We start from the raw sequence: 124,131 nt of genomic DNA on the forward strand, positions 1-124,131 counted from the left end.
GTGTACTTACACATATGGAGCCCACCTAGCAATACCACAACAGAGGAAATAATGAAAAAGGCTCAGATGTGCCATTATTGTGTAAACCAATTAAGAGGAAAAACACACATCTGAGGATTTTAATGAATGTGCTTTAGGATAGCAAGGCATCTTCTGGCCAACATCCCATACAAGTGCCACCACCACTGTGCCTTTTGCACTGCAAGTTTCAAGAATACCAAATGACTTAATGCTGTCATGATATTTGCATTAAGTTAGCAACCCCTACAATACCTGTTACAGAGTGTGTAGGACTTCTGGACTTCTCTTCAAGAAATCCTAGAGAGTGATTTCTATTTTTGCAGTGCACATGCCAAATACCAGACATACCCCAGCTGCTTCAGACTTGCTGTGAATGTACAGATCAGCTGTGTAGCCGCTGTGCAAGGGATGCTCCCTGCTGCAGTCCAGGCAGGGGTTTGGTCAGGTCTACTGGCCTCAGACACATTCCTTTTGGCTGGAATGCCACGAATTTCCTGACATACCCAGTCAATCTTCTCAAGCACCACCAGCCATCTGCCAGGGAATGCCTGAATTCTAGAAATTGCAGGAAAATCACCAGACTATGCTTTTTCTTCTAGGACATAAAATGCAAGAAGGAAAAGACGGTGTGCCAATCAAAAAATTAACCTGTGAGCAAGAATAGAGATTTTGCTACAGATTTAGACAACAATGCTATAAATATAGGATAACTATTTCAGTCTGGGGAGTGGCCCACGTGTTAAGGTAAGCTGCTCTTATTAATAAACACTTATTTGACCAAACTGTCATTAAAGTCTTTGGATTTTTTAGTATCTTGGTTTTGAATACTATTATTTTTTTGTTTGTCCATTATAATTTCCATTTTAAAGTTTCATCCTGGTTTCTAAGCTGTAGTCATGTCAATGTTTTTGTGCTTATTAAAGCCCAGGCACAACTGAAAGTTATAGTGGCAGTATATTCAAGGTGACAATTTTACAGTGTGGGTTACAAAAAAAACTCAGGCAGACTTTAATGAGGCTCAATTTACTAACCACCTTGGTACAACTCTTATGACTTCAGATGGATTATATGAATTGAATAAAAGTTTAGTTTCTTAGTGTGTACAAAAGCACATGCTGTGCCATGAGGCACAATCAGTTAATGGGTGCTGAACATAAGAGAAACATCTGTGCTTTTAAGGGACTGAACCTTCACAGACAGCATACCCATAACTCTCTTTTATCAGTGCTAGGGGCCAAGGATAGATACTACAAGATGTGCTATCAGTTTCTTTGTGGGACTGTATCCTTGTTTAAGGCCTTGGGGAGCTGAAACTTAAAATCTCAGGTTGACAATAAGTTACTTTTGATAGACACAGTGTGCTTACTCTTTACTTGTACATTTTTAATGTACATTCCTGTACATTTTTAAAAACCATCCTGCACAGATAGAAACTTTAAATTACATTATTAAAAAAATTAAAGAATATTCTCAAATTTAAAAAGGAAATTAAGTAAAAAACCTGAAAAATAATAATCCTAAACTTTATTTAAGTTAAGCTTACCCAAAGGCTCAGAGAAGTGGTATTTGACTGGAATTAAGTTTGCCTGTTCTTACCAGGATGCTGTCAGGCTGCATCATTTTTTTCTGAGAAGAATTCTTAATCCTCATGCAGATGGGAAGTAACAATAAACACCATCTGCTGCAAATTAGGTTACTCTCTTAGCAACCAGTGAGATCAGGCTCTGTCTCAGCCTCCCATTTTCTGTGCTGAAGTACACACTGGCACTTCAGCTTGTAACAGAGCAAGTGATCAGAAACAAAGTGGAAGTAAGAAATGAAAGATCTTTCTTACTCCCCTCCTGGCAAGATCCTTCCTGTCCCTGACAACCCCACAGTTTTGTTGCTGTATGCCAAAGGGTCCAAGATCCTCTCATCACCCCATCTTCCTCTGGTTCCTGGCTTCTCCTGTGGGAGTGGGAGCAGCATCATGAAGTGCTGGCAATCTCTCATGACTGCTAGGTGCTGGGAGCCAGCCCAGGAAGTAAATAGGATCAGCAGGGGAGGGCTATGTATCAGTTGAGAGTGGATTTAAAGCTGTCTGCTGCTGGCAGAGCTCACAGGGAAGAGGGCCAGTGAGACACTCTGCCTGCCTTCCCCTGGTGGAACCCGTTTCCTGACTCGGCTGCCCCGTGGGTGCTGCTCGCCTTCCCCTCCCCAGCTGCACCCCAGGACAGCTCCATGATTACAGCATGTCAACTTGTTAAGGACAGCAGGTGTTGGAGCAGATGCCTCTCATTAACTTGGCATGACATCTCTCCACACAAAGCTCTCCTATACCATGACAAGGTGATTTTGAAAGAAAATGGTCTGGGTTTTTCCATTATTTTGTGCTCTGTCTGATGAACTTTCTTTGTTGGTAATGTTCATAGTGTCTTGACCATGTTCAGGCAGCTGTTAATTCGAGTACTGTGCAGTTCACAGATATACACTTTTAGAAGATAAAAATGCAAGGACTTTAGAGGTCATATAAAGAATCTTTCTAATGTAACTATATAAGGAAATGTTATATTTGCCCTCAAATCACCAAAAATACACTTGTAGTTAAAGGACTCAAGTTTGACTCACTACCAGGGGAAAGTTCTCTTTGCTCCTTATTCAAATATTTGTGGAAAAACCTGCACATCTTGACAGTTTCAAGAACTCATAGAAAAAATGTTTGTGTCATTCCTTTTTTGTATTTGTCATACTGTGGTTTCCAGTTAATGCACAGGTAGGTGAGTGTCAGCACGATTACTCACAGGGAACTTTTTAGATATGCTCAAAAAAATTTACTTGCTCTGTATTGGATTTGGTAAATTAACACTGGTGATGCTCCTTAAGTTTTAAGACTCAGCCAAATACTAAAAGCCATATAGAATATTCAATTCTTCTATGCTACATCTCCTGAGCATGTACAGGTATGCTCATCAGCTGGTGCTCCTGAGAAGGGTACAGGTCATGAGCACATGTGCTACACTACCCACATGGCCATGTGCTGGTCCTGCAGACCAACCACTACAAATCTAACCTACTGATGCTCTGAGGAAATATCCCCATGTTCCAGACATACAGTAGGATGGTTGAAGCTAATGAGAAATAATGCCAGCTGCTCCAAAATCATAGGCAAATATGAGAGATCCCTTCCTTCTGCCCAAGAAAAAATTTTGAGTGGAAAGAGACCATACCTGAGAGAGATGGTATTCTGGACTACACACAGGGCTGTGAGTCACTGCCTTTGTCTAATGCTGTGCAGATAGAGAGGTGGGGAAAAAAAACCAATCCACGAGAGTATGATTTTCAATCCTCATTCTGTCCTTAGGCTAGTTTTGTCAGACTCTCACTTGGCCTACCAAATACTTTGCACACAGCAATAAATGATTGGACATGAGTTTCTGTTGATTCCACCATTTTCTGCTTGTCCTCTGCCATCTAATCTTAACAAATGGCTCTTGTCAGGACACTTGTGCAGCCAAGTGCCTTTGATAAAAAAAGTTTTCCTCTGGCCTCAGCTGCAATACAGAAAAATATGGCAATTGCAGATGAAATTTTCAGTCAGCTAGTTTTATTGAGCTTTTGGTTCAGGTAACTTATAACATTCTGAAGGGGCTGCATATTGAAAAGCCATGCTTGAGGCTTCTTATGAATCAGATCCCTACAAAATGGACCACATTTTAGCATCTGAAAAGCAAAGCAGGCATAATCATGAGTCATTTATTAAAAAAGTAGGACATATCTCTGCTTTACCAGTGGTGCAATTATATGCACTAGGTTAAGAAAGTTTTTTTTATTAAAAAGAATTTTTAGCATACACCCTCCCAGGATATAAGAAAAGAAATAAGCAATAGAAATTACCTGATTGGTCATTAAGTTCATCCCTTCACAGCAGGATAATTGCTGTGCAATAAAGAACACAAATTGCTCCAATGAGCTGAAATTTGTCATGGGGAAGACTAAAGGCAAGATATGATTTCTTTATACAGATTAAAAGGACTTGTCTTGATGAAGTGGTCACCATTCGTTATATATAAAAAATAAATATTTGTGCCAGAAAGGCAATGCCCTTCCTGTCCCAGTTCTTCAAATGCAAAAACTGTGTTTTCATCTTTTCCAATATCTTTGAGTATACAGTTCCTGCAAGACATGGAAAAGATGTGCAATGGAGATTGATTAGAAACAGGAGTGCTAAATATCTTTTGCTATGAGGAACTCCTACTCTCATACTGATCAAGGTTACTGGCATTGTCCACTTTCTGAGAAAATATGTGTGGCCCTATTCTGCAAATCTTGCATAAGGAACACTGGATATAAGGAGTTTTCTGCTGGGGCTCCCCAGACCCACACTAAATGTCAGGATGGAGGGCAGTGTTCTGGGGTGCCCACAATATTCCCTGTGGCCTTTCTCTAAACTGACACAGCCACCTACCCCTGGGTCACCTCACTGTGGGGGAAATGCCACTGTCAGGGAGGCATTTATGTCAGCTGCTCTCAGTGCTCCCACTGAGATTTTAAGTCACACAATACAGTACTTGTTTCCTTGAGTTACTCTTTAATCTCTCTTTGTCATAGCCAAATGGCAGAGTGGACAACAACTGTTTTTCAGTACTTGGATGAATCTTTGGGGCCATGTACAGGGGATGAGGTGTATGTATTTTATTGACAGTTAGAGAAATTAGGAGAACTTCTCAGACTGAGATCAGAGTTTCACACCTCCCTGATACAGGGTGCAACCCAGAGGTAGGCTGACAGGTGTTTTTGAGAGTGTTCTCTGCATTGCTGTCTTTAAAACGTGGCACTGGGGAAAGCCCCAGAGCATACTGAGTACTACTTGCATTTTAGAATACTTGCATCTCAGGTAAGGAGAGCAAGACAGCAAAAACAGAGGAAGAAAAATAACAAAGGACCCAGAGTGATCTGATCTTACTGAATAAGCCCATTTACAGATGCTGCTAAGATGCCCAAGAATGCCATGTGAAGCATTTGAGGTAATGGAATCACAGGAAATGAACCTGGAAGAGTTACAGGACATCTGGAAATGCCAGAGAAAGTGGACTGAACTCAAGGGAAGGTATAGCTCCTGCTTCAGTTATGGGAGAGACTCATGAGGGGAACAATGAAGCTGTAATACTTTAAGCCTTTCTGAAGCTCATCTCTAAATTGTTGCCTTCAAAATTCTTGGCAGTGCTGAGTCATCTGGTGCTCTGTGATGACAATTTCTCTCACTGTTCACAGCTTGATTGTGCCTGACCAGGTACCTCTAGATCTGCCTCCATTGCCTGATTGGTTTTGTGCACACCTGAAGTCTCATAAGCTGCATTTCTCATGGCTGTAGTAAGTGATTCCCAACTGGGTATGTTGTCATCCACAGCAATGACTTTTTTTGATAAAGAGAGAAAAGAGCCTGGGAGAATTTTCAAGGTTAAAGTACATTTTGAGTAGATATAAATAGACTAAAGCTATCATCACACCTGCCTCTCTTCTCTAAAGTCCTGCAGATCACAGGCTCTAAGTGTCACACTCAGCAAGGACAGGAGAATACAGAAGAAATGAGTGCTGTAGGCAGTATAAAAATACAGGGTTTAAATTTATTTCTGACTCACAGACCCTAAACCATGACTATTTTGTGCAAGTTGTGAGTTCAGCCGTGAAAGCACCTTGGGTCACCTTGCTACAAATAAAACTCATTGCTATTTTCTCCCATTGTCTCATAAAGTATGGCAGGTGAAATTTCAGTTCTGCTCTGTTGTTGCAGCTCTCTCACATTCTTCAACGTCCATCTCCTAAAATGTTTTCTCTAGTCTCCTCTTTAAATTAAAAATGTTTCTAATTCAAGTTTTGGGTTTTTTTAAGATGATAGCAGTTGCTGCAGAAAGTCTGATTGACAGCTCAGCTGGCCCCACATTCTGTCTTTGATGGTGTCTAAAAAAATAAGAATATTTATTAAATCCCTGAAAGATACTCTACCAAAATCTCTCCCTAGATGCCTCAAAGCAAATTAGCAACCTGAGATGTCAAAAGAACCTCTTCTTATGCCAAAAATTAATTGCAATATCCTCATCAAGGAAACAAAAGAGCAAGACTTAGGCTTACAGTTAGATCCAGCCTCAGTCAGATCCAGTGACTGTCTTAGCCTTGTGCTTATAAGGACCCTGCCACATGCCAGACCCTGAATCCTATCAAGCCAGCCCTCTGCAGCAACCACTTGGAGGATTTAACTGAAGATAACTGAAGGTCTCTTTCCTTTAGATGGAAAGATAGCTTGATATCCACTGTAGCACAAGTTAGTAGCGATGCTAGGGCAACAGATGTGTTCTTGTGGGATGCAGTTGGTTTACAGCTCCCAGATCTCTTCTGCAGTGCCCCATGCAAACACTAAGCCCATGCTGATCTGAGCCCAGATTAGCACTGCCCTGTAAAAAGTCTTGGTGAGGCTTGGGAAGTAGGATATAATGTGGAGGTGAGTAAAGAGAACATGGGAGAGATGGAAAGGATGAAAACAGTCATGGGATAGACTCTCACCACGTGGGTAAAGGAAAATGTGTTTATTTTAGGACAACTTAGAGCTCTGAATCCAAGTTTGGCAGATGGCCCAGTTTTATTTCAGGCCAGTCTTTACAGCACACATTCACTCCTCACCAGAGAAGGAGGAGAATTTTCTTCACAACATCTGAGCTGACAGGGCCAGCTGGAAGTAGATAGCATGGAAAAGGAAAAGCAGAGTTTGAACTGGTCTTCAACCAGCCTGGATGATAGCAATAAAGTAATTTGTTCCTTCAACTCAGAGGCTTTGCAGAGGGCAGTGTCTCATCAGCATCCCAATTTATCTTTGTGACCCTAGGACAGAAATCTGTGCTTGCATTTCTTGCACTGATCTATCAGATTTTTGTTTTGTTTTGTTGTTTGTAAAAGAGGGCAAAAAATATTCTAACAGCATTTGCCATTTATTATCCTCCATCTCATTCAGATTATGTCTTGCAGCTTTTGCTCACTGGGGAAGTTTGCATAATAGTTTCAGTTCACTTGTTAACAGTAATTATTTTTTTCCAGTCTCTCTTTTGATGTAAGCTGAATAGCCTGGCCTCTAAGAGATGTAATTAGTGATTCCTGCAGTTTGCAGTGGAAGGGGGCAATAGCATCATTAAATTCAAGATAAGTCTTAACTTGGTGTTTCAGGCACTCACATAACGTGTTATGCAACAAGGAAATAAAAGCTACACAATCCTGCCCTTTAGAACTTTTCCCCAGTTTTTTTCTCCCCACGGTTTCAATGCAGAGGAAATACAGATTTCCTATTGCAGATGAAAAGACATCAGCAGTTCAGATAACTCAGCTGGCATGAGATTGGCTGGTGTGACATGGGATGAGGCAGTGCAGCTCCCCCTCTCCCCCACGCTTTTGTCCATGCAGCTAATGGAGTCTGGGTATAACGTGCAGCAGCAAAGATGAGATGTGATCCTAACATGAGAGAAAGCAAATAAATAGTCCCAACTTATTTGTATGAATTGTAGAAGTCAGGCCATTCATTCAAGAGGCTTATAATTTACTGTTTTCTCTCAGCTTGTTTATTGTCTTCTTTGGAAACCTATTGACTGTAACAAAAACATTCAAAAATTTTTTAGCATTTACTCTCAGTAGATCTTAAAATTCTTAGTGTTATTTAAGCCTCATATCACTCTTGTAAAGAAATCATGATGTTATTAATATAAATACCTATTACCTCATACGGAAATCAAAGCACGGAAATTGTAATGTTGTTTGTGTATTGCTGTGCATTAAGTAAATGGTAGACCAAAGAACTGACCTCTAGTATCATGCAGCTTTACAAATTCCCTACCTCCCCATTTTATTTCAGTAAAACAGGAATTCAGTAAAACCAATCATATGGGAAAAATAGAGTTTTATTTAGTAGTATTGAAATTATTATTTACCGTTTTCATTTTATTCATATCCTTTCTTTGCAGATAACTAAGGTTGATTTTAAAGTAACAGTTCCTGAGATCTGTGTAAAATCTCCTTTTAAAATCCTTCTTTTGGGACTGTCCTTTCCTCAAAGTCATATGGCAGAGCTCTGACATGGCAGTGTTGTACCTGCAGACAGAAAGCCAAACTGCCATGAAGATTGATAGGACACTGCAACATAGGAGACAGGAGCACATTTTTAACAAATTTCAGTCCTGTCCAGGACTGTTATGCAGACGTGCATAACACTCAAAAGAAGTGGCAACTACACCAAAACTCATCACTTTTTTTCTGTCTCCCCTGACCTGGAAGCTACCACATAGCTGGATGGGCATGTCCAGTGTTTCTTATCAAACTAGCAGTTGTTCAAACGATGCAAAGCCCACACAGTCATTCTTTGATGTTCCCTCAAGTGGGGACATACATACAACATGCTTCCATTCTACAACCAGAAGCTTTAGTAGGACTAATACCTTGTCCCTCTGATATTCTCAGAAAGCAGAGAGGAGAATATAAATATTCTCTTATTTCCTTATGTAGCCTTTTTTCACTTATTTTTGTGCAGTGTATCTCTAGCCTACATACATATTGCGAGATTCACTAATTGTCTCTTCCCGCCTCCCCTTTCATGTGTTTTTCAACAGTTTTTATTTCCTGTTCTCTCCACTCTTCCATTCCAATTCTTCATTTTTACATTCCCAGGAGAATATCCTAGATATCCAAATGGATTTGGGGACAGATTTAAAATATATTTTAACCAATGGAAATCTCTCAATTTCTTCTGTAGATAGAAAAAGCATATCAAGAACTGGCAGCTGGCATATCTGGTATCTTCTTCCACAGCACAGAACACACACTGGAATCTGGTGGCTCTGTCCCATATGTTGGCTTTTATCTTTGCAGAGATACAGTTCATCTGTAGGCCTTGTGCATGTTTCCTAATTTCAGAATTAGCCAGAGCTCTTTTAATTTTAACATCCAGACTGTCTAGTAAACATGTCTTATTATAGCAGAACCAGTATTCCCTTGAAGATAATATCCATTTCAATTTTTGCTTTTTTGGACAAGCTGCATCTTGCCTAAAACCTAAAACCGAGAATCAATTTTTTAAAGTGTCCTTTTACACTCAATTGATTTTTCTGTTGTGTCTAATGTATGAGGCATTTAGTTCATTATTCTTGCTGTGGCCAATAGACAAGAGGAATTCCTCTGAAGCTTGTTACAAGAGGGACCAAGCCCAGCTTCTTAGGATGATTTATGGAATATGCATGGCTGTACTCAAGTGGCTGATCCTCTGTTTCTCTTCTCCACAACTGCCTGCCCCACTGATGGATGCACATTCTTGGGATCTGTGATGTGAGAAAGACTGTGTAGTGTAACTCTTCCCAGCTTTGTTTTTGCCAAAAATAAAAAAAACAACCGGTGAAAATCTCTGATTAGGTTGGGAGCAGAGACTGTTCTAGTGACATATGCAAAGAGCAGCTCGCCTTGCACTCCCAGGAAGATCAGCTACCAATAGATGATAATTAGTACATTAGCATCCCCATTAGTGTCTTACAGCATGTGATTAAGCAACAGAGAGCACAATGCCAGTCAACAAGCTGGGAGGAAGCTACTCAAGCCACTCTGAAGAAGTCTGCCAACAACAGAGCATTGGGAGATGCCACTGCGGTGTCAACACAAATAACAATGAAAGGCATTGGACATCCCGCCAGATCTGAGAGAAGATGAAAAGTTGATTGGCTTGTTCTCCACTTTCTCAATCTCTTCTTTCATCACATCCTCAAAACCACAAACTTTTATTTGATTCTCAACATGAAGCAGTTCCGTGGAGAGCATTGTTCATCTCTGGATGATAAAGGCCATGGTCTTTCATCCTCTCCTCTCCTTAAATCAAAGTTTAATGACTAGCAGCTCTAAGAAGCATAGCAAGGCACAAATGCAGATAATGTTTAGGAAAGCAGGATGCATAAACTGACCATAACTGAATATCACAGACAACATAAGAGTGACTGCCCTGTGGTTTTGGTGGCAGCTTTGGTCCTGTGGCTGTTGCAAGCTGAAATACTACCCTAGGATCTGTACATCACCCAAACAGGTTTCTGTGTCTTTATAAAGCCCTCTGTAAAGTAACTGGATAGGGAGTTCTTGAAAAAACAGCTGTGGGGTTTATTCATCCATTCATTACTAAGACAACATTTTCTTACCCCTCTATCTTCTATTGTTTTAGTATGATTTTGTTACTACAAGAAGTACTATTTCTTCTCTTTTTTGCTCTCTTTCATGTTGTAAACTGTGATGCTGATGGAAAAACCACATCTTCTTACCTATGACATAGATTCTGTGTATTAGCTGTAAGTTCTCACAGGTAGCCTCTTCGATGACCAGAATAGACAGTAGTCTAGACTTCATTCTGTTTCACAGAGAGGGAAAGGTGTATGATTGTTTGCCTTATAGTTCCTCTGTTTCCTAGGACCTGCATTGTGTGGGAGGTGGGTAATAGCATCACTTTTGCCCAGGATCTGACAGTGAAGGCGTGCAGAGGTTCAGATGACACCAGCAGCTGCCTGGGCCAAGCCCACTCGCACAGGCCCTTCCACCAGCCATGCTCCACCCTGTCCAGTCGAGTAATCCCTCACAAAGCCACCTGCAAAAAGAGCTGAAGAAATACCAGAGCCTCTGTTCTTGTTGTTCCAGTTTCCCACTCTTCTCAAAGGCAGAGGGCATAACCTTCCAAGGCAACACACACAGGCCCGAATCCAAAGGGTAGCATGCCAAAATCCAGAGCTGTGGTGTCCCTTTAGGACAATGTAGCTGCTAAAAACACCTCCACAGTTGCTAAAGATTGTATTGTATAAGTTGTTTTACACTCACCTAGGGAAATATTTTCTCCAAGCCTTGCCTATTGCAATGACTTTGCAGTTTGTGAGATGCCTAGGCTCTAATGATTTGAAGGATTTGTTCCAGTATACTCACCTTTTTATTTTTAATAAAGTGGCTTAGGAAAGTTCTAGCAGCTATGTTATAGCCATTTTTTTCCCCCAGTGTGGCTTAGGCACTATTTTTCCTGTAGTTACCTCTCTTTTATGAGAAGCATAAATTTTCAGTTGTATAGCACTCTGCTGAGGTTACAACCTTCAAAAATGTGAGAAAGAAGTCAATTACTGTAGAAATTATTTTGGATAGCCAAAGAAGGCTGCCTTCCTATGCCAAGCTTAGCTGTCGACATTAATAACATGTTGGCAAACTCCTTTTTTCTTTTAATCTGTATTTTTAATTCAGAGGCTACACTGATTTTATAGAAGACTAATAATGAACTAATCCGACCCGTGTAAAATCAGGGCACAAAGTTACACAGAAAAAACAATGAAAAGGAGAAGAAACATGAAAAAGCATATTGTGGCAGGAACTGAGTTCCTATCACTGCTTGTAAGTAAGTCTGACTGACACTTCCCAGATAAGACTGCTTTCGGTTGAGTGTAATTATATAACTCTTTGGCTGTTTAGGATGAAATATGCCTTGCTGGGTGACTGCTACAAATAGATTTTTATTTTTATTTTTTTTTTCAGTCAGTCAAATACTCAATAACAGAAAAGAAACCCCAGGGAAGCTTTCTCTGATGTTCACCATCTGCAACAGCAAATTCCAGAATGGCATCCTACAAGCCAGGGCCATCCAGAAAGGCCTTTTTAATGGATTATGATATATGTTTCTATTGACATAAGCAAATAAAAAGCCCTGCCTGCTTCTTTAACTTAGGTAGCAGTTCCCTGCCCTTGGAAACCTCAGTCTCATTTAGTGACCAATCCATTTTAAGTACCCACTGTTTCTCTGATGAGATGTGACAACTTCTCAGTTTTGTAAGGCAGTGCAGTACATCAAATCTGTTTTTCTGAAACTGAGGACAGCAAAGGTGACTGGCTTTGCAGGTAATGAAGAGGAGAGACTAAACCTCTGTATGTATTTTGATCCTTGCAAGAGGCAGCTGTAGACAATGTTGTGAGCTGCAAATGCAGTGGCACATCTTTTGGTCAGGAGGCAGACAGTCTTTGCATGTTAACTTCACAAGGTGACTACTCCTTTGTGCTTTGAGACCAGTGCTCCAGAAATGCCTTATGACTCCACCTGTCAATGGCTTAGATCCCATCTCTCCTGTGTAGAAGGATGAGCTGTGTAAAAGCTGTCACTCTACCCTGAGCCTCTCCATCCCTTTCCTCAGCTCTCAATCCTATGTGTGTTGAAGTTCATTGAGGCTCATGCCTGTCCTTCAGTTCAGTCATGTCCACTCTTGGTTTGCTGTGAAGGATGGATGACTCCTGCTTCTGTAAATGCTGCCCACATCCCTTACTTCAGCTCCCTCTGCAGAAAGCAAGTAACAAAATTACCTTTCCCTGGGGTCCGTGATCAGTGACCTATTTCAGCTGGGTAACTTCAGGTCTGCAATTTATGAGACTAAGACCTCATTTCCAGTGAACAGAGAGCACCCAATGGACCAGTCTGAGGCACACGACCCAGAGAAAAGCCACAACAGTTTCAGGGACTGGTCCTCACCTCTCTGAAGTGTTTATGGGTGTCATGGTTTAGCCCCAGCCAGCCACCAAGCCCCAGGCACTCCCTCCCTCCCTCACCTCTCTGCTTCTCTCTCTGGGGAGAGAACAGGAAGGGTAAAAGCTAAAGAACTCATGAGTTAGATGAAGACAGTTTAATAGGAAAAGAAAAAAACATGCATGCAAGCAAAGCGAAACAAGGAGTTAATTCACTGCTTCCCATGGGCAGGCAGGTGTTCAGCCATCTCTTGGATCCCCCTTCTCATTCTTCCTCCACTTTATATACTAAGCATGATGCCTTATGGTCTGGAATGTCCCTTTGGTCAGTTGGGGTCACCTGTCCTGGCTGTGTCTCCTCCCAACCTCCCTTTCAGCCCCCACCCTCCTCAACAGCATGACAATATAAAAAGCAGAAAAGGCCTTGGCTCTGTGTAAGCCCTGCTCAGCAATAACAAAAACATCTCTGTATTATCAATCCTGTTTTCTGCACAAATCTAAATACAGCCCTGTACTAGCTTCTGGGAAGAAAATTAACTCTACTGCAGTCAAAACCAGCACAATGAATTATATAAGTGGATAAAGGGCACTGCCTTTGGAAGACACACTCACATCTCAGTTTTATTAACAATGGAGGAAAACAGTCATGACATAAACTCACTAAAGCCATACTTTTTCTAAGCATGACTTCTGAAGCTGAAGAGGTGCTGAGCTTTTCTCTCTTTCTTTTTTCATTCTCAAGGCATTCTTCTGCAACAATTGGAAGTCGAAAGACATCAGATTTGTCCTTCTATGAGGTAAAATTTTTTTGAGTTCTGATATCCTGGTCAAAGTCACATTTTTAATATCACTTGCAGCATATCATCAGTTGCATACATACCATTGCCAGTTCTACCAAATCAGCTAAACAAAGCTGAAAAATCATTCAGTTGTAGCTGGATTCAGAATGCTGGTCTATAAATATACCCCAAGCTGAAATTTTTGTTAGCAATAGGATTGGTAAGGGTTGTCAGATTTTGAACAATTTTTGTAGCTCTTGCCTTCAAATCTTGATTTGATACTTAACTTTGGGAAATAAAATATTTTAAATAGATGGCCTAAACCCATGAATCTGTTACTTTGTCTGAATTTACCTGTCACATGCTTTTGCATTTTGTCAGATTTAAAAAAAAATAATTTATTATTAACATCATCAAGCACTTGCAAACCCATCAATTTCCAAGCTTCTGGTACCATTGCTACCAGAAAAATTGCGGCTTCCTACCACTTTGGGTGAATAGAATTGAGCTGGATGTTGTTTTCATAAGAGGGTAGTTGAAATTTTCAGACTGCAGAACTTCAGAGAGATTGTTCATTGTGATTCAGTAAAAAAAGGAAAGATTAACATTTCCATCTGACATGACATACCCCACCATTCAAAGTCTCATTTCATGAACTTTCACTGCACCCTCTCAAAACACAGTGTACCAGACAATTTTAGAAAGTAAAGCCAATGCCTTTACACAGACAGTTCCTCTTGCTGGATTAAAGACATGCATGCCTAATGCTGTGACTAACACTTCCCACCTTATGTCCTGAAATGCAGCATCCTGTTCGGATCTGGCTTCCTTTTTCTTCTCCATGGAGTTATATAAACAGCTTTTGGCCTGTCTCTTATGGCAGTTTTGGCTCATTGCATTCAGAGCATGCCTGTGGCAACAACTACATGTAGCTCAGATTTCCTTCTGTTGCCATCTGCTTTCTACACCTGATACAAAGCCTGGCCTGTTAGTAAATTCATCATTGTGTGTGCTCTATTTTTCTTCCACAAGAATTGGTTATTGTTCCTCAGAATCACTAATCTCAATCCCATCCATCAAGGACTTGGGGGTGCTGGTGGATGAGAGGCTGGACATGGCTCAGCCCATGTGCTTGCAGCCCAGAAAAGCTACTTGTATCCTGGGCTGCATCCAAAGCAGCATGGGCAGCAGGGCCAGGGAGGGGATTCTGCCCCTCTGCTCTGTTCTGATGAGAACTCACCTAAGTACTGCATCCAGGTCTGGGATCCTCAGAGCAACATGGGCCTGTTGGAGCAGGTCCCAGAGGAGAGCAACTAAAACAATCCTAGGGCTGGAGCTTCTCTGCTGTGAAGAAGGGCTGAGATAGCTGGGGTTGTTGAGCCTGCAGAAGACAAGGCTCTCAGGATACCATATAGCAGCCTGACCATATAGCAGTCCCTAAAGATGGCCTGCAAGAACATTGGAGAGAGACTTTTCAGGAGGGTCTGTTGTGATAGGCTGAGGAGCAATGGTTATAAACTAAAAGAGCATCAATTTAAATAAGATGTAAGGAAAACTTTTTGCAGTGTGGGTGGTAAAATGCTTGAACAGGTTCCCCAGAGAGTTGGTAGATGCCCCGTATCTGGAAACATGCAAGGTCAGATTGTTTGTGGCTCTGAGCAGCCAGATCTAGTTGAAGATATCCCTGCTCATTGCAGGGGCGTTGGACTAGATGACCTTTAAAGGTCCCTTCCAACCCAAACCGTTCTATGATTCTATGTGACTTGTTTATTTAATGTCCTTCAGTTTATTTATAGCTCATTTGAAATCATCAGCAGCTCCTCCCTCATGCAGCAGAGTATTTGACCATGGAAGCTGGTTCACAGTTCACAGAATTGCCCTGAGCAGGATGGCTCAGGGAGGTGCTTATGTTAACTCTGCATCCAAATATCTGGGCAACAGAAGATCTAAACAAGACTCCTAAACAAGACTCCTTCTTGCCTATATATATATATATATATATAATTTTTTTTTTTTTGTGGGGTTGTTCTGCACTAGTGCAATTTCTGCACTTAAAAATATCATTGTCTCTTTGGGGGCTGTTTTAATTGCATAGAGGAAGTACCTGAGCTGGAGATTGTGTTTATTTGTCTCCATTCTCAGCATAAAGATGCTTTTGATCAACAGTTTCTGTATAACCTTTTTACTTTAATTACAGGAGGGGGCTTGTATTGAGTCAGAATAAAGACAACTCTAACTCAACATCATGTCTCTGATACTGGCCAATACCAGCTACTTAAAAGAAGAAATTGAGGAAAGGGGCAAATATGAAACAATCTTTATTCTATTTATTAATGCCTCAGCATAAAGAGCTGCAGGTTTTTGGACTGTGAGGTTTTTTTCACCTCCAAGATTTAACTGGGCTTTTGTTAAATAACCCATGGCCAACTCCCACACTAATGAATATATCTAGCAGGGATTTTTAACCCATTTGTGCTTTTGTCTCTCTAATACCTATGGCAAAAAGTTACATGGTTTCACCACCTGCTGTGCAGAAAAAGCTCTTACATTTTTATTATTTATATTTGCTACTGGCTATTTTGGTTTTGTGCACCTTAATTCTTTCATTATTAGAAGCAGTGAAGATTTGTTGTCCTTTTCCAAACCATTATCATTTCATAAACGTTGATCATATTTTCCCTCAGTCATCTCTTTTCCAAGTTAAAATGCTCTGTGCTACTTCCATAGCTTTAAACAGACCTTCCTTTGTCCACATCTTTTATGAAAAAAAATATTCTCAGAAAAAGCGTGGGCGCATTGTACTAATCCAATTAATGATGGTTTCTATTTGTGATTCCTGTTCTTTTTATTCCCCTAATGTCAGTAGCTAAATTAGAGCACATTCACTTTTATGTATACATAGAAGTGTTTTTCCTGTATGTGAAACAGTGGTTTTAACCTTATGCTTCACCTGCTATTTTATCTCACAACTATTCAACATTGTGAAATCCCTCAGACACTTTTTGCAGTCAGCTTTAGAACTGATTTTACTGAACCATTTTTAATCATCACAAAAGGTTTTTCACCTACACATGCACCTTCCTTGCCTCCCTGTAACTGCTTCCCAAGTCTGAGCACATTATTTTTGGGATTCTTAGTGGCAATTTCCCTTCTTTGTGAAAAGTGACCATTTGTTCATATCTTCTTTTCCCTATGTCATTAGCAGATTTTAAATGCAAGAATGACTTCTCTTCCATGGCATGATGACTATATTTGTCTAAGAGCTTTCTGTGAGAGCTCACTGAAAACACAAAAAGGAGCAGTGGAGCAGCAGCAGCCTCTGGAAACTGGGGATCTAGATTACAGACCCAAAGCATCTGGGTCAGCTAGAGGGAGATTGAGCTGCTGAATGTCACAACAAAAAAAAGCTGCAGAAACATTAAGGAAACCTAAAATGAGGTCTGTCTGGGAGAAAATCAGCTGGAGAGGCTAAATGATCAGCCCATATCAGGTCTTGCTCAGAAATCTAATTCAGATTAAGCCATGCAATGTGAATGTGAAGAATTATATTAAAATCATGCCACAGAAAAAGAATTAGATTACTTAAGGGACATGCTGTATGTCTCATTCCTATTTGATTGTCATTTTAAATCCAGATTAGGGCTGTGCTCCTTAAGACTTCTTAGTATGGCCTATCTGAGTACATTATGAACCTCTATTTACAAGCAGGCATTCAAATACCAGAACACAGAATTTCCTCTGGGTGTCTGCTCCATGCCTGGGCCAGTTCTCATGACCAAGGGTGCTAGTGTGTATGGATGCTATTTTGTCCCAAAATTTCATATTAGAAACTGTTCCTCTTTGGGTGGCAATTAATTCAGAGGAGGAATAGCACTTGGTTTTGTCCCACAATAAATTACGATGAGACAGAGCATGAAACTGGTTTTGCTTCAGTCTGTTAGTGAAGAAAGGTGCCAGCAGAGAATCCAAAGAGTCACTGGATAGGAGGGAAAACATCATTCACAGTCCACCAGTAAACCCATTTCCAATGGGCTTGCACTAATTACTGAAGATACACAATTTTGCTTGGTGAGATCTTTCACTCAACCTACTCTATTTTCTCTTTATGCCACTGCTTACCTCTGATCCAGCAGATTTATATGTTTCATCATGTTGAGAGAGAGGTTGAAAATTTGTTTTGAAAAATATTAGGAGTTGTTTCTTCATTCCCTAGCCTTGGCTTTTTGTATGTGCTGCATGCCCAGTGCATCTTTGTAAGGGTCCATGGAGCTTGCTGCCACCAAGTTGTCCTTCTCAGTAATAGAATTGTGGTATTTTATCAAATGTATTTTTGTTCTCCAAACTTACTTTTCCAACTGCTCCTTCTGAAGTATTAATACATATTTTTAAAATGGCAAGGAAATAAAAATACTACATGATCTATTTGAAGCAAAGCAGTGGCTGACTGGAAACTTGAGTTTATTAAAAAATACACGTTTTAGTTGACTGAGACAGGGCTTTAACCACATATCAGAAAATTCCTTCTGTATGTGTAGTTATGTGGCCAACAGAATTAGAGGGGAAAAGAGATTGCATTTCTTTGAAGAGTTTTGTCATGTTTCATCACAGAAATGTACCTGGTTCACCACTGAAAAATATTTTTGCTTTGTGAAAAGACAGAGTTTGTTATGATGTGTGGCTGTGCTATGCTAGTGGAGGCTTTTGGTACACTGTGCACAGAGCCAAAAATCTTTCAATTTGGATAACTTCAATTAAAATTTCAGATAACAAAGACAGAAAAAAAAATTCCATGTCAGAGAGAATACAGCATGTCTATGTGTCTTCTGCCCAGACTATTGCAAACTCGCAGAGGGCTATTAGCTTGAAAAGAGAGACACTGGAAAGGTTAGTTGTATTTTCAATGCAAAACCTTTGTCGTGAGCATCTTTGTCCCCAGCTTTCCAATTTAGTAAATAGACATCCAAAGATCTCCTTGCCACTTTCTCTGCCTTTATCCCAACACATTTGCTGATCAATTTTCATTGGGAATTTGGTGACTGGGGTTGAAACACCTATTCTGGGAATACCCTTTCATTCCCACCCATCACTCATTCATTCACAATTTCCAGGCAAAACCTTTGTGTTTGGGTGAGTGTGGGAGGGTGTGAATTCATGGAGAAGGCAGAAGGTGAGAGAGTCAAACTAGCAGAGGGGAAAATGGATGCTTGAAATAGTGACTATATGAAGGGGGGAAATAAATGTTGAGTTCAAGTGTTTGAAAAAAGGGGCAGAGAAAAGCAAAAATGCTTGAACTAAGAGAGAAAAGGGCAAACAGAAAGCCAATGATCAGAGAGAAGGAAAGAATAAAACTGCAGGGGAAAAGTAATAGAAGGGATGAAAGCCTAGGAGAATGGTATTAAAAAACCCTCAGTATTTTCATGAGAAAGCAATTTGGTTTTATGCCCATGCCTTAGTGAATGAAGTTGGCTGTGGTGCCAATTAGTTTCTGAGAATTTACAGCTTGTCCTCATTTTTCACTGCACTTTTCCTCTCATCTCTACTGCAGTTTCATTTCAGGAGCACAGCTGTAAGTCTCTTTTCTCTTGTAGGAGTCTGGGAACCATGACCTTCCATGCCACCAGCATCTCACTGGACATGCATGAAAAGCTGCAGGGACCGTCCAAGGAAGGACAGGCAGCAGCTGTCTTTAGACAGAGCTTCTTCAGCACCCACACATGTTCCTCAGAGTAATAACCCAACTTGTCAGGGTCCAGCTTCACCTTTGCAACTGCTCACACCTTCTCAAAATGGCACTGTCGCAGTCTGGGCTTCAGAAAACATTCATCTCTAGCCCTTTAAATGGTGGAAATGTACAGTTCTTCAGAGGAGCTGGTGTGCTTTCTGTAGCATTTTAAAACTATGGAGATGGCATCATTTTTCCTTGAAAATTATGGGCATTTTAATACTCATTTCAGTTTAACTCCATTTAGACACTTGAGAGTTGTTCCCAGAGACTACTCAGAGAAAGATCTTCCAAAGGCCATAGGATGTTGTGCAGAAGGACAACAGGAGCAGCAGTTTTGAAATAATTATTTTTGGCATAAGGAATAAAAATTAAAAATTAACCAAAGAAAGGAGAAACCTGAGAAACCTTTCACATTTCCAGCTGAAGAAAGCATAAGAACCCATTTCCAGAGCTCCATGAAAGAAGTGGTGAGCTTCTCCTTTACTCTGTATGTTCCGCAGTGATGTCTCAGCTCTTCCTTTAATATGAAAGCAAGGCAACCTATGACTAATTTGTTTAGCATCTAAAAGCTCTGTAATTCCACATACCCTGTAAAAAATCTGCAGTGAGACAACAGCAAAAAAAAAAAAAAAAGGCTTATTTATATTAAAATAAAGGATAAAAATGTGGTAGTTTCACTATGCATGAATACTTCAGTAAGAAACTCTCTGAAGAGCATTTTTATTAACAAGAAGAAAAGCAACAATAATAATGATGGTAAAAATGAAGAAATACATCTACCTTTATACAAAGGAAAATATTATCTAGAAATCTGCTTCCAACAGTCATATTCTTCTAGGGACATGCACTTCCCATGCTACATATGTATCTAATGAAATCTAGGCAACCATGCTCCAGTTTCAGCTATCTGATATTTTTAATAAACTGTGCAAGAATAAAATCCATCTGTCAATAGCATGAAGATCTTTCAGGGGCAGGTTTTATTAATGTTTATTCCTGCCAATGAGCCCTTAGTCATATGAGGAATCCTAGTTAAATGAACAAGAGACTAATGTGAAACTTCTGCACCTCTAAAGATAATTACACATAGCTTAGGGAAGAAATCTTAGCAATATTGTCTTTGTTCCTTCTCTTACTGAAGGGGGTGCCTGAGCAAAACATTTATAAGTCACATATACAGATTTGTAAACAGTGACTGAAATTAAGGTTTTAAAGTCACTTTTTTTTGTTTTGATTCAATTTTGGGATGTGCATGGTAAACACAAATGTTAATTAAGTCCTTGTGTTGACTCCAGCTACTAACATAGAATGCCTTCTGCTTATCAATAATGAAATGCTTTCCCTTGCATCTCTAGGAAACTGCCATGTAGTATCAGATTTGCATGGTACAATCCTGAGTCTACATTTTTCCTCTGGCTTTGAGCCCCTTGGAGTTACCTTAATGATTCAAATGGTCAATATATGTTTTAGATTCTGTGTCCCTTAATTTATTTTTTCTTAATATTGTTGTTGTTGTTATTACCAGATATCCTTCCTTCTTTAATGAGTTCCCCCACTGACGGAAAGAATGAATGTGTTGGTTTTAAGAGAAAATTTCTTAAGTCCATGCTTATAGAATTATTCACATCACTCTTCACTCCCTCTCACCCTTTCTTTTCTCAGATACAGGGAGGGCAAATGATTAATCATGAAGCTGATTGCTAAAAACAACAATAACATCAAAATCCTTTGATGGTTTTTATTGTGCAGTAAATTCTTACATTTTTATGTTTTTTTCAGTGCAAGTTACATTCTGTTCAAAACTACCTGCCAATTTCTTTCTAGATTGTAACTGTGAGGTATTACACTGGGGATTTATTTTGATTCTGGAGTTTAGATACTTGCCTTTTCCTTCATTGATTTGCCTCTGGCATTTCAGGTACTTATCTCAGCAGAATCATTGACTTAAGCTAAGACAACCACAACAAGCATATGCAAAGCTACACACCCCCACATAAATTTCTGCCTGGCATGGTACACGAATGACAAATGCTCTTTTGCCTGTTTATGCCAATCACCTATGTTCTACTCACCATTTTGAAGGCTATCATAATTTTCCCTTTCATCTGCTAACTTTAACAACCTCTCCATTGCTGCCACAATTTAAACACAAATGCTCAGCCATCAGTGCTTAGACTCACTCTGAGCAAGCTAGTACTCTGCTGGAGGTGTGAGTGGGTATACAAGACTCAAAGACGATTTTTCTGGTAGCAGTTCTCCTGTGTGAGTCAGATTCTACAGGGACTATGAGAACACAGATTGAAAACCCCTCCTCTGAGGGGTTCTGTATATTCTGTATATTTTCTCCATTTTTCCAGCCTACGGTTGTAGGCAGGCATCATTAGTGTCTACAAGGAGGTCGTGGCTCCAAATGATGTGAAATAAAGTCTTTGGGAAGAGCATCTGAAAATCAGTTTACTGTCTCTAAAGAGAAAATTTAAATGTTGTGACATCCACTCATCAGCACCTACAAAGGAACTGTAAATGAATATTAGATGTTTATCTTGAAAACTAGGTCAAAATTTGCCCCAAATACCGTCTCTTAAACCCTGCTTGCATGCTTTCTTTTGAAACAGCCCTGGCAAGTAATAGGAAACATGATGAAAACAATGATTTTGCCTTCTCGTGTGCCTGGCCTGTTACCTATTTTCAAGCCTGGGGACTGTTCACTACCAGAATTTTGTTGCTCAAAGCCATCTTGATTTTGCATTTGAAAAACATTTGCAGATGGAGTGAAGAAGCCTGTTTCCTGCAGTGAACACTCCTCTCTGTGCTACTTTCTTGTTTTCTTCATGGTGATTTTTTCCTTTTTTGGGGGGACAGACAGCATTTAGCTGAGTATTAACATAATGTTTTCTAAAAGCATTTTGCATGATTGAAGAGACCACTGCTGGATTCCTCACAAGCCCGCTTGGTAGCCTTGCAACAAGCTAAAATATATATATATATATATATTTAAAAAAAAAAAAAAAAAAAAAAAAAAAGGTAAGATAATGAGAGAAATCTGCAAACTGAAATAATTCCCCACGTTAATAAATATTTCAAATCATCCCAGTAATGCTGCAATTTTCTAAGAATACCCAGAACCTTTCATTAATGACCTCTGCTAATGCCTTTTACTGGCTGGAGTCGTTCCTCTCCGTGGCACTAATGGCAGCGTGACAGACGGGCCCCTAATGGGCCCCTTTGGTTGAGCCGCAGAAGGGGAAAGATGGGGCAGCCCATCAGCTGCTCAGTGTTGGGGGCTCTGAGCAGACCCATGGCCACTTCAACAGCAGGGAAACAGTGGCTGGAGGTTGTAAAAGCCCCTTTCTCCCCAACTTAGCTGCTGCACTCAGGAATATTGTCTGATAGCTAGCATTTACCTTTGGTATTAATGTTTCTGCAGCAACATCTTCTAAGAATACAAAGGACTAGGAGCAGAAGTTAGCTATGTAAGAAGGTTTAAAAAAAAATCTGGATTTTTTTTTTTTTTTTTTTTTTTTTTTTTTTTTTAGGGTAATCATGACCCAGTCATCATTTTATATATGCAGACAAATATTCTGAACACTGCTCATGGAATATTTCTCATGCATTTTTTGAAAATGTGAGTATGCTCCTGCCCCCACAGAGGCCACTGAGGGGTAGAAGCTGTCATTATCCAAGTGGAGAGGCAAAGGCTGCTGCTCTGTTTGATGCTCTGGGACACATTCATGTGAAGCAGATGGGGGAGAAAAGGCTGACAGCTACAACAGCACCCTGAAAAGGCCCTTGCCTGCCCCTAAGGCTGGCTGAGAGCCTGTTATCAGGGCCTCTTACACTGTAGGATCTTAGTCTGTCACTGGCAAAGAACTCACTGCAGGACCCAGCCTTCTCTGTGCCCCTGGGAACACAACTAGCTGGTGTCATTTCTGAAAGTTCCTTGCCCAGTTTTCCACAGCAAACTTCTAGAGGAGACTTTGGGACCACCACTGACACTGGGACTGACAGCTCCACCCAAAAACATCCATTCTGACAGCCATTCTCAAGCTACTATTTCCCCAAGGAAACAGGGTCCAGGTTGTGTTATGCACTGTATTGCCCATGCATGGCCATTACAGGAAGGGGGCTGGTTCTTGGGATCAGCACTCAAGCTGAACCTGAGCATAAATCATATTAGGTCAGCAGACAGATGGGGAGCAACAGTGATCTCTGAATCCTTGTTTGAAGCAAAAATGTCTAATCTTCCTGTGTATGCCAGAGACAAACACAATTCCAGCACCCCCACACTAACATTTCTCAACACTATCTCTGTCATGCAGGAAGTTATTGACAGACAACTCCGAGTTATGCAATACAAATTCACCTGGTATGCACCTCACGCTGTACTGCCTTTCATCCATTCACGGTATCAGTGTCTTTTCAGGCAGATGCCAAATGGTGGTTGGAGGGGTGTTTTTTTCCATAGGCTTGTGGTGTGAACATCTTTTCTTGAAACCACAGATGAAAAAACGTAGATCTATAGCTCAGCGTGACCAGTTTTCATACAGTCCTAAAATAGCTTAGAAGCAAAGAATTTATAAGACCTAGTGAACTGAGTTTGTCCTCCATGTGCACAATTAAACATGCACAATAAAGGGAGAGGCTGAAGAAAAAAAAGTAATGAAATAGGACAGGTACTCTTGACAGACATTCAAATACGCCTGATGTCAAACTGAGGTGAAATCAGCTTTGCCTCTGTATTGCACCTTGAAGGGAGGAAGAGATTTCTAATATTAACATGACTGAAGGACATCTTCTTTGCTTGCTCTACACTGAATGATTTGGGTGCTCTAAAACAAGTACCGACAGGGCAGTGGCCAGATAAAGCAACAGGTAAGGAGAAATAAAGGTGTGTAATCAGAGGTGCAGAGCTCACTCTCCTGGCTAGCATGTGATTCAAAACAAAGGGCCACATCTGCAGATGATAAAACTGATTTCCCTGTAACCCAAGGACAACACTGGTCTGTTTGCTAACAGGACATGGGCAATTCTCTTTCCCACACGTTCTTGAGCAGTGCACTGGAGACTTCCATTGCAGCTTAACACTTTATAGTACACCACTTGTGTACCTTTCAAAGAGAGGAAAAAAAAAGTCCATAAGGCAAAGTTCTGGTTAGCAAATTCCAAATGTTCCATTTTTGGATATATTATCCAGAAAAATCCTGTAAAGCCCACTGAAGTGCTAAATTAAAGGATTTTTCTTCCTGATTTTGACTCTTGATATTAATGGATTTTTTTTTTTTTTTAAATACTGCTCTTGATGAAGATTAGATTACCTTGCAGCAACCCTTGTCTATAGTTTTTTATAAAACATTGAGCTGTAGCAGTCCCTCCACTGGGGAACTTTAAATGTTTAATAAATGCATATAAACTAGCTTCAGCACTTACCCAAGGAACAGAAAAATAATTTTGTCCTTCTGGTTTTACGAACAAGGACAGGATCCTGAATATGCCAGAGTCAGTGGAAGGAGCAACTCTGGTTGTGACTCCTGACTGCGTCCGTTCCCTCTGGAGAACGGGTTCCTTGCTATTTGTCTTCCTCCATGCTGCTGTGATCCCAGGGACATTTTTCATCAAAAGAGGGATCACCATCATGTCTAGCATCTCACAGAGCTGAGTGCCTGATCAGTCCAAATTTGGATCAACCTAAAATCATTTAAAAATAGCTTTTTTTCAATTGGAATGTTTCCACTGAAAACTACTGGCATTTTCTCAAAACTGATCTAATTCACTTCCAAGTGGAATTAATGCTTTAGCACTTAAGAGAGATATTTGGACTCAACCAGCTATAAAAGGCAAGTTCTTCTCTGGCCACTGCTGAGTAATTAATGCACCTAATTTCTAAATTGATTTCTCTTACATTACATACAGCTGAAGAAGTCAGAGAGCCAAAGAAATTCTGTTTGAGTTTAAAATAGAAAGGTCAAATTGGGATGATAGCGAGAAATCAGATTTCAACACCTCTCCCCCTATCAAATTTGTTGATCTAAACTGTGCTTGCTTGAATTAAGTATGAAAAATTGTTTGGTAACATATTAATGGAGTTGCTTAGAAAGTTTTTTATCAGTGAAAATATATGCATTTAGTTAAGGGACTATGTGGAAGTAAACTCTCATAAAGAGTTCTCATGTCAAATTTACTCATTATTGAAAACGGTAAAACTCTTTTGTATCAAAGGATCATGATGGATGACACCTGTGGTGCATAATCATCAGCTTTGAATGAAGCTTTGGACAATCAAGGTAATTTTCAGTAAACTGGTTTCTTAAGGAACAATGCTGATTCATTCAAGAGAAAACTTTTTGCAGGAAAGTGTCAGTTGTGACATTTATTTTTACCCTTAAAATTTTTCAAATTGATTACAAAATTTCAATGAAAGTATTTTTCTAATTACAGCATATTTCTATTATGTTTAGAGAATTTCCCCATGTTGAAACACTGGTTTATTACTCCATGGTCTGAGTAATATAAGTATGAAAATTGGGTGGAAATATTTCAAAGGTTTTGAAACAAAAAAATCAGCATAAATGAAATTTCTTTCTTCAATTTCTTTCTTAAAAAGCCCAAAGAAGTAATAAGCAACCTCCAAAGCCCACCAAATCCCAGGATTTCACCTCTTGGTCTACAGATAATATAAGTTCTTTTATTTGTTTGTTTTTTCATAAAAAAATCTGGGTAAATATATCTGCATTTAGCACATAAGTTAGTTTCAAAACACTGAATAATATTTTTACTGGGTTTTTTTTTCCTCAAGAAACCCTGATTAAGTTGTGAAAGAAACCAATGTCTTAAAGTTCAGCACCACAAGGAAATTACAGATGGTGCATCAAGCCCATGAGAGCCTCACTAACAGAAGGGAATGGGCCTGTAGTTATGAAAACATGATAAAGGTCTAAACATTCCTGTGTGAATTCCAGAGGCTGTTCTCAGCCCTCCAGCAAAAATTAGCACCAGGGAAATTTCTGCAGTTGAAAGCCTCAAGCCCAGTCTCAAGTTCTACTATTAAATGTTAACATCTGTGGTTATATTGTATAGTGCTTCCAGAAGATCTCTCGCTGAATAAATATGATCCATCAATAACGTGCTATTTTTTATGTTGACTTGCAGCCTCATCTGGGTAATTAGAAGATGAATTTGTGTCATTCAACCATATTTTGTTCCAAGGTAGCATCAGGTCACTTCCACCCCCTCGTGCACATTGGCACATTAAATCCCCATGAACTAGTTATCATCATTTGCACTTCTCTTCTAAAAACAAAAGATGGCCTGGGGCATGTTCTTATATTGTTGTTTATTGGTGTAGCATCTCTTGGTCCTGAGAATACTAACTTTTAAAATATAGATACATAATGGCAAGTATAGATGACAGTGACATATATGTTCCTGCTATGACCTTCATTTCTCTTAGCTTTAGAACTATTTTTAGTCACACCTAAGCAGCTCCACTAGCATTGCAGGGGTAAGAAAGGCATAACCAAGACTGAAACAATCTTCATTTGTAATTGCCCTTCTCACCCTGGCACCTTATGTGAGTATATTTTGGTTTATATTTGTATTCTCAGCATCTTTAACAAACAACATCTGCATACTACTGTTTGCTCTGTTAGAAACAGCAAGACAGAAACAGCAGAACATGAGACTGTCCCTGCAGGTGAAAAGGACTTGCCTCTTCCCGAAGGAGACCTTGATCCAGCTGCAGCATCCTGCTAACTGCATTGATTTTCAAGCTGCTGTCTGGGTTTCAACAGGATCAGATAGGATTCTTCCACACTGTCCTTGTGCCAAGGTTTGATTTGGTTTCATGAGAGCACAGGTATTCCCCACCTCCCTGGACTGTCCTCAGCAAGACGGATGATCAATGCCTGCACAATGACAGTGCAGTGACAAAATGGCCTCTCCACTCCCTCACTTTCCTTTGGATAATTTGTTGCTGTCCTTGTCTGTTTAGCGATGCATTTTATAGCGACAGCTGATTCTTTCAAGCTTAATAATGCAGCCAAGCTGCTTTCTGACATTATCCCAACATAATCACTATAATTCTCTCTGTTTCCAATATAGGTCAAGTTCTGCCTGATTCAATAAAACACCATTTTTAAGTAAGCATCATTCATCTTAGGATGCATTAGTTTGTTTCATTTTGGTAATTGGTTTCTATCATTTTTTGTTTGCTCTTTCACATTTTCCTTGCTACTTAATTATCTAATCACACTATGGATTATTAAAAAGCTGAATCCCTGTTAAATAAGGCGACCAAACACAGAAATTTCTTTGCAGTTTAATTTCCATTCTTTCAGGATTCAGAATTCTTGGAGTTGAGCAAAGATGTGAGTTCTGATTTTCAATTATAGGCATAGAAAACAACAGGAAATAAAGGCTCTAGTTGTATTCAAATCTGAAATTGAATAGAAGTGGAAATTATTTTTAAAATAAATGGACTAACAGAGATGGTGTAGGGAGCATGGGGACTGGGAATTAGATATTTTATTCCGTGGCATGTGATAAGTTTTGGAATGTAGAAAACATCACCAGTGTTGGAAAGGGAAACAGACAACTGTAGGTGTAAGGGATTGTACTTTTCTTTATTATTAGATATATCTGAAGCCAGTCTCCAAAATGACAGATGTGCTGGTGAAAGAGATTTGTAATAAACACATTAAAAATAAATACTAACTGGTTTTTGTGCTCTAGCCTAGAAGGGGCCTCTCAGCCACAGGCAGAGGCTCCTCAGCAGATGAGGGTCCTGAATGTAAAGACTTAGTTAGGAAGAGCAGTTTTTCAGAAAGTTCCAAATATTTGCCAAAAGAATAAACGATTAAAATTGTCCTGGTCTTCAATATCATTTGGTGGGTAGTAAAAAGCTTCAAAAGAGGTTGTATTTTGTATCAAAAATTAAAATTTGCTTAAAATAATAAAAGCTTAAATTCTGAATTTAAATTAATTTATATGTTAGATACTTTATTCTGATTCTACTGAAACAATACAGTCTAAACATAAAATATAAATATATTTAGTACATGTACTGATAAATATAACATATTATTAATATTTTAATGAGCCAAAATTATGTGAATGAAAACAATGCAACCTAAATTAAATTATCCAAACAAGACAAACCCAAGTTATTTATGTCTGTTCTCTATTGAATATGTGAAAAAACTGGCATATTTCTGTGAAATATGGAGAGGGGGAAATCACATTTTTAGGGAAAATGGGTATATAGATAATTTTGCAGCCACGTTTCCAGCAGACATTTTTAAAACCATTTTACTTACTGTCTGATGACAGTTGAAAGTTTAGCTTTTACTGTACAAACAGATGAATACTGAAAGTAATCACAAGTAATTATTATATATTATTTATTCTTACTTGTATGCCCAGTGTGCTTTTATAGCTCCATAGACCCAGCAGAAGGAGCGGCGCCTTCCCAAGAGAGCAGCTGGAAGACTCTGATCTGTGACAAGCTTTCTACTACTTCCAATAAAATATAGAGAAGAGGTCTACCTCCTTATGTTCTGCAAAGAACTGCCAAAAAAAATTAATAAACCCCTTGTCTGATTTGACATTTTTTGCTGGGTTGGCCTAGAAGAAACTTTTGCCACACTGAAGAGCAATTCAGGGTGATGTGATTCCTTACACTGATTAAGTCTTTGACATGACTTCTTGAGGGATCATGTCTTTTGAAGATAACATTTTTATGTAAGTGTGCTGTGATTTCCAAGTGTATCCATGTGAGAAAAAAGGCGAGCTCCTGAGTATCAGGGGCAGCAATTAGGGTTGTGAGTTCCTGAAACAGCAGCCACTAGCTTTTACTTGACTTAGAAGATGACTGAAATCAGAATACGAGATGAAGTTTCTGTGCAAGAGGTGATTTTAAAAGTAGTCAAGACATGATTCAAATAACAAGTGAAGTGGAAACACAACTGTCTTAGGGAAAAGAAAGCATTGAACTTGAGATTTTCGGTAGCATTTTATTTTATGCACTCCAATTCATGGAGGCCCAAGAGACTCCATAATTTCTCCAGTCTCTGCCTCTGTAGGGGATCTTCTGCAAGTGTAACAGCCTCTTGATCTGGACATAGATCAAGGCACTGGAGGAGATGGAAGGAGACTTTTTCTGCTGTTTCACTGCCATTTGTAATAGTGTGCATGTGACTACTGCTTCAAGGTATCAAAAAATTTGTCTACAACACCAGTTTATTATGGAAGCTAGCTGGGTTACCAGGTGGGACACATCCAACATGGACATAAATACACAGGAAGCAGAAATCCTCAGGTTTGCTGGACGTTCTAGTCTGTACCAAACACCTCCTTTGGGTGCACAGTGTGGCTTCACTGAGCACACAGCAGCCCAGTCCAGCTGTTCCTCATGGAGCTCTGCTGAGTTCCACACATGTACTGCTGCACCAGTGCAGGCTGGTGCCTCTCAATGACTAGGGACAAAATACACCGAGTTGTCTTTATTGTTCTCATCACAGGGAAAGGGAGGAGATTGCCAGCAAGACACAATAGGTTTCCTTCTTGTAAGATTTTCTGTCCCTGGTGCCCAGAGGACACCATCAGGGGACTGTGAGGGCCATTCATTATCTCTGTGCGAGACCTCCAGTGAAGTAGTGGGACAAATCAGATGCTCTCCAAACCCTGGGGAAACCTGTAATGCTGTAATTCTGCATTTTTCTGGAAAACAGTGCAGTGTTTTCTTTCATTTGGAAGAAATTGCTTCTTTCCACAGTGACATGTTTATATAAGAGGACAGAATAAACCAGTTTCCAAAGATGCTATTATTTCTTCAGTGCTGGCTCCCTTCCTCCATTTAAGTCTGCTTTTAATATGCTTTTTAGGTGTACTAATGAGTACATTTATCACATTTCCCAAATATTCTTTTGTAATTCACTGACTTGGCCGTTCTGAAAATTTTCACATTATGCTAAACAATTATTTTAAGGCAAAGATATCTGGGGGGAAAAAAAGACATTTATTTCCAATTAACTGTTCCTTTTTCTTCAGGCTTTCAAGATCTATTGTTTTCCTTAGATGGCAAAGTAACCAAGAGTAACTAACTGAAACCAAATCACTTATTTAATTAAAAATAATAAATGAGGAAAAATAAGATCTATAACTAGAGGGAGAAACCTTCCAGCCTTCATTCTGTCTAGTAACAATTTTTACTAAACTAATCAGGCTAAAACAGGTGAATTTAGACATTCTTGGGCTGAACGGGGAAATATAAATACAGCTTTGACTAACAGTAATTTCCTTGTAAGGGACTGAAAAGATTAAACTATTCAGATTGCATAAAGCAAATGTGTGCATCATAATCCCATAAGGGCAAGAAAAATTAATGTTTGGAGCACATGAATTTTCACAAGAAATATTCTAAGACAGAACTGCTGGAAACCTCTTAAGGTAACAATGGCTGTAAATTCGTATATTACATGTAAATAACCTTGCTGTCAACAAACACAGGGAAAATTTTAATCAAAATAATTATTTACATCTTTTCACAAGCTCAAAAATAGCAGAAAGGGAACTGGAGACTAGTCTTCTAGTTTTGCATTTGTTGTTAGCGGTACTGTGTGATTAATACAGGCAGCAGTGCAATAATCGCAATGAAACTGTTTATCCTACCAGCTGCTGACATTTGCCCCGTGCTTCCCCCATCTTCCTAGGCTGCACCTGGGCCCCTCTGATAATTGGTCCCTGGTGTAGTTGCGTGCTGAATAGCTGCATCATTTCTTCTCTCACCTTTTTATCTCCCCCTGTCTCGACTGAAATGCCACCATTTTTACAATGGTGGCATTTTGATTATTTTCTATCCTCATCAAGAATTGCAATAAATGCTGTTATTCCTCATTGATAATGTCTATTTCATCCAAATGTGAAAAGAGAGATTGTATGGTCCACATCTTGATCATCTCTTACCTCTCACTGCAGCTCGATTCTCTGTAGCTTCTTCTCATATAGCTACCTGCCCTTTCTGAAGAAGAGCTGAGGAAGAAAAAGTCAGCATTACATATTTTCCTATGATTGTGTGCACCCTTTTTTCCTTTTCCATACTTTTGTCTCTGATTTTGCATGAGATTAAAGCACCTCAGTTCTGAAGTTCTCAACCTCATTATGCTCTAATCAGCAACTATTATCCATGAAAGAGAAACTGATTATTTTTCTGACTAATTCCAGAAAACAACAGTTCACTATTAAGCATCCATGAAATAGGAAAGTAGAAGGCAAAAAACTAAGTAAGAAAGGAGAAGAAAATAGAAACATCAATAAGTCTTTACCAAAGTCCACAATGCATTCACACCTTGAAAACTTCATGGAGCTTTGATTAATCAATGTTTAAAAGGATATAGGGAAACTAGAACAAATACAAATTTAAATAAAATAATATTTTAAAAATATATAAATGTATAAATATATGATTACCACAGAGAAGATGAATGAGGAATAATTACTGACTTTTTCTCACAATACAAGAATTGAGGGTCAAATGAAATGATCAGGTAACAGGTTAAAAAAAGGAAATATTTCACAAGCTGTTCTTAAATTGTGTAATTCATTGCCATAGCATGCTGCAAAGAGTGTTGAGAAAGCTCAAAGTGTAAGTTTGCTTGAAAAGGAATCAGAAAAGTTATTGGAAATAAAGCCTACCAACACCATTAGACAGAAAGGTATAGTTACATCTGTTTGTGAAAATTCCTAAGCATTATCATTCTTATTTTGTTTCCTTCCTTCTTGCTGAGACTCCTTTATTTTCCTTCTTTGCCTCCTGAAGGCCACCATTCCTATGTAATCCTCTCATTTCCTTCACCACTTCCATAGGAGTTCCTGAGTATTGATTTGTCCTGAAAAGGACATCATGATAAGACTTATACTTTTAGTGCATATGTCATAACCTGAACTGAAACATCAACTGGTTTTCCTAAGGTTCCATCCTTTCTTGGCATTTGCACACTGTTGAGTGTGCATCTCCTCCAGGGATGAAGAATTGACTATATCTTCCAGCTTCATAATATCATGCCTACATCTCACAGACTTTCTTGTGGTAGCAGAGATCAATATGAAAACAAAAATAGAAGAAAGAAATAAGAGATGGATGGGTACACTCTGCATTCAGCATTGATCAAAGGAATGAGTTTTGCTTCAGTGTTAATGCAGAAAAGTTAGGACAGTGATGGAGATACCCAAAATCCTGACCAGAAGAGCTTTTATGGAAAGGAGACTCCATGCTCATGCCAGAGAGGGATGCTTCTGATGGAATGCACAAAAATATGGCCCAGCATCTGTCTGGTGACAGGACATTCATGTGACAACTGAGTGTGGCATCTGGCACTCTCTGTCAAGCAGTCTGATACACACATCACCCAGCGGCAGCACCGATCTCTGAATTAAAATGATGGGCTGTATTTCCAGCCACTCCGAGCGCACTCACTGCTGGAACTACTTGTCCAGCCAGCAGCTGGCTCTCTGCTATGTCTGAAGTGTCTTTCTGAAAGAATGTGCTAGGGAGAAAGGAGGGGCACAGACAAGGTGGATCTTGTCAGTGTCTCAAGGGTTCCAGGCTGCAAGCCTGCATTTTTGTGCTGCTTCCATTCTGTGCACAAGGCAAAGGAGAGCACTGACAAATGGAGGCTTCCCCAGCATGCTCGGTACACATATTATGGCCAGATAAAGCCAAATAGGCTGAATATTATTGAATCACTGTTACCACCCCAGATTACCCAGCCTAACCTATTGGTTGATCTCAGTACCTGCTGCAAACACACATCTTCATGAACAAGCAATCATTCACTAATGTGGCAAATTATAAATACATTCATGTGATGAAGAAGTAGGCAGATTTTCCTTAATATACGAGTACATTGGTACCAGACCCTTTTTGTTGGTGCTCTGGGACAGGACGAGGAGCAGTGGTCATAAACTAAAACACAAGAAGTTTCAACTCAACATGAGGAAGAACATCTTTACATTGAGGGTACCAGAGCACCGGAACAGGCTGCTCAGGGAGCTTGTGGAGTCTCTCTCTCTGGAGATATCCAAAACTCACCTGGATATGTTCCTGTGTCACCTGCTCAAGGTGATCCTGCCTTAGCAGGGGGGTTAGACTGGATGATCTCCAAAGCTCCCTTCCAACCCTAGCGATTCTGTGATTCCATGACTTTCCACAATTACAGAAATTCATTTATATGCCCTTATTCCTAAAAATAAATGCATATATACAGTGAGCTATTTTGTCAGTAGACTTTACTTATTATTTTCTCTCAGTGGAATCACTGTCTCTTTACTTAAACCACCAGACAAAAGGTGCCCAGTACTGAACACATCTGTTTAACAAGCTTTGTAAGATAAATCTTGCAGAATATATATTTGGAAGCACATTTCCAAGACAGCTAAATGCTCATGGTTTTATTTTAGATTTCTGTGTGCTTTTGTGTATTTCAAGATCAAGGAGATTTATGGGATTTGAGCTTGCTGAACTAGAAGAAAGGGGACAGTGTTACAGCCAACAGCTTACGATTTGACCTCTGCTCATCTTTGTAGAATCTCTGCTTGGAAAAAAAGGAATTAAAATTAAACAAAGATGGTTTAAAAGTATAAATCCAGCTACCTTCATCATACAGTATATTTGGGGCTATGAAATGACTGAACATTCAAAAATAACCCTATTGAGTGTCCTTGGAAAATAATTGTATCAAATTATTAATCTACATTAAATAAATTGCTTTGACTTGTACTTTGGCTGCCTTCAGCAAATACCTACTTTAGTAAGAAGTTCAAGGCTCCAGAGTAATGTAATTTACATATCAGTCTTTAAGTACTGCTAAGATTAATTGTCTTTGGGAGAAGGGTATAATACTCAGTGTGTTCCTGAGGTATCACCTTGTTAGTAGGTGCTGAAGTAGTTGAAGATATCCAGGATGCAAAAGTGGATGGGAAGTTTTCCTGGAGAAGCCAGTTGTCAGAAACCAAGTAGCAGTAACTGAGGATGGCAAGAAAATCTGAACCAGACTTTGGCTTCTTTCTAGAAGGCAAAGACATGGGTTACATAGGAAAATGGAGCCCTGGGAATGACAAGCACAGAGTTACCCAGGGACATTTCTTGGTGTTTAAATGGCAATTCTGACCATGACTGTAATTGCAGTACAGCTTGAGAAGGAAAGCTGAGTCAACAGAGCAGCGTCATTTCCCCTCTTCAATGGGTAAGGAATCACAGTCAAAAGAGAATGTTCCCTCTGTAATTGTAGCAATCCACTAATAACGACAGCCAGAGGGGAAATCAAGCCATGTAACATTTTTTTTAAGAGTAATTACTATAAATTCAAAAGCCTACAAGATATTTTTGTGTCGTCTAAGTCAGTCAATTCCTGATTCCACATTGCTACACGCACACACACCAGGAAGTGATATTAATTTGTAGATTTTTTTTATATATTTTGAGCATGGTGGGGGGAAGAGGATTTTTTTTAAAAAACAACAAAACAAAACAGAATCACCACGTGAAAATAATCCTAAAATCAGATATTCTACCAGGAAAACCTTACAAGGAAGATGGAGTCCATGAGCCTATTTTTAGTTGAATCAGTGACAAAAACCCTTACTGGTCCTGATGAGACAGGGGGACCAGATGGGAGAAAAAGCAACTGAAGGCTGTGTGTAAAGGACATGCAGGGAACCAGTGTGTGTCCTCAGCCTACAGTTAGCAAAAGAAGCTTTCATGTATGCCAGCAGATTTCCCAGGCAATTGTTGTGCAAAATGGTGAAGATGAAGGAAAATGAAGCTGTTGTATAAATCAGGAGAATAGCACCATATTTCCTTAGGTTGTTTGTGCAATCTCCTCCAGGGATGTATCTTACACATAAAACACTTTGAAAAGGCAGGTGGCCCAAGTGAGGAAAAGTTAAGCAGACACTGCAGTGCACAAATGAACAGTTTGACAGCGAGCAGCTGGAATATATTGCGTAATATCTATCTTAAGCTTCAATAACTCAACTGGCATTCAGAAGTGTTTCTCTTTCTTTTACACTAGACTCCATGTTACAGACTAACTTTGACAGATTAATAATTAAGTACCTGACAAATATCAATGCCCCTCCAAAATTTAGTAAAGCCTTTACCCACTGTGTTTTTTCTTTTACTTTGTGAAATTAAGTAGACTAGGGCATGAGACATGAAGCACAGATAGATTTATAGTCATAGCTGAATTTCCATGAACATTCTGCTGCTTCCAAAATACATAGCCTTGCAAAAAAAAAAAAAAAAAAAAAAACCTCAGAAAAACTGTGCTCACCTAGCAGGATTTTTTTTGCATATATATAAAAAAATAACAAGAAAAAACTGGTGTTTTCTTTGTCCCTTTTCGGAGAAAGCAGACGATGGGAAAGGCAGATACCCTGATGTCATAGAAGGTGCCTGTTCCCATCCAGGCCAATGGGCTCTGGCTGATTTTTGTAGATTTCTGATAACTGGACAATGCTCTGATGGAAAAACCATGGTAAACCTCTAGGCAAACTACAACTGGAGTGTTTGACCAGTGACAGAATAAGCATAAAGACAGAATTGATGTCTACAAGTAATCTCTGATGATTTAAGAAGAGCAACCCCCAAGCAAAGCCACTTGGAGATGTTCTGAGGCCTGAGAAATGCACTGCTCTGCCATGAATCCTTAGTGTGCAGGAAGTATCTCCCCACCGTGGGACAATGTGCTGCAATAAGCTGAGACACCACAAGACACAGTGGCTTTATGGCTCATATGTTGGATTTAACCTCTAGGTTGGCATGTCAGGAGGAAGACAGTGTGGTAGCAGGGGCATTGCTGGCAGCTCTCTGCAGTCATGATCCATTCAGTGATCCACCATGTAGCAATGACACGACACACACGGAAGAGCAGCCTTCTGGCTTGAGGTTGCTGCATCTGGTCACCAGCACTGCTTTAATGCCTCTCAGACCACATCATCTCCCTGCAAAAAAAAAAAAAAAAAAAAAAAAAAAAACCACCACAAACAAACAAACAAACAAACAAAAAGGGCTCAAAAAGGATTCCATCATGTAACAATATTGTTACATTTTCTTAAGTCACTTGGATCAGGCTTTTTAAATAAAATGTTAAGCTTCTTTTGAAATGTAATCAATCCAGCACAAAACAAGGTCACTGAGCAATGAAGAAATAAGGGAGTTTGTCAGAGCATGCCCATCTGGATGAAAGTAACACTCATTAACCAAACTATCTAAGCTACAGAAACAACAAAGGGAGATCGCAAATGTGACGCAAAAGATGACTCGTATTATTTCTTTTGTTTTTGTAAAATTATTTTCAGTGCTACTTAGAGGGAACTTCTAAAAATGCATTTCAATTAATAATTTTCTCCATCTTGCAGTACCAAAAATCTGATTTTTATCTTGACAACACTCTTTGGAAATGCTCCTCTTTCCAATCCTGACTGCATATTTGGAGAAAAACTGACATGCAAATAAGCCACTTCTGACAGAAGATCACAAACATTTTTTTCCAGATGTCTTTTAAATATCCTATTTCTAACAATATTACAAGCTATTTAGAGACCTCAGCTTCTGGAATTGGTAGCTTTCAGTGGTGCATCTCAGAATTGAAATTCTGAATGTGCTGAGCCAGCAGCCAGTTCCATGCCCTGAAAGGACCACCTGATGGGCCAAATCCTGAGAGCTGGGAAGTGCTTGTACATTTCATTCACTGCTGCAGCTGTTCAATTACCCTCAAGAGCAAAACCCACTTATTTTTATGATGGCTGAACATTCAGCCTTTGCTTGGAAAAAGAAATTATCTCACATGGGGGGGTAGATGTCAAGCAGAAGGTATTTTTGAGATTAACAATTATTTTTGTTAATGAAAATAGTCTGTCACTCTTGTTCCCTTCTCCCTCACACATTTTCAGTATTGCTCCCTTTTATGATCAAAGTTTGACTTCTAAAAGACTTCTTTTGCTACAGCTAATTGAGACCTGATCTATTTCATGTTTGGACTGATTGAACAGAGTGGGTAAACTCTCCTAATTTAATGGTGACTAACAGACATCTGCCACAGACTATGACTAAAATTACTGTTTTTGTGGGAAGACGTGATTCCATCTCTGATCCTGAAGTCATTCAAATCACCCTATAGAGAAGATATTTTGAATTTTCAGGGGTTTTTTTTTCCTCTGGAAAGAAATTAAATCCCATAAAAAATGTGATGAAGGGGGCTGCTTTTAACCAAAACATAAATGAATCTGTTTGGTGTCTGATGAAATGCAACAGAACATGAGTCTAAACTCACTTTACTAACCTGTACTGCTTTGCAAAGACTACCTGTTTCAATTGGATTAAAATTGTCTGACAAGTTACTAGAACAGAAAAAAAAAATAGGAAAGAAAAAATCTCTTATAAGAAGGTTTAGCACAGGTTATTGATGGGTTGGAGCTTATTTAGATAATGGTAATCAATGCATCTTGGCAACTGCCAGATGGGGTACTGTATTTCCTGGTGGCTTTAAAGGGCATTTTAGAAAAACATGCTAGAAACCTGAATGCATTTCTCCATAGAAAAAGAAAGTGATGGTAGATGATAAACAACTCAAGGAACTGGTTTTGGGCACTATGGGTTATGTCTTTTGTCTCCAAGAAGAGGCCTTCATAATATTAGTGCATATTTGGGGCCTCTTTTCAATAACATCATATCCTAATTCTATTATATTATTATTCTAAACATTAATGACTTAATAATAATATGCATAAGGTAATTTTAAATTAATCATCAATTATTAAATATTTAATATAGAAGATTAATGTTTGCACTATTTAACAATTTTACCACTTCACTTCTGTGTTGGTAAGGTAAATTAACAAGCTGATACTCAGACAGAATGAGCACATTCTGCAGCTGAAGGACCCTCCAGTTTGAGCTGCAATGGGAAGATGACAGTGTAATCTGTGGAGGAAATAGACAGAATATGGCTGTACCCATGCACTCAGTCAGGCACCTGACTTGGCATCCTTCAAGAACCTGCAGACCAGTGGTGATAAAGCAATGATGGCCATGGCAAAGCAAATACTATGCTAGACAGCAAACTGGGAGCCAGCCTGGCTCGGGTCCCATTCTCGAGTCACTTCCTTCATGTCTTTACACAACATGGCTTTCCCTGAAAATCCTATTAGGTTTTTACGGAGCTAATGAACAAGTATAGGGTAGGATCTGAAATTATAATTTGCAGCAAACAGGGTTGTAGGTAGTAGAAATCCAGGTAGGTTTGCATGTGTGATTTGCATGATAAGCAGAGTTCTCACAGACCTGACTGTGAGTTGTAGGTCACAAGGAGCTAAGTTCCTATCACTAGCTTTGGGCATCATGCCCTGCAAACTTTATAATCCTGTAGTGTGCTTTAATAGAATTAACTAGCTAGACAAAGAGCCTGCAGATGGTTGCACACTACCAGTCCCAAGGACTTCCTAGGTTCAGCTCCCACATTGATCAAAAGTTAAACCCTACTCTGCAGGGGTCACAGGCTGTTGTAGAGCATTGGCTTAAGGACTGCTGCCTTTAAGAGTGCTCCCCTGAGGCTCTGCCATGGGGGCTCAGGTCTTACTGTGTGGGGTCAGCCCTTCCAAAAGTGCATTTCAAAACTGAATGGTTTTCAATGGAAAAGCAAGTGCAGCCCTGCTGCCCTGATTCTTTAGCCTTCTGATGGTTTACATTTTTGAACTGGAGTTTCTCACACATGTAACATAAACAAGTAGATTGTTTTCACATACCTCTCTGAGATGGACTTCTGAACTGACCACTGGGGTCAGAGAGGTGTTCCTCTCATCGACCGATCCTTGACCAAATTCCAAATCCTATTTAAACCCCAAATCATAATAAACTGTCTTCTTTCCTCACTTCAACCTGACAGTGAGTGTGGTTCTTTCATGTCCCTAACAGTGACATAGCCCTACAGCACTCTGATTTTGAGTGACAGCACTGCTCTGTGCTTCTGGCCTACTGCATTTAGCTTCTGCTTCACACCCCCACCAGAAAGGAAGGAAGGAAGGGTTTTTGCAGACCATTGCAGAACGCCCCATGGACCCTCCATAAATTCTTGATTAAACAGCTGATTTTCCATGCATGCATGAGCAACACACCTTATCGTTCCCTTTAGAGTTTAGGTGAGTCTTGTTCATAATACAGCTTTTGCTAAAAATGTACTGAGCACACACAAAAATGTGGTTTCCAAAGGCTCTTAATCTGAAAATCAGAATTGTTCATCAATAAAGCACTGAAATTTCTCTCCTAAATTTTAAATTTCAGTGCACTTTTGCTTCAGGATTAGCTAGTCAAAAATCATTTCTCCCTCTCATACTGTAAGCAAAAACCATATTTGCTCCATTTCTCTCGTGTGAAAACAGCAACTTGTTTTTTTTCTTGAGTTTGGGTCAACATCATAATTCGGAAACGTTAAACATCAATCCAAAAAATACAGGGTTCAAACAATACGACACAGTTGGAAAACAAAAAGCAAAAAAGAAATACTTAGACAAGCATTTTTATTGTATTCAACATGCCATGTGCTGTAAACACTTTAAATGAATTTAAAGAAAAAAAAAAATCCAACCCACATGTATTATCAATGTTACTTCCAACAAGAGAGTTGCAGGGTGGATGAGAAAGAGCTCCACAACAACCTGCATGAAGCAGTGTATTAGGCAGGGCAGTACAGGGCAGATCAATCCCCATTGAGCTGCTTTTCCCTGTGCCATGCAGCAAGATATGTAAGAGAAGCCTTTGTGGGGAGTGTGCAGAGCACTGTAAGAGGACTGGCTGTGGTCACAGAGATTCCTTCCCTGCAAAGTAGGAACACCAAATGGTGATGTGTTTGAGAACCAGACTGATCCATAATCTTTGTCAGGGATGGGACAGTCCCTCCCTACCCTCTTCTCAGGAGCTTGGGAGGAAACAGTCCACTGGCTCCAATTCATTATTGTTTTCAGTCTTGATGAAGCTTTTATCCCCAAGTTTTTCTGTTCTTCTGAGGCCATGCAATAATGGAAGAGGGAACTGAAGCCTACTGGCCTCATCCAGGATAAGCACTTGACTCTGACTCTACAAAATCTGTTTAGTGGGGCATTGAGATGGAAGGCAGTTTGAAATTCAGATTCCAGACTGCACTTCCAGAGCAAGGGATTAGAAAAGAAAAATTCTGTAATCTGATTAAATGTTATTCCATCTCAATGTGTTTGTGCTATGAAAGGACCAGGTACACACCAAGGCTTCACAAACCCTGTGAAATCAATAGGAAGTGAGAAAGCTTAGGTAGGAGACAGAAATGTCAATATTCTGTTGGATCTAGGCCAAGGTTTGACAGTGTAAATATGGTGGAAGATGACACAAGACCCTTCCTCAAAGAGTGAACTATGAAAAATAAGTTACTGAGAACTGAGAAACACAAGATTTCCCACTATCATAGTCTTAACCATGAAGATTGTCAGGGTCAGAAGGAGTGTACAGAAGGCATCTTTGCTGTTGCAATAAAACCAGAAAACTTCAAGGAAAAAGCAGCAAACATTTTCTCTGTAGACAAGTTAAAAGTGGATCCACAGGTTGCCATGGCTACAAAGTCCATTTACTCTAGTAGTGTTTTCTAGCAGCTAAACACAAGTTTAAGTGATTAAGGAGAAAACACAGCTATGTTTATAACGTTCCATTAGGTTTATATAATTAGATCTTTCAGCTGCAATCCACCCCTGGTGATGGTTTTCTTGACTGTTCATAAAAACCCAGTAGACTTATGTAACCATTTTTAGAACCATCCATCATATCTCTGTGCCTCTGCAATCATTTGGGATCAAATGACTACTAAGATGTCATACAGGGCAATTTTCACAATCCAGAATACTCATTCTGGGTTACAGTAATCCAGTCAGCAGCTTCTGTGGATGGTTGGAGGGCTACATATGAAAAGCTAAGTTTTAGACAATAAAGCTAGCCAAAACCTCAGGCACGCAGCCCATGTGGGAGCCTCTGTAGTCCTGCCTCAGAAAAGTAATTTTCCATGCATGCACAAGAAAGTATAGCAGTTTCTCTGCTTGTGAGACAGGCAGAAGAGGGACTTTTCATTGTAGAGACTATGCTGAAAGAGGGGAAATTTCCATCAACAAAAACTGCATGTGTGTGCATGGCAGCAGATTCCATAATTAAAATGTCATGTTGGATTGGTAGATAAAAGGGGCAGTCCCACCTTTCTTCATCAATGCAGTGGTCTCTTCCCAGAGCTCTTGTGTCCATCACTCTCTTAAGAAATAAAAACTGATTTTTTTTTGCCATTAGATGGGAAGGTTCTGGCAGTGTGTATCAGCCAGCTGGGATGGGAGCCTGGTTTTGGAGTAAAGCATACACAAGTTGGGAGACACTGTCTTTGCTGCAACCATCAGCTAGAGAGGCCTATGTGGATTTCTTCAGTCTCTGGACTGTTCCCATCAATTCTTTTACTGGGATCACATTATGAAAAACCTTCTCTTTCTGTCTTGGGCTTTGGGGCAGTCCTTCCAGCTGTTGTGTTTCACAGAAAACAATCAGCAAAATTGAAGATGTTTGAGTGTCCATGGACACTTCCATAGAACCTGAATGACAAGGTGAATTCTACATCACCTGGATAAACATCTTCATCCTTGTAAAAATCAAAAGTTTATTTCAATGTCCCTACTACAAAGAATCTGTCAACATATTTAAACTGGCTTTTTTTTCAGTCTTAAAAACCATTGTGTGAGAAGGTCAACAAAGGCCATCCCAATTTTTTGTTTCATAAGAACTGCTATAAAAGAGACAACATTTGTGAAGAAGAGTCTGTGGCTTTCTACATGCCAACCCAGCAAAGAGGATTCATGCAGTTCAAACTGGTCACTCACCATTACCAGCAAGAGAAGTTCTGCATATCCAATCATGCCTTCCCATCACAGTATTCTGAAGACACAGGGTGGCATGGACCAATTAAAAGGAAAGCTTGGCCTACAGATCTATGATTTCTGGTGACCAGTGAGATGAAATGAAGACAGTGCAGTGCTCAACTCACAGGCTAAGTTGGTTGAGCTTGCAATTAGAAAAAAAAAAAGTTTGTATATAAACTTACAGATTTTTTAATATAATCAGTAAGACAGTTTTGACATTTTTGAAAGTAGAAATGTAACTTAAATCTCATCCCTCAAAATACACTGGGCTTTTCTGTTTATTTAAGGATGCAGAAGATGGATTCTTTTCTCTGGATTTGCCTTTATACATTATATAGAACTTTAAAGTTTTAATGAATCCATTGCAATTAAAACATATCTGAATAGAACATAAGGTTGGTCTTTTAAATACCTGCACAGTCCAGCTTTTATAATTTTCCATGTTGTGCTAGAGTCCTTGAGAATTAAAAGAAGTTCATTAATCTTCTGTTTTTGAAGACAGAAAACATTCAGTGTTATAAAATTTGTTAAATCTGTAGCACTAAGAGATCTTCAGACCAACCTACACTGAAAGTTTGCATGAAAAATTGCAAATAATATGCTGCACTGCCCCCCCTTCCAGAATCCTATTACTGTTTTTGTTGAAAGCAGTGCTGTGAAAGGGTAGTCAATAGCTGCTATTGCTGCTGACAGGGGAGGGAAGGAATGTCGTCCTAAAAAGTGTTTGTACAGTAACCAGCACAGTGGGATGCCCAATAGTAAATAATAAACCTTGATCAGAGATTTCAAACATCCCTGTAACATCAGAGACCATTCTGACTGCCGCACAACCAGGGGCATCAGCTGCTGTATGAAATCCTTAGATTACTCCAGGGATACTTCTGAATCATGTTTAACTAACCCAGTCAGGGCACGGGTGTTTTCACTTCCCTCCTTTTCCTTGTGCCACGATATTTCTTTTAAATCGGTGGCGATTTTGGAAGAGTGGTTACTTCACCCTGTGCTCGCTTGAGAAACCAAAGCATGCCCTGGAGAGCCGGACAGGCTCCATGTGTGTGTCCCCAAGGGCAGTGCAAAGCCTCACGGAGCCCAGGTAGGGTGGGAGCGCCTTCCAGATGTCCCCCCGCCCTGTGCTGCAGCACCTTCGCCCCTTTCCTTCAAGGGCTGTCCCGCAGATCTCTGTCCTGCTTTGGGGCAGCGACAGGAGGGTCCCCACTGCTCCCGCCGTCCTGCACGACGGGCTCTGGCCCCGGCCAAGCTGTCGGGGCTCGGACCAGCGGGGTAACACCGAGGCGCCTTTCCCCTCCCAGCTTTCCAGCCTCTCCCGCACGGCGGGCGCCTCCGAGGGACCCGCAGGCACCGAGGCCAGCGCTCCTCCTCCTCCAGCACCGCGGCAGGGAACAGCTCCGGCCGGGATGGAGGCCGGGATGGAGGGCCGGGATGGGGGGCCGGGATGGGGGGCCGGGATGGAGGGCCGGGATGGAGGGCCGGGATGGGGGGCCGGGATGGGGGGCCGGGATGGAGGGCCGGGTCCGGGGCCGGGATCGGGAGCTGGAGCGGTGCTGGGCTCACAGACCCCCTCCCGCCGTCGGGGCGCACCGTCGGCGGCCGGCGCTGTGGTTTTAAATGGGCGGGGCGGCGGCGGGCGGCGCGGCGGGCGGCGGGGCGGGCGGTGGGCGGGCGGCGGCGGCCCGCGGCGCCCATATAACCCCACCTCCCGAGCGCGGAGTGCCGCGGCAATTGGCTGGATGTGGTACTTGGAGATGTTGAGCTGGCTCCTTCCCCCCATGTCCCTGCACACACACAGGGGCGGGTGGTGCGGGCGGGAGCGGGAGGCAGGGCTCAGCCCCGGCGGCGGCGGCGGCGGGGCTTCCCCTCCTCGCTGCCTGCCCGCCGCCGTGCCCGAGCCGCTGCTGCTGCTGGGCTGCTGCCTGCGGCCGCAGGACCCGGCCGAGCCGGGCGCGGGGGAGCGCGGGCGGCTGCTGGCGGCGGCAGAGATGATGGCGGAGGGCGGCGGCGGCCCGGCGCGCAGGAAGGCGCTGTCGCTGCTGGAGGCGGCCCGCTCCCGCTACGAGAGCCTGCAGATCTCCGACGACGTCTTCGGGGAGTCGGGCCAGGACAGCAGCGGGAACCCCTTCTACAGCACCTCGGCCGACTCCCGCTCCGCCGCCTCTTCCCAGGACGAGGAGGACGAGGAGGACGCCCCGGGGCGGCCGGGGGTGCCGAGCCCTCGGGGCAGGACGGCGCGGCGCCGCCTTCCCCGCCCGGCGGCCGCCCCGGCGGAGCGGCGGCAAAGGCAGCGGCAGGGACACGGACACGGGCAGGGCTGCGGCGGCCCCGGCCCTGCGGAGGAGGAGGAGGAGGAGGAAGCGGAGAAGGGGGGCTGGACCCGGTCGCTGCGAGACGTCCCACCCCCTCATTTCAAGGATGGCAGCGGTACGAGGAGAGCGGGTCCGGGCGGCCGGGGGGATGCGGCGGGAGGTGCCCGGAGCGCGGCCCCGGGAGGGAAAACCCGTCGGCGGGCCCGGCTCTGCTGCCCGGCTCTGCTGGGCCTGGCACGGCAGGTGCCTCCGGCCCGGCCCCTTCCCGGGAACGGCTCCGGGGGTGCGCAGGGCCGGGCGCGCCGTTGCTGGAGAGCCCGGCCCCGGCGGCCAGCGGGAGGGCGAGCACAGGCCGCCTGTGCTTAGTCACAGGCATCCCCTCCCCGGGCCGGCAGCGCGGGGCTCCCGCGGGATGGAGAGGCGCTGCCCCGGGCAGGGTTGGGTGTCCGGGCCCCGCCGAGGCTCCGCTCCGGTGTGCTCCCGGCTCCTGATCCCGCTCACGGCTGGGGAAAGGCGCTGGTCAGGGCGCTGCGGGTCACCTGCCCTGCGCTGTGCAGGTTGGGACTGGGATTCCCCCTGGCTGCAAGGTTTTCTCCGCAGCCGTCCCCAAACTCAACCCCCCTTGCGTGGCTTTTGGCCAGAGCGGATGCCAAGAGAGGGGTGAAATGACACAGCGCGACCTACAGCAGCAGCGCACAGCACAGCACGGAGATAGATCTCTGTGGAGTGGGTTGTGTGCCAAGGTACACCGCTGGTTTGCCCAGGGAGCCATTGTAACATATAATGTGTCTGCAGGCCTCGGCAGCCGAACTGAGTGCGGGTAGCAGGGCAGCAAGGCTTTGTAAAAACATGTTAATGGTTATGGAAAGCTGGGATGTAAAATTCAACATGTGCATCTCAGGACAGGGTGCCTGCAGAAATTGAGTTGCCTAAGGTTGCTTGCCTTTGCTTTTTTTTCGGTAGGGTTTGAATCCTTCATTTGGCTGTTAAAAGTAAATGCCCAAGAGTCCTGCTGCACCAGGTGCAGTGTGCTGAAATTCGTGCAGTGGGGCAGGCAGGAACCTACATGAGGAAGCAGCTTTGGGTGGCTGGGAGGGAGGTGGAGCGAGCACTGGAGCCCAGAGAAAGTTCAGTTGTGCTTCTGACAAATGTGCAGATTTGTGCACAGAGCTGTGTTTGCCTCTATAAAAAGCTGAACCTTATAAAATGTTTAAAAATCACTGTTATGTGCCTCTGTAAAGAACTCCTGAGTTCTGTTGAAAGTTCTTATTCATAAGCTTGTCTAAGATGACGCTCTGAGCTATAAGCTTCATGACGTGATGATATTTCAGCATTATCATTTAATTTCTCTGTCTTTGATGGCTTATTACTTCATATTATTTCTTTATAGTAATATCCTGTTTAACACAGACAAACTGGGATTAGTGCTTTAATACTGGTTTGGAAAGGAATTGAGCTGATGACTTGTTAATTCAGGAATTCATATTTCCTTTGAAATAAAGGAGTCAGATTTATGGTTGACAGGAACAATGCAGATGTCTCTTGAGGAAGGTGTGTGGATATTGCTGTGAATATTTCCTCCCACTAATAGATGCAGAAGAGGTTACTTCTGCCCTTTAGTTCTGTTGATTGTGATGATGATGATAGATGCTGGAAATTCTTCATAGAATGATGATTTGGTTTGGCAGAAGTTCAGGTAGTGTCATGATTTGATATGTGGGAAACATATACTCTCTGTGATAATTTTATTTTTGACTACTCAAATTCCAAGCTGTGGAAACTACTCCACTGCATATAACTGAGCTCTTATTAATCTGGTTTGTACATTGACTGGCTTTAGGCCTTACAGATATTATCATTGGAGTCATGCTAAACATACTTGTGCTGGCATCATTGTTGCTTCATTGGACACTGTTCTGACAGGAAAGTTTGTATCCATACCTGTTGAGGAAAAGGTTTCCCCTGAGGTGCCTTGCAGCATGTCTTTGAGCCCCTTATGGAGAACAAGTAAGAAATACAGGGTTACATAGAGCACCAAGAAAACTGTATTCTCAGTTCAAATGTATTGGATGTAACATCTTTTCTTTCTAGGTTCTGAGATTAAAGGGAATAGGTTTACATGAGACTGAGATGAAAATTACCTTTGGTTAGTACCAAAACTAAGAGCATGGCCTTTTGGTCAAAATCTCAAGGTTTGCTTAGAGGCAAGTGCTTGACATCATTTGACGCCAGGAGACGGATGTCTCATGAGACATCAGCCTCACTGATGCTGGAGATGAATTCTTGAATCAGGTTAGGGTCAAACCTAGTGTCAAGCTCTTTGGGGTCAAACCTAGTGTCAAGCTCTTTGGGGTCAAACCTAGTGTCAAGCTCTTTGGGGTCAAACCTAGTGTCAAGCTCTTTGGGGTCAAACCTAGTGTCAAGCTCTTTGGTTTGGGGACTGCCCCTTCATGAAAGGGAGTGTGGAGGAAGAAAAGGTTTGAGTTAGTTATTGAGTGAGTTAAAGTTCCCAAGAGAAAAACTGAAGAGCCATTTGTAAAGCTTGTGGTCTTTTCAACTATAAGTAGAAAGTACTATCACTTCCCTTTTTTTCTTTTGAATAAATTACTTACTAGTGCCTCTCCCTTCCCAGCCTCAATATTAAACTTGTCTTTAAAAAGCATTGTATTCACCCCTAGAATTATCTTGAGCATAGACAGGCTAACTCATACTTCATCCCAGAAATACACTCAAGACCCAGATGTGCTGGGGGCTGCTGGCAGTGTGTTAGATGCTTGAGTATGTCCTCCTTCTGCAGTCAGGCACTGCATGTATGTGTGGTGATGCTGCCTTGCTTGTGTGGCAGGTTCTGACAAACTGGGAAAGGTCTGGCTTGACTTATGTGTGAGGAGATAAGTGACTGGCATTGCTATGCAACACAGTGCTGCTTGTGTCCCAGATTTTTTGTTTTCTGTCTCTTCTTCAGGGATCTCCAGTTCCTGTTGTTCCTGTTCCATTTAATAAAAATAGTGGGTGCTTATATTCCCTGGGGAAAAAAAACCAAAACCCCAACGTTAATAGCTTTAGCTGATTTCCTTTGTTGAAATCCAAAATAGTTGTTAACTTTAACATAGAGGTTAGAACAGATGGCTTGCTGGTGCTTTGTGTTATTTCCTGTTAAACTATTTTGCAAATCATTCTGTTAGTTGGTGAGAAAATTCCCAACCATATGATTTGATGCCCTGATTTTTAAACTGGTAACTTGTGGCACTGTGTAGTTCTAATGAAATCAGGTTGAGGAAACAAGTGTCTGTCATGAATATCAAAGCAGTAATATAAGTTCTGAGGTACTGGGATGTGAGTAACGGATAGGAGGTCTTGAGGCAACTGGTGAAATGCTTTTCCTTACAAAGAGCACCTGGCTACAGCAAATCCATGGGTAGGTCAACCATGTGTTGTTTAAAAAGATGATGTCAGCTGTGATCAAATGCTGGATCCAAACTTTTTGACCTAGTTGTAGAGTCCAGAAAGAATAAGAGAACAAATTGCTGCCAGGATAGGGAAAGCATAATTGAAAAGGAGGGAGAGAGAGCAAACAACTACTATTACAAGCCAGTGTGTCCCAGTAACTCAACATAAGCCATTCATTTCTGGTTGTTCCTGCCTCAGACTTAATTGGTGTGCTCTTCCTTTCTTTAGGAGTTGGATGGCTCTGAGTGATGCTTTCCCTTGTTAGCTCGGTGATCTGGCCAGGAACTGTTCTGTAATACATAGAGGCACTATTGCTCCTGTTCTTGGTTCTTTGGGGGTCTTTGGAGGTGTGAATATCCTGGTATTGCTGCAGCTTGATGTTCTAAATCTGAGGTAGCTGGCATTTTCTTCCTAGGATCCAATGCTTCCTGTATCCATGGCATTTAGCAAACAGAAAATTTGACCCTGGATGTAAGAGCACTTCTTACTGTTAGGATGCTATGTTAGTTATGTTTTAGGGTGGCAGCAATAGCAGGGAAATCTAATTCAAAAGTTGAAGTCCTCAAAGATACAGGCAATTAGTGCTACTGTTTTCTTCATTTTCTATGCCCTCCAAACCCTGTTCTTAAGCCTAGACCTAAGGACAAAATATTAAGGATGTTCCTTGCTGAAAGAGTATACCAGATCCTCTCTGAGATGCATTTAGACAGTGAAAATAGCTTTTATGAATTTCCAGAATGTTTCTTTGGAACACTTAATGTGCCATAAGTTGGCATCTTTGAAGAACAGCCTGCTGTAAAACAAAATGCTCTCAGGAAGAAGCTGCTAAGACCATGTTTAGCAATCTTGTCACCTTGAAGAAGTTTAAGCAAATATTTAAATTAGTTTGTAGTATTTTCTGTTCCCAAGAGCGTAGACAGTCAGATGGGAATGCGGCATTCCAGCAGCAAGGAGCTTGGAGGAAGAGCTCTTGGGTCAGGGAGGGCCATATATGTGCTGCCACCTAACAGTGCAGGATCTCTTGGTTCAAGTCCTGAATAGAATCTGAAGGCTTTAGTCTTACTAGATTGATGTCAATATTTAAAAGTTCTAGAGTAAGAAAAGTAAGAAAGCTACTTAGTCACTTGTCAGATTCTGCTTTAGAAATATCTGGCCCAAATTCTCTGACTGTAAGTGGATAAAGTGATGCTGATATGATTTGTTATTTATGTAATCAGAGAACTTAGCTGCTTTTGACTTGCATAACCATGGAAAATATTGGGGGAAAAATGCGTATTTATATAATCTGTTCTTGCATTCTGTGTAGAAGTTACTTATAATGACAGTATCACTACACTTTCAGGAAGATACGATAAATTCATCTCAAAGATGTACATTACTACTTTGCAAAGCCTTTATAAGATGACTTAAAGTCTTGAAATTTTGCTAAATAAGTGAATCGTGCAAAGGCTTAGTATCTCATACATCTTAAAAAGTCTAGATGTGCTTTTCAGAAAGTTTTAATGGCTTTAGAGCACATTTTCTTGCTTCCATCATCACTGAAGAGAACAAAGTGCATATGACAGCCTTATTGATTAAGAAATTTAGTGCAGCTTAGCTATCTGTGTTCCCTTGCCTCTTTTGCCATGCCTCTGCCTTAAACATGCATTTGAGGAATAGCCTGGTATTTAAGTAGACTTTACAGGAAAAACGAAAACCAACGCTGTTTTTTCTCTGCTTTTATAAAGAGAATCTGGTTTGGTCAGTACTTGAGACATGGAAGTCTATAAGCACTGCAGATTAAGGTCTTCTCCATAGACACTTGTCTAGCCTTTTACAGAGAAAAAACATATTTGCTGCTAGATCTTTTACTGCATAAAATTAGTTCTTTCTCCTTGTAGCTATTGATGGGATCATTTAAAGTAGATCAGTTTTTACACTACTCATGTCCTTTAGTCAACATCTCAGAAACAGTACAGCAAACAGTTTCCATGTCTGTATACTTTTAAGTCAGCCTAGAGAGGAAATCATCCTCTCTGCTCAGTCTAATGAGGATGATAATGATGGAGTTCACTCAAACTCTGTATTGACTGCTAGGTCACAGGAAATTGTCCTGGATGCCACAGACATAAGGAAAAAATGGAAATGTCTCTTACATGTTCATGTTTGTGTAAGAGCTTTGCATCCCTCCTGTGCTGAAGCTTCAAAAATTTTGGAGTAGTTGGATTTAGCAGTTTGGAAATACATGATATTTCTAAAAGAGAAGATAATCATGGATATAGTCACACATCCTGACTAGAGGTCAGTGGAGTATTATCACTGAAATTCCTAATTCTTTCAAGTACTACCAAAATTGGGCATATTATTAGAAAACAGAACAAATGGACTTGAAAGGAATGCATAAGGATACTATCATTTGACATCTCAGTTCCTTGTAGCAAGACATAGTTTCTAGGAGCTTATCCAAGCTCTCCCTTTGTATTCTTTAAAGAACAGGATGTTAACCAGTCATTGGCTCTGCGTGAAAATGAATAAACTCATACCTGAGCAGGTCCTTTAAAAATTAAGCCTGAGTTCCTTGATTGACAGACTGCAGGAAAATAGGCTTGGAAAGCTCCACAGCTGGTTTTGTCTGTATAAATTACTCTTGGACTATGTCCTTATTTTTTGTGAAAACAACTGGTGTTCTTATAACATGATAGAAAACATGCTTTTGATTCTGCTTTCTTGGGTAACATGAGGAATTTACATGGCCTGTACTGACAAACCATGCGTGGTGTTAAGGACAAAGAACAAAACCAAGCAACTTCTATTCAGCAAGCAATACAAAGCTGTAACTATGCAGCTGCAAACTGGGCAAGTTGAAGTGTAGTTGATGAGGCTGTGAGGATGTAAGGATGAGGCTGTAAGGATGCCAAAATCACGTTGGAGAGGGATACACAGGAGATACAGAAGAATACTGTGTATGTGTCTGTATGGATGGGGCAATTAGCTGTGTGTTGGACAGGAAGATTATTGGACTGACATAAAAGATATAGTGAGCCTATCAGTGGGCACAAATGAAGGTGTTATCTCTAGTGAAGAAAAAGCAGAAAAAGACTTAAAGCAGCTGCTCTTATAACTGTGATTCATTTCTGATTACATATGGCAGGGAGGTGGGTGTGTATGTAAGATTAAATTCAAGCAAAAAAAGAGATTATCTTTTAAAGTTACTTACACAATTTACTCTTGTGGAATATCTGACTATCCAATGCATGTAGTCATCTCTGCTTTTTTTGAGAAGGTAGATGCTGGTTAACTTCTGAGTAGGGAGCACCTGTAGGTGTGCTGTGCTAGGGGTCAGTGTGTAGCTGTGGGTGTGTGGCTCTTCTCATTGATGTCTGCTGCTGGATGCACCCTATTGACTGAGGGCTTGGGCAATGGTGATCTTGTCAGTTCATGCCCAGGAAAACTACTTGGAAGAGGCTACATGTGTGCACTTACACATTCAGATTCACAGAATCATTAAGGTTGGAAAAGAACTTCATGATCATCAAGTCCAGGTGTCAACCCAACACCACCACGATGTTCATGGCTAAATCACATTCTCAAGTGCCATAGTCAAAGGTGTTTTGAACACTTACAGGGTGGTGACTCCACCTCTTCCCTGAGGAAGAGGTGATCAGCCTCCCGCAGAGGGCAGGGTGGTGGTTCGTAAACCTTGTGTTGCAGCAGCCAACTGAAAATAAACCACCTTTGGTTTGAGGTAAGGGATTCCTAGGATGATCTTGAAAAATGTGAGATGCTCTTACATCTGTTTTGCTGGATATAAATTACTTTATGGATATAAATACATATGTGGATATAAATTCTTACTTAGCCTGTCAAAGGGCTTCTAACCTTCCGGACTGTGTTTTTTGAAAAGGATCACTAGATGAGAAAACCTCCTTAAACTGAAAACTTTCTCATTTTTTGGCCATTGTAATTATTCCTTACTCATAAACTTGTCCTTTTATGTAGTTAGTGGTTGTTTTGAGATGAAGAAAAATACAGTGTTTGGAGGTTTATACTTGGAGATCTGCTTTAGTGTCCTCTTGTCGCTGAGTCTGAGATTAAAAGAAATTAAGCTCTAAAATTTGGACTGCATTTGAGTGATCTGTAGCTATTTTCATGCTGCTAACATTGTTGCAAGTCGTTTCAGTTTTTTCTTTTAAGAGCAAGTCTTCAAAGTGTATCACAAATGTTCTGCCCTAGGAAAAGAGTGATGGGTTTTATAGTAGATGACATCTTGGTCTTTCCAATTGATGAAGTTGTAGTTCATGAATATAGACCTCTCAAAAAAGGCCTTTCTCCATCTGGTTCTGTACTACAGGGTAATGACTCACCTTAAACTGACATCAGAGATGGTCTAAGAGATTGTCCAACCTCTACAACAGCCCCCTGCCATTGTGCTCCTGGAGTCTGTCAGAGCCAGGAGTCTGTCCTGCCACCCCAGCCAAGACAGCTACAGCCTGGGGTGACAGGTGAGGCTGGCCCAGGATGTGGATGTGCAGGTGGGCCCATGGCAGAGCAGAGCTGTGCCAAGCTGGGGTGGGGACTGGTGGCCCTGGGGAGCTGCCATGGACCAGGATGGCCAGGCAAGGCCAGCCAGGCATGGTGGTGACCCTGGGGAACTGGCAGAAGCTCCTTGAAACAAACTTCTTGGCAGAAACCATGACTTTCTGTAATGGCTCTTCCACAAAAAAAAAAAACCCCAAAAAAAACAAAAAACCAAAAAAAAAAAAAAAAAACCAAAAAAACACCAAAACAAAACAAAACAAAAAAAAACAAAAAAAAAAAAAAAAAAAAAAAAAAAAAAAAAAAAAAAAAAAACAAAAAAACACATTCAGAAAGAATTTGTCAGTGCTCAGTTGAATTCCTCCACTCTTCCAGCCCACTTCCCTGTGGCTGTGGATTCTCTGTACCCTGACCCTACAGGCTGTTGGTAGCCAGCCCTCCTGTCAGCCATGGAGACCTGGCTGCTGCCACAGAGCAACTGGGAAGTAGTGCTGTCTTGAACCTTTGGTTCATGGATGTCCTGCAAGTTCTTTTGGTTCAGATTACCTTCAGTATTTAGGTCTTGTGCATGAAACAAACCTGTGGGGGTTCTGGTGCATGGAGCAGTTGTGCAAAGTTAGGAGTTAGCTGATCCTTGTGGAAGCCCCCCATGGTCACTCTGTTCCATGACAGACTTATTGCCTTGTTTTCTGCAGTGGACTGGAGGCAAATTATTGAGGTGGAAACCATCTCTGCAGTACTATATCTGGGTTTCACATTGTGCTTTGCATTACGCTACATCTGTTGCAACAATTCCTACAGACATTAAAATATATAATGGGGCAAAGCAGGCACATGCAGAAATATGATTGGATAAGTATCATCTAATCCCCATCAGGTGTTCTCACTAAAATTGTTATTATGGAAAATGCCTGTTTGTGTCCATTTGAATTGTATAGGTGTGGCCTAGCATCTCCAAAAATGTGTGGCATAAAGATCTGTCAAAAGCTTAAATGTTCTGATGAGACATTTTTACTTTTATTTTTACTTAATTTCACCTGATTTTATTTCTAATTAATAAGAACCTGAAAGTGCATTCCTGAATGGAGCTGGACTTCTTGAACTTGTTTATTAAGCCTTTAGATAACGTGAAGTTGGGAGTGATTCTGTGTACACTGAGGCTTTCCAAGGTTGTTGATAGCCTGAAATAGCCCGGTGCAGGAAGCTCAATGGCATGGTGCAAGAGGGGAATGCTTAGTGTGAAGGCAGCACTGACTAACAGCAGAAGTGGAAAATGGAGGGGAAGAACTGTCTAGGTGGAAAAGGAAGTGGTGGTTGAAGCTGAACACCAGACAGATGTGACTCAGTGTCATGCTGTTGTGAAAAGGCAAACATCCAAATGGTGTGTACAGGACTTGAAATTAGACTGTTTTGCCACTTAAGAGAGTCTGGGTTGCCAACCCAGGTGAGAAACACGTAGTTAAATATGAAGGGAAAGGACAGAAGCAGAAAAATCTACTAACTTGGCTGCCTTTTAGTATTCTGGTTTTAAGCCAGAGGGCCATATGGGTAAGTAAAAGAGCTATTATAGGAAAGGGAATTATCTGCCTTACCTGCTCTGAAAACTAAATATGAGGAATAATGGGTATAAATTGATGGATAATTGAATTGGACATGATAGAAACTCTCAGACAGCGCAGTGGTGCAGAAGACAAATATGTCACTGAACATGTAAGAACAAGTGTCATTAACCTGTTATCTGTTGTAACAGACTGACACCCAGTATGTGTGCTGAATGGGGATAGAGGCCTTGGACTGGAGGACTTCATGAGGTCCCTTCCAGAACTTTCCTTTGTTTTAGATTGTATCAAGTTAAATGTTGGTTATGCGAAGGACTTGCTACTTGCATCTTCCATGTCAACTTTTAGAGTGGGAAGGAGACTGTGCAACTTGTGGGAAAGAGCTTTGTGCTTGCAGAAGGCTGCCTGATCTGTTAAGGCAAAACTCCCTCCTTCCCTTTGTCCTGGAAAGTGGCCCGGGCAGACTTGATGGTTACTTAGGGTGTTGTTTCCTTCACTTCTGTGGTGATGAGCTGTATGTCCATGAATCTTGTATCTCTACTCAAATGACTTACTCTCAGATTCTTTTATGTTCAAAGCACTAATCTGCTTGTGTTACAGCTGATGTGACACCACCCAAAGACTTGTGAGATTAGCAATGTTACACTCTGGAGGCAGTGCCTCATCCAGTGGTGCCTGGGTTTGTACTTGCCTCTGTTCATGACACTCCTTAAGGTATTAAGAGCTTCCTTGCCACTGAATCCCAACATAACCCTCTGTAGACCATAAGGATGGATACGTGGAGGAAGAAGAGGGCAGGTCTGGAAGAGGCCCAGCTAAGTCATGGTGCAGACACCTGCAATAAATGATGATTACGTAACAGGTGTCCTGGAAAGAAGAACAACAGAATGTCTCCTCCATGTTTTTTTTTTTTACTTTGTGAATTGGATATCAGAAGGTTGTTCCTTCAATTCTTAGTGGGCATTGCAAAATTGTTTCATCATCAAAGACTACTTTTTGGCACTTACATCTTTATTTTCCCTGATATTTATCTCAAGTATATTTAAAGAGATTTGCTGTTTAGCTTTCTTGTGTTTGTGGGTTGTTTTTTTTTTTTTTTTTTTTCTCTAGCTATTTCTTTTCCTCTTTTTTCCTTCTTTCTTTTTTCCCCTCTAGGCTAAAAAAAAGTATCATATTTCTTCACAATATTTCCTTGCTAGAATACACCCCTACTTCTAGCAGGAGTTATCTGCCTTTTCCAGTATAGGATCAAGTCTTTGACAAATTGCATAGATGTCCAAATAAGATCTTGCAGTTCCTTGTTCAAAGGTACTAGTAGGTCATTATCTCCACTAAAGACAGCCAATAACCTGCTTTATGCTATCCAAAAAATGACTGTTCTAGAAGTCAGTTGTGTATCATTTCTCTGCAGAATAAGAGTGTGTCTGATTTCAGCAGATAATTAGAGAGAAAACTTTCAATATGGGGTGTTAAGATTTATTTTGGCCAATAAATTCAGATACTATCTAGTGTGATGATCACCCCAGTATTTTCTGATAGTGTTACAAGCCTAAAATTCTGAAGTTCTGAATCTATGTCCTGGTAAAAAAATGAAATAATGCCTTTCTCAAAGTCACCTCCCTTCATCCAGACAACTTCTTTCTCAGTCAGGGATCAGGGTAAGGAGGACACACTAATGCTCTTACTCATCTGTGCTGCTGCCAATTCACAAATCTCTAGCTAGAAACAGAACAGATAAATTCAGCTTTCCTGTAAGTAATATCTTAGAAGCTTATCCACTAAAAGTGATTTTAAGGAGACCTATCTATGATACAAATGTCTGCATTTGTCTTGATCTCTTTCATTAGTCTTTCCTTAAAATCTATTCAGTGTTCAAGGAGTATTGGGATCAGAGCAAGAAGTTAAAGTCACCAAGGCTCTTATTTATTTTAGGAAGTCTTTTTTCCCCCAGTTTAACAGGCTACCTTGAACTTGGATTCACTTAGGTTCTTCTTATGGGGCTCCTAGTATTTGAGGATTAGAAACAAAAATATATACTAAACTGCAAGATTAGAATTTTTCTGTCTTTATCACAGGTGTTTCAGCTTCTAGTGTCCTGTCATCAGACTCTTAAAACTTTATCAACCTCATTAGTTGCCTTGAGAATGAAGCTAAAAATCCTTGTCCTAACAGCTGAAACAAGCCTAGGTTTTCATGAATCTGTCATGGAAACTGCTCTGGCTTCACTTCCTCCTTCTTCCCATTCATCTCCCTTTTATTTTATTGAAGAGCAATTTGGATCTCTCTGTACAAGGCATGGCTGTTTCTGGTTAAGAGGGTGAGTGCAGGCAGCAGTACCAAAACCTATAATCCCACTAGACTCGGGTAATTTCAAAATACATTGAACTATGTTCAATGTGCAAATAGTAGTGCAGGCACCTAACTGCTTTCTGTAGACAGATGGTGGATGTAAAATACTCAGCTATGGATATTTTTGAATTAGTGCTGTCAAAGTGGTCACTGAATATGAAATGGTTCTAGAAATATGAAGTGGACTTGACATTGTTAATGTGACACTGTTGTTGAAATTATACTATACTAAATATTTTTATACTATACTATATATTTTTAAATTTGTTTGTTTTGTTTTGGTTTTTTTGGGGGGGTTTTGCGAGTTTTTTTGGGTTGTTTTGTTTTGTTTTTTCCCCTGCTGGCTATCTCTCATTGACTCAATGAGAAGGAACTAAATGAGCATTAGTTTTTTTCTAAAAGCAACCATTCATATTGTATGATGAAGCGGAAAAATTTGATAGCATTTTATGGATATATATTGCAGGAGAGTGGGCGAGATGTTAAAATAAAAACCATGCCTTTTCTTCATGTCTTTTGCCAAAAGGTTGACTCAGAAGGGGTCTGAGTACTGACCTGGAGCAGCTTGACATCGAGCAGTGCACTGCCAATTGTTCTAATGTCAGCTTTCTTCCTAAGATAAAACGGTGATGGGATTCTTTTTTTTTTTTTTTTTTTTTTTTTTTTTTTTTTTAAGCTGAAATGGGCAGCTAAAGGGAGAATCTTTCAGCACAATGCTTTAATCAGAAAAGGAACAAGAAATAAGGGTAGCAAAAGCTGCTCAAAACTTTACTCTCAAGCTTTCAGTTTCTACTGAATCCTTTTAATCTGTACTATAACCTCTTCCTAACCTGCCCTTTTGTGCTACAGCATTTAGTTTCTCTAATTGTATTTTGCTTTCTAAAATCTTCTGCTGTCATAAAAATGAACATTTCTCTTGTATCTTAATATAGATTCTACCAATACTTCACATTTTGACATCTTGCTCTTAGTCATTATGAAACTTCCTTTTTTTTATTCTCTGGGCTCTGCTGGACACTATGTCTCCACTGTTCTTGTTAAAATTGCAGGTAGTCAGGGGCATGAGTTCATCAAATTTTGCTTCTTAGTAAGCCAGGTTTTGTGCAATTTTGTGCTGCTCCATGTACTCGAGTCCATTCTTGAGGCAGGAGAAGGTAAAGGTCTTCCAGATATTGAGTTCTCACCTAACTTACAGGAAGATAGCTGATGGGGTGACAGCCTTTTAAATTGCCCTTGCTGAGAGATGGCTCACTTGAGTTCAATCCTTATTAGACAGCACATTTGTAGTGAGAAGAGCCTGTAGGCTCCAATAGTATCTTCTGTGATGAAAAAGCAGGTGGACATTGAGACGTGAGGTCATGTGAAACCAGACTCTGCCTGTTCTTGCCTCATAGTGTCACTTAAAAATAATAGCTGGTACTTCTAACATACCAAAATTATGGCCAGGTGCTCCTGACCACATTGCTCACCCAGCTTGCTACAGCTGATGTTCCAGATCTGCTTTTGTGGGAGATACAATATGTGAACAGTCCCACCCACCACCACATCAAATGTAGCATTAAAAAGCTGGAAAGAAGTGTAGTATGCAGGTCAACAAAACCTGAATTCTAATCTAATAGTGGTGTTTATCTATGGGTTTGGTTATCCTGTGATTATTCAGTCTTCTTTTTGGATGAAGGTTGCTCTTCAGGGGCGTCAACTGCGCCCATATGGAGTTTTGAGTTAGCATTTTGAGTCTGGGTTGTGAATGCGTCTGTGCTCCTGCTGTCTAATAGAAGAGACCAGTCCAGTTTTAAAGGCTAATTAAGTAATGGGCCTGATTCTTTATAGCAAGCATTTAAGGAATATTCTCTCTTCTCAATCATCTGTATTGGCAGGAGTGGGGATTGTGTCTCCTGGTTCTTCTCTCACTTTGCAAAGTGTACCCTGTAGTCCCTTATCCACAAGACATTGGTTCTAGAGGCAGGAGGATGTCACCAAAGTCAAGTGATATTTTCTATAAAGAAAGCAAAATGTTACGGTCTTTATACGCACTTTTGGTGTAGCTGTTGCTTTTAATTTCCTCTTTGAGGCTACCTGAACTCAATGATCTACATACTGGTGGATCTTGAATGCTTCCTAAAGAAGGGAGACAAAAAGATTTCTTTGAAGTTTTGCTTTCTCTGACTACTGCTGTAGAGTAATTGTTAGCTGCTTTGTTTGTAATTTAGAAGAGGGAGTAGAAAGTAAGCAGGTTTTTTAACTCAAGTGAAAACAAAGCTTTTTGTAAGCAGAGTTTTAAGCACTTCTTTTGCTGTGTCTTCAAGGACTCCGTACTATATTTGCCAATATTCATTCTTTTGCACTTATTTCTGTGTTTTATTATGGACTGCATCACTTGACATTATAATACTTATACTGTTAAATTATTTGTTTGGAGCAATCCTAGGCTAGAAGAAATATGCTTAATCTCACTTCAAAAGCGTGTACTTCAGGGTAGTGTTGCACTGGTGCCTAGGAATAATTTGATCTGTAGCTTAAGGTTAAGTATCAAATGGTTTGAGGCTTATCATATAAGCCTCAAATGGTTTCTGCTGGGCTGGAGTGAAAAGACCCTAGAAGAGGTTGCTATTGTCAAACTGTAGCCTCAAAAATTTCTTAAAAGACATCCCTTTTGATGTTTATTGAAAGTACAACCCGTTTGCTTCATATCATCACAATGGCAGAAAGTCTGGTATCAGATCTGAGTGGTAGGAACTAACATCAAATCCCTTGATCAAAGGGAAAAAAATCCATGCTTCCTGATGAACGTGAGTTCCAATTTGCTCGCCAAGGTTTGTGAAGAGTGACCAAAATCTGTGGTGGTGGTGGTAAGGCCCAGGAGGAAGGTCAAAGGAGCTGCAGGGTAGACTACAGAGAATTTTTGTAGTAAAAAGACCTTCCCCTTTTTCCTGCCACAACACATATTGCAGTCTTGCTTTTAGGATTAATAATTTGCATGCCTGACTGCAAGATGAGTTTCTGCTCTGTAAACCTATTTCTGCTAGAGAAAAACACAAGGCTCTTGCACATCCTTTTGATTTGCAAGTGACGCAAATTAAAATTCAAAGGGGAGTGTCAAGGGATGTAAATATAGTGCATTATTTTTTGAATGCAGAGATGCATATAAGCATATGCGGTACTACCTTAGTGATATGTGACATATGAATTAGATGATATACATTTCTTTAGTGACTTAAAAAGTGTTATACCAATGCAGAAGGACCTCTGACTGATAGCACCACTCCCCTGTTCTTTCAAGAAGACAGTTTTCTTGGAGGACAAAGGGAAATGGCTCTTTTTTATATTGGTATAAAACCTAAAGTAGATCAGCTGAAGCTTATAGGATTCGAGCACACATTCAGCTCTCTGCTAAAAAGAGGGTGAACTGTATCTGCTAGACTGCTTTAGTCCTGAATGCAGTTACTGGAGAACTCTAGGGCAGTGTTCCTCAATCATTTTTGATCATTCACCCCTATCAGTAGAAGATTTCTCAACAGATACCCTAATCTATGTATATTTACTAATTTATAGATTATATACCTGCACTACTGTACTAGTATAGTATGTATATTATAAAGCATACACAAACCCAGAATTTAAACCAGGATGAGATAAAGATGAAATTAACACTATTTAATGATTTTATTTTTTATTTGTTAACAATAGAGAAAAATGTTTTCTTCCAGCACCCCAGTAGATTGTCTTGTGCAGCACCCCATGTTGGAAAGCACTGTGCTAAGGTCTGTGAAAGGATCTTGATAGAAGTTCATGTATGACCAAGCAGATGGTGCCTGGATCTTGGCAAGGAACACTGTGGTCATTTGTGTCCCGCTCTGCCAAACTGCTTCAGTTCAGACTCAGAAAGGGAATTTTTGTGAAGTGGTTTGAATCCCCCTGCCAGGGATGTTACCAGACCCAAATGTAGCTGTGATGAAAAGCCGTTATGTTCATCTACTTTCTCTATCTTGTCTCTCCTCTCCAAATAAATGACATTCTAGCTTGTCTCGTAGGCTTGGGATTTTCTCATACAAGGCTGTAAAAAGTCCAGGCCTAGTTTTGCTAATAATAATCTGAAGACTTTTCTTACTGAAGACTTTTTAAAAACATCAATGGGGGCTATAGAATCTGGACCTTAAGGGGAGGCATGTAATAAATTTTTGGTGTGGAAGGTAAAATATTACCTATTCAGGGCCATTCACAGTGAGCAGGAAAGGAGCTGTATCAAAGGTGATGGAAGAAACTGATGGAGTTTCACAGTAGGTCTTTTACTTTATTTTATGAGGCAGTCAACATAATGAATGGAAAGAAATGTTTAAATGAGAGCTTTGTGAACATAGTAACAAATGGCTGAGGAACTGGAAGGGCCATGTAAAGGAGCAAATCTGTTGATTATATAAAACCAGTTTTAACAGTTAGGTCCAGAGAGCTTAGGAAATGGGAGGCTCCCTTTTTTTTTTTTCTTTAATGTGAACACACCATGAAGTTCTTTGAAAATCTGTTGTATGAAATCTTTCTTGCTACTAGGTCCAAGATGAGAAATACAAGCTACTTTCTCCTTTTCTAACCTAAGCTATGTTCTTACAGTGATTAATTTTTATGAAGTCTTTCAGCTTTTATTTGTTCATATGTTGGCAGCCCTTAAGAAGCCTGGACAAGCTGAGCTCTAAGTGTAGCTGTGATCTTGTGTTCTGGGTGGCACTAGTAAGCAATGCCTGTCTGGTGACCTCTGGTCTTTTCCCTGCCTGATCTCAGAATACAGAACACTAAGCCTGCCTTTGAAGAGGTGGACTTTGGCTCCAGAGCAGCAAAGCATCTCACCTGAAAGGCTGTGGGGGAAAAGTACACAATGCTTTTCTTTGCAAACCTAGCTCGGTGGCCTGGCCCCTGCTCCGCTTGTGCCCAGCAGCCACACAGCAGGGTGTGGGCCATGGCAGGAGCTGCTGGGAGCTGGGCAGTTCCACAGGCTGCACACAGTAGCTGGGCAGAGGTTGCAGGAATGGTGCTGTGTTGCTGAGGGGCAGCTGCTGCTGCTGACAGTGAGCAGTGCTGTGCCACTGAGGATCCCACTCTGACTCTATGGGCTGTTTAGCTCTGAGCTGTATTTCTGGCTTGCTCTCTGCAGATGCAATTCCCTGAAAACCTTCCCCAGGGGTACAGTGGCTTGTAAATACATTTTTGTCACCCTGAAGTTAACACAAGCAGTACAAGTAATAAATCTCATCTTTTTCACAGGTGACTGCTTTTTTTTTTTCCCCACTCTTAATTGTTGAAGAAGTGCACTGACTTCTGAAAACTGGCAAGTTGTAGGTTTATAAGAGTTATTAGCAAGCCTAAGCACTTGGAGTGCTGTGGAGTGTGTCATGTATCCTGCATGTGGTAAGAGGATTAGGAATGTTGATGTACGTGTTTTATAGAAGTCATTTATTGAACTTTCCAACTGCTTGCCTGTTTTGAGTTGAGATGTTCAGACAGCCTTCAGCACTGGTCACTTCTTAGGGCAGGCAGAACAAGGATGGAAAGAGAGAGTGTAACAACAGGGGCCGGAGTAAAAAAGCAATAAGAAAACAAAAAGCACTCAAAGTGATATTGTGCATATGTAAAGGAGTCCTGACCCAGCAAGGATTGCAAAAACATGACCTCCACTTTGCATCTTAGGTGTCCTAAGAAGATATTAAGACTTTCATTTGACTCTAAGCCTAATGCACCAGCAGAGAACATGTGGCATGTCCCAAGATTTTTGAGGGTGTTGGGAAGGAACCTGGAGAATATAAAGCAAGGGAATTACAGGTGTGTAAGTGCAGATGCAGTGTGGAGTGATGAGAGCTCTTTTGCCTCTTAGTCTGGGGTGATGACAACAGAGAAGACTTTGCTTACTAGGCAGTTGATGAAACTCACCTAGAAATGCAAGTGCATGCTTTCCTACAGAGAACAGTAAAATCCAAGGGAGGCTAAAAGAAACAGGTTTGAAAAAGTCTGAATCTTACCCCCTTTAGCTACTGCCCTCCTTGGCAGATTCCAGGTTTTGAGCTCTTCTAGCAGAGCTGCACCATCACCCTGCTGCAGTAGGTACTTATATCTGTTTGTGAGAAGTAGCCTTGAATACTTTGGGGACTATGTGCTTACCCCAACAACTAGTCCCTGTCTTCTCCAGGAAAGCCTGTTGCTGCTGGGAAACAGTTGCAGAGACCAGTACTGTTGCTACCTTAGCTCATGTGGGATGGAAATGAATCATTAGGAGATTCTGTTCTGAAATTAATGTTCATGCATTATAAGGTTGTCTCCAATGCTTTACTGAACTGTCTGGATTTCTGGTTACTATATTGAAAATAACTATTTTTAAACAAATCAGAAAGCTGTTTCTTTGTGAGACTCAAAAACTGGAGGTTCATTTTTCAATGGCACGTGTGTGTTGTATGTAAATGGCAGGAGTTGATGTGAAAGCTTTCTGCAACTCATTAGTTGCATCTATGTGTCTATATTGACTTTTTGACTTTGATTTACAAAAGATAAATGAAATATTCTGGTTATTTGCTTGGAGAAAATGTCAAGCTATTTTCCCTCCTTCAAACACAAAAGTCCTACCTTTCAGGCAGGGTCCTCACATCAAATATTGCTGATGCTTATACAGGTGGATTTTTAATTTCTGGAAAGAAGCAAGTTGCATGTGGTAATGGTATTTGTGAACAGTGTGTACTAGAACAGATCAGGAGCCTGGGACAGAAAGATGGGATGGTGAGATTGCACCTGCAAGAGTTACCAGTGCAGGAGAGGAATCCCCCAATGGAACCATCCCAAAGCAGTCCTCTGGGATTAGATATGAAGGTCACCCTGCTCGTAATGGGAGTTGTGCTGACATAAAACTATCCATGCTGCTTTGTACAGCTATTTCATAAATGTGCACAGCTGTGCCCACAGACAGATGTGTAGCTGCTGCGTGATCTACTAAAAGCAGTATTATAGGTGGTATATGAAGTCAGCGCATCAAGGGTCATCTCTCATCTGCTAGATATTCCCAGTGTCAGCTGGGCTGCCAGGAGCAGTGCAGTAAAATGTTAACAGAAAACTACGGTGGCAAAAGTGCACAGTGGACTCTTGCCATGGAAGCTGCTGCAGCAGGAATTCCCCTGAGGAGGAGCATATGCAGTCCCACAGCCAAATAATGTGCAAAGAATTATGTAAACTGACACAAGATGGTACTACTTCAGTATTGACTCTGCTGCTTTAAGGTCTTTAGCTTTTGGAAATAATTTTATCCATAAGATCTTGTGCCAGTGTTTTGGGAGGTTCTGTTGGATGTTGGGAAAATGGTGATAGGTAGATTGCAAGATCTCACCACAGAAATTAAGTATATAATTAAAGGTGTCAACATCAGCTGCAGTTGGCTCTTTATTCTTTTGTACTTGTCACAGCTTGAAAGCTTTGTAGCATTAAAACATGATGGTAAACACAAAGAATTACTCTTTTAATTAAATGGTTTTTTTGCCATGGCTTAAATCTGCAACAAGGCTCACTTCCATGGAAGACTGCCACAACATGTCTGGCATATTCTCATTCTCAGACCGGTGTTGTTGGTGGTACAACATACATTTGGTCAATGGGAAAGGTGCAAGACCTGCCTGCTTGGTCTCTTGAAAATGCCCCAAAATTTAGTTGTTCTTCTACAGTGTCTTCTCACAAGGTAATCTACTGAATGACAGCCAAAATTATTAACCCTTGGGTATCCCAGTTTTGATGCCCCATTGAAGTTCTTCAGTTTTTCCAGGCTGAACTGCCAGCACATGGCAGAATGGAGGAAGAATGGGTAAGGTGTCTTGGTTATCACCTCGGGGGTTGGAAGGTCACAATCGCATCAAGGGAGGAGACTGTCTTGTGTTTGGTGGAACAGCGCATTACTCATCCCTGACCTATGCCAGGTTGACCATTACACTTAATGCTCAAGGATTTTGCTATAATGATTAAAAAAGCTGAATGACAGTCGAGATCCAATACACAGCATGGAAACAAGCTGAATTGCAGTAAATTCCTTAGTTTGCCAAATACTTCATTAATTTTACTATTTAATTTAAATTTTACTGGTTGTTTTACTAAGTAAGTTCTCTATTTAATTATCACTAACTCAGTGCTGCCTGCTGTAGAGGCTAGGGACTCTTAGGACCAGAGTCAGCACAGAGCAGCTCTGTGCTGGTTTTCAGTCCACTTTCATTTGTCCTTGGATTGCTTCTAGACACAGCTCTTAATGCTCTCTATGGATAAAAGTCAGACTGCAGTCTGTGGATTGCTTTATTGCTGATGCTGTGAAGAAAACAATCCTTTTTAATGCCGAGGAGGGGAGAGAAAGTGGCCTTTCAGAGAAGCTGTTTGGAACAATTTTTTGACTATGGTTATTATGTGCAGACGTGGAGGCATTGTCAAAGGCTTATTTATAAGGTTGGAAGAGGGCAGTCGAATCACACTTTGCTAAATAGCTTGGAATAGACTTACTGAAACTAAATGTGGAGCAGAAGTGTGGATACTGAACGCCCACGCAAGGGTGCAAAGTAAGCTTCTGTAAAGGTCACCTTGCAAAAACTTACCCATAAGGATGGGCTGCTGAGAGCAAGCCCTTATAGTCTAGAAACAGAACCATCTTTGGAAGGACTACATCCAGTTTCTTCTTTCTAAGCTAAGAGTGTCTGCTTGGGAGTTGTTGACTTTTTTTTTTTTTATTGCTTTCTCCTAAGTTGTTTCTCAGCTCCAAGGAGTGCCACAATATGGATCATGTTTTCATCATTTATATTGAATTCTTGTGCAAAGCAGTCCCTATAGGAAGCTAAGATTTGGCTACCAAAATAACAGATACAGACATCAACTTGCTGAAAATACTGGTCAGAACCACAGCTGGTGTAAATTAAGATGATGCTTTTGACTTGGCAAAGTAGGCCTGTCACTGAAGCTTTGGTAGCTTTTTCTCATGAAGATGAACAAAAGTATGCAGCATGCTATTCTAAAGACCTGGAAACTTGCTGCCCAGTTCCTACAAGAGAGCAGTCTCTGAAATAAACTGGAATAAAACTCAGAAAAGAAGCGTTATGTGAACTTACTTCAAGCTGTCTTGACAGGCTTGTCGTAAGGCCGTCAAACTGGCTATGGTTTGAGGATGGTCTGATGTACCTTTCCAGGACATTAAGAATAGAGCTGATACAAAAACTGATATTCTAGCAAGCCAGATAAGCTCCAGTGCTTCCAAAGGTTACATGAGGAAACTTGGTGTAAACAAAAATTCTGAAAAATATTCACTTGGGAAATATTAGAACATCATTTTTGTTTTCTTGCCCCTTTTTTATTTTTTTTTTTTGGTCTTCATAATGCTCTCTGCACATTAAAAAAGATGAGAAATTGTTTTAACTGCCTGTCATATTTCATTAATTGACACCTTCCATAAAGATATCATGATGTTTTTGATGGATGAATGTTTTCTGATGAAAGGCTTCTGTCAGCATTTTTTTATGTTCTCTAAATAAGACCCAAAAATCACATTGTGCACTTTTGCAAAGGTAACTTGTCAGGAATATAAAACAGTCTCTAATGGCTTGGACTTAGGAAAAAGGAATTAATTGGCTTTTTAAACCTTTTTCTTTTGAAGGCTGTACCATATGTTGGAGGAGAAAATTCTTCCCAGTGGCCAACAAAAGAAAAAATAGTTTCTGGATTGATTTTTCTTAAGTATGTAACTGTATATAATACACTTAATGTGGTATTCTCAGGGGTGGCTATAAATTTTTAGATTTTTCCTCAAAGAAGACAATAAAATTACATCTAAATTCTTGAACTGATACTTCTACCACTCCTGGTCCTGATTTGGGAGTATTGGGGTCTGCCAAGCTGTTAATGAAGTTACATTAATTTCAAAGTCAGCTGTGATTAGCTCTGCACAAGATTTGTTTACAAACCAAGCAATTTGGTTTATTATACATAGGGTAACACCTGGGCCTGTCAGTGTACTGGGATATTTTACTGTGGGCCTTGATTGTGGTTTGAATGTTAACAGAGTCTTTTGCACATCAGAGCAAAAGAACTTTCTTTCACTGTTTTCTCTTACATACCTGATTTATCCTGCCCAAATGCTTTTGACCTTCTTAAGATTAGTATGCTATGTTATAAGTACTAATAGGTTACAGTATGTTTTGAAACTTTCTGTCTTTTATCCATCCCTTATTCTGAGTCTGTGAATTTTGAGTTACTAAATTACAGGTTGGTAATCACAACAGAAAAAATTGGGAAGGATGCATGAACCTGTTAAAAATGCTCTCAAATTACTTAATTCTGCAAACCAGTTAAGTAAGGAAAAAGAATTTAATTCACTTGGGGCTCTTATGTTTTTCCTACTGTGTTGCTCAGCGAGGAAGACTAGAAAGGAAATGAAGCAGGGGGAAGAATGTGACCAGTGGGGACCCATCCAAGAGAGAAGAACAGAGATTGTAGGATGACATGCAGGGACTGCCTGAAGTTCCACCTGAACTTTTTCTTAAATCGTTCTGGGTGTTCTGCAGTGGATATGTTTGCTGAGAAGTTGAGTGTGCAGCCTGCTCTCTTGCTAGACACCAGAGCCAGTGAGGCAGCTGCAGTTTGCCCTGAGCTGAGTTGAGCCAAAATGGGTTCTGCAATGCACACACTCCGAGGGCGAGGGGCCAGCTTTTGCTTTCCAGTCAGATCGCCAGTATGGACACACAAATGGCTTTTCATGCTTAGCTTTTTTCATTCATTTCAAGACTATTCTTAAAAATGGAGATGTCTCTTTGTGGGAGACATTCCTTCTGAGTGGAAAAAAGAAGGTGGAACCAACTAGTCAAAATAGCAGTAATGACTTGCAAGGTGGTTGCTGCAGATTACATGGGCAAGTTTTGCTGGCACACAGGGTGAGAAGGAAGAGGAGCTTGAGTGTGTAGGTTGTATCATAACAGAAGTTGCTTGTTATTTTCCATGTCCTACAAGGTCACTTAGAGCAAGCCCAAAGTTTTGGTGGTGGTGTGTGTGCAGTCAGAGGTTACTCAGTAGAGCTCTGTCCCTGTCCTGCCTGTGCATGGAATATTGGGTCTGGCTGCATGTTCAGACATTCCAAGAGTGCATTTTGTCTCTGTAATTTGTATAGAAAATCTCGATTGACTTTTAAAGAAACCCTATGAAAGTAAATATATTTTCCATGCAAACAACACTCTATAGCAGAGGAGAGAGAAAAATCTGAATTTTACATACAATCATAATTGTATAATCATTCTGAGAATAGACAACTAGGTAAAGCCACTCTTCCATTTGACTGAGTAAAGCTTTGGAAGGTAAACAGTGCACGTTTGAAACACTGAACTCTTTTCATATCAGTATTTCCTGGGTAAGTGCCATTTAAGTCAATGTGAAAGTCCTTAAAGAGTACAAATTAGCTATTTAAGTTCCTTATGCAGACAGTTGGCTCTCACTATGGGATATATTTGTGTATTTAGAAAGTAATATTTAAATATTTTAGGCTGGTCATTAACTATGCAAAACTCAATTTATGTTAAAAATTCGGTTATTTTCCTACTGAAATTCAATGTCGCTCTTGTTATATTGCATATCGGTAAATTATGAATCAGTTGTGCTCACTTTGCCAATAAAGGCTGTTTTTTAAGATAATGGGATTATACAGGAGCTTTCATAATTTTATTTAATCAACAATTATGTTGATGTTTGAGTCAGAAAGTGATTCAGCTTGCTTTTTTAGAGCTGTGTGGGTTCTGCATGACCAATGAGATGCAAAGCTTGTATATTTATTTCAGGAAGGAGGGAGGGTAGCAGATTCTCTGTGGCTGGAGCAGGACTGCTAGGTAAGAAAGGATTATTGTATCCCATATACCTGTCAGGTTTCATTATCACTTATCAAGGTAAACTTGTGCAGCTGCTGAAAATTTAATTACAACAAAATTACATTTTTTTTGTGCCTCTGACTGCTCTTACCTCCCTGAAGATGGGAGTCCAGCATGTGCCTATTGTCCATATCCACAAGTCTCAAGACAAGCATATTTCACTTTGTAAGACTTAATGCTTGATGAATTCTTGTTTGCTGTAGACAAGAATTAGAACATTACCCCTGTTCCCACCTTCTGCTTCTGAAGCCAGGTATTTAAAAACTGTCTCTGTGTGCTACCTGGAAGATTGCTTGATGACTGGAGTTGAGTCCAATAGTTACTCAAGATTTCATATATAATTAGGAATACACTTTGTTCCATGTGTTGTTATCAGAAAGCCATGCCTACTGTAGAATATTAACTTGATTAAGTTATGGAGAAGAATGAAGATGCAGAATTATGTGTAGAGCATGTTTTGTGAGCTTTAGCAGTCAAGCCAGTGCTAGCAGAAAATAAACCTCGTGATCAAAAGAAGAAAACATTTGTTAAGCGGCTTTATTACTGCACTCGCAGTTAAGGTGAAGTAAATATATCTATCCTAGCCCCATAGTTTTCATTTGATAATGAAAATCTTTTATCATTTAAGCTGAAATTTTCTCTTCTGTCCTGACCAAAGCATGTTTAAGCATGTTTTGTGCGGGGCTCTTTCCTCTGGTCTTAAAATATAGAGAAATGCGCTTTCAACTGAAAGTTTTTAAATCTCACAAATTAGAATTGGAAAGTAATCTTTAAATAGATGGGGTTTTCCCCACAGCACTTACCAAAATATATAAATTTAAAAAAAATAAAAAAAATCCAATGTATGCTTTTTTGACATTCTTTGCAGTCTGAAGGTTTACTGTTTCAAAGTTTTGATCCTATTTTTGCTGTCCTAGTAGCTCGAGTTCACCAGAGTGCACCCAAACTTTAAGGCTTAAGAGCAAGTCCAATCACAGTATTTGTGTAATTCCTTGTAGTTCTGTTTCATAGAAAATTTCTGCAAGCTATAGAAAAATTTCTGTTGCTGTAAGTAGTAACGTGAACTGAGGTACAGGGTGCTGGAGAATGCGACCTGAACAACGTGCTTGTGGATCTTTGCAGAGCCAGTTTGTGGAATGGTCAGTCTCAAGCTCTGCTGCATCTGGGAGAGCTGATGGTGAGATCCAAAGCCCTGTAGTGCAAGAAAGACTCGCTCTTGTTGGGCAGAACTCCAAATGAGAAGCTGTATGCCTTCTCCTTTTGATTAGGAAGGGTGTTTCAGACAGTCCCAGGGCTGAAGGCTGCTGGACTAAGGTGCGGTATTTCTTGGATCCAGCTCTTGGTTTGGGATTATACCCATGACATTGTCTTTTTTACTGGGGTGCAGAGCTGCTTTTAAGTGCTCCCCTGTCTGCTGGGTTTGAAGAGGCTGCTCCTCTCGGAGTATTGGTTTTCACTGCCTCTGTAGAATAGAGAATGTTCCCTGTCCTTACCTGGTATCTAAAACACCACATGGTGCAAGCATGAAAATTACTACTTTTAGAATGGAGCTTGGTTAGATTGTGGGAGGGATTAGAGGAGAGTGGGCTGTAAGTACTGATGTCTACATCCCTGGTATTGCAGGTTTGATGTTCCTAATTCATCTTAGTGTTCTCTGGTGTCTGACTGGCTGACCTTGTAACACTGATACAATGCTGCCAGCCCTTAGAGCCTCCTTTTTGGTTTTTTTTGCCCTCCTCTTATGGAGTAGTTGAAACTGGCAGAGAAGGTGCAAGATCAGTGAAATGCCAGAGTAATGACAGCGTGGGACTGCAAGGCTGATTACATTATGGGAGGAAGAGGACCACTGGATGCATTATAGTGCTAAAAATATTCTCTGTGACGTGGGCCAATGACACTAGCCACATAGTAGCTGTGACTTGTTCTGGTAATGTGCTTTCTTGGGGATATCAGAGTGCAGGATAAAACTCCAGTGTGGTGGCAGAGACACAAAACTCAAACACATAGGCATGACCTGTATATGACTCTATGTGGAGCAGGGACAGATATGGAAGTCATAGAATTATGACAATGAACTGGGCAGAAATTAGAGGTACAGGAGGAAAGGTGGGATCAGGTTCTAGAGCCTAGGAATCATCATCTGGGATGAGGGCAGTGCTGTTTGTGGAGCACTCACATTGTCCTCTGGAGTTGTTTGGAGAAAGGCATTGCTTTGACATGGATATGGACAAATAAAAGACTATCCAAAAAAAGTCCAAAACAGCTGCTGAGGATAAAAGTTGCAGATAATGTGTAAGTGGAGAATTAAAATGCCTGCTTGTGTCACAGGCCTGCATGCTGCAAAGTAGTGAGTGTGCAGTGCAGAGGGAGAAACTTCTCAGAGTGTATAGTACCATAAAGGAGGAAGAATATGGGAAGGAGGGGAAGTTTTCTGATGAAGTCTGTCAGACAATGAGTACATGCCATCATTTGCGTTAGAAAAATTAATCATGTTTTTAATTTCTTTGTGCTTTGTGGTGATCAGGAGTGTATCTATCTTTCCTTCTTGCTTTTATCCTAGGTCCAACACGAAAAATGCCCCTGACTGCCAGTGCCATGGACTTTTTTCAGCTCTTTGTCCCTGACAATGTACTAAAAAATATGGTGGTGCAAACCAACATGTATGCCAAGAAATACCAGGAGAGGTTTGGTAGTGACGATGCCTGGATTGACGTCACCTTGACAGAAATGAAGGCCTTCTTAGGCTACATGATATCAACCAGCATCCACCACTGTGAGTCTGTTCTCAGCATCTGGAGCAGTGGCTTCTACAGCAACAAGAGCATTGCACTTATCATGACACAATCAAGGTTTGAGAAGATTCTGAAGTACTTCCATGTTGTGGCCTTCCGCTCAAGCCAGACGACGCATAGCCTCTACAAAATCCAGCCTTTTCTGGACTCTCTGCAGAATGGCTTTGACTCTGCTTTCAAACCTTCACAAGCCCAGGTAAGAGTTAAGCTGTTGGCAGGGAGTGTCTGACCTGTGCACTCTGGTTGTCTCACTGTGACAGAAAGCACACAGCACAGCTGCCTGGGGAAAGAGCTGGGGCTTCCCAGTGTGAAGCTGTGCTGTGGTGCCTCCATGAAACAAGAGAGAAAGCAGCTCTGTCCTGAGTGACTGCTCATCAGTGTCTGTCAGTGCAGACACCAAGCAGGTTTCAGTAGGGATGGTGTTCTCCAAGCTGGAGCTGTTTGCTTTAGAGACCTAAACAAGCCTGGGCACTTCTCAGTGAGGCTGGTACTGGTAGGTTTTGCCATCCTGAGGATGGGAGGTTGCAGGTTGTGCAAGGATAGAAAGGGCAGAACTGGTGCAGCTGGGCTGGAGGGGCAGCAGCCTGAATTGGATGGAGTTGAGTTTGCCAGAGTGGCTGTCCCTGACCTTAGCTATAGGTGCTTGCTGTGTGGTCCAGTAACACAGCTACTCCCTCATGACAGGAAAGAGGGACAGGTGAAAATCTTTTAATATTCATCATACTCTGTTTAAACTATGTCCAATACAAATAATCTGCTTTTGAAGCTGTTGCTACTGGTCATGTTCAGAAATCTGGAAAGAAAAAGAAATAAGCATAAAATTTGTTACTGTTTGATATAACCTTTCAATAAATTCTCTATTTCCAGAATATAACTATTTCACTTGGGCATTTGGAAAGGGTCCTCTGTCCATAGTCCTCTTTTTCTTACTGTTTCCCTTCTGAAGTATCCCATTTTTGCCCACTGCACAAAATTAATGAAGGCATAGAAGCATCACATCCATTGAAGTGTGCCTAAAATAAATGGCAAGTGATTCCAGTTTTTTTCTATTTTACAGACAATAAAAAAATCATACCTATATAACTCATGAGAACACAGTTGCCTAAAAAGCTGTTAAGGTAGAAGGAGGAGTGTTCTCACTAAACTATGCAAGGTATGTTTCCATTAAGACAAAACAGGCAGTGAGAAACATGGAATTGTTGAGACTGAGCACCCATAAAGATATGAAATCTAATCCTTATGGCTCCTGACTTCAATGGGCAGAAGATAAAGGCTTCAGAAATGTGATCACTGTGTCTAATGCAAGTGTCTATAATGGTGTGCTGTGGCACACACTGTGAGTGCAAATCCATTAAAGGATAAGATTTTATTTGCATGTAATATCCCTTCTCCCACTCTCCATCCTGAGCAAGGCTTGAGAACTGAATTGACAAAATCACAGTGCCCTGTTGCAGTGGCAAAACACCTAAATCTTCACAAGCAAAATGTATTCTTATCCTGAGCTTGGTAAGGAGATGCTACTTAAATAAAATAAGGGGGAAGAAGTAGAGACAGCCCAATTTTCTTCCTTCCCCTTCCACTTCTCTGCTCCTTTCTCACTGTTTACGTCAGTGATTTCTATGCAGCATGTTTCAGTGATATTGAGTGGAACAAAAAGCACTAAAATACAGCTTCAAAAATAACCCTGTGAGAAAGAATAAGGTTTTGAATCTGTTGTTAAAAATACCCTAGCGTACCTCCGGAAGCCTACTGGGGGATGTTCCAGGCCTCCTCCTGCAAGGAGCCTTGTGCATGACGTCCTCCTGGGTGCCATCAGTCAGGGCTGCACACTACCTGTCTCAAGAGATGAGGACCCCATCTGCTCAAAACAGCAGGAAGGACCTCTCCCTTCAAATTGTCTTGAGTGCAGACTGCAGTAAATTTCAAACCCAGAATGCCCAGTGAGAAATACCCCCAACAAAACCCCCCCAAAAAAACCCCAATGGCACAGAAACAAACGGAAAGATGAGGGGAAAGACCCACTTAGATGGGCTTTTGAAGGTTCTGCCTCTGAAAGCCAATTGGAAAGGGGGGCCCAGGTTTCTGTGATCAGTGATACCTGAAATCCCAAGTTCAGAATGGATTGTTGCTTAAGGTACATCTGTATCTTAAACATGAGACTTGTGGTACCTGAGTGGCTTGTTGCTGACCCATGAGCTTTATGCCAATTTCTTTTAAGTGGCATCAAACAGCTAAATAACAGTTCCTATTGAATGCAGCAGGGCTGTTTGGGCTTATGTGTAGACTTACTACTGACCTGTGTCCTCTGGCAGTGTGGACTCACAGAACATAGATTAGGAAGATGCCATGTTTAACTCACCCCTATGGACAGAGCAGGGACAATATGCATCCGGCTGGCATTACAACATCTGCCTTCACAGTTATTTCTTCTATAGATTTGATAATTTCTTTTTGGAGAGCTAGAAAAAATTCTTCAAGTGGAACTTCTGTCAGAAAATACTTAAGGTTTTTTTTTCTCATCTGTGACCCCTCCCCCTGCCCAAATGTGCCTGTAAAAATAACACTAGAGTTGCTATGAAAGGAAACAGGGAGAAAGAACTATGCCAGTATACCAAAGCAAAGAAAACAATCTAGTAAGTTATAATTATTTTGCTAAATATACTGAGCAAACAAAAGGAAGTAATTACTCTCCAGCTTATGAAGGAATTGAAAGCCCGGAACATTTTAATTGTGCATCAGCAGCGCTGGCTGTAGTTTCTGAAGTTAAAAAAATAGTATTCTGACCTACATTGGTTAAAAAAAAAAATGACAGGAATATTCTTTGCATCTTATCCCTCCTCAGCATCATCTGTATAAATAATTACTGCCTCTACCTGAGCAACAAGAGATGGAGATTCAGGGCTGTTCTTGTAAGCAGTGTTGTTTTTTTGCTACTTAGCTTTGTAGTTGTGCTACTGTCTGCAAGACTGAAGGTGGGGAGGATGCCCTGCCTGCACTCAGGAGGTGTAGAGCAACAAATTCAAGGGTACTCAGCTGCCAAGGATATACACTGAATTCCAGAAACCAGAGGAGTTCAGGGGAAATAACATCACTGCTCAAATATCCTTCTGTGCCTGCTGAGTATTTATATGCTCATCAGCAGGATGTGGCTAGACAGGATTGCTGTCTCTGGCTGCCCCTGACTGATGTGGGAGAGGTCAGGAGCATAACTCCAGGTACTCTCTGCTTCCCTCTCCCTCTAAAGTACTTTCTCTTTGGTGTTTTGGAACCAAGCAGTTTTGTCATCTGCCCAGTGAAATATCAGCTGGGAACAGTCACCTTCTTATCTCCAGCAGGAATGAACAGCCTGACAAAAAGAGAGATGTAAGTCCAACCTCTTGCTCCAAGGGCACGGTGCTAATTACTGGGCCAATTGGCCAATTACTGGGCATCTTTGGTACAGCTAAGCAGTTTCAATGTCAATAGCTCTTCCAAACAAGCTCACAGGTTTACATGACAGCCTCTTTGAAAACACAGAGGGACAACAACAGGCTGGTCAACTTGTTTATGTGTCCTCATGATTAAATGTTCATTTGATATTGGGTATTTCCAAATGATAAGATCTTGCTTGTGCTGTACCTCTGTATTTCAGATTTCCTGTTCTCAAAATGATTCCTTAGGAGTTAAGGGTGCTGGTCCCAAATGAGAATCATTCTGTCTTAGAGCTTCTGTGAGTGTGACACAAATACATAAATATTCAGAGAATGCTAGACAAGTATAAGATGTTGAGCAAAAGAAAGACAGACAGAGGAGCACGAAGAATATTGAACAGCAAGGTAAATTTCTGACATCCTGTAGCTCTTGGCCAGTTGATCCTTTTGTGAAGCCAATTTTAGGAAGAGTTTGGCAACAGAAAATGATGAAACTTCATTGCTATTTTTAAATTACCTAACAGTGATGGAGTGCTGTAAGAAGTGATGTTTTGTTTTTTAAGAGGATTGATTGAAGACTGAACAAATGGGCAGAAGAGCATGGAATCATGACTTCATTGGAGGTCAGAGTTAACCTTTGAATGATGGCAAATAGGAGCTGTAAAATATGAATAGGCCAAGCAGGACTTTGAAAATGAAAAGAATCTGTCTGATATACTGGAGAAGAACTATGAGAGAGAAATAAAGAAAAGTGATGTGGTCAGAGTGATGGACTAGGAAAATGGCTTTCCAGCAGCAGTCTGTAGGAGAAGATTGCCTTATGTTGAGTAAAAGTAAAACTGTTGCAGGATGATTGTGGGTTTTGGATGTAAGCTTGTCTGGGTGGGTGGGTTGTTACTCTAAAATGAGTGCCATTTTAGAGCTCTTACTCAGAAAGCATGAAAAATGCAGGCATTTCCTGGCTGAGGAGATTTTGCAAGTAGGAGGTAGAGACTGGCATTTAGCTTCACTAGCCAGTGATATCTACAGCATGAGTAGAGGGACCTCTGCAATGACCAAAAAAGGAGATACTGAGGGGTTCTTAAGGGAAGGGAGATGCTCTCAAGTGCAGTATAATGAAATCAGAACTGGCAGCTAGATATGCAAGCAGAGATGTCAGACACCAGCAAGAGAATTTAGATTAGACAGGAGGAGCTTTGAAGCAGAGAGGCAAAGAAGCATGAGTTTGCAGGAGGAATGACTGACCGTGCATCCAGATGCAGTTACCCAGGGGCCTCTGCAACTGCATGGTACCCACTAAAAGCCAGAGACAAGGCAAGCTGAGGCAGCTTCTCCAGGAGACAGGCTGAAGAGACAGACATGGAGCTCAGGAGGAGATGTTTCCTGGATATGTTTTGGCTCATTATCTAAGTGCATGGAGTCCAGGAGTTCCAAGTACAAAAGACTTAGTGATGTGGGGCTTTGTCTACAAGTCTGTTTGGGCTCTTTTGAGAGCAGATGGGTGGAATTTTGGTGTGGAAAGAGCATTGGAAATGATCTAAAATGAAGAAAGAAAGGCATTCCTGACAGTGGCTGTTTTGTTCCGTGAGTGAAAGATATTGAGAGACAGAACAATTGATGGAGTCCCATCTTGGAGTCTTGCCTTTGCAACACTTGGAGTGCAAATACATATTGAGGGAAAAACAAAGAGTGGAAGTTTGGCAGGTAGATCTATCAGGCATAAGGATTACTGTAAAGAAGAAGAAAAGAAAGCAGTGTGATAGCAGTGAGGGAGCAAACCAACTAGATGAGGAGTTTCTGTGATCTGAACAGAACTAGGAATTGGAGAGAAGAAAATGGGGATGATTTCCGTGAAGAAATCCACAAGCTATCTTGCATCAGAGGAAGTCAGAATAGGAAGAGGGGAGCACTTGAGGAGTGAGAAAAAGATGGTGAAGAGGCGGCCAGGACTATGTGTAGGTGTCAATTAAGCCTGAAAGTAGATTTTTATCAAGGAAGATGAGAACCAGGAAAGAATATGCCATGGGGGCAGTAAGCTCACTCCTGTAAAAGTGTGTATTGCAGCAACAGCCAGAATGGGGAATAGAGAGGGAGCAAATATAAGTTTGCACAGGGGTTTGGCAAATAGATGGATTTGAGATTACAAGAAAAGCAAGAATACAGGAGTGTGAACAAACTAATAGGGTGGGCCAGTAGCAACAGGGCTAACTTTTGTTCTAAAACCACCATGTCAGTGACAGGAGCAGGCACAGCCCATATGCTTGCAGTTCTTTACAGCTGTTGAAGCAGTGGTTGCATGTGGAGGGATGACAACACTTGTTCCCCAGTCTCTGAAGGAAGTGCAAGCTCCAGGGTTTTCAGTTCATTTTCCTTGCCTGCCCACATTTTGTCTTTGCAGCACCAGCAGATCTTGCCCTTGTCTGTTCACGTTTTTCTTCCCTCTTCACAAAAGTTGAGTAGGAACTTACAGAGAAATTACTTAAATTCAATACAGGGGAACAAAGGAGGAAAGGCAGGGCTGAGCACGGGCAGGAAGAAAAGGAAGATGGAGAGAGGTTTTAAATATTCAGGTTTACTTTCTAGATGTAAGGCTGACAGGCCTTACTGTGTCATAGAAAGCAGAAAGAGTGTGAATGGTAAACAGGATGCAGCAGAGCTGCTGCTACGAGAGTTGATGCTGTGGTGCAGAGGGAAAGAAGCTAATGACAGAGGGTAAAACATGTCCTAAGGTGATGCTTATACAGCCTTTTCTTTCTGCTGTATAAGAAAGGGGAGATTATAACAGTGGAACCACACCACTCAATGGGATCTGGCAGGTAAGAGAGCCTTTCCAGAAGCTGAGAAATTCTTAACCATGAATCCAACCCTATCCCAAAGGATGTGCTCCTTCTCTCTGCACATGAGACACAGAAAGGCAAAAGTGAATGAGGGCAAGTTTAATATTTGCAAAACCCTGTTCAGAATCCTCTGAGGCGGAAGCAGAAAATGCCCCAGGTGGCCTTTAGATAGGAAGGGTTGTGTTCTGTGTCGGCCTTGAGAGAGGAAGAAGATTTGGCTTCAGTGGTGAAATGGGGCAGCTGCAGCTGGAAGAACAAATAGCTTTGTGTGCAGCTCTCCTTGCTCACATCTGCATTTTGGTGTGTAATTTGAACATTTCACAAGAGTGCTTTCAGATGGTCCTGTGAATTTTTCATGAGTCGTTAGGAAGGGGAGTGCGTATAAATGACAGCGTGCAGCCATTACTGTGTGGGGAGGGCACGGGTGCCTATTTTGGGCTGACAGAGTGATGTTCAGCAAACATCTTGTATTCAGGAGGCCAGCAGCTGCTCATCTCTGGTGCTTAACTGCTCACCCACCACATCTCTCCTACAGGCATCACGCCTAGGTTTTAGTGCAGCTTTGTTCTCGTTTCCGCCACTGACTATGTGGATGTGCACAAAAGTAGTACATATGCAGGTGTGGAGAGGCTTTGTCTGAGGGTGGGAGCCCCTGTGTTTCTGAGCCTCTCTCCTGGATGGATGGTCACTGAAAAAGAACAGATTCCTTTTCCTTTAAATGATAACCCATATGACTATTTTACACATCTTTACAAAGGTATGAATTATGGCCTGCTGGGACTGCTTTCCCCTCGTGTACAAGGAGGGGAATCTGCAGTGACTTGCTCTGATTTAAATGTACATGTCTGAATTTGGTCAGCATTCATCAGCTGAGACTTCTCAACAGTTTGCAAGTCGTTGCATTTGCACAAGTGGCTTGCTAGATAACTTGCACTTTGTGCAGCCAGGTATGTGTATGTTAGGCACAGCTGCCTGTGAGCTGTGGGGAGCTACTAGTACTTTTCTATAGGTGAGTTCCACAGTGTGATACCTAGCAGTATCACACTTCAGTTTTGCTGTTAAATCAATAGAGAGAAGTGCAACAAAACACTCTTATAAGAAACAGGGAACCACTTACATCATCTGAATGGAGAATGCAGAAACTGCTTCACTTTCACAGGTCTCTGTTACTTGCTCCAGTCTGCCTTATCTTTTTCTATTCCTGCCTCTGGTGGTCTATCCTTGTCTCCTTTTGTCAATTTTTTCAGCTCCTGAGGCAAGAGAGACTTCCCCGAAGCTGCTGCTGCCAGGAAAAATATTTTCTGTCACTTCACCACCTCCTTAAGTTGCAGCAGAAAGCATCTTTTTCTCCCTTAACTTCTCTCTCTTTATTATGTGTTTTCCTTTGCTATAAGCAAGGAATGTACTTTACAACAAATTGTAGGGCATGTTTGGGTGGGAAACATTCTACTAAACAATATGAAGCTTATGAAGAAGCATAGGGAAGGATGCTGCTAACAATCCACTCTCCCTTCCCCATCCCCTGCATCATTTTGGAGGGATGTTGAACTGTAGCAGATAGAAAGAAGTGAGAGCTGTGCCTTGCAATGTTTGCAGATTATGTGTAGAGCAGCTATCCATAATGGGATGTACTTGGCTAGGCTTTGGTTCTTGTTAGATGGTAGCATCAAACTAAAGTGGGTTTGCTTCTTTGTTTGGGGTGATGCACACAAGTGCAAGGGTTGTATTTCTTTGAAAGTGGTTAAAGCAGCTTTTTTAGCAATCATTTGTATTCTTCCATTTCTTTCCCTACCTCTTTTCTTGTTACTTGCAGGTACTACATGAGCCCCTGATAGATGAGGATCCTGTTTTCATTGCTACCTGTACAGAGAGGGAGCTGCGGAAGAGGAAAAAGAGGAAATTCAGTCTTTGGGTTCGGCAATGCTCATCCACTGGTTTCATCTGCCAGGTGGGTTTTACCTCTTCAAAGGTCTTCATTCAGTTAAAGCAGGCCCTTAAATGTTACCAAGGGTAACAGTCACCTCTCTTGGTTACCTGGATGAATCTACAGTCTGAATGCAGGAGGCCTCTGACTCCTGTGGATATGGGATGTGACAGACAGGGATGACAAGTTCCCAAGGCTTTGTTTGCCTCAAACAAACATCTCAGTATGATGTAACTGAGAGTTTGTCTCTAATACTGTCCATCTGGCTGCCAGCCCTCAGCTAATTACACTGAAATGCAGTTAAAAGGTCTGTCTGCTTGTATATCCTAAGTTTATCAAAATGTCTAGATATTGTGACTTATGTAATTTTTAATGAGTCAGATTTTCTCTCTATAACTATAACATTGCACTCATGATAGCCAGTGGTGTCCAATAGACTAAATCAATATGGTATCAAGATGTCAATTTTTCTGTGAGAAACATATTAGTGGGGGCTCCTATTACATATCTTTTCACACATCCACCTCTCTATCAAAGACATAAAATCTGATGTGACTTCAAGGTGAGATGTCAGCTGGAGTGAGAGGCATGTTAAAGAGTTTTTTTTATTGTTGTAAGGCGTTAGGAACATCTTCTCAAATTCTCGGATTCCCCAACTGCTGATGTATTTTGAGAGCCCTTGCAAAATCTGGTCATTTATTTTAATACTTAGAGGTGAGGGGGCAGATGTTTTCCGATATTTCTTTTTCCTGTGGAAGAGCTCCTGTGGAAACATTGTGTCCCACATGTTCCAGAGTGGTGGTTCAGAGCTAGGAGGTGCACATGGCTTGCTAAGGCTGAATACATGTCAGAACAGGGCCTGTGGATTTGCTGCAGCTGAACATTTGCTCAGAGCAGAATTTGGTTGGTGAATCATTATGACTCTTGGAGTAGCTGTGCAGGAAAAGAGCTCACTGGGAACAGAGGTTTGCGTTTTCAGCTATGCTGTTCACTCTGAGAAGAAATTTAGGATCCTACCTCTTCCATCTAGGTTTTAAAGTAGCTGTTTTGTCTGATACAAAGTAGACTCACCTTGTGAAGTATCCTTGGAAGTTTCTGCTCTCAAAGCTCTTGGAAAGTCATTTGCTATGTAGAGGCAGTGTCTTTGATCTCCAAGGAGAACTTCACCAGTTGTACATGCAGTTTGTTACCAAAGCGCATTGGGTACAGCGAGCACAAAGTCTGCTCATCTCTCTTGCCATGCTCCCCCCAGCCAACTGCCACAAAACTAATGAATCTTCAGACATACCAGAGCCTTCAGATTCTGAGCTATAATTATGTTGCACCTCCTGTCCTGTCCACTGAGAGACTAAATTAATGGAATGTCAAATTAAACAGAATAGATGCTCGGCACCACCCTAATCCTCCCACTCCCTTAATGAATTAGATGCTCATGCTTCACTTGCATCCAGATGACGTCCAGGATTATCTTACCAGCTGCCTTCTATTTTCATTCCTTGACTTGGCTGTCATTATCAACATGCTGAAATGACTGGGTGAAAGGGACCTTAGGGAACAGTGAAAAAGAATATAACTTAATGCTAAAGTGGAAAAACCTAATCTGGAGAGGATAGGATGTCATTCAATTATGATATGATTGAAATGCTATGTTCATTTATGCGTCGCACAGGTGATCTTGCTGAATCCAAAGCACTTTTTGGGTGGTTAGTTGGTGCATTTAGAGTTTTAAAACAGAGGTTTTGATTTTTTTTTCCGATCTTTAACAAATGGAGAGAATTGATCTAAACCAGAAATAAATCCAATGTTTTCCCCTTCATATACACACCTTCTCTTCAATCTCTTGTGAAGCTGCCATCATGAGGAAAAGACTTGTTGTCTGATAGTTAAGGACTGACTTGTCTATCACCTGCCAACTGTTGGAAGAACCTTACAGCACCTATTTCAAAACATGCATATTCTGTAATACTGTCTGGGTGAATTCCCTAACTGCTTCTGCATGATGACACTGAGGTCCTTTTATTCAAGATAAAATATGACTATCAACACTTCATAAATCAGGATAATTCAGTTTCAAAAATCTGAATAATATGTATGTGTAAAAAGGTAGGCCCAGACAGAAGAGAGGAGGGACCCATATATGACTAGTTTTCAGAAATAGAAGGAAACCTCAAGAGATCTGTGATGCTTCTGGCTAAAAACAATGTTCTCCAATCCTGAATTATAAGCCTGATGTTAAAAAAAAAGAGAAAAAAAATCCATCTGAGGAGACATCTTAGTTTCCCCAGTGTTCTGCTTTTCCTACAATGAAAAGGATTGGTTGCTTTTCCTAATGAAAATGGATATGCTACATGCTGAGTTACTCTGTGAACTCTGGTTAGCAGCTCACAGGTCAGTTGTTAATGAGTTTCAGCTGTTTGTCTCTTCAAATTCCTTTTCCTGCTTGTTCTTATGAACAAAACTTTGAATCACATTTTTGGGTATGAGTAAACACTTCTTTTTGAAGGTTTGTAATTTACTTTTTTAAGGGAATGGTGTTTGGTTAAAAATCTAGCCTAATAAGCCATTCATGGAACAGAAGTGGCATAGAGCCCAAGTGCTACTTGTGGACATAAGAAGGTGCAGAGACTTATATATTCATAATATAAATAATGTATGAATATTAGACTACTTTTCTGTGTTCTGTATTCCAGATAACTTGACTGCACACTGACAGTTAATTGTTTTAAGATGGATGCACAATTTTGGGTTGTATCTCTGCTTCAGAAAATCTCAAACAGAGCATCTTGTTGCAGTGAATAGCTTTGTTGCTGAGCATCTCTTCACGGTCAGCTGGCCAAGTGGGAACATGCAGAAAGGACGCATCATTCAACCAGCGTAAATATGTGTCTGCCGCAGTTGGGAACACGACCAAAACCTCTCAGAGGGTCCAGAAGAGCTCCAGGAGAGATGACTTTGGCAAAGTAGATGGCAAAGCTGGCCTGATACTGTTTCCTTTTTCATCTGCCCTTGACACTGACATCAAGGTGGCAGCAGCTGCTGTGGCAGAGGGCTTGAACCTTCTTTCTCTCTAATTCTGGGGGAACAACAAACACAGCTTGCAGGACTTTAGGTGTCCCTCTCTGTGCCATCTTCTCTCTGCTTTTCTTGTTTCTTTCCAATCTATTTCCCTACATAGTACTTAGCACTTCTATTTCCCTACTTACTACTGAGACACTTTTAAAACCAATATTTTAATGTCTTGATTGCAGTTTAAATTATTGAAGTAGCTTAGAAGTCATTCTCACAGTATTTGCTTAGAGTATATTTAAATAGTAAGTCATACTATTTAAATCAAAACTGCAGCTGTGTCAGTTTTTTGTGAGTTTTTATTTCTTTCTTTTTCTGTGAATGTCTGGAACACTTGATCATAAAAATTGTTCATAAATATGATTGGTAGGACTATTTCTCATTTTAGATATTGCAATATTGCTCATCAAAAAATGAAGAGAATTCCCAAATACCTTACCAGAGCTAGTTATTTTGTCCTGGTGGGACATATCATGCTCTCTCTTTGCACTTCTTGTGTTGCTCAAAAGGAATGAGCATGGTTATGAGTAACTGTTACAAAGTGATGCCTGGTCCTTGCATAGCTCCTCCTGTCCAAGAAGGTTTCTGATCATTTTGCAGGAGAAGGAAGCACAGGATGCTGGTGAACCCCAGCACATGGAGAGCTGGCAGAACAAGGTATTCCCATAGTGCATCATCCTGAGGCACAGACCCATAGCCCAGACGTAACCCTCAGACAGTCCCTGACCCAAAGAGCCATCAATTAACAAGATGAAAGACAGTACAGAGATGGCAGAGAGTACTACAAAGGCACAGTCTAGCAATATTAATCACTCTGATAGGCAATAATGGAATTAGCTCATCAATGTAATTATTTGCTGAAAAAATGGTATCATGGTGAGGAAGAAATTACTTTATGGATTTGTATATCCTTTCCTATTCACTGAGATGAATTTTGTTTTCTGAGGCTATACTGGAGACTTTTCCCTTCCCACGCCTCCTCCTTGCCACTGAATATATGGACTCTGAACTTGCTTTTATTCCCTGGCAGAAAATTCTTGCAATAATGCATTTCATTTTTACTAATATCCCTGTGAAATATGTTACTCAGATTTATGAAGTCCTTGAGGTCCTTGTGCTGGGACTGGCTTTGAGTTTCCACCTTCCACTGCTTCCCATGAAGTGATGAGTCAGAACAGAGTAAGGAAAAGTACTATATCTCTGCATCTTGAGTCTTTCCATGGTCCTGAGGAAACAGTGATTTGCATGACAGCCATATTTAAAGAATGAAACCTGGATCAGGGTGGCCCCTGCCTGACAGGGTGAGAAAGGGCTTTCTCCCCAAAAAGCAGCAGTCTCAGTGAAGGAGTATGTCTGAGGTCACTCCACAGACCAATGGCAGAGCTCTCAGTGACAGCAAAGAAAACCCCAAACAATGTAAACACCATGCTTCTATAGTATAAGCTGTAGTTAATTTCAGATAGGTAGCTACAGCCAGCTCGAATACTTCATAATCCTATTGATTTTACAGAGTAAGAACTTCCAAAATTTAGATAAACTGAGATTGTGCCCCAAAGAATTTATGATTTCACAACATACCACATAAGTGCATTCAGTCAATGGGAAAGGGAGGAGTAAATAAACCTGGAGTTGGTTTTGTTTTCAAGGTCAGAGTTGCAGGAGGGTTAGCCATCTGTGCACTTGTTTAATAAGCTGCTCAGAAATGTTGGTGTTTCAGCCTATTTAAGTTTTGTTTAGAGATTAGTCTGAGCCCTTGCATTTCTTTAAACAGTGCCCTGATAATTCCTCTGTTGCTGGAAGGGCTGCATCTGGAACACACAGATGTAGCAGCTGCTTTGAGGAGGTTCTCAAGGTCAGGCTTTGTCTGTGAGGGGATCCCAGGAAATCTGATCACCTTCATTTGTCAGTCACTAGTGACTGGAAAATCCTATCTATTTTCTTTCTCTGGCTCCCACCTGGCTCTGGCTTTTTAATGCATGTGGTTCTGTAATGTCAGCATCTGAGAATCCCAGATCTCAGTTGAAAGTCAATTATCCTCTTGCTATCAGTGTTAACAGGAAAGTTATTTTTGCAGATGTACGATGGGCCAGTCCTATTCATTTTTATGGACTTTACTATCTTACCGTGTTTCTAAATGAACAGGAAACCAAGCCTAAATGCAAAGATCTCTCACAGTTTACACACAGTTTTAGTGTCTATTTTCAGGTGTAAATGAAAGTTATTTTTTGTTCCCATCTGAGCTGCTTAGAGGTTATGATAATAAAATTACCCATATAGTTGTGTCCCTTCTGCAGCTGTACTCACCCAGTGCAACTCTGCCTGGAGAAGGAGACTAAAAGCACCAGAGCCTCCTGTTTTGTGCACTTAATAGGTTTGCCATAGAAATGCCACTCATGGATCCCATCCCTTTGTGCTGGGTGCAGTAAGCACAACAACAACAAAAATCCCTGCCCTAGAAGGTTTAGGATCCAAGTGCAAGAAGGAGCAAATCCTACAGCAAATCTCTTTAATTCAGACACATTTTGGCTGCCCAGAGAACTCTGGAATCAGGCATAGTGCCACAGTGTTTCTTGGCTAATGCACATGGCAGCAATCTGGGACTAACACACTGCTAGGCACCAGTGTGCTACACCCTACTCCTGGTGAGCCTGCACCAGCTGGGCACTCAACAGCCTTGTGGTTCCTCCTTGGAAATGAGCTGGGTCCTTGATGTCACTGATTTGTCATCACTTGGTTCTGTCTTATGATTTTATGTTCTTTTTATGTAAGTATTTTCCTCCTTGAATTGCCGTGTGTTATCCTCTCAACAGTTACAGCACTTATGATAGTTTACACTGCTCTTGCCTTGCATCATTTATGTACCTTCCCACTTACACCTCCTCACGTACACACCTTCTCACAGCTCAACAGTAATTTTCATAGAAAAACTGAGCCAATGTTGTGCAATAGTGTGTCACCAGAGTGAAGCCTCAGTCATGGACCTGAGCTAGGCTGCCAGTTACACAGAAGGAGCCTGGAAAAGCAGCATTAAGAAGAAACAAGACCAGTGCATTGATTAGCAATTGCCTTTTAGGGATTGCATCCTTTCTAGGATAGAGCAAAAGTAAAGAGCCAGAGATGGTGGTGATTTCCAACAAGGCAGGAGAAGGGCAGCATGGAAAGAGGCAAACGTGGGCTTGTTTGACATTGGTTGTTGGATGCTTGGCTTCACAGGGCAAATGCAAGCATAATCACTATAGTGACATGGTCTAGGGAGAGCAATAGGGAAGCTTAGACCATAAAGGCCTGTCTCCATTTTCCAGCCCCATTTCCATTTGATGCTGCAAAGAAGAGGAAACTGGCAGAAGGCTGACGTGGTCAAAGCAAAGGGTTAGGCAAGTGATCTGAGGGGTAGAGCCCTGTCTTGATGTCAAGACACATTTCAGCAAGGCCAAAGGAAAGAAGGATGATTTGCAGTAATTGGGAGGAAAGCCAGGCAGTTCTTAGGTATTTGAAAGAAGAGGAAATGATTTATGTGGAGCTGTTAGAGAAAATGAATCTGCCTGACCTAGATGTGGCTGCCTGGGAGAAGGTACAGAGCAAAATCTGCATTTGTTGATCCATGGGTTGTCGGTCTGCCATGCAGGTAAGATGTTGTAGTGCCTTCAGTGACAAAGAAATAACAAGAAATCATGGCAAGAAGAGCAAAGAACTCTAAGCCATATTGGACTTGCGTTGTCAACTCTACCAGCATCTTTTTGCCAGTCTTACAAAGATCTTTTTAGAAACTTTGAAGAACATGTGCAGGCAGAACAGATATTTGTCAGTCTTCAGCACAAAGATGTTAGCTGTATCTGTGCGTGTTGATGCAGATTGAAATCATTGAAAATAGAATGCACATGGAGAAAAGAAGGAGACCAAGTAAAGAGCATTGTAGGGAACACCAGGAATTAGCTGGGAACAGGTTGGGAAAACTGTTCTTGTATACTCTTTAGAACATAGCCTTTAGAGTAGCAGAAAGAGAATGAAGAGAGGCTCAAACAAATGAAAATACTTGGTCTCGGTAAGAGTACCACCACTGGTGCCAATATCTGCTAGACAAGAGTTGGGAAGAGATCATTAAAGAGGGAGAGTGTATGAACTGCAGAAGTTTTAGGATGAAACTGGAGAGGAGAATCTCCCAGCAGTGTTGGTAATGGCAACAGTTAAAGGTGAGGTTTAGGATGAGAGGGCAAGACCAATTGAAGTGAGATGTAGAGAGCAGTGTTAGGAATGTGCAGTTGTGGGTTGGCTGTGAAGCCTGTAGAAAAAAAATAAAGTTATTTTTTTAATAGCTATTGAGGATTGAAAAATCATGACTACTTTACTTAGTTATTTTGCTTTATGACTATCGTCTAAAAACATGGCTTCTGTTTTGTGCTTGTTTAGGATCTGCCCTTTGTGAAATATTTTTGCACAATATATCTTTCAAAATCTTCCTTCTGTTTATTACTACCTCTGCCCTTCTTTTGCTTCCAAATGTCATCTATTTCATTTGAGAATTGTACCCTGGGGTGCTTCAATTATGTATGGAGGTGTGGAGTATTTGGGATGTGCTGTTCACAAGTGCTTTCAACATACCATCTGAGCTTTAAATATGAGCAGAATCACCAATATTTCAGTTTCTGGGGCATATTCTCTTAAATGTGCAATCAAGATGTAGCTTTTGTTCCTAAGTGTTCAGTTTTTTACTCAGTTCCTGTGAAACCTTATGAACTTTCCACAAGAAGGTAATGAAAACCTACTGCATTGAAAATATCTTGTGCAGTAGGGCAGCCACAGATAGAGAGAAGGCACAATTGAGTGTTTTGCTGTTCTGATAAACAACAGAGATTCAACAAATGTTCAACAAATAATTAAGGAATAAATAGAAGAAACACTGCTTGTTAAATATCTTCAGCCCATAGTCACCTCCTAAGACAGATAATGTCACATCTATACAAGTTATCCCAGTTGGTGCTGTAGATCAAATGTATCAGTAGCCATTAGAAAAGATAGACAGTGAAAGAAATGTCTGCAGATATTCAAGAAGCACTGCTTGGGCTCTCCTGCACAGAAACAGAGGATGTTTGCTGCCACCAGCTCCCATCTCTTATCCAGAAACAGTTGTTTAGCCTGTACTTCTGATGATATTTTGCTGTTGGTGCACGAGGGAAGAATACAAAATTCTAATGTCCCAGAACAAACCAGAAGGTCTTGTGAATGGGGTTTAACAAACATTTCGTGGAGCAGTTTCTGACTGTGCCTATGAAGGTCTAACAGCCAATTTCTGGCAATTGGTGCTTTTTCTGCAGATTCCTGACTCTTAAATAACACTTCTAATGCATTGCAGAAAGGCCATGGGAATGCTGTGGTCCTCAGTTGGTAGGATCTTAATGGTTTGAGATAGAATGAAATAAACTGGATGAAGGAAAATAAAGGCCATATGGGATCCTGGGCATTTGCAAAGATATTTGAAGCCATGATTTTGCCAGTTATCTGTACACAGCCATTGTTTCACAACAGCCTTTTTGCCTTCTAACACTGTGCTGCTGTTGCCCATCATCCCAATACAGCTGGGTGTGATAAAGCTTTGAATGATGCTTCTCCAATACAAGAAATACTGTGCAAAGAAAAAAGGTTGTTGTTGGATAGGTAAGGAAGTGCCCAAGGAGAAAAAATATTTAACATTGGAGGAGAAGGAGGAAAGGTTCAGCAGTGGGTATGGACATTTGAGTAAAGGGCACTGGGGAGGTGAACAGAGCAAGGGGATTGAGATTCATGGCCAGATCGACAGGGAATTCTGCTAACAAAACCTGTGAAGTGTGCAGTATCTTCTTGTGAAAGTAGTGGTACCTCAGTGGCCACTTGCATGGTGGGCACGCTCTCTAAAGGAGCTCCTTGCAGATGCAAAGCAGCCCACAGTGAGGGACCAGCAGTGCCAGAGGACTGTCCCTTGGAGAGGCAGCACTCTACAAGGAACAGGGAGCAAGCATGGAGCAGGAGACTCTAAGATTTACTGGATATGGGGAGGTAAGGTGTAAGACACTTTTATAAACATAGATTCCTGCTTTGTTTTAAGCCTGTCTGCTAATCCAAGGACAAAACTAATCTCTCTGTGTCTTCTGTCTCCACTGCCCTGTCTGTAGATTTTATGGGTTTGATGTGTGGTCTCTGTGCTCACATACTAGTAACCTGATCTTAATTTTATTGCCAATAATCATTAAATACCTTTGCTGTAAATTTGGAACAATCTGTTCTTTGAATGCATTCTACTGGCTCTCTGGAGCTCTGATTAATAACCTAAATGACTTATCATATTTAGCTAGTCCTCAGTCTTAGAACTGGAGAAAGTACAAATTTGACAGCTATCAAAAATGAGTGGAACAGAATCAGGGAGTCTGCAAACATTGCTGCCTTTGTCCTCATCTGGGAGCTGTTTTTATCAATAAAAGGGATTTATTTATTTTTTTTTTAATATATGATGTATTTAAGACTTCCTTTTAATATACACTCTACTTTTTGGAATTAGTGTGCATTTGTCCTTGCACCAACTTTGTTTTCAGCATGTCACTTCCTTCAAAATACAAATTATGTCTAATTTCCCAGAAATTTCATATGTAACACATCCTGTTGAGGTCTATTCTATGATGTGTGAATTGCTAGGGAATATTACACAGAATAATACCAGTTCTGGGAGATGCACCATCTAAAATAGGGAGAGGCTGTTTAATTGAATTTTGTTCTTCTCTAAGATCATTGAGTTACAAATTACTGGGAGCACTAGTGCAAACACGAGCATTTTTGTTCTCTGAGGATTGCTATGAATTTTCATTTGTAACAGGGTCTGTTGGTAAGAGAAATAAGCTATACAGAAAAATAATGCTGCATGTTTTGCATGGTTGAATTGTCATACAAATTTAACTAAGTTCTCGTGGATATATCACTCCAAAAACCAAGGCAAAATTACTTTTCCCTTCCTCTGAATACTGAACAAGTTTCAGTTTTTATTTGACAGGTAGAATTTTCTGTAATGCATAAAAGATTTGAGTATTTCAGAACCACAGTCACGAAGGCAGGCCTGGACAAGTTTTTCTGAAAATTTGCATTTGTTTGTGTATTTAAATCTTTGCAAGTTCCATGGTATTACTTGTTACTTTGAGTAACAAAGTACAGTGTTTGCGTCTTCCTATTTCTCTTTCCAGCAGCTTATTTCTGCTAGCTGTTAGAACAAGATGAAGGTTGGATGCCTAGCTGGCTTTATTAAGTGTTGAACTGGGGTGTAATTTGTGCTTCTAAATTCTGTCAGTGAAATAAAATCAAAGGCTTGCATACAAACAAAGCGTTACACATTTTCTCCCTCTGCATGGTTCAAACTGGTTTGGTGGGTTGCTTCCAAATCAGGATCTATGTAAAGGATCTAAGTGTTAGCACTCTGCCTGGAGAATTTGATGAGGGTGTTCTGGCTGGTTGGGTGTGCATTTTGCTCATTTATGGAGGTGCACACACACTTGTGACACATCCTGATGGTCACTGCAAATGGGAAATAAATCTGAATATTAATGCAGTGAAGGTAATGGGCCATTTCCTTCTGGTCATCATTACACTGGCTTTTCTTCGAACTGAAGTTCCCATGCACTCCTTTTGCTGGCAGCAATGAAACCTATGCAGATTCAGGATAACATGTAATCCCAGCTATGACTGGAGTCTTTTCCTGCTAAGCAAACAGTCTCCGAACTGCATAACAGTGACAGGAGCCTCAGAAGTGAGGTGAAGGATGCTGCATTTATCAGTAGTTGTGCCAGCTAACCTGAACTGTTTTAAAAGCAACAGGCCCTTGAGAGGGACTTTAATTAGCCTTCATAACTAGTATCTGCTGCCTTCTTAGCTTGTCTCAAGCTGAGCTGTGCAGGTGTGTTGGGAATTGCATCTGGTCCCTCTGGATTCCTTATAACCTTCTGACTTTTCTTACCATTTCTCGTTTAAGATTTATGTCCATCTCAAAGAAGGGAGTGGTTCTGATGGGTTGGATGCTTTGAAGAACAAACCACAGCTTCACAGTATGGTGGCCAAAAGCCTTTGTCAGAATGCCTCTGGGAAGAACTACATCATCTTCACAGGCCCAAGCATTACCAGCCTGAATCTGTTTGAAGAATTTGAGAAGCAAGGTGTGTATTGGGTGACTCGCTGGGTTTTAATGGTGACAGACCTAGGGGCCTCATGCCACTGAATTAAAAAAAAAAAATCCAAAAGTCTTCACTGATACTTCAATTCCTTGTATAGATAAGTTGTTCATCTCTAAGAAAACCTCTCATTCAGGAGAAGGTACAATGTAGAAGACTTTCTAAGTTGCTCTTTAAATCTTCCTTTTTAAATCTTCAAAATGAGGATGTAAAAACTATTTTAATAAGGTTATTTAAAGTGCTTGCTTTTGGTCTTTGATTTAGAAACGTGAGGTCAAATCTCCTATGTGACCTGGGGGACTTTTCAAGGAATTTCCTATCTGCCCATGATTTTTCTTTTCCTGTTGTGAAAGATGAAGGGTGGGATGAATCCTTAGAGATGCAGCTTAGAAGTATTTTTTGGTTTAATATCTGTTAAAGATGTGTTTTCTCTAGAGGACATTTTATGCCTTTGCAAAAGCTCTAGAAAAGTTTGCTTTATGTGTGTTTTGGGGGATTTTTTGCTAGTATCAACATACCTTGATAGGAAGAAATTTTAGTTTTGAAAGCATAATAAAACTCTCCATTAGCAAAAACCACACTTATCAGTGGAGCATCCACTGGTACAGCTCTCCCAGGCAAACAGCAATCCCAGGTCATCCCTTCTGTCAAATGCCCCCTCAGTCTGAGCATGGAAAAGCCATGTGTTGCTTTGCTTTCAGCAATGCTGAGGACTTGTGACTCCCCTGCAATTACAGGATCCTGCACTCTTGCCAGTCAGTTCTAAGTCATTTCATGTCACTCTGGTCTCCTCCTCCAGTCAGCACAGCCTTTCAGAGTGATGTGGTGTGTAGAATAGATCCTTCCAGCAATGAGGCTGGAGGCTGCCATTATGCATCACAGCTCAAGGCCGTTTGCTGACACACCACTGCTGTCCAAGTTGGGGTTTTTTGTCATTGCAGAAAATAAAACCCACGCAAACCATTATATTAATGAACCATGGCCCAAAGCAGGGAAGTCTGGGAATTGAGACAATATGTTAATTCTCATTTAAAATGAGGACATCAGTGAGCTGCACCAGTTCAGCACTACAGACTGTGCTGGCACTGAGGGCTGCATCTGTTGAGCCCCATGCAGGACTTAGCTCCTACATTAATTTAGGCAAGCTGGAAGTTCACTGGCTACAGTGGAATATCTGCATACCTCATAAAAGAGCCATGGTTTCCCAAATGCTGCAAGCCAAATGAGAAGGGAATAGAGCATATTTATAGTGCACTGGAGTTTTTCCTCTGAGCAGAGACCTATCTTTGTTAGATGGCTTTTCTCAGCTGATTATAAGCATTACATTTTTAAGACTACCAAACCAGTGATGCAAAATGTGAGTTTAAAAAAATGCAGAGGATAGCACACATACTCTTTGTTCCTGAGATGAAATGTTAGGTTTAAATGTAAAGACTGACAGCTTGACTGAGTTCATCCTTTATGCTCAGCTGGAGAAGGATAAAGATGGTAAGGCATGATCCATTTGGTCAGTAACCCTGGTAAAAAAGATACATGGCTACTAAACCAGCTGAGTGTTTATTACTTGCAGATAATAATTCAAATTGTTCATAGAGTTGAATTATTCATAGGCTTTACACTGCACAGATCATTCAAATTAATGATTTCTAGCAGGTAACAAATTCAGTAATGTCTTTCTAAAACATGTAATTTTGACTTACTATCTGATCAAATATGCTAATGCAATACTGAGATTTCATTTTGGTTCCTGATTTGTTACACAGCTTCATGAGACTATAATCTCTGACAGCTGTCTCCAAAATCAAATTTCAGATCTGGTACACACTATCACCTTCCTAGGGGTGGAGCTATAAGATAGGTGGGGGGATGGACACTAAGAAAGCAGGTTTATTGGCTTTGTAGTATAGCATGGCACTCCTACATAAAGAAGATCATGGCAAGAAAAGTGTTTCTGTTTAATAAGGCAGTGGGATTGCCTGCATTTGTCATGAGCTGCTAGGGGCTAGCTCAGAGATTTTGCAAGGTACCATTGAGCTGGAAGGACTGTGAGACACTGGGAGAAGTGAGATGCTTGAGATGTCAAGCTGTGGTGAAGTCAGGAAGATCCTTGGAGGAGATGGTGTTTATTGACTCTGCTGCAAAGCAGATTGTGTACTACCAGCACCTGCTGGGATCCTGCTGCATTAGCAGTACATTTGGGGAGAGGCAAGCAAAGAAGCCTGGACTAGACAGAGAAATCTCTCCTGATCTACCACAGAGACTCCTTCAGCAATGAAGTCAATGTTGGGATTTTTTTGATGTGTGACACTTTTTTGGTGTGTGACTTCAGCTAAACCTGAACAGAGCAACACCATGACCAGAAAGTGTCATGAGAGCCTGTTGAAAAACATCTATGCTCAGTTGCTCATGACATGCTTAAACTGATAAATTTACTTTTTTTTTTGTTCAAGAAGATTCAATTTCTGGGCTAGAGCAGGACCAGTGATAGAAAGATCCCATTGAGAGCCAAAACCAAAAAGAAACTGGTATTGATCTTAACTGCTTTCTTTTGTTTGGTGGTTTCATGACTATCAATGAGAAATAGGGGAAGATTTAGATAAGTTCATGCTTGGAAGCCATAGACTTTCTGGGAACATGAAAGTTTTAAGGTAACTAAAGGCAATTCTGGAAAAACTGGGAAGTCACCCACTAAAACTCTATTAGTTCCTCTCAAAATTCTTGAGTTTTTGGGGGATTTTTGGGGGGAAGGGACTTAGGGTCTTGGTAACCAGCATGCTGAACCTGAGTCAGCAGCATGCCCTGGCAGCCAAGTTGGTCCACAGTGTCCTGGGCTGTGTTAACAGCAGTGTAGCTCAAAGGAGGTGATCGTTACCTCCTACAGTTTGAGACAACATGCCCCCAGGACAAGAATGTTCTGTATACAAATGTACTCTGCTGTGGGGAGGGAACTGTTTTTGTTCAGGTTGAGAAGAGGTTTTGTGGGGATGCAACAGCGGCCTTAGGCTACTCTATCCTGAGAATGGAGCTGGGTCTTTACATTGGCGCATTGTGGAAGGACAAAAAACAACAGATTTAGGCTCAACGAAAAAGATGTTCAGACTAGATTCAGGATTTTTTCCTGAGGGCAGTGAAGCAGAATGGCCCAGACAGGTTGTGCAGTCTCTGTCCTTGGCAGTTTACAAGCCCAGACAAGATAAAGCCCTGAATGGCACTGTCTGGCCTCAGAGCTCACCCATCTCTGTCAGGGGTGGGACTAGAGACCTCCTGAGTTGCTTTTCAGCCTGAACTATTCTTTAATCCATAGGATTGTGATCCTGTTAAAAAAAATTGTCAAATCTTAACTATCATTCACTTTTCCACACCTAGCCCACAAATGCATTATTGTTAAAGACAATAATGCTCTCTCTTTATTGAGAGCCTGTGGTGTAGCACCTTCACTGTACCACAGTAGACAATAGTGTGCCTTGTAATATAAAGGGATGTCAGTGAACATAATTCTAAGACCTATGTGAGGATACCAGGGACTGAGAAACTTCAGAAAATAAGACAGAACACTTTGATCTTTTTCAAAATTGAAACCCTGAATAGACTGCTTTTTATTTTTCAGGGGATATACAATGAATTTCTTTCACTGGCCTCTGAACAGAACTGGAAACCTGCACTGAAATGCCCCAGATTCTCTGTTCTGTGAGCAGACAGCTGTCACTGCTGTTTGCTGTGACATTCATTCATAGTCACATCCCTTTTTCCCTCTCTAAGCACTTGTCCTTTATAGAGGACAAAACCTCCTAAAGCCCTGTGTTCCACACTTCCCTTAAACATATGATCCCTGAAAGTCCTTTTTGCGTGTTCTGAACCTGCAGGAGCAGCTGGCTCTGTTCTGTAGAGGGGCTGGTGTTGGCAAAACTGCAACAGCCTGGTTGACCATGACATTCCCACAAGGTTTGCAGGATCCTGCAACTCCAGCACATGGACTAAAGCAAGCTCACTTCTGCTCCTCACAGCAGCCCTGCCCTGGTTTCCTAGCTCCAATTTGAGCTAGTGTTGCATGCAGAATAAATGATTGCAGAATGTGTATTTTTGCCTGAATTAGCTCAAGCCAATGGCCTTTGTGGACTGTACTAGTGAAGATGTGGTGAAACAGGTTTCAGCACAAGCTGTCTAGTGGCTGGAAACTCTAGGAATGAGTTTTGGGTGACTACACCACATTTCTTCTTCTTTGCTAAACTATCTTAGGTGTATTTATTTAAATTGCACCTACAGTTTAGGAAGACCAAAGAACAACCTGTTTCCACTGACTCCTGTGTTTGCCGCAAACACCTGTTGTGATTCTGATTTAATTACACACAAAAACTTCATTGAGCCAGATGGGTGTAATTTTTATTGCTTCTATTTCTATAGAAACTGTGTGTTTTTTAAAACCCCTACAGTAGATTAAGGGTTTCATCCATGATGAGAGATACTAGTAAATCTGCAGAAGTGCTACACTTTTCTAGGCTATACAGCAGGAAGGCTACATGATGTGTTCCTTAGAGAGAAGATGGTTCCCATTATTCTGCGTGAGGAGTGGAACATCTGCTGGAAGTTTTCTGCAGGCTTATTGTTCCAATAAAATGAAAGGCTACAACTAATTATTATGGGATCTCAGAGATGGCTGTTGCTGTTTTGAAACTCTAGCACAACAATGTAGTTATTAGTTTGGTTTTATTCCATTGCAGCCTCCTGGAAAAAATATCACATTTCAATGAATAACAAACTCTGGGCAGCTAAGGAAATTCTTCTCAGGTTTGCTTGTTATCAAAGCAGGAAGATCTTCATATTGGCTAGAAGAAAGCTTTATAAGTGTTTGCTATGTTAATGGCAGAGTCTGCAGGTACATGACCTGCACTGTTTGGGTGCCCCTGAGCAACAGAAGAAATTTCTAAGAAAAAAAACCCATCAGCTTTCCACTGGAGGTGCAGTTCCCTCTGTAATGATTGTAAGCCTGTTGTCATCTGGCTTTTCTCATTTTCTTATGTGGAAGGAGCTTATTATTTCCAGGGACTGATTCATTCATCAGAAATAACTAGTGGAGTGCAGGTTTCTCCCTTGAGAACAAAGTTTTCCAGTTGCTGTGTTGGTTGACCTTCTTCTCTCATCAGTGGCTTAAATTTCTGATGGAAGAGCTGTTCCTCCTTGTAGATCTGCCCACAGCAACTGGACCAATGCATGAGTACATGCAATGAATTTATTAGTATTCCTGTAGTGGCTGTGAGCTGTGAGTGGATACTCAGCATGCCAGTCACTGTATGAAACAAGGACAAAGGCTGCACCTGCACTCAAGAGCTTAGAAGCTTCCAGAAAGACAGAGGTAGAAGAGCCAAATAAATGGTAATCCAGGAACAGAGGTAACATGTTCATGGAAACATAAGAACAGAGGCAACATGTTTAGGGGAAGCCAGACACTGCATTCTGACTTTGCATTTTCTCTGTAAGGATATAGTGCAAAATTCAGCATGATGAAAAATTTGATTGAGCAGACTTGGCTGACAGATGAGCTTTAAACCACCACAAGATGTGCACAGATGTCACCTGCTTCCATGCCCACTGTTTTTTTCCACTCAAATGGGTTAACGCAAAACTGAGGGAGACGATGGAAATTTCCATCCAAGATTTCTTTGAGTCAGGGAAAAAGATCTGCTTCTCTTGGACTAACATAAACAGGCTGTTAGTATTTCATAGACTAATGAAAAATTCAAGCATTGTTAATAATGTTGTTTACAAGCCTTGTTTGTGCCCACCTAGCTATATTGAGATGCATTTTGTGGTGTTAGATTTTATTCATTGCCTCTTTCACATATGAAAAGGCCAAGAAGCTGTGAGCAACAGACTGTGTCTCCTGCAAGAGCCTCTGGTGTCTGTGCAGGACAAGATCAGTGCTTGCTTTAGTGCCCTAAAATCAGTTTTCACTGAACTTGTATTTCCATCTTCTCCATCCTTCTGGCATATGCATTTTTTTAATCAACCAGTGGTTTCAGTGGTTTTTAGCTGCTTAAGCAGCATTTCCTTAGCAAAGCAGATGATGCAGGTGCAAGGAGTATTGAGCTAAAAATCAGGAACTCTGTGGCACCACAGTGAAACAGTAGATGAAACTATTGTGAATTAAAGCATCATAGGAGTCATGTAGGAGAATTTATTTCAGTTAACAACTGAGATGCTATAGCTTTCCCTACCTCCCTGCTCCCTCCAAAATTTATTCTTTTGGTTAAACATCCAAGACTCTCTTGGATCATAAATTCTGATGTGTGCCACTGTGGGATTTTTGAGACCAATTTTAAACATGTTGTAATGTTAAACTCAGATTGTAGGTGTTACAACTGGGAATATACCCTGAATTATTTTTCCTGTTGTTTCATCATGACAGTGTAGGAGGCATCAATATATTTAAACAAGAGATCAGGCTTTTTGCACTTGTCTATAGGACACAAATATTTGGCTGGCATATCTGTTGGACTAGAAGGTTGTAGGGCAAGTTCTTTCAGAGGTCCTTCAGGCTTGCTCTGCTGGTTTTGCTCTCTGAGAGTGTGCAATGGCTTGCTGATAGGGAATGTTTGTTCACATGCAGAGATTTACTGCTGTGGGTTGCTGAGCACCAGGAAGAGTGACTGCACAGGCCTACCTCCATCCATGCTGAACAATTCTGCAACTCCACAGTCCAGAGGACAGTACAGAATAAGAATGAAGGGAAACATGTCATTGATTTGCTGGTACAATAAAGGGCACTTTCGTTTTCTGACCAACGCCTATTCTCCAGTTCAACAAGGTAAGCAATATTCCTACTTATCATCTTGAAAGTGCACATGTTTTATGTCACAAGCCAGAGTGAGTCACTGAGATTGATAATAACCCTGAACAAAGAGCTTGATTGTAACTGATCATACATCCTAGATAAGCAGTAGCTGTATGATTACTTCCCTTCTTTGTCTTCATACTGCTATTCTTTCTTTCCCATACAAAGATTAAAAAGCCTGCTGCTAATGCAGCCTCCTTGCTGGAGCTGGTGGAGGCCCTATCCTTTCATGTATAAAGACTATACCTTTGCTGATGGTCAGAGAAGAGGATTAATTACTGCATAAGATGATATTAGCCCCGTTTGCAAAACACCTTGTAGGATTGCTGCTACAAAAAAATTAATAAACGTCGTGATGTACTTTGAACTCCAGCAGATCTTACAATTAATTTTTCTTATCTAGTAAAAACTTAGTCACAAACAAGTATCTCTTTTGCCAGAAGTAGATATGATTAAGGTTTCCTGCTGTATGTTTAACTGATTTTGGCCGTTGATGAAAAGAAACCAAAACCGATAATTTGGATAATTCAAATAATTACAGAGAGCTTTTTGCTACTGAAATACTTTCCTTTTTGAAAGTATAAGATGGTTTTAAGAACATTTGAAAACTTCTGTATAATGCAATGACTAACTACTTGAAATTAGTTTTTCAGTGAGAATGTTGTTTTCATTTCTTACAATTTTTATGATTCAGATTTATGTATAACTGCCAGAGACAAATGACTATAACATAAACATTTAAATATAAAGCCACCAATTCAGAGACATATTCTACATTCATTTTCTGAATCCCAAGCAACCCTTCTATGTGTGTACAGATTGCAGAAACAAAGCTAAGAGTTACTGAATGGTAAGCTGAGAAGGCTGACTTAGTGTGTTGTTCAGTGCCTTGCTGGAAGGCTCATTGGCTTAGCAAAGCATGGCTGAGGAATTGTCCTGGGCATCCCAGCAGAGTGAGGACCTGGTGATTCAGATGGACTGATGTCTGAGTACAAATGCTGAAAACGTGTGTGAAGGAAGTATGACACTTGAAGACTCTGCTGAAACCAGTCTCTGGAGCAATGTAGGCCCTCATGAGGGGCTTTCACCATCAAGATTTGTGCTGTTTTCCTTGCGTTTTTTGCTGGATTTAGCAGCACTAACTAAATAAGAGTTATCACTACAAACTATTACTCTTTTATATAGATTAGCATGGAGAATTGGTTATAATTCATAAATATTAGGAAAATATTCTGCTTGTAAACATCACTGTTAACTGCCCTGTTAAAAAGAGGAGGACTGTGCTGGCAGCATCCTTTAAAAGCAGCACATGGAGGTGTGAGCTGTTGTGCTTGTGATTGACCTTGGGTCTGTTTTGGCAAAGATGGGATTGTAGGTGTGTGTGAGGTATTTATGATTACCACCTTTGTGTGTGATGGCCAAGGCTTTCCCAACTCATTGCTCACCAAATGCTGGCTGGGACAGTTGACATAGTTCACTGTGAATCAGAGCAGAAAACAGAGACTGGCTTTTTAAAGAGTGATGCTGGGCAGAGAGTCTCTAGCAGGGACCTGGGAACAGATGGAAGCTCGGTGGGAAGGCAAGAGACCAGATTGCTTGCCTCTGATTTGGCATTGCTAAAGTCAGTGCAGCAAAGATAGTTTAAACCAACTCAAGAGAAGCCGGACCACCAGTCTTCTCTAAAGCGTGTAAATGTAGAGGAGGAAGAGGAGAAGTCTGTGCTCCTTGAGGCAGGCCTCAAGAACACAGATGTGTTCAGCACGTGTTACATGGAGGAGGTGGTGAAATGGGGTTAAAACCCACATGGGGTAGTTGAACAGAGACTGGTGCCAGTGAGATTGTCTGGTAATGCACAGTGCATGTCTGCACTTGGCTGAGTGTAAATGTGCACGGGCTGGAGGAGGCCATGAAGCAAAAACCTTAAAAAAAGAAGGCCAGAGATGGTCAACAGAACACTTAGGATGAGAAAAGAGGTGGACACAGCTATATAATAATGAACTGTTTATTGCAATTTAAAGGAAAGTCAAGAAGGTAAATCTTGTCTGTACTTGGAGTACAAATTCCACCCAAGCCAGGGGCACCAGGAGGGCAGTACACTTGTCAGAGCAGATCTATGAATACTATTTTTAGATGCAGCAGGTTATTTATTATGGATGTTTTAAACCAGCATGTCATAATGCATCACCTCATTATAATACACCATCTCTTGAGGATGGGTCTAATTCCTTTAGTCTTGCAAACATATCCTGCTTACTCTGCTATCAAGTCTATAGTTTCTGCCTAGAACAAAACCCAGTCAATTTTTAATTGTCCTTAAACTTTAATTTTTCCTTGTGCTTGTATTACAGAAGAAGTGAGAAATCAAAAGAGGTTTGGGACCCCTAGAGATAAAAAAGGTACCTTATTCTAAAGCAGGTCATCTGTATGCTGGTCCAAATCTCCCCAGCTGTGGGACAAAGCTGCATTTTGGTTTTTCACTCTAGATCTGGTGCCCACTTCCCCAGCATCTCCATTTTTGTGCTCTAGAAGTAACTGCAATCTTTTCTACTTTTCATATGCAGTAGGATGGAGCAGGCAGCAACCTCACTTGCTGCACAGTAGGATGACCAGAATAACATCTTCAGCAAAAAACTGTTGAACCCAAGATCTTTTTAAGTAGCTGCTTTCTGAGAAGAACTTCCATAGGTGCTCTTCACCAACTAGGTCTACTTAAAAGCTCATCAATCACTAACTAAGCATAGAAAACAAAGCTTGGGCCACATATGCAAGGAATAAAGAGCTGCAGTTGGCATGTTAGCATCTCATAAGTGACTTGTGAGAAGATGGGAGATGTTGTGGAGCCATCACAATTGTCTGAAGCAGTTTTATGAGTCCCTGTGTGGTTCTTATTCCAGGAGAAGCTGGAGTGATAGGTGACTGGTGACCATCTAGTTTCCTGAAAAAATCGGCTTGTGAGATTGGCCCAGAATTGGAAAATCTGGGAAAAGAAGCATAATGTTAAAAAAGCATGTTTCAGAATGGATAAGCTTAGGGTTTCAACTTACCATTTCCATGTGTCCTTTGTGAGACTGCAGTCAGGAAGTTGTATCCAAGTATGGTGAGATTGGGGATGGGGCTGGAGGTCCCTGATGGGAAGACCTCGATTATCAGACCTTGTACAATGCTCAGTGTCAGCAATTCCGATAAAGAACTGTAAGAAATCAAAGTCCTGATAAAAAGCCAGATAGCACTTGGATCGGGCAATGTCCCTTCTTTTATACTGTTATGAAATCTCAGGGTTTGACAAGGTGGATGCAAGTGCTGATATTAATGGGACTCTCATTTTTTAAAAAGTATGATTCTAGATAGGGTCAGGATAAGTGTTTTGAGGAAACAAACATATGTAAACCTTTGTCTTTTGGCTTGTTTCATTTGAAGTATTATTTCCCAAGCTTTGCTTCACAAGCATACGGCTTAAAAAATTAAATTCAAAGGAAAAAGGGGTTAAAAGAACCCCAAACCCAAAAGCTGATGCCTTTCTATGGTGACAGGATGGAGGCTGGCAGTCGGCACCCTTTCCAGCATGGAAGCAAAGGCAGGCTGTGGCTGCAGTACAGGTGGTGTGTTCCCTGGAGTGCTGCCAGGGATGGGAACACAGCAGTGCTGGGGGAGGACCAGGAGGGGAAGTGTCTCCTCAGATGTGCTGATGAGTCAGCTGGCTCAGGACCACATGCCACAGAGACCTGCAGCTAGGAATGACCCCAGCTCTGGCAATTGTCTTCCCAGACGGGGAAGGTGGGCTATGGCTATGAAACAAGCCTAGGAAAGGCTAAAAATAGTATGCCTAAAAAGCTATTTATATTCTCAAAACAGGGGTATGTTATGGGGAATATAATAGAAAGTGACAGGGAGTATATGGTTCTGCCACTGCAATGCATTCTTTTAAAGATTATGAATACAAAGCAAATGGCAAGGGAAATACAAATCATCCAAAGAAAGAGAGGAGAGCAAGAGTAGAAAGAAGGTGATTTTTTTAATTTTTTATTTTGTATAACACTTGTACCAGGGACATACTTATCCTTCCCTGACCTGCCCTGATGAGATGACAAGTGATTTTGCAGCACTAGTGCAGCAGGCTGGTGGTGTATCAGTTCTTTTTACCTCATGCTGGCCAGATATGTGTAGGACTCATTAAAATAATCAAACCCACGCAAAATAATTACATGAATGTAATGAAGAAAATTTTTTGTTTGATTGGTTTTTCCCCCTGCTCCTTAGGCTACTTTTACACTCAGCTTGAGGAGGCAGAGGTGAAAGGAGAGTGTATTGAACAATTCAGAGGTAATATAATTTTGGACTCTTGAAAAATCAGACTTTAAACATCCCAAATAAATTTTTGCATGGCTCAGCTGTAACATGACATTTAGTATGTGTCGCATACTAGCTTCAAAATAGAGTCTGCCAGCTAGGACAGCACAGGGGGCTTGACAGAGATAATGGATGGAATGAGACTTCCAGCTGGAGGAATGAAATGGTGAAGTCTGTAATCAAAACGTGAGTAGCATTTAAGCTGATTGTAAAAGAGTTGGCAGAGGGAAGGCAAAGAAAGTTTTCTTGAAAGCTTGAGAAATGAGTAAGCCGAGGACTGTTGTACCTGTACTGAAACAATGCTGAGAAAGGATGCAACCAAGCTTGTGCTTCTCTAGACCTGGAGGAAAGGCCTTTGTTCCTGAGAGAAGGGAGCCTTGCCAGGCAGTGTGCCATAGCCATGGAGTAAGTGGTGCTCCATACCCTGGAGAGCCAACAATTGAAACCTGTGGGGGCATAAGGTCAAAATTTAGGGAACAGACTCCTATGATCTAAGTTTGTTTTACCCACCCTTCCTTGCTACAGGGAGTTTTCCCCAGGAAGGGGGAGGAAGGATAGGAGCAATAAATCAGAAAAGAGCTAGTGGAGTTTCTTAAAAGAGTATTGGACTTACAATTACTGCTGTAGGTCATGGTCACATGCTGTCAGAGACATGTGAGACCATGTGAGGAAACAAGGCCCATTTCTGGAGTAACCTGCTGTAGCACTGTCTGTGCAGAGTGGTTAGTAGAAGGCTGCAGGGTGATGCCTGTTGCCTTTCCACAGATTTCTGCAGTAGGCAGGATGGCTGTCCCCCACGACTAGCTAAATTACCAAGCCAGCTGACCAGGTAGGACAGGAAGCAGCACTTGCAGGCAGAGAAATGTGTGCTCAGCTCCAGTGAGCAGCCTACAGGTACTTCTGAGCTCTGGCTCCCCACAGCAGGAACCAGGCTGCTTTTCAATTCAAAGAGACTGCAATCACCCACCAGCTTCACTTCTATCTCCACTGAGTTCAGCCAGTTGGCTCCTTCTTATTGTATTTTCTTCTCTGTCTCAATTGGCACCCAGTGAACAAAAGGTAATGTTGCTCTTGGCCCCCATGGGTGGAGATAGGCAAAGGATTTAATTTCAAGGGACTAATTTGGGAGCTCTGGAATTCAAAGCATATAACAGCAAGTCACTGCTCTAGAGGTGACCACAACTTCTTGTGATCCAGAACAGGAGATACTGTCTGTAGGGGGCTACTGTGGCATTACAGCAATGCATGGGTTCCTTTGAATATATGGCAAAGATGTTTGTGTCTAATATCTTTTCATTTGCAACTGAAAAATGATCCCTCTTCTTCCCCTTCCACTTGCTCAGTGTACTACCTGTGGGAAATGAAATCAAATTAACATCTCTGTTACAGATAATTTTCCAGCTTTAGGAGGAAAACTGTCAATAATGTTTATTTTATAAGCCGTGTGTTGAAAACATATTTTTCAATTGCTAGAATTATGATGTCAATTTAAAACTGTTATGTTTCTAATTGATGCAGGAGTTATAATTAAGAGAAAAAGCGGAGAAATTCCATGCCCACTGGCAGTTGAAGCCTTTGCTGCTCACCTTAGCTATATCTGCAAATATGATGATAAATACAGCAAGTAAGTAATAAGATGTGCATGTTTGTGTGTACTTCTTTCACACCTTCTCTGTTGCTGCAAGGTTTGAGTTGTTCATGTTGAGCTGCATATGAGGGCCCAATGCTGCTTTCACTGAGTCTCTGACAGAACTTCTGTTTAAATCAAAGATCAGATACTGGTGCTGCACAAAGCAAGAACTGCATTGCTGGTATTGGTTTGGCTCTATCTACCCATCCATCAGTCAAAAAAAAAAAAAGAAATTTTGAGACACAGGTCCTTTGCATCTTATAAATGACACTTAAGAAGTGATGGGAGGATGAGCCAACAGACTGATAGAAAATTCAACAAGGGTCTATCAGCCCCACAGGTTTCTCAGGTTGGCTCAGCTCTCCACCTCTAGCAGTAGATGGTGTTTAGCTGATAATCTCTCCTGGTGATACTTGTGTCACCTGGAGCCAGAAGAAAAAAGACATTCAGTTATGCATGTGAAGCTGATCTACATGATGAGAGAGGAGAATGTAGAACTTTTGGCTCCTGAATTCCAGTTGGTGTCCTCAGTGTTAGCTCTTAATGTAGCAGGGAGGAACAGAAGTGAGTAAGAATAGCAGTAATGAAGCTTGGCTGTGTGAATAGCAATGAGGTGCAGAAGATTTCAGGAACTAGAGATTGAAAAGAGAGAAAAAGCAGCACAGATTTTTCGAGCCATTTCTGGGCAAGGCAGCAAGAATTCTGTAGAATATATGAAAGAGGAGGAGGTGGTCGTTGGTGAATGATACTGGGATCTGATCTGAGGAAATCAGTGCAGAAAAGAGCTGGGGTAGTAGATTTAAATGGTTACGAAAACAAATGAAATTAGGAAAATGGGAGAATGGGAAATCTTATGACTGAAGAGAGAATATTCTGGTAGTCCTAGAATTAGTCAGAACCTAAATATAAAGATGTCAGTCCTTTGTAGTTCTGCCTTGTGGTCCACCTACCAGCAGTGTACGCTCTCGCTCTACCCCCACATCCTCCCACCTACTGTTGACAGCAGCAGCAATCATTCTTTGCTCACAATAAACATGAGGAGAAGCAGCAGCAAGCTTCCCAAAACTGTAATGTAATGTGACTGAGGCTTTTTTTTTAGTTACAAATTGAAGGGATTCAGAAATACATCTCCCATCACAAGGATATTTGTCATGGGTAAGATCAAGGAATGTTTATCAGTACTCTTATTTACATGGAGTGGTACAGAGGTGAGAGTATTGCTGAAGTTTGCTTCTGAGAGCAAGGAGGTCTGTTCTTTTACACACTACCAGAAATCTTCAAAATTGTGCAAATTTGCTGTAAATGACTGTCAAGTACATGGTGCAAAACTTCTTTAAATACTACTTGAACCAGGCATTAAGTCCCATGTCTGGTTCTCATTAGGACTGCAGGATCTTTGTCTGGGGTGATTAATTGCAGCTGAAATGCAATTGTTTGGCTGAACAGTGTTTTTCCTTCCTTTCTTGGCTTTTAGGTATTTCATTTCTCACAAACCAAACAAGACCTGGCAACAAGTGTTCTGGTTTGCCATCAGCATCGCTATAAATAATGCCTACATCCTCTACAAAATGTCAGAGGCCTACCACGTGACAAGGTACAGCCGTGCACAGTTTGGTGAAAGACTTGTAAAGGAGCTTCTGGGCTTGGAGGACACCTCACCCACCCATTGATGCTTTGCTCTTGGTGGCGTAGGCAGGGGCTGAAGGGAAAGCAGAAGATACCACACCTGGAGCAGCAAAGCAAGGAACTTGTGACACTACCAGTGCTGTCATCCAAAAATGCCAAGTGATGCCACTAGAGAGGTGCAGACTTTGTTCCTAGTATCAGCCGGATGTAAACAGGTCGTGCAGAAAGTGCCACTGGAAAAGCTGACACAAAATTCCATATGTGAATGCCCTGTGTGAATCTGTACACTCAAACCAGACTTAAATTAGCCATCATCTCAATGCTATTTGTTCAACAGGGTCATCTTGTAAAGTTCCTCTTGGGCCAAGAGCTTGTCATAATCTGGCACAGCTCATCCTAGGCGGGTATTACAGGAAACTCTGCACCTTCCTTGGAGTTATTAAATTCCGGGACAATCCCGTGAGGCTGCACCGTGGGCTGTGGCGGAGCGCGGCCGCCGTCGCCGTGTCCTCCGCTGGGACAGCCCAGCATGGGAACACTGCAGCAGAGATCTTCACAAACACCACCTTCACAGGCAGGCAGCCAGGAGCTGAGGACCAGTCAGGATTGTTTCTTTCTGTGGGTTTCTTTTCCCCTTTGTTTTTATTAATGTAACATAAGACAATTTGATCCCAGGTAGAACACAGGAAAATTAGGAGAAACTAAGTACATTAGTGAATTTAAAATGACAAATACATTACACTGATTTTCTTTTTTAACCAGGATGAAACATTTTATACACAAACAGTGATTAATACTATAAGTATTAACAATGAGTAAACCAGTAAGTAATACTGCCTCACATCTTAACTGCCACGGTCAGTGTACAGGTGAGAAATCAAAATATAGCAACTGTATTTTTTCTTGATTTCAACTGTATCTTAAATGTTGTTTAAAAAGATAATGTAATGGACTGTTAAAGTTTTAAGAACAATAATTTCACGCTTTTTCTTTGGTAACTGGCAAGACCTTTTTGGTCCACTTTAGAACTTTGTTTGGCACAGAGTTGGCAGAAAAAAGAGTCACTAGTAGCCAAGTGTTTCCCATTATCACTGTGGGGTGTTCTGTAGGAATTCTTTTTGATAGAGTTCAGGGCTTGTCACAGTAGTTGTAATTAAGCAGATTATATGTTTAGCAAAATAACGTAGCATTGTGTCATAGAAAAGGAAGGAAGTCCAGTTGCAACCAACCTTAAACCTTGCTAAAACAGAGCAAGCCCAAAGAGTTCTTCTGTTCTGAGTGACACTGTAGAGGACAAGCATCATTGAGCTGGTGCCCAAGGCCATGTTTTGGTGCTCGTGGAATCTGAAAGTCACTGGAGTTTCAGAAAACAATGCCAAGAGAGAGAGGTATGATTGAAACACAGGAATCAATACTGAGGGGAAGTACTACCCTGCCCTCTACATTTTATTGATTTCAGTCCACAACTCAGTCATCAAAAAACTCTATTCTGAAGGTTAGCAGTGATGGGCACAAACAGAATTACATTAACTTACAAGGCAGAAAACCATGTTGATTAGAGGACCTCAAGCCTGAAAAGTTTTACTCCCAAAGAATGACTCAAGTTGATTCAAGAAAAATGGAGTGAATGATTGATTTATCAGTATAAATCTTACCAGGTTACAGGTATCTATCTGAGAAGAGGCAATAGAGGGTAACCAATTTGCAAACTCCTCAGATCTCATCATTCTGTGACGTGCAAATGCATAGCATGTAAATAAGAACAGAGGAAGAATCCAGCAGAGGTTAGTAAATGAATGACTAGCCCATGGAGTATCCTTGCACTGACACCTTTCTGTTTCCACCAAAGTCTTACTGTTTGGCATAGACCTAGAGGCAGATCTCACCTGGTTGCAGGGAGAGAAGGGGATGGCCAACTCCATGGTGGTTCTGCTTGTGCTGCAGCCTGGAGCCTGTCCCACACATCCTGCTCTGCCTGCCAGCTGCACACTGAACAGCAGCGGGATTCCTAAGCATCCTTTTCACTTCTCAGTCCACAGAAGTTCACTTCCTTCTCCACCCAGGAAGCAGGGGAGAAAGGAAAAAAACTTTGTGCACTGAGGCCTCTTAACCACAAAAGAAGGGGATGGATTTGTACCACTCTAGCCCTTGACAGTGCCAAGCTGCACAGGAAGCCAAGGATGAGTTCAAAATCTCTTGCCCTGCAGAGAACTGAGACCACTCCTCTTCAGACTGAGTGTGTTTGGTAGCTGGTTCTTGTCAGTCTTGTAAGTATTCAAAGGGAGACAGCAGCTAGCCTGAAGCATGAAAAATAAATGTTCAGCAATATAAACCTACAGTTTTCTTTTTTTCAGGAAATTTCACAGAGTGTTCTTATCGCTCCCTGCTTCAGACAATGCCAGCCTACATTGGATCAGGAAGTGTAGCTTCTAGCTCATTGTATCCCATAAATTTATACAGTAGTTAACACTGGGGCAGTAAGGAAAAGTTTGGCTGAAACATTGCTGATGGGATGGCTTAAATGAGCAGTAGCTGCTTCCTTACACTCCCATGCCATGCTGGGTTATGTGCAGGATACCCATGCCCCCAGCAGACATGGAATGGTTTCCAAGACCACCTTGGAGCCACTTGGCATTTCTGAGGAGTAGGCAAACCACTCTCCAGCTATTTTGTAGGCTCCTGGGATAAATCTGGAGCCCTTGGCCAATTGTTACATAACTATGTATGCTTAAAGGCCTGGATCTAGGCCATCCCATACAGAAAATGCCTTTTCCTTTTTAGGTGACAGTAGGCCTAAGGCCTTGGAATATTTAATTTTTCACCAATGTAAGCAGTTAATTATGCGGATTACTTGAGCTCAAATCACGAGATCCTAGCTTTTAGCCTCAGGGACTGGGTCCTGAGTAGTTTTCCCTAGAATTGGTGTTGATGGGGGATTACACAGTGGCTGACTATTACAGGGAAGATGCTTTAGTCTCCTTTGTAAAGGAGAAAAATGAAGACAAAATTATAGCTTTGCAATGAATTTCATTTTCTTAGCCTTAACCATCCCTCATCATTTTGAACTCTTGTTCTTATCATGCACAAACATTCCATAAGTGAGCAAAAATATTTATATATATTTGTATGTACAAAATGCCTGAATTTTGGCTCTTGAAGCCAACAAGCAAAAACCACCAAAGTGTAGTCTATACCTACAGCTGACTCTTCCCCTTCATCTTTTCCTTTTATTGACTGGAAGTGGAGAGGGTTGGGGAAAGTTAAGATTTCTCCTTGTTGAAAAAGCATCTTGCACTTTTTCTGTTACCACAGACAAGGCAAAGTAATTAAGGAAGATTTAGGATAATTTTTAAAAGGCTAAAGTTTGTAAACTGCAGCTCAGCCTGTGTAGGATTATTTCCTTTACTGGCTTACTCAGATTTGGTTCCCCACCTGCTTGTAACATTAAAGCTTCTCCCTAATTAAAGTAGGGAAAAATGTCTCAAAGTAGTGCAAGGATGCTCGTTATAGTGTGTGTGTGTCTAATTGTGCAATAGCTTGTGAAATGATAGTTTGGGTTGTTTGTAGCCTTAAGACAATCTGCATATGAGATCTGAGAACTCAGCAGTAGGTAAAATGCAGTCAAAATGCCAACCAGGTCACAGAGCAATGTCTCTTAACTTTTTCAGGAAAACAAAAGAAGTTTGACGCTGAAGTAGTGAAGGGAGTATAGGACAGCTCCTTTCTCTCCTGCTGAATTGAATTTTCATGGATATGTACTTCTAAAAACTGATAATTACTTGTTCATGGTATGCAAACTTTGTTTCAAAGAACCAAGACTGTCAGTAAGACATACCGACCACCTTCTATGCACAGTACTTTCAGGAAATGTCTGTTGTGCCACGATCCATTCTTGGAAAACATTTCTTTTCCCAGTGTGTAATACCACACTTGCCAGAGCTTAGAAGCCACTAGGAAGTGGTTTCCACTGTCATCTCAGTTGAAAAATGCTTCAAGGGCTTGCAGGAATTCTGCCACTTTTTACTTCAGCCCATCTGTACACTTGACAATAGGGCACAATTTAAAAAAATCTCATTTCATTTTCTCTTTTCTATTCTCTATCCCCAACTCGTCTATATACAAGTAGTCTAGGAATCATAATTTATAGAAGTACAACTTTGTTTTCTTCAGGTAATCCCTAGAGAAAATTGAATTTAGCAACTCAAAAACGGCATTCCTGTTCTTTACCTCCAGCTATATTTCTGTGGCCTCTTTTTTTCCAGAGATGTTTCTTTCTAAAAGTTATTTAGAAGTCTGTCTTGAGCTGGCAAGTAGTGAAAGAAGCCTCCAGTATCTCATTCTTCCATGCCTTAGTCCCCTTGTGCTAGAGCTGATTCCACTGACGAGGAGGGGATTATGCTGCTCTGATAATTCTGTGCATCTCTGGTACTTTCCAAGCAAGGATTGCAAAGTGCTGTAACAACCTCAGCACTTGTGAGACATCATTAGCTTATCAAAGCTTCTCCTTTCCTACCAGACAAGGGGGGTGACGAAACTGTAAAGTGGAGTTTGCACTCCTGCTGATTAAGGCCATGTTCTATGTTTTCAGTGACTTGGTTCTTGTTCAAAAGCACTTTTTCAAACTAGAAATGAAAGTATGCCAAATATCGTTTCCCCCTAAGTAAGGGCTGTGGGACTTAGCACAGGTTCCTTCATACAGACTGGCATGAGTCAAAACAAAATTGCACTAAAGGTAAGAGAAATTTTGATAAAATGTAGGAGGCCAACAAACCTAGAAGAACTCAGAAGAGATAAATGGAAAATCTGAAGCTCTGCAATAGTTCAGTAATCAGTGTGAAATGCAGACAAATAATTACTGAGTTGAGAAAAGTCACTGAGGCTTAGATGGAATATGAAGTCTTCCATCCTTTGTTATAGAGTTCGCCATGACACTTTCTTTATGCTCAGATTGATCTAAGAGTGGTTGTTTGTAAAATGAGCTCATCTCAGTCTGGCTGAGAAAAGCATTCAAGTGTCAAAGACCTGTTCACAGTTTCACAAGGGCAAGGATTTCTAAGCTCAAAACAGGTATATATTTGGCCTGCTGTTAACTAGGATACTTGCACCAACACATCACATCATCTACTCAAAAGCAAGCCTGTCATCAGTGCTACTTGATACATATTCCTTCTTGTCACAATTCTTCCTAAACTTACCTTTGTTTCCAGAAGCATCACTGGAAGCACTTCTGTATCATCACCTCACTGTTGGGAAACAGTTGAGAACAGCTGTGCTTTGTAAAAAGGATCTCTTCCTCTTCTTTTGAGTGACAGCTTTGTCTCTTTGGAAATCTAGCCCTGGAGAAGCTTCCTGCCCCACATTTTCCTATGCTTCCCTCATTCCTTGCATTTAGAGCACATCCAAAGCATCCTGCAGGTTCTTGGTCAGTCTGGAAGAGTTGACAACACAGAGTTGGCCTTTCAGTTTACTTTTGTAGTGTTGCTTTGCTGGTCCTTTCTGCTGTTTTGCAGGTCTCAGATGAAACAGGGTATTGTTTCTGCAGGCTTTTCTGATTGCAATCACTGTGAAGGTATTGACTGCTCTGCCCCATCAGTGCTGCCCAGCAGGTTTGGATGGACCCCAAAGAGGTTCCAGCAGCACCACACCCACTGCTCCAACTGGAATGGCTGTATTGCTGTCATAGAGAGACCTTTGAGAGGGTCTGGGGATTTTATTTGTGTTTTGCTTTGGTTTTTGAAGCCCTCTCACTCTGATGGGTTTGGTGAACAGCTGTTAGGTATCACAAAAAGGCCTTAAGTGGTAAATCCCTTTTGTATCACACTTTTGAAGTAATAATTGCTTGTATTGGATGTCAAGGTGGTCTGTGTGATGTGTAGTGTGAAAACCTTACCCACAAAAACATCCTTTGCTGTACCTGAACAACCTTGGATGCCTGGGGGCCCGGGGTGAGGAACCCAGTGGGAGAGGACTGTCATGCTGTGCTGTAGGACCGTGATGTGCAGGACCTGACTGGGGAAAAAACCTAGGGAGACACAAGATCACAGTTTGCAATCCAAGGTCCTTGGACAAGCAGACTTCATAATCAAGCTTGTCTCAGAAGTTTTTCTAGGAAAGGAGAAATGCCATGCCTATGCAGTTTGGTCCCAGCCTTGGCAACTCTGTTTCTAAAATAACCACTCTGGAAAATGCTTTCACACTTCAAGTATTTACAGCATGCTCTGGCCTTCAGAGCATTTTGACCTATTTCCACTAGTTCTCCCCACAAAAGCCTAGAAATTGAGAAGCAAAGCACAGTGCCCTAGGTTCAGCTGTGCAGAGCCCCAGCCCACTTGTGTCAAAGTAACTTTGTGGTGTTCTCAAATAATCTGTGTCAAGGCATTTGCAAAATGTGACTGCTGAACAATTTGCATGTCTCTATGAAACATAGTTGCTCATTTGATGGAAAACAGTTTGCAGGTCTCTCGGACTTATTTTGCAGCCTGGATTTTTCTTCTAGATGCAAACCAACTCTTTGCCTGGCATTTCAATACTGAAATAAAACAATAGCTTGATCCCATGGTCTGGGGGTGATATCAGAGATAAACACAGGTTTATGCCAGCAATTAATCTGATCCTGTAAAGGTGAGGCTAATCAGCATGGTCTGACACAAGGAGGAGTTCAAGGGCAACCGTGGGTTTGAGAAAGAAGAGGAAAGTTCAGAGGATGAGCACGTGGAGGGAGAGGAGCCAGGTAATCCCTTCTGATTCCCATCATTCCAGCATGTATAGCCCCCTCTCCTGCTGCCTTTGAATTAAAAGAGGCTGATGTTTAACATAACCAGTCCGCACAGCTGATTTAGTGACACAAACCCTGCTTTAGCTACATCCCTGGCCTCACTCCATGCCCTTTCTTAGACTATATATGTTCAGTAGTCATCAGCCTTGGAGTCACAGCACTGCTGCATGTCAGCACAGCATGGAAGCTGCAGACTGTGGAAGCACCACAGTAGAAACAGGAACAATGGAGATTCCAGAGAAGGAGTCTCCCCCTGGACATTTTGTTTTCATTTATTTTTCAATGTGTGCAACTTACATTCCATCAAATGCAGTGACAGTTCCAAATGCAAAGCTGGGCCTTAGCTGGCTGAGTGCTTTCAAGACCACTGGGCTGTGCTCACACCATCAGCAACTGCAGTTCTGTTGCAAAGTTCCATATTCTTTATAATTCTAAAGATTTCTGTTGAAAGCATAAATTACAGAGGTAAAGTATACACTGCATATTACTTTTTTTTTTTCATTTTCTTTTTAAAAATCTCAGAGCAATTTTATAACAGCCAAGTCTTTCAGGAAATGCAGGTGTGTGACCTCTTCACAGTAAGAGACACACAGCTGTGTTTCTGTATGGGACAGGGAACTACTTTTGTGACACCAGTTTTGTTCTACACAAAGGCACGCTTGCAATAAATTTTTACAAGTTTTGTACACCATAAGCTGAATTCCAAGTTCCAAAAATGTGAAGTGTGGCAACAATAACAAAATGGATTTATAGTACCACTCTGATATCTTGTCATGTGATTTTATTTCTTCAACAAAGTTTGTTTACAATCAACAACTTTGAAATACAGTCAGATATATTACCCGTTGCTTTTCCTGTCTTGTTCTTTTCTGAAATGCTGGGGAAGATTGGTCATGCTCTGGGTGCATAAGTGGAAGGATGTAGAGAATAGTCTGTAAGATAAGTTACAGGTTCACACTCTAAGACCATTAGAATCATAAACGTACCATCTTTAGCCAGTCACTGGGGATAAAGGCATTTTCTTTAGAAAGAATTGACTTGAAAGGCATAGGCAAGGGGACCATTGTCCCCTCCATGCCATCCTGACCCCAACAGGAACACTTCCCAGCCACCTCAGGGCAGAACAGGGTGGACATAAGGACAGAGAGAGCTGTCCCAGCTCTCAAATACCTCTGCTGAACAGAACCAGCCCTTTGTCCTCACTGCTCTGGCTCTTCCGGTGAGCATTGTCTGTTCCACCAGTGGTACCCACCAAACCCATGACCTGCACACCAAATGAGTGGCATTTGCAGGCAAAACCAGACACGTGTGATCTGCAGATGGCTGCTGTTTCACAGCTCCAAGTCAGCAAGTTGCTAGGACCTGGTTTAAACCTCATTCCATCCACCAAGGTAGCAGAAGCCTTGCAGGAGAACACGTGAGTGGGGTTACAGTTGGTCTTTGCCAATAACCACAATAAAGATGTCCCCCATGCCCTGGGCTGTGTCCCTCGTGTCCCCATGGCTGTAAAGGTTCCCGGCATCTCCAGGTGTGTGAGTGTGGCTCAACACTGACCTATGGCCGGGATCTGTCAGGCTGCCGAGTCTGATTTGCTCAGCGTGTTTCTTCATCGCATCTTGTGTTTTCTACATGAAGGAATTTAGTTTGCACTTTAGCTGTGCTAAGAAAAAGCCAGAATTCTAGAGAAAACAAAATATTAACAGAAGCAATGACCAACAAGCCCCTTTACCTATTTGATGTCTTTATAAACCCAGTCCCTAGGAGGGGACTATTTCCTGGAAGTTGTTCAGTATCACAAAAGGGGGGGGCAAGAGATTCTGGCTCTTCAACACAGCCAATAACTGAGAAATCTTTTCAACATGTAAGTAGCTGCATTGGCAGCCCTTAGTGCTGGTCTGAAAGCCAGTCTGGCCCCTTCATACAAGAAACAGACTCCTTTTCTCCTTTGCTGTGTGTTTTTTGCACCACAACAGTCACTGCCGAGCAACAGGGGAAGAACTCACGGGTTTCTCTCTGAGATATCTCATCCATGCTCCAGAAGCCATCAAACCACAGTGCATGCCTGCAGCTCAGAGCTGAGGCTGCTTCATCCCAAAGGAGTGCAGAGGCTGGAACCGTGTAGGTGCATCATCAGGGTGATGGATCAGCCTGGCCACGCCCTGACTCAGGGCAGGGCCCCCCCAGACGGGAACAGCCACTCACAGGTGGCTCCTACATCACCCCACAGGCATACACAGCAGGAGGGAGCTAAGGAGAGGATTACAAGCCCCTGCAGTGAGACCAGCTACACACCAGACAAGACGTGCAGCTGTGCCATAAACCAAGTGAGAATTTTTCCTTGTTCCCTGTCATGGCTGGAGAGTCACCCCCAGCAGCACAGCACTTTGCCCCCTGGATGTGCTGTGACCAGAGCTCACACTGTGTCTGGTCAGGCCACACTATCAGAGGTACAATAAGCAATGCAGATCATCTTTAACACACTAATTGAATAAAAGAAGGAATTTAATTTATGAAATTATGAAACCCAGGATCTGATTGACACAGACATACGCATTACCTTGGCGCTGTCATTTACAACACTGCCATCCATTCAAATCAGGCCAGGGCCTGCAGTAACTCAATCTCCCCTGAAATTATTCTCAGGAGAATTTGTAATCAATTCCAACAACATGGTCTTTATTAATTAAGCCAAACTTAACATTCCCTTTTGTAGTGTTTTCTAATATCCTATTCCACTTGTCCCTCTGTCCCCAGAGAATAACAGAGAGAATAAAAATGCCACCTCACAGTCACTGCAGAGAAGGACACCCCCAGCTGTCCCCAAGTCGAAGCACAGACTCTCCTAAAGTACCCTCACCTGAAATTTGAAAGAGCACCTTACAGGCAGTAATGAATGGCATCTCATCAGACCCCTGCAAAGCAGAGCCATCTCCTCACTTCAGAGATGGTCTCCGTGCAGCAGTTTCCTTAGATTACAGCACAATCACCGTTTTGTCTTTGGGAATAGGAGTTTAAGAAATCAATACACAAAAGGTGATGGGAATTGAGAAGCCAGAAACCTCTCTGGCTTCTCTGATATTCCCACTTCCCCAGGTGAGGAGGGGGACAGGATTCTTCAGGAACACCCACCCACTCAGTGATACTGGCATGAGGTTCATGTATTTTACCAGGGCTTTTTTTGCAGATTAGATTTCCTGTCACAGGTGTTCGCTGGGAATCTGCAGTCCAGCCTTCATCAAAGAAGCAAGAGCAGCAGCAAGGGAGGTTCTCAGAATCACGGGGATTTGGAAATCCACAAACTTGGATGAGAATCAGCTCCCCTGAGCAGAAGGACTCACCTCCCACAGTGCAGCCATTGCCCTGCACTGGCCTGGAGGCAGCTGGTACCAAATGCAGTGTGAACACACCAAGGTGCAACAAGCCAGAATATGCTCCTTTTCCTACTTCTATGACTCAGGGCTGGACTGCAACCTTAAAAGAAATGTTAGATATTCCTCCTGCCAGATTCAGACTCCCCAAGGGCAACAAGGCAGGATTTAAGATGGCAATACTGTCTCAGACCCTTTGGGGAAACAGCAAAGTAAACCTCTTCCATCTCTCCTGGACACACAAAATTTAGAAACGATCAGCTACAATGATGCCAAATAATAATCCCCCCAAAATGGAAAGGTTTGAGGGAAAGCAGGGAGGGGAGAGACATTTATTTGCTGTGAATAAGACTAGCATCTGCAGGCAGCCACACCAGAATAAATTGCAAATTAATCTCAGGAACTGGAAAATTTCATTGCCTACTAGTCTATCAGTATCCTAGCCTTTTTGGACTGAAACTGTTGGAGATAAAGACAAACACATGAATTAATGGGCATAGTTGTATCTTGGACATATGGACTGGAAAAGTTAGTCTCCAAGCATAAGCAACTGCATTTGCACCCAGCCACAGAGGAAAGACTCCATCCAACACTTGCAAAGAAAAATGTAATTCTGTACCTGCTGGTGTTCCTCCAGAGTATGTGTGCTGTTCTTCTCCTTGACATCTCAATTCATCTGTTTTCAGTCCTCTCCCTTACTCTGCCCAACAACTCAGCACCACCTAAACCCCACAGCTACTTCTGATACTGGGTGGAAGAGAGACATCCCAACAAGTAACTTTGTATAACATCAGCATAGCGTTTCTGTGTTCAGATAATCGCCCTTTTTTCACTCCTGTCCTGTAATTAATATTGAACAGGTAGAGTATTGCTCTGTTCAGTTTCAAAAAGTTTCAAAATTACAAAGCAATTTCAAAAGTGCCACTGCAGAGTTCCACGGTTTGTCTTTTCAGACACCAGGTAATGTTGAGTATTTACTAAATTGTCCACAGATGATCACACACAGTTTGCAGCCAGGCTGAGCAAGTAGTGTTATTAAATACTGCCAGTCAGCTTACTAAAATAGAATAAATACTTGGATGTTTAATGAAGAAAACCTGTTACTGCAGCCAGGAGCTTGAGGTGTGTGACCCTGGAGTATCTGAAAGGTACTTCAGTAGGACTCAGACCAGCTGTTAAACATCTGTGGCCCTTTCTTGGCCAGAGCAACCAACTGGCCATAGACAGTTTCAATCAATCATCCATACACAGCAGCATTCTCTTGCCCGAGATGACAGCAGCCAATTTCAAGGCATGGTGCACTACAGTGATTTAGAAGCTGCTTTTTTGAACAAAAAAAGGCCTCCCTGGCCTGGGGCAAGTACACAAGAACACACACCAAGCACAGACATTCAAGTGGACTCAGTGGCTGCCAGCAACAGATTTCTGTTGCTCATGTGATAAACAAAACAAATTCAGGAACTTTTTACCACAGGTCAGCATATATGATGTTTCTCATGATTTTTCCAGTTGCATCACCACAAATTGCAATATAGAGTGGTGGTTCTCCATATTGAGACCAGTGGTAAATCACAGATCATGAACAGCTTGCAGGCACTGGGAGAGACTTCCCTGATTGCTTCCCCAAAGAGCAGCCTGCAGGGGTGATGACCAGGCTCCCTCTGAGCATGGGAAAGCAGATGTCAAACATAACCGAGCCGCAAGGGAGCTGCCCTGCCACAGCCCAAAGCCCAGGGAGCTGGAAATGCTGTCCTGCAGCTCTGTGGGTGGCACCCAGCCTCATGCCTGTGCATCAGGTTTAACCACCAGACATACCAGACCCTACTCTTCTCCCCATGTGCTCACCCTACCTGTTGTCTCATTGGTTTTATGGCCCCTGGTCCCAACTAGCTCTGCTTCTGTGCTGCAAATAACCAAATGGCCTTTATGCTACCTGAAAGGAGAAAACTGCAACAGAAAGAGGGAAAGAATTTCCTCTGTTTCTTTTTGAACAACGAGGAGCTATTTATAACATGGTGAGGTTCATTGTTGCACGAAAGCAGTGCCCTTTCCCAGCTGACAGAGCCTCTCTAACAAAGACAGAGGCACAGCAGCCTGCAGGATTTCTTTTTGCCTGAGGTAGCTTAACCCAGTTTTTCATGTGGATAATGAAAATCAGCAGTGGATGAGATTTGATGTGGCTGCTGTTCTCTGGGGCTCTATGCAAAGGCCAAAGCACCCAGGAATGTATGAGCAGCTCCACCCTCTCAGGGCAGATTTCTGTAAAAATGGGTGGTTGCAAAGCTCCTTTCCTCACTGAAAGCAAACCATAACACATTATCTGAAGTCAAGGGAAGTTATACCTGGGGTTCAAAAGTTGCCTTTCTTCCCTGTCAGCACCTCAGGCCTGTGTGATAGAGGCAGTCAGCAGAGCACAAACTGCTCCCTAGGCAGGTGGCCTAAATCCTGCTTTGCCCAGTGATGCTGCAGGGCACTGACAGGGTTTGTGTGCTGCCTTCCCTCCCCTCCCCATCAGCTAAGTGCTCCAGGGTGTCCATCCCCTCAAGCTGGAGCAGTGCAACTGCTCCACAGTCCCTGGGGCTGATGAGAAGCCTCCCCTAGACAGGGACAGAGGCTTCAGAGGCTCTGGTAACAGGGCCAGTGTCACACATAGCAGATCTGTATCCCCATGGGCGCACATCCAGACTGGATGGCTGAAGAGCCCAACTCTGCCCCTCCAGCAGGAGCATCTCTGGCCAAACAGTGCACGAGTGCCTCAAAGCAGGGGCAAGAACAGCACACCTGTCAGACTCTGAGCTGCTTGAAGCAGTGGGGAGATGCTGAAGCCAGGAGTGTTTTAGGAAAGGAGGATAAAGGGTCACTATTGGGGGATATTTAGGCACCTTCACACAGGCCTTGAGTTTCACAGGAGACTCCTTGGATGGACCCAAGCCTCCTAAGCCAAGCTGTGGCCAAAAGAACTTCACTGTAACATTGCAGCAGTGGTTGGGAAATGGCACAGGAGTTGTATTTGGCATGGCTGCCAAAAGTTAATTAAAACAACAAAAACAAACTGGGGAGAGGGCTGTGCATATGACAGGGTTCATCAGTCGAATCAGGTAGAGCTTGTGCTTATTACATGCGTCAGACCAAACCCCCCACAGCGACTCCTCTACCTTTCCACCTCCTCAGGGCTAATTTAAGAGCTGTTCTTTGCAGCCCATAATAACAGTGAGAAAGAAAATCAAATTCTGTTCTGCCAAAAGGAGGAAACTGGAACAAGGGAACCAACAGAAAACTTGTCTTGCTGCCATCTCTGGCTTTCCTAAGGAAATTCATGCTCCAGGGCACCCAGTCAAAGAAAGCAGAGCTGCCAACAGGATGCACGACTCTGATCCTACCCACAAGGGAAGCCAAGTCCATCTGCTGGGAAAGGGAAGGACACTTCCCACAGATAAAAAGCAGTGGGGTGGGAGGCATAGGTGAACACAGACATAACCATCCTGCACGGACAAATATTTTCTCTGGGAATACCTTGGGTTCAGACTGCCTCTTTTGTATGGACAACTCACCCCCCCTCCAAAATCTCTCCTGTGAGGGGCAGCTAACCTCCCCTGCCCCACCAGAGAGCATCAGCTCATAACAGAGCTCTTCACACAAAAACATGAGCAGGAACACTGTGACTACTCCTGCAGGCACAGGGAGCCAGGCTGATGTGATGCCTCCTCCAATACAAGTATTCAGGCAAAGCCAGAATTGAAGTAAGCAGGCTAAAGGGTCACCTTCCATTCACTTAGATTTGGGCTCACCCTTTGTGTCCCCATGAAACAACTTGTATTTAGCCAAATCTATATGAGTGACTGCTTTTCTTTTTTTTTTTTTTTTCTTTTTCTTTTTTTTTTTTTTTTTTTAATCTTCCTGGAAAGTCATTCAATGGTCATTGCTACAGGAGCATTGCTCACTTCTGCCAGGCTCAGCTCTGCTCCACACAGGCTGGGCACTTCATTCCCAGAAGTGTTAAATCCATACAAAGCGGATTAAAGTGGAATCCATACACAGAAGTACCGTAGTACTGGCACAAGACAAAACAGCAGGACTGGTTCCAACCAATCCCTCAGTGCAGGGCTTCCCGGGGCAAAAGCCACCTGCTCTTTTTGTCATAATTTCTCTAGCAATAGAGGCCAGGGTGCCCCACCCTGAACCAGGACTCCCTTTGTGCCAGGTGAGGATAGCCAGAAGCTCATACCAGCCTTTCCCCAGGCACTACTAACAAAGGTCAAAATTCAAATGCAGCACAAAGCTCTTTGCATCCAGGCTAATTGCAAATCCCATGGCATGCTTTCAGAAATCTATAGAACTTGTTTTCTTCAGAAGCTCTCAAAGACCGTCCTTAGGGACTTAAGCAATGAAAAGACACCAGAATGTCAAAGATGCCATCTTCTACCCAAGAAACTATTGAAAATGCTGATTCTATGGGCTTCTGTCTGTGGCAGTTTTGGATAGGAATAAAACTCTTGTTTTATCCTATAAAATCATGTGGAATTTGGTCCTCAAAGGCACTAAATTGCTATTCACAACAACATACAAAATTAATTTACTAATCCTTTCCAGACTAATTTCTTCCCCATATTTTCTCAAATATGGAGAAGAAATTAGTGAAAGTGAAAGTCTGAAATCTAAAAATTGTCTGCGGCCATTTTCCATTTTAATATAAAATCAGCCAGAAACATTTTCACATTTTATGTGAAAGGTTGAGGACATTATTGTCTAAGTAGCAAGAAAAATAATTTGAAATGAGAGCTGGAGATGGGATTCTTCACCCAGCATATTAAATATCAGTTGCTTGGTCACTCCTGGGTGTGCTCACCTGACACGATCCCTTGGCACGTTCCTGGGGCTGCACTGTCTTTTCCTGCCTGCTGTGCTCCAAAGGTGCTCAGTGCATCCATGTGTTTGTCCAGCCTCAGGACACTTCAGGAAGAAAATGTGAGCCAGCATGGACCAAAGGATTTAATAACCCAGTAACCAATTGCCTAAGGAAAGACCAAAAGAATAGAATTAAAACAAAATATTACTTCCACCTGCCCTTCAAGTTCCCATCAATCTCTGGCTTAAAGACTTCCCAGTGCACGTTTATATATTTTTATGCTTTACAGCCCTGGTTTCCACTGAAGACTGTCACATCCATGGAGTAGTTTTCAACAATATTAAGTGCTTTTGTCCCAAACCTGCTACCTGGAAACTTTTTTTTTTTTTTTTAATCTTCTCACTCACTACTTGTAAAGAACAGCCATGAATTACCTCCCTATCCATATACTCCTTACTGTTCATGATCTAACCTCTTGTACAGCCACCTTGCCTTTCTAGCTGAAAATGGCAACAATTCTTGCTTCTTGCTGATAAAGGACTTCAGATATAGCAGGGAAAGGAGTGGCCCCTGGCATCTACTCTGAGCCACTGGGCTTGTAACTCAGCTATGTCTGTCTCCCTTATTCCATTTTCCCCTCTTAAGATTTACAATTATGATGTGCTAATACTTTGATCCACTCCAGCTCTGTAAAATGGGAACCACAGAGGTTCCCAGGTGGCCAGCCAATTTTTGGGATGTCCCCTGAGCAAAATGACAGGCCCTCAAAGGCATCGTCATTTTTCTGGAGTTGAGAGGAGGACCTTCAGCTCTCATCATCCATCTGTCTGCCTTGAGAACAGCTCAGGAAGAGCTGTAGCAATGTGTGACCTGAAAAACCTGCTTCTCACCTAGTTTAAGGGCTGAGTCTATAAGGCCAAAAGTAAAGAAATGATGGAATCATATCCTGGAAGCTCTGATCCTATGAAAAAATATTTTAAGGAGTTAAACATAATCAGCAGAGAAATGGCTGGCAGTTGAAGCTAGACATTTAGCCTGGAAGCAATTATTCATTAAAACAAACTTATATTGGAAGAGATGGCAAAAGGAGAATTAGATCAGCTGAAGATTTCCTAATTCTCAAATTCATCTGTTTCTCAAGATGTTTAAACTTCCTGAATTTTATTTTTAAAAACTTCTGAAAATTCAGCTGGTCTTTTACATCTGAGCTCTTGCCAGAGGTCACATCCAAAGAGAAGCTGAGCACTTGGCACAGATACCACTGTTGAAGATGTTACAGCTGATGCTTTAGAGCCTCTTCTCATTTTTCCTTAAACTATGAATTACTGACTGAAATACATTCTAAGCTGCAGCTCTGCATCTGCTTCTCCACACCCTCTCACTTTGCACCTTTTTATTCTTCTTCACTTTTTTGCATCTTTTCTACTGAGATGCCAAGAAGAGAGTGTGTGTCATTTTCTTTTAAAGCTCCTCCCATGACAGAAGCCCTGATCCTCACCAGTGACCTAAAGATGCCTCCCTCTGTCAAATATAAATTCATTCAACAGGAAAAGTAGGAGCAATGTCTTTATACAATTCTGAAAGCAGCTGGCAGAGAGCCTAACACCAGTATGGTGTGCTCCATGCCACAGAAAGCAAAAACTGCACACAGGGTGGAGAATTTTCTTTCTCCAGACTGTCTAGGCCAAAGTGTTATATCCCTTTCTAGTAGGAAACTCCCTGTCAGACAGTGGCTTTATGTTGAAACCATGACCTTGATGCAAAACTTAAAATCTTTTTGTCCCTCTCATCCCTGTTCCTCCTCTCTTGATACTACAGGTGCTGCTGGCTTTACATATAGTAATAAGACTGTTTTGGCATAAGTTGTTATTATGATTATGATTATTATTATTATTACAATAGGCATCTCAACTGGAACACAAACCAGAGCATCCCTCACCTCAGTCTCTGTTATAAAAACATAAGGTTTGATTTTATGGCCTAGTTAAGCCAAGGTCAAAGAGTTTTCAGCTACCAAAAGTGACAACACTTTTTGTGTTTGGGTTGTTGGTGATTTTATTTTTTTGTTCGTTTGTTTTTGCCAGCCTTCTCTATATTGTCTTATGGAATGGGCAGAAACACCATCCCAAGGGAGGAGAGGCAGGATCAACATTCCTTTCCCCATCAGCAGCAACAAACACGCTGACTCAGCTGAGCACAGAGCTGCCACTAGGAATCCACCCCTGTTCACTTCAAAAAGGGCCTGCTGGACAGGGAGAGAGGGGGCACAAAAGTTGAGAGCAGTATTTTACAGAAGTGGGCTGATCACACTACCAGAGCACAACAGATCCTCCGTAGTAATTTTCGAGCATTGTTTTTACCAGACTATCAAAGGTGACCTTTAATTAATACAGGTTTGACAGAAAGCTATTTTCCACTTCCAGATCCTTTTTAATTAAGGAACATCTTGAAAAATCCCCAGATTAAAAACATCTGCTGGGTAGAAATAAGAACTTGAAATCAAACAGATCCCTCTTCCTGCATACAGAGCAGCAACATGCCGCCATGCTGCAAGAAATCAAGTCAAATCAAAAGGGTATTTTGCACCCATTCAGACCTCTTGGAAGGCTGTAGAGAGAACATCTGTGGACTGACTTTATTCCAAATTTTTAAGCTTGATTACTAGCAGATCTTAAAATAGCTACTGGATACTAAGCTCTAAATAAAATGTGCAGACTAACAAAAGCTTCAACCCTGACATTTGTGCTCATTCTGTAATCATGGCTTATTATCACAGAGTTTTTTTCAGTGGCTTCATTCATTTGAAATTATTCTATAGAGGAACAAGCCTCTTGCTAGAGCATTCTGTAAGAAGTTATTGCTATGAAATTATACACTATGTTTCAGGCTTGAAGGAGGACACAGGTGATGCCTGCATGCCACTCATGGCCATGTAAACTCCAATAGCATCTACATTTAAAATAAACCTAAGTAAGGCAAATTAGATGTTGGTATTTGCATACAAAAATTAAACATCTGAAAACAACTAAAGTTATGGCAGAGTTATAACACCCCAGAATAGAACTGGGCAATGCTCTACAGGATCCACTTCAAACAAGACAACAGCCCTTACCTCAAGCAGGTTGCAGCCTTTTCATCTCTCCCAAAATTCAGCTTCCTTTCCAAATACAGACAAGCATCTCTTTGAAAACTCAGGATTTTAAATGCTTTTGTTAATCCACAAAGAATAAAGCTTACACATTCCCTTATAAAAGACATTTGCCTTTATGCACAGCAACAAGCAAGAAGAGTAAACCCATGCATAAAAAACTGCTAAAAAGCACGACCTGAATTTCCAGAAAATAAATGGGAAACTTTTTTTTTTTTTTCAAATCTATGTACTCAGGTAACATGGGAACAAGGGAGTTCTGGTCAGCAGTAATGCAAAATTTGCTGGATGGTTCATTCAGTCCTGCTACTCACACTAAGAAGTGAACTGAGAACAGTACACACAGGAAACATTGAAGACTCTAGGCAGAGACATAACATACTCCTACATTTAACATTGGATTAGATTAAAATCTTCTATTCCCAAAAGCCTGTTGTAATTATCTTTAGGTATCACCTACCAGCTCCCAGGTGTTAAAGGGCATTTAAGATAGAGAAACCTCATTTGAATTCTCATTTGATATAATCTGCAGATGGAAAACTGTTCCTTTTGTTTACTGCAGCTTGACAAGGCCTTTTTATTTTTGCCAGCCATTAATATTAAAGACCTATTTCTTTGAATTAATTTAGATGTTGAAAGTCACTGACTTCTGCTACACAGAGAAAGTTTGTACCCATGACTTCTCCTTTCCCACAGGCTGCTTGGCAAAACTCTTCCTGTCAGTCCAATTAAAAGAATGGAAGCGTTTCGTTCTTTCCTATAGATGCTTCCACAGGTTCTGCTGGCTGATCCTGCCCTTGGGGCTGACTGCAAAGCTGAGTTTCTTAGACCAGGAACAAAGAACCCAGCCTTGTATGCCAGGGAGTGGGAAAGAACGATGTGCCCCAACAGCTGACCTGTTGTATCTCTAAGGCTGCACATGAGATTTTTAGAGCATTGTCCCATCTCCAGCTCACTTAGTTTGCAGCCCAGCTCTGCCAAGGGGATGCCAGGCCAAGCCCTGTTGGCATCCCCATTTCCTCTAATGGCAACAGGAAAATTCTCCTTTCACATCCCCCAAGAGGAATTTGAGGAATTTGCTCTCTCCCCAGCTGTCCTGGTGCAGGTTCATTTGCAAACTCTCTAAACTAGGCCAGTGGAGTGTTTGTCCCCTAAGAAACCTTTATTTAAAAAAAAAAAAAAAAAAAAAAAAAAAAAAAAGTATTTTTCGTTTAAATATTTCCAGTCTATCATCTCATGCAGCACAGGCA

General features: G+C 41.4%; 1 protein-coding gene across 1 annotated transcript; it reads left to right on the top strand.

Moving 5' to 3' along the window:
• Positions 1 to 43,760: 43,760 nt before the first annotated feature.
• On the top strand, positions 43,761 to 112,360 carry PGBD5 (piggyBac transposable element derived 5; the record flags this gene model as incomplete). Its single annotated transcript, XM_083858555.1, has 7 exons — positions 43,761 to 44,448; positions 70,664 to 71,091; positions 78,956 to 79,090; positions 90,117 to 90,297; positions 96,917 to 97,114; positions 103,007 to 103,112; positions 104,593 to 112,360. The coding sequence occupies 7 exons, from the start codon at positions 43,761 to 43,763 to the stop codon at positions 104,786 to 104,788; spliced, it is 1,932 nt and encodes a 643-aa protein (XP_083714681.1). The 3' UTR covers positions 104,789 to 112,360.
• Between the last annotated feature and the right edge of the window lie 11,771 nt (positions 112,361 to 124,131).

This window comes from Zosterops lateralis, assembly GCF_965231275.1.
Source record: "Zosterops lateralis genome assembly, chromosome: 3".
Taxonomy (NCBI): Eukaryota; Metazoa; Chordata; class Aves; order Passeriformes; family Zosteropidae; genus Zosterops; species Zosterops lateralis.